This window comes from Prunus avium, chromosome 7 (assembly GCF_965620075.1).
Source record: "Prunus avium chromosome 7, drPruAviu1.hap1.1, whole genome shotgun sequence".
Lineage (NCBI taxonomy): Eukaryota > Viridiplantae > Streptophyta > Magnoliopsida > Rosales > Rosaceae > Prunus > Prunus avium.
In genome coordinates this window covers 37,941,455-38,063,350 of record NC_142290.1, presented here as the reverse complement: position 1 = coordinate 38,063,350, position 121,896 = coordinate 37,941,455, and the positions used below count along the sequence as shown (strand labels likewise).

Here is a 121,896-nt window from a genome sequence, read left to right as displayed (position 1 = left end):
AGAGAGAGAGATGAAGAGAGGCAGTGTTGCGGCTAGGGTTAGGAAACGAAGGGAGGAGAGAGACAGAGAGAAACGCGAGGGAGAGAGAATATGGATTTATATGAGTATTCAACCTTTTGAAGTCCAATCAGGTGCGAAAGGTACATGGTACCAACTTCAAATAACCAGTCAAGCCTTGCCACAAATAAAAAACTTATTTATAATTTGTTCGATTAATTGTATTAATTTATTGGTGTTTGTCCAGCATGGAGGAGATGACATGTCCTATTTCGGGATGCATGATTTGGAGTCCTATCATTAAGAATGAGAAGGTAAGCCTAGAAGTGCTTAGATAGTTCAAATTATAAATTGAATAAATACATTCTCCTAATCACCCTGAGGTTACCAATCCTCTTGGGGCGATCAATTGGGTCCATGTCAATCCCTATATCACCCGGGGGTTATCAATCCCGTGGAGGCAATCAATTGGATTCATGTCGATCCCAACATCACCTCGAGGTTACCAATCCTCTTGGGGCAATCAATTGGGTTGCCCTACATCACCCAAGGATTACCAATCCCCTAGAGGCAATCAATTTGGGTCCATGACGATCCCTACATCACCCCAGGGGTTACGAATCCCGTTGAGGCAATCAATTGGATCCATGAAGATCCCAACATCTCCCTGAGGTTACCAATCCTCTGGGGTGATCAATTGGGTCTCTGCCGATCCCTACATTACCCTAGGGGTTACCAATCCCCTCGGTTGCGCCTACAAATGCTAGCACAAGATTGACCAAAACTTCTATGCCATCAAGATGATCCCAATCGGTAGTCTAAACGACATGAGCTTTGAGACAGTCATTAAGTATTTGACTTTTTAAAAAAATATTATTGTGATTATGTGCACTTATTTTAAATCATGCTTGGATTGTTTAGGGAAGTTCATGCGCTGTGCAAGCTTGAACATTCCAATGTCATCCGTTTTTACAGGGTGAGCAATCAATCCTAATTTAATCAAGTAAATATTTTTACATAAATGTATTAAGAAATTAACATATGTTTGTCTATCAATTTCTTTTTTTCTGAAATCTAGTCATGGGTAAAGCCACCTACTTTGGGGATTTCTGGAGAGAGGTCATCACAACACCCTGATGTTCCCCATGTTTACATTCAATAGGAACTTTGTGAAAGGTATAAAGAAAATTAATTGTTGTGTCACTAAGTTGATTTGTGATTCTAATATATAGTTTTATTATGTGGCAAACATATCTATAGAAGATTTGTTGCGTGATAATGGAAAATTGGATAAGAAAACATACTGGAATATTTCCATGGGTATCATGCAAAGCTTGGTATATCTCCATGGAAAAGGATTCATCCATGGTGATTTATTGCCTTGCAACGTGTTCCTCATGCATGATGGAGAAGCAAAGCTGGGTGATTTTGGATGTGGTGAGTATTGAGTAAGTAACAAGTGCATTAGTGCATGACGTTAGCTGATTTTGAATTAATGTATGTGGTAACTAATTTAAAAATCCTTGATTTGCAGCTCAATGCTTTGATGTTGAGGGTGAGATAAAGGACTTGAAAGGTGCTAAAGATATAATAGTGGAGATGCTGTAAGCAGTAGATCCGAAGTTGAAGAATGACTTGAAAAGAACAGCCAAAACGAGTTTTGAGGGCCTGTGGTACAAGAACTCATCCATCATAGCATTAAAGCTATTGCAAAAGATGCGTTTGAATTTGCAAATTTGAGCACAAATCGGAGAGCTGCAATAGATTTAGGGTCCTCTCACACCTCTTCTTCCGCTCCAACTTCTACTTCTTCCTCAAATTGTCAAACTGTTGCTCGAATTATCAGCTGGTTATTGTGCGCACGCTTGAGACATTGCTCAAGGGCAGTACAGAAGTCCAATATTTGAATACTGTTCTCAAAGTTCCTCTACAAGAGAGAACATTTCTTTATTGTTGCATATATCCTTCTTGCATTCTAGAATGACTTTAACCACTTCCTTCCAGGTTCATTTTAAGCAAATAATCAATAACCTATTTCAGTGTATATAGACCAAACTTTGAGTCTTCAGTAACCTCTTCCAATGGAGAGTGAGGTGATGACACGGCTTGTGCGCTATTGGAAAGTGGCATCAAATGACTGTAATGCTGCCTCATATGAGCTCAAGAGATTGTTGGGGGGGGAGAGGTGGCGGTGATGATTGTGCTTAGGCATCAACACCCTTGTTTTTACTGGATTTTGCTCCCATCATTTGGGTCCAAAAATTTCCCGAAAACCAAACTACGGCTAACTACCAAAAATGATAATTTATTTTCCTCTTTCTTGTCTTCAATGAACTTGGAAAGAGCTCAAAAGATTTTAAATCTACCAAAGGCTTGAAAATGCAACTTACCAAGTGCTCTCAATGCAAAGAAATACTGGGAAAGTTACGAAATCCAGTCAAATCTAGTCGATGAGTAAGTTGAAGTACCAAAAATTATCCAAAGACGTGGACTTTGGTTAGATCCTGTTAATGGGCGAATTTGTACATAATGAATTAAGACATAATCACACACATAACACAAGTGTTTAAGTGGTTCACTCATAATGGGGGCTACATTCACTATAGCTTATAGTTTTGTATTTGTATTTGAATATGGAGATAGGCTTGAGAGCCTTTACAAATGGAAGAGGAGAGAGATCTGGAGGAAAAGAGAGAGTTGCCAAGAGCATTCTTCTCTTGGCTCCCTGTCTTTTTTGGGGTCCCCCTTTCAGCAAGAGGAGAGAGTCCCTTTTGTAAGAGAACAACAACTGACTTCTCTCTTTGGGCTTACCGACGTGGCAGCCCATTAGAGGCCCACCCAAGTGAGGTAAAACCGTGTGTCAACAGAAGCCCCAAGTTCACAGTCGAAAATAGCTTCTTGGCTAGGGACTTTCAAGTAAGACCAGTGTTTGGCCGAGCCGAGCATATATTTGTTAGAGGTAGTGAGGCCGAGCCGAGCACATATATGAAGATATAATTTTCTTTATCTTGCTTTGACTATGGTGGTACAAGGTGGAAGGGGTGCCGAGCTGAGCACACATATGGAGATAATAAGGCCGAGCCGAACACATATGTGAAGATATAATAAGGCCGAGCCAAACACATATATGAATAAAAGGCCGAGCCGAGCACATGTATGGAGATAATATTTTCCCTCTCTTTAAGCATGGCGAGATATATTGGAGATGGTGTGGCTGAGCCGAGCTCATATATGAAGATATAATTTTCCCTCTCTTTAAGCATGGCAAGATATATTGGAGATGGTGTGGCTGAGCCGAGCTCAAATATGAAGATAGCAAGGTCAAGCCAAGCAAATATCACATAATGTTGTGATGATGGTGTTGTATGTAAGGACTTGATGACGATGAATGCCATTGATGAAAATGTATGCCATGCCACAATGGCTATGTATGTAGTTTCATGGTGGCGATGTATGCCATGTAATGATGGCGATGTATGCCATGCAATGATGGCGATGTATGCCATGCAATGATGGCGATGTATGCCATGTCATAATGGCAATGTATGTCGTGTCATGGTTGCCATGTGTGCCATGAAATAACGGCGATGTATGACATGCAATGATGGTGATGTATGCCATGTCATAATGGCAATGTACGTTGTGTCATGGTTGCCATGTATGCCATGAAATGACGGTGATGTATGCCATGTAATGATGGCGATGTAATAGAGTTGTATATATGTTATGACATGAAGGTACGATGATAATGCACACTAATTGGTAATTTATATAATAATAGGTATGTGTAATCCCTTACTTGCGGCATCGAGATAGTCATCATTCGTGCTTAATTGAGCACACGTGTGGTGATATAATTTTCCTTGTCTCTCTTTGGCCATGGTGGGATAAGGTGGAAATAGTGAGGTCAAGCCGAGCTCACATATGAAGCTAATATTCCTTCTCTCTTTGACCATGGTGGGACAAGGTGGAGAGAGTACCAAGCCGGCCATAATGGATAATGTAACATGAAGGTGGTTTGACCAATCCCACGCAACTTCACTGAATAGCACCTATGTTGGGGGCAACCATGGGACCTGGTCGATGACGGTGGTAAGGTCTGGTGGGCAGCAATGAGACTAGGTTGGCAACAATGGTGAGGTCTGGTCGGAATCGAGGAGTGACAGAGGCGAAGCTCGGTGGTCGATGGAAACGAGCCCATTTTGCTGTCACGCTTGGTGGTCGGGTTGGCCATGTAAGGTGGCAGGCGACCATGCAAAGTGGTCGGTGCTCATCCACGATGGTCGGGTCTTCCATGCAAGGTGGTCGACGCTCATCCATGGTGATGGGGTCAGCCATGCAAGGTGGATGGTGACCATGCAGAGTGGTTGGCGCTCATCCATGGTGGTCGAGTCTGCCATACAAGGTGGCGGGCAACCATGCAGAGTGGTCGGCGCTCATCCACGGTGGTCGGGTTGGCCATGCAAGGTGGAAGGCAACCATGCAAGGTGGTCGGCGCTAGTGGCGGATCCAAGAATTTTTCAGGAGAGGGGCAATAATGATTTTGGTACTGCCCAAGGACTGAATAAAAAACATATTATGAAAACCAGACCCTTAGTTAATTTTAAGATTGATTAGCACGATAAAATAAATACAAAATTAATAATAAAAACATATTATCACAGCAAAAAGATTAGATCAACAAACAAGTAGTATCAATCAAGTCCTAATTAAACAAAGACTCTAATATCAAATGGTGATTTGAGAGCATTGTGCAAGGCTTCTTCGTTGTTTTCTTTTTTTGTTTTTTTTTTTTACGGATGGGTAAGCCTTTTGGTATTACATTATTATAATGAAATATTTATTATAACAACCAAGTAAATGAAGCAAGACAATGAATCTTGAAACGGTTGCACCAAAACCGAAGAGTTTGATTTTTTTTTTTTAAACACTTCATTGAAACACGCGTTTCATTAAACGTAAATGAAGGACAACGCCGTTTGTAACAAATAAAAATAGAGTTGTCTTCTTCATTCGTGAACCAGAGCCTCCATCAGCGACACACCTCTGCAACTCCTCTGCAACATAGCGCGTGCCTCAATCATGTAACTTGCCATACGAGTGGTGCCTTGATGCGATTTCAGGAGGCCTCAAATTGTCGCACTCCATGAGGTGCGCCTTGATAATACCTTTTAAAACGCTAGAGAGCAAAGGGGCAAATCCAGCACATCCATGGTTTTTTTCTGCCATTATCATGATTTTGAGCCGAAAGCATGCTATGGTTTATCTCTGTCTTCTTTCTTTCCAGAAATATTCGAACTTGAAGATGGAGCTGAGTAAAGCATGACAAACAGAGTATACGATAACATGTGCATTCAAGAGTAAATACAAAGCAATGGAATCCAATGCATACAATCTCCAGCTCAGCAATACATGTAAAACTTTATGGCTTCAAGTTTTGTTATGTATGAGTCATGACACGGAGGGGTTTAGAGTACTTGGGTTTTTTATTAAGGACTTAGCCATACTTGATCGATAATACAATGAATGAACTTTATTCTTAGCACAAAACAAAAAGAAGAAGGTGGTTTTAGTCTAGATAAATCTGTCACGCGCCCTTAAATAAATCTGACTATACCTTTTCTTGAAGGTAAAGTATATATACCCTTTCTCTTTTGCTACGAATACATGTAAAACTTCATGGCTTCCACTTTTGTGGCTTGCGGGTTATCATTGTTTTCCACAGGATGGAATGTAGGAGGGAGAACCTACCCATTGAGCCTTTGGATCCATATTCAAAGGTTAGAGCTTATATAATCCATCGTACTAAAGTTATTTTCTGCCATTATCATGATTTTGAGCCGAAAGCATGCTATGGTTTATCTCTGTCTTCTTTCTTTCCAGAAATATTCGAACTTGAAGATGGAGCTAAGTAAAGCATGACAAACAGAGTATACAATAACATGTGCAGTCAAGAGTAAATACAAAGCAATGGAATCCAATGCATACAATCTCCAGCTCAGCAATACATGTAAAACTTTATGGCTTCAAGTTTTGTTATGTGTGAGTCATGACACGGAGGGGTTTAGAGTACTTGGGTTTTTTATTAAGGACTTAGCCATACTTGATCGATAATACAATGAATGAACTTTATTCTTAGCACAAAACAAAAAGAAGATGGTGGTTTTAGTCTAGATAAATCTGTCACGCGCCCTTAAATAAATCTGACTATACCTTTTCTTGAAGGTAAGTATATATACCCTTTCTCTTTTGCTACGAATACATGTAAAACTTCATGGCTTCCAGTTTTGTTATGTATGAGTCAGTGGCGATTCCAGGATTCGAAAGCCAACCGGGCAAAACTTATATAACAAACTGGACAAAACAAGTGAATTTCATTAATAAACATAAATAAAAAAATTACATAGTGAGAGGAGACGTAATAAGCCTTACCCTCAAATGCATTTATATCTATAAATACAAAAATTAAAATAAAAACCAAAAGAAAAATTAAAAGAAAAAAATAGAAAAAAAAAATATTTTACATTAAAAAGAAAGATAAAATAGGGGACTACATTAATTTTAAAAAAAACTAGATTGATTTCCAGAGAAATGGGAAGGAAGAAAATTGGCGGAGCTGGGTTTTTTTTTTTAACCAGTTGTGACCTCATTTCTCCCCTTATTTCCTTTTATAAACGTTTATTATGACATCCGTTTTTAGCTTTCCACCTCGAGCTCTATAGCCCTATCAATCATGTTTCGTAATTTCCGAAATAGTTATCTTTGTGCAAGACAAAGTTTTTTTAATAATCATAAGTAATGTAGGTAATATTTTTCTAACAAAAAAAGAGAAGGAAAAGGAAGAAATAAGAAAGGGAGAGAAGAAGAGAGAGAGAAGAGAGAGAGGAGAGAGGAGAGAAGATGGAAGAAAAAGAACGGAAAAAAAAAAAAAAAAAAAAGAGGAGGGATGAGAGAAGGAAAAGAAAGAAAAAAAAAATAGGGAGAGAAGAGAGAATGAAAACAACGGAAAAAAAGAGAGATAGAGAGGAGAGAAGGAAAAGAATATAAAAAAAAAAGGAGAGAGGAGAGTGTAAGGAAAAGAATTATTTTTAAAAAAAAAAAAGGAGAAAGGAGAGAGATGAGAGTGTAAGTAATATTTTTTTAACAAAAATTTGGGCTGGGCAAAAGAGAAGAGAGGAGAGAGAAAAGTGTGGGTAATATTTATTTAACATATATTTGGGCCGGGCTTGAGCCCAACCTGCCATAGGCTGGAACCACCACTACTATGAGTCATGACACGGAGGGAGATTCTAACTTTAAACCTTTTCCAAGACCCACTACTGCACTGCATTTGTTGGTGATAGGGATATTTTGGGAATAAACAAATTATAGTAAATCAGACATTGAGCTTAATAAGGTAACTTGATAAGTTGGATCCTAGTCATGAGTTTTTACTTATAAAAATTGGGTATTATTTATAAGAACAAAAAAGTGAAGGGTTGTAGGTAATGCAAATTGAATTTGAGGGGTGTAAATCAAATTTACTATTTAATATATTATATAAACTTGTCTGTGTAGGAAATGCTAACAATACAGGAAAGAAGTCCTAATTACAATAGGAACTATACAAAAAGGAAAGTAAATACAACTTAGAATATAAAAATGGAAACTAAAATTACCTGCTCACAGAGGGAAAGATCTCTATATAAAGTCCCACAACTCAATTGGTTAATCCCATAACTTGCGAAGCTTTCTTTTTGAGATTCTTGAAACTTCAAATCAATCGCTCTCTAGTTTTCGTTGTTAAGTCTTGTGCATTCAATCTCTCACTCATGGAGAAATCAAAATCATCCCTTCATGCTCACGCTAACGGAGGTCTCACTACTGTTCTTTCTATTGATGGAGGTGGAATAAGAGGGATTATTCCAGGAGTTATGCTTGCATTCCTAGAGTCTACGCTTCAGGTAAAAAATCAAAACTAAAACTCTATTATGAGCAATTTATAATATCAAATTTTGTTCACCAAACAATATTACTTTCATTAAAATATGAGCCCGGTCTGCATTTTGTCACCAAGTGCTCCAAAATTTTATCATACCACATTACCACTGCATGCATGCCGCTATGTACATATATATTGCGTTATTTTGCTTCTTTTTTTTTTTCTGTAATCTAATACAACTAATTTTTACTTTACTTGTTTGCTATATGCAGAAGATAGATGGTAATGATGTAAGGCTTGTAGATTATCTTGATTGGATTGTAGGGACGAGCACAGGTGGCCTTATGGCGTCCATGCTTACTACACCAGATAAAAGTAATCGCCCCTTATATTCTGCTAAAGATATTGTCCCCTTTTATCGCCAACATTGCCCTAAGATCTTCCCCCAACCTAGGTACGTATAGTTAATTGTTGACAGAGAGTCTTGTACTGCGTACCTTTTATATGCATAACGAGTAACAATAATTAATTTTGATTCCTTGTACAGCAGCTCTCGCATTGGCAAAATCATACATTATTTGAAATGTTTAGTAGGGCCCAAATATAATGGGAAGTATTTACGTAAGCTGTTGAAGGAAATACTAGGAGACAAACATTTGCATGACATGTTGACTAATGTTGCAATCCCAACTACTGATATAAAGCAAGGATGTGCAGTTATTTTCTCCAGCCATAAGGTTTGTTTATTAATTATCTCCTAATTCGAACACATATGTGTATATAATTTTGATTCTTGGTTTTTCTCTTTTTGTAAATAATTCTTGATTTTGTGTATATATGTTGGTGATCATGATTTCAGTTGAAAAAGGATCCCAGCCTAGATGCTTTGATGTCGGATATATGTGTTGGAACTTCAGCAGCCCCAGCTTACCTTCCACCTCATCAATTTAATTCCACAACTTCAACAGGCAAATCAAGAGAATTCAATCTCATTGATGGTGGAATTGCTGCCAATAACCCGGTAATATTGATGTGACCCAATTTCAAAAACTTAATTTGCATTTGAATAATTCATATATATGATCATTAATTAATTTTTTACCCTTTTTTTTTTTCGTGGGTAGGCTGTGGTTGGTATAACCGAATCGGAAATAGACATGCACGAGGGCAACACTGGCATCCATGAGCGGGTCTTACTTATATCACTGGGGACTGGTATGACATCTGAGAAGAAGTACGATGCCAAAAAAGCAGCTTGTTGGGGTGCTCTGGATTGGCTGATCGGAAAAGATCGTTCGGCTCCACTGGTGGATCTTCTTATGAGAGTAAATACTGACATGAATGAGTACCTCAGTCGTTCCTTTTTTAAAGCTCTTCAGTCTAATGGCAATTACCTCCGAATTCAGGTAACACAATAAAATTGAGATAAATGTCAAGTGGTCGTTTATTTGTTTTTATGTTATGTATATGTACACAGAATCAAAATACATGCGCCTAAATTATGTACAAAACAAACTAAGCATGGAATTGGAAATGAATGCAGGACGATACACTAAGTGGAACATTGGCTTCTGTGGATATTGCCACAGAAGAAAACTTGAATGATCTTGTAAAAGTTGGAGAGGCATTGTTGAAGAAACCCGTTTCGAGATTGAATTTTGGTACCGGTAAACTCGAGCCTGTTCATCCTGAGGTTACAAATGAAGAGGCTCTCGTGAGGTATGTTCGGTTCATTTTTACACATGATTTTTCATGTTATTCACCCACTATTTTGAGTTAGTTCTTGACATTTTATAGCTTTTTACTTCTTTTTTGTGTTTTAATAGGTTTTACCTTGGTTTGTATGAAAATGAGCTAAAAGTGCATTATTTGATATAAATTCTGTTTTTGTTCATTTTCGTAGGTCAACTCGTGGCCTTGGATCAGCATGTTCCGGTCCTTGGATGAGGTGATGATCTTCATAGGACTTGTTCCAATGGATGTTAACTACAACATATCCAAATTTGAGCTCCATTGGGCAAGTGTAGCCTATCCAGCTGATCGGACAATTGACGCTGGCTCTGGATGTTTGTTTTGGCCCAGTTTTCACCCCCACTTAATAGCATTTTATTTCTACTTGTTACCACACCTTTTGGTAACAATGGATTGCATTTGAGTGGCATTTCCTGAGTCAATTGGAGCCTTGGATTATACCTTAAAACAAGGTTTCATCATTTGCAAGGGGACAATGGGCAATAGCTTTAGAGAAAGAATAAGTTTTATACTAAAAGAAAAGCTGGAAAGGAGGAGAGAGGGAAGTCAAAAGGGATTGCAATCAGATTTGGGGGAGTTTTTGCAACGGGAGAGAGGGTATTCCACCATTCTACACAATTGAGAGCAGATTTTGGAGCTTGGAGCTAGGAGAAAGACAAGGTGCAGTCAAGAAAAGTGGAGAAGAAGACTTCCACCATTGATGATCTTGAAGCTTTCATCATTTTCTGAAAATCTGTAAACTCTTTCTAATTTCATTTTGAATTTGTGTTTGAAATGATTATGAGGAACTAAACTCCATAGCTAGGGCTTAGGTTGAAGCCCTAAACATGATTACCTTATTGTTTTGATGCTTGAGTGTATGAATTTCTAGATGTTGTTGATGAACCCCATTCACTAATTGAATTTTATGATATGTGTTTGCTTCCTTTGCTTAATCACCTTAGGTTGTATGCATGTAGCTAAAGTTGAGAAGTTGTGTAAGATAACCAAGAACACAATTTCTAATTAGCAACAAATGATTGAACTTGTTTAAGTGAGCATCATGTGAATTGGTTTCTTGACAACAATTGATGAATTCCAATTCACCAAATTAATCTATCCTTGATGTGTGTTTTCCTTGATTGATTACCTTTGAAAGCATGCTTCTTGAGGTTGTTGGGATTATATGTATCTTCATGTTTTCCTAAGCAATAGATGGATGGAGTAAGAACCATCCATGTGAATTGGTTTCTTGAATACCTAATGTAAACACCATGCTATTAGGGTTCTTGTGATGTTCATATTCTCTTTGAACTTAATGGGTTTTCCTTGCAATCGAATCGAAGTACGAACCATACCTAGGTTCGGTTATGAGGAGGGCACAAGTATTGTAGCACGAACCATGCACTTTACGTATATTAGAGAGAATCAATGCGTCTTGAGCCACGACCCATGGTCTTGATTGCGAACATCTTCATCAATACATTTAGAGTTCATCACTTGAGTATCCATGAACATGGGTAGAATTGTTTAGGGTGGATTCCGAAACCCTAGTGTTTGTTACATTTTAATTTCACATTTTGATAATTCATCTCTGCCATTCACATTTAAATTCAAAGTCCATTTACTTTCATGCAATAGAAATAGGTCACTTGAACCAAATCAAAAAAACCCCCCCAATGTGTGTGTGAGTTGCGTGTTTGACACGTTTTGTGTCTTTGTCACTGAATTTTGTTTGTTTCGTAATTGTTTTGGACTTTTGGTCCGCGTTGTGTTCTTGCATTTTCTGTGCTGATTCCAACCGTATAAAGAACGTGAATTTTGGATAAACGGTTGGAAAGTTATAGGTCAAAAACTGGACAGAGGTCGAAACTGAAAAACAGAGAAACGAATCTGTCCAAATGGTGATAAACGGGTGATAGAAAGTGCTGTTTGTGTTTTTCTTTGTTTTCTTGTGTTGTTTCATTTCTTTTATCTTCCTTACTTCATTTTTAGTTTCCAATTTGTATTGTGTTTGTGTGTTGTGTAAAATTAGTGTTCTTTACGTACTCAAATTAGAACTTATAGGAAACCGACAAGTTCTTCGTGGGATCGACCCCGTACTTACATAATCTATACTTCATTAGATTCGTGCACTTGCGGGTATTTTTAATTGGTTGTTTGCACATTAATTTGTGTCCTTTTAGGAATGCAACAATTTTTGGCGCCGTTGCCGGGGAACTGGCACGGTTGCTTATTTGTTTTGTTTGAGTATGTTTAGAGTACTTAGTTTTATTTTTGTTTATTGATTGTTGTTTCATTTTATCTTGATTTATTTTTGTTTCTTTTTCTTACAGGAACATCCGAGGAGTCACCTCCACCATCTCCAATGGCAGCCGCAACTGAAATTGTGGAACTTACTATGTAAGAATACTCCAATAAATTTGTGATGGAAGAAGCAAATGTTTTTGGCTCATTTCATAATGAATTGCCTATGAATGAATATTTCCGACAAACATACAATTCGGAGTGGAGAAATAATTCAAACTTCTGGTGGACCGACAATCCAAATTTTCAACAAGGGTCATATCAACCATATCAAGGCCAACATAATACTTGTCCACCTTATGGTCAACCCCAATATTATAATCCACCACCACTTAGTCAATCTCACCAACCACCTCAAGGACCAACTTTGGAAGAAATTGTTGCTTCAATGGTTAGACACACAGATAGTTTCATCATGCAGAGGAATGACACCCATATGCAGAGGAATGATACCCACATACAGAAAATGGTTAAGGCCATTGCCAATCTAGAAAATCAAGTGGGGCAAATTGTCACATCTTTGAGTCAAAGGGAAGCTAGGATAATGTCTAGCCAAACAGTGATACAAAATGGGCGTGAGCATGTTCAAGCAGTTACCTTGAGAACTGGTAAGGTAATTGGTGAAATTGATGGTTCTAAAAATTTGATTCACAATGTTGATGAAATGCAGGTTGAGCAAGTGATTGGGCCTAAGGAAAATGATGAAATCAACAAGGGGGAAGATAAACAAACAGCATCTTCACCTGAGTGGATCCCAAAGCATGAACTTGCAAGAAGGGCAAGAAAGGAGAAGGTAAGTCGTGAACCTACTGATGAAGATATCTTACATGCTCCTTTTCCTCACAGGTTGATGAGTTCTAGGAAAAATCAACATGCCAAGGACATATTGGAAACTTTCAAGCAAGTGCAAGTCAATATTCCTTCCTTGGATGCAAACAAGCTCAAGGAATGCGAAACTGTTGCATTAACGGAAGAGGTTTCTGCTGTTTTGCAAAGGAAGCTTCCTCCCAATTTGCAAGATCCAGGAAGTTTCACAATTCCTTGTATAGTTGGTGATAAATTATTTGAGGAACCTTTAATTGATTTCGGTGCTTCAATTAATCTAATGCCATATTCTGTTTTTGAAGTACTAAAGGAAGACAAGCTGAACATCCATGTTCCAAGCACCAATCATATGTTCAATGTCACTCCTTCTACTCAAATGAGAAGGCCACCCGACCCTAAATTTGTGCCTCCTCCATCTAATCCACGTATTGAAGAGCGCTTAAAATTGCTTTTGAAACCTACTCATGTGCATAAAAAGAAAAGAATACGAAATGGGTTGATTAGATGGCAAAGGGATTTGAAGAAACTTCATGTTCGGCACAAGGAGGCGATTGAGCCAAAACCCCCCAAGTGACCCAAGTATGTTGGAAGTCCGGCAAAAGACTTTAAACTTAGCGCTTCTTGGGAGGCAACCCAAGGTGAATAGAAGAAGTTTGTTGTCGTCCTAATCGCTTCAAAGTGGAGTTTCTCTAGACTCAAACTTACTTTTATTTTACTTTATTTATTTATTTTCCTTTTGAGTTAGGATTTCAATCTCCAACCAAGGTAATTTCGATTTTCTTGTTGTTTCTCTTTGTTTTTCTTACTTTTACTTTCCTTTACTTGTTTGTGTTTCTATTTTGTTGTTAAGTTTGGGAAGTAAATTGCTTCATGATTGCACACACTGAACTTTGGCTCAAATGTTTATTTCATTCCATACATGTGATTCCAAACACAAACTTGAAAAAAAAAAAAAAAAAAAAAAAAAAAAAAAAACATAAATTTCTCAATCACATGTTCATTGTTGCATTTTGCACCACCTGAGGCTTCTGCTAATTGCCTCTGTCTGTTCTTGCTTGTAGAACCTGCAAAAGCTCTACATGATCTTCATTCCTCTTTTGCAGCATCTCTACATGCTGGCTGGCACTGTAGAGCCGCTTCTGCAGGTCCGCCACCAGAGCTTTCAGGGCCGCCACCTCCTCACTCAGTGCCCCGCACTCTCGTGTTCTCGCCAGTAGGCGCATGCCCAAATTTGTGGCCGAGACCGCGTTGAGCACGGTTAGATTGTGGGACTCGTCCACTGCCATCTGGTCAGACCTCTGCGCCACATGCAGGTGATCTGCAACTGTCAGTCTGCTGACAGTCATGCCCTCCGGCATTACTGCCCTTCGCGGCACCACCTCAGAGAAGTTTGAGGCCGAGCCATGGTGGTATGAGGAGTTTGGGAAGATAGGGTTTGGAGGAGCCCTTATCTGGGAATTTGGTGGTGCTAGTGACAGCTCAAGGTTGAGATCATCAAGGTGAGTACATGTGGATGCCATTGTTTTGTTTTTGGATGTTTTTGATGGTTTTCCTTGAGTTTGCAGAAAGAATTGCAGGGTACTCTTCCGCTTGCAGAGGCGTGGCTTAAATAGACATATGCAGATGAGAGGGAGAGCCAACGCCATTTCGGATTTCCGGGGCATGCTCGACCTAATCGCTTCAAGGGGGAGCACATTAACTTTCACTTTACTTTTCTTTTTTCCGTGTTTTTCTAGTGTTTTGTGTTTTTGCCTTTCCCTTTCGGCTATCACCTTTGTCTTATTTTAGTTAGGGAAGTGTGTTTACCCTTTCGGCTGTCGTCTTTGTTTTGTTTGGGAAGTGTGCTTCTTTTTCTTTTGCAACTTCATTTCTTTTATTTCTGAAAAAAAAAAAAAAAAAAAAAAAAAAAACAAACAAACAAATACACGGAAAGGGCAAAGACAACCAGGCACACCACTAATACATTAGAAATTATTCTTTCACAGTGCTCGGTGTCTCGGCCATTGGACCTTTGAGTTTAGCCCTATGGCTATCCTCTTCCGGGGCTTCACGCACAGCCTCTTGGGGCTCATCACTCGAGCTCCCAAAGATCGCACTCTTAGCTTGAGCATACCTACTCTCGCGATCGGTTTTCTTGCGTTTACCCGGTTGGTCCAGGTCCTCCAGCTGCTTTCTCATGTCATGGGCGTAAACACTTACCATCTTTGAGAGATTTTGGTTCTCTTCCCGCAACGCCTCTAGCTGGTGTCGATTCACCTCCACTATCCTTGCCCTTTCCCTTTTTAAACTTTTAATAATACTCTGGCACTCTTCCACCATACTTCGCTCCGCCGCCAACTGACCTCTTAGCACCTCCACTTCATGGGACTTCGCAAGTAGGCGATGACCCACACTTGCGACTGTTGCGGTGCTTTGCACGCTTAGTGCCAGAGCATCGCTCACGACCCGGTTGTCATCCCTTGATCCCAGCACCCGTATATCCTTGGGAGTTACTAGATTTCTAGCAACTCCAAGGGCAACATCGTTGTCCAGCAGTATCGAGTCATTCACTGTCACGTGCCCCCGTGCAGAGGCAAAGTAGGGCATCCACACTGGTGCCACTGCTTGGCCCCGAGTCTGAGTCGGTGGAGCTAGGTTGAGATCCAGCGAGAATGGGTAGGAAGAAGCCATTTGAACTTTCTTTTCTTTTGTTCTTTCTTTTCTCTGTTGTGTGTTTCTGCGTTTGTGTGTTTTTCCCCAACTCTTTCTCTTCTTCTTTTATAGAGTTAGTTTCTACGTAACCCTAGACACGGCGCTTCTGCGTTTTGCGCGGCCCTTACGGCCTATCCCCTTAGGTCACCTCACCTGGTCCCCAACCCCTTTAATTACAGTTCTGCCTTTCAGCACTTTTGAGAAACAAAAGTCGTCACACCTTCCTATGAAGCCAATAATTCTGGCTTGGGACCGAGAGAGAGACCGCTGCTTGTCGACACGTCTCTCACTTTGTTTCCCGTGACTCACAGGTGCCGAGACTTCAGGGCCCACTTTTTTCTATTTTACTGAGTCCTCGCTCTTTGTGCTTCTGACTTGGTTTCTCTGTTTTTTATTTTTTTTATTTTTTTATTTACTTTCTTCGCTTTTGGGCTTTCGTTTGGGTTGGGCTTTCATTTGGTTTGTGCATTTCATTGGGCTGGATTTCTGCATGTGTAAGATTGTTGTTAGGGCTTACTGTTTGGTTTTGTTTGGTGTTGTTTTGTTTTGTTTTGTTTTGCAACCGTGTTGTAGTTGTTTTTCTTTTTTGTTTTTGTATTTACTTGCTCTTTCCCTTTATTTCTTGTTATAACGTTGTTAATGCCTGAATTCTTTAACATTGAGGACAATGTTTATTTCTAAGTTTGGGAAGGGATAGCAAGTCTTTTTCGTTTCGCTTAAATTCTTGCTTTAATTTGTTCTGTTTTCTTTTCAGTTTTGAGTCTTTTTTGTTTTCAAGTCACTTTCCGGACATATATGATGAGATTGTGATGAATGTTTACATGACTTGATTGAAGATGTTAAAAAAAAAAAATAAAAAAAAAATAATAATTTGTTATTCACTAAATGGCATCGTTCTAGCATGATATGTTTGAAACCCTCTATGCACTTGCCATTTGTTTCATAATTCTCCAGTTGAGGGACTTGCATGATCCAAAGAATTGTATCAAGCATGAATTAGACTTGTATAACCATATAATGTGAGCTTTGAGCCTTGTGCTTCAATTCATGAGTGTTATACACATATTCTTACTTTTCTTGTCATCTGAGTTGTTGTCTGATCTCATTATTCATTGATTTGGTTGAGCACTTAAAAGTTACTCATTCTTGTGCAATTTGATTACATGACATTTGAGAAATGATATTAAGGCCCTCTTTGGACCGTTTGTGCCTTTCAAGCTAACCCTATGCATGCTTAAGCATGATTTTCCATTGTTAACCACCTTGAGCCTATATGTATGCCTTTTCTTTCAAGTAACCAATTATTACTTCTAGCCTTAGCCTGAAAAACAAGAATTCACCTTTCTAAGGAACTCGTGAGCTTTAATTTAGATGTGTTTTTCATGCTAAGTTTGGGAAGGGTTATTACATTCTTTAAAAAAAAAATAAAAAAAAAAAAAAAGTACTTCACTCAAAGGGTGAAAGAAAAGAGAAAAGTCGTGGTTAAGTGGCAATGGTTTCAATTTCAATTCCATGTTTCTTGGTTGTTCAAATGGAAGGAAGGAGTGTGAATCATAATTAGTGGAGGTATAAGGCTTTGTGGTCTATTTGATCACCAAAAACTGAGTGAAAATCTCAAGCGTGATGTTTCAAAGTCTTTTAGTCAACGATTATATGCTCTTACATTGTGAGTTCCTTGGACTTTGTTGTATCCATATCCTTCATTTCTTACTCACCTTACACCCTTAGCCCCATTACAACCTATAATAAAGACCTAAATTGATCCTAAATGTCATGTGGTTGATTTGCACACATTTTTCAGCTTTTAAGTGTTTAGCATCCTTCTTGAGATCATATTCATGCATGTTTTTCATCTTGCTAATTTTGAGTTAAGTCCCGTATGGTTTAACTCTATTCTCATATTTATTATTGAGTGATGCATTGTAACCCTCTTCCGAGTGATTCATTTGTGAGAGGACAACTTTGGTGAGATTTGAAGTTACATTTGTGCTTGGTATGATTTTTGAAGTTGTGTGAAAACTGAAATTGGAGAATGAGTTCCATTTGGCCATCACACTACTACACTTGAGCATGTTGTGTTATGAATTTTGCCGCCTTGTGAATAATGTGTAAACTGAGTTTTTCTTGTGAAAACTTTTGAGTCGTTTGCATGAGTTGCTCTCTCCTTAGAAAGTGTTCGGAAAGTTTTGTTTCGAGTCTTGTTTTAATTTCTGTTTTGCTCGAGGACTAGCAAAAGATAAGTTTGGGAAGTTTGTTCGGTTCATTTTTACACATGATTTTTCATGTTATTCACCCACTATTTTGAGTTAGTTCTTGACATTTTATAGCTTTTTACTTCTTTTTTGTGTTTTAATAGGTTTTACCTTGGTTTGTATGAAAATGAGCTAAAAGTGCATTATTTGATATAAATTCTGTTTTTGTTCATTTTCGTAGGTCAACTCGTGGCCTTGGATCAGCATGTTCCGGTCCTTGGATGAGGTGATGATCTTCATAGGACTTGTTCCAATGGATGTTAACTACAACATATCCAAATTTGAGCTCCATTGGGCAAGTGTAGCCTATCCAGCTGATCGGACAATTGACGCTGGCTCTGGATGTTTGTTTTGGCCCAGTTTTCACCCCCACTTAATAGCATTTTATTTCTACTTGTTACCACACCTTTTGGTAACAATGGATTGCATTTGAGTGGCATTTCCTGAGTCAATTGGAGCCTTGGATTATACCTTAAAACAAGGTTTCATCATTTGCAAGGGGACAATGGGCAATAGCTTTAGAGAAAGAATAAGTTTTATACTAAAAGAAAAGCTGGAAAGGAGGAGAGAGGGAAGTCAAAAGGGATTGCAATCAGATTTGGGGGAGTTTTTGCAACGGGAGAGAGGGTATTCCACCATTCTACACAATTGAGAGCAGATTTTGGAGCTTGGAGCTAGGAGAAAGACAAGGTGCAGTCAAGAAAAGTGGAGAAGAAGACTTCCACCATTGATGATCTTGAAGCTTTCATCATTTTCTGAAAATCTGTAAACTCTTTCTAATTTCATTTTGAATTTGTGTTTGAAATGATTATGAGGAACTAAACTCCATAGCTAGGGCTTAGGTTGAAGCCCTAAACATGATTACCTTATTGTTTTGATGCTTGAGTGTATGAATTTCTAGATGTTGTTGATGAACCCCATTCACTAATTGAATTTTATGATATGTGTTTGCTTCCTTTGCTTAATCACCTTAGGTTGTATGCATGTAGCTAAAGTTGAGAAGTTGTGTAAGATAACCAAGAACACAATTTCTAATTAGCAACAAATGATTGAACTTGTTTAAGTGAGCATCATGTGAATTGGTTTCTTGACAACAATTGATGAATTCCAATTCACCAAATTAATCTATCCTTGATGTGTGTTTTCCTTGATTGATTACCTTTGAAAGCATGCTTCTTGAGGTTGTTGGGATTATATGTATCTTCATGTTTTCCTAAGCAATAGATGGATGGAGTAAGAACCATCCATGTGAATTGGTTTCTTGAATACCTAATGTAAACACCATGCTATTAGGGTTCTTGTGATGTTCATATTCTCTTTGAACTTAATGGGTTTTCCTTGCAATCGAATCGAAGTACGAACCATACCTAGGTTCGGTTATGAGGAGGGCACAAGTATTGTAGCACGAACCATGCACTTTACGTATATTAGAGAGAATCAATGCGTCTTGAGCCACGACCCATGGTCTTGATTGCGAACATCTTCATCAATACATTTAGAGTTCATCACTTGAGTATCCATGAACATGGGTAGAATTGTTTAGGGTGGATTCCGAAACCCTAGTGTTTGTTACATTTTAATTTCACATTTTGATAATTCATCTCTGCCATTCACATTTAAATTCAAAGTCCATTTACTTTCATGCAATAGAAATAGGTCACTTGAACCAAATCAAAAAAACCCCCCCAATGTGTGTGTGAGTTGCGTGTTTGACACGTTTTGTGTCTTTGTCACTGAATTTTGTTTGTTTCGTAATTGTTTTGGACTTTTGGTCCGCGTTGTGTTCTTGCATTTTCTGTGCTGATTCCAACCGTATAAAGAACGTGAATTTTGGATAAACGGTTGGAAAGTTATAGGTCAAAAACTGGACAGAGGTCGAAACTGAAAAACAGAGAAACGAATCTGTCCAAATGGTGATAAACGGGTGATAGAAAGTGCTGTTTGTGTTTTTCTTTGTTTTCTTGTGTTGTTTCATTTCTTTTATCTTCCTTACTTCATTTTTAGTTTCCAATTTGTATTGTGTTTGTGTGTTGTGTAAAATTAGTGTTCTTTACGTACTCAAATTAGAACTTATAGGAAACCGACAAGTTCTTCGTGGGATCGACCCCGTACTTACATAATCTATACTTCATTAGATTCGTGCACTTGCGGGTATTTTTAATTGGTTGTTTGCACATTAATTTGTGTCCTTTTAGGAATGCAACAAGGTACAAATTTGCTCTTTTATTCTCATTAAGTTGTGTAAATTCAATAAATTATCATACTGATTACTTTTGTTTTGTCCATTAATTTGCATGATCATGTAGGATGGCGAAAATTCTCTCTGAGGAGAGGGCTCGGAGGAAGAGACTGGTCGTTCACGAAAATGCTGCTCTGCTCTCACATAAGTCCTTGTAGTTATGTTTTTCGTTAAGAGAAATAAATAGCTCAATCATTTTTATTTATTTATTATTTCATGTAATTCAGTTCTGAAACTTATTTCTCCCAATGTTATGTATATATTTGTAACTGGGAAATTATTCAATTTATTCATGACGTGGCCAATGAAAGCAGCTTGAGTTGTTAAGTTTTCTTCTTCATTATGTTGTTGGAGTTTGTGTGCACTGATAAAGCACTATGAAATTAAAAACAAAAAACAAAAAGCACTTTGAAATTAATCCTTAGTAATGAACAGATCCTTGAGATTGAACTACTGCATCTGCAAAGAAGAACGAACCTATGATTGGCTTGCTGCATGAAAAAACTTGAACCAATTTGGATAACTTTTAACGAACGACTTTATCTTGTTGACCTATAGAAGAAGCCTACAAGGGGTATTCGAAATCATGTCTCATTTCAGGGTCCTTTTTATTTTTATTATTTTTTCAATGAATAGTATAGATATCTACTGGGATTTTTTTTTTTTTTTAAATAATTATTTTTCCCTTATTTTCGTTTATCGATAAGAGTAACTTAGAGCATTATCTAGTACTATTGGCTATTACCCGAGTCTTCATTGCCCCTTTTCTGATTTTTGACTTTTTCAGAGTTATTACCCGTATAAAGAATTTAGCATTTTCCTGTTTAATACTCATATTATACATGTACGTATGTATTTTCAATAATACTTTCATTTTTTGTATATGTCTTAAAGACTTAGTAAAATGCACGTTTCTTTTTTCAAAGTAAACGTATTGTACATGTACGTATGTATTTTTCATGTTTAATACAAGTGTTACAAAAATAAATATAAACTTAATATCTTTAGGTCAATAAACTTTTTTTTTAATTTTCTTTTTGGTAATTAAATAATATCTAAGCATGATTTAATTACTTTCATTACTAATTATGTTTTAATTATTATTTCTCTATTGAATAATTCCTATTAAATATTTTAATTAACTCCATAAATTATATTATTTAATAAATAGTAATTATTTTTTTCAATTTTTTCTTTAATAAAAGATTTAAATACTAATTATTCACTAAGTAAATAATAGTTAAAACATAACTACTAATTAAAGTAATTTAAAAAAGAAATCCAGGTTATTGTATTTAAAAGGTATAGCCGCGCGGCTATACCTTTACAATATTCTATTTATGGAGTATAGCCAAGCGGCTATACGTTCTTTTATTAAAAAATAATAATTATAATTGTCCAGCTAGGCGGCTAGGCGCTATGCGGGTCCCTTTTAAAAATAAATTTTAATAGAATAGCCGATCGGCTATACTGTTTATATATAATATTTAAAGAGTAAAGCCGTCCGGCTATACCAGTGTCATTTTTTATTTTATTTTAATAAATAAAATAGCCGCGCGGCCATACTCTTTAAATATATACCGAGATCCTTTTTTTAAAAAATAATTATTTTTCCAAACAAATCAATACAAGTCTATATATTTAAAAGGTATAGCCTCACAGCTATATTATTTAAAATAATATATTTAAATAGTATAGTTGTGCGGCTATACCTTTTAAAATAATTAAAGATGGCCAATGATAGGAGAACAATAAAAAATGAGTAACAGATCATGATCTTAAACAACTTGAATAAGTGGATGCATTGGGTATGCTCGGCCTCTGAAATCAAGATTGTGGGAATAATAATTCCTCATATATTATTGACTCACGGTTATATTATTTGAAGGCGTATAGCCGCACGGTTATACTCTTTAAATATATTATTTTAAACAGTATATCCATGCGGCTATATTATTTAAATATATTTGTAATACTCTAATTAAGTAATAATTATATATGAATACTTGAATTGGGTTATATTAGTTATTGAAATTTGAAGTTTTGTAGCATGTTGAGTTTTAAGATGGTTTGGTATTCTAAAAAATGAGTTAAAGTATGGAGCAAGTTGTGAATTTGTTTTTTGCACTTGAGCTAAATAATGTTTTAAAAAAAATGCAAAAGGAAAGAGAATTAGACTTAGGCTCAAACCGGCCGAATCAAACCGTTTTTAATTGGTTTAGTTCGGTTTTCTTTGTGATTTTTGTTAAAATTGAACAAATCCAAATTATTATATTGTAATTGATTTAGCCACAATTTAAAGTGAAATCAATCCAATTTAGAACGTACCCACCCTTACATATAAGTTCAAACCTAAAATCATTGATCTAAGGTCTTTTTTTCTTCCTACTTGACTAGACTCCTTTTCATTTTTTAGTTTTTCTCTCTTGGTAGTGAGTAATGATGGTTTATTATGGCCACGTGGATAGCATAGAATCATGGTCCAGCTTCCAAGCTTGCACTGGTGCTGCATCCAAGCAAATTTCCCTTTGGCCCCTTTCAACCAAATTCCCCTAAATCCCAAAGGAGCCTCTTTTGACATTTGTCAGGCCCAGTTTTTCACTTACATTTCTATCACACCCTTCCCTTTCTATGCTCCAAGTCTTTAATCATCCACCTGTTTTATCATTATTTCCAGAAGGCCCCAAAATTTAGGGTTTTCATCACACCCTGCACCTCCTCTTCTGGTAAGCTCTTTCTTCTCTCTCCTCACAGCTAAGAGTTAAATTCTTTCTCCCAATACTGTGTTTCTTGCAAGTTGGTAACAAATAAATTTCATGTACTAGTAAATTAGTAATCAATTCAACAAATGTTAGCGTGCTTATAATCTTGGGTGTGGGTTTTTGGTTTGAAGTCATGATCTTGGACTTAGAATTCAGGGTTTCCGGGAAAAAGGGGCTTACTTAAGTTAGATTGCTCATTAAATGATCATCGGGGTTGGATTTGTTGACTTTCTTTAAACTGTTTTCCGTTGACTCGGCGTGAAATACACTGATTTTGGCCTCGTGTTGATGTAAATTTGGGCTCAGATGATAAGCCACATGCTCTTTTATGATCATTTCGATACTGCAATATTTTATGTCAATTTTCTTTATCAGTAATTTTTATGTGAATGCTGATGTGCTGCTTCCATTATTATTTTGAACTGGGTTTTTGCATTGTTTTCGTGCCTGCATATGTTCGCAAAGAAGGTTCTTTGGGGCACTGGTTTTTTGATGTATGTGCACAGAAGCTGTAGAAAGTAGCTAAGTTGTCTACAGTCAAGCACACACACGATGAACTAGTGCTATGATGGTGAAATCTTTTTTCTGCACCAGCTTTATGAATGCGTTTTGAAATGGCTTTTAGGTACATCTTATTAGATTGTAGTAAATTTAGTAGATAGTTTGGGTAACTTAGCATAATTGTATACTGGTTTTTAATTCCTTTTATTCGAATGTTTGAAGTTCCTTGTGATGGCGAGGACAAAGCTTATCTTAATCTGCCAGTCTGGTGGTGAATTCTTCATAAAGGATGATGGATCCATGTCATATACGGGTGGAGAGGCACATGCAGTAGATATCAATCTTGAAACCGTATTTGACGATCTCAAGTTTAAATTGGCTGAAATGTTGAATTTAGAATATAAATCTATATCCATGAAGTATTTTCTCCCAGGAAATACGCGAACTCTTATCACTTTATCCAATGATAAGGACTTAAAAAGGATGTATGAGTTCCATGGGAAATCAGTAACTGCTGATGTTTTTGTCATGGGGAAAGCAGGTTTTGACAGTGAAGCCTTAAGCACACAAAGAAGGTATTTCTTTTGTTTTGTCTAGTTGCATCTACTTTCCTGAAATTACTGCTAAATCCAGTTCAGGTAAAGAGGTATACTGTTGTCATTTCATAAAAAAGCAAAATGGCGTTGCTTTCATGATTTCCTGGCTTTTAAGGAAATGAGGACAGTTCACCCTATACTGTAACTGAAGAATATTGACTGGTGATTGCAGCACTTTTGCAAGTTGCTCTTGCATTGATAGTTTAAATTATCACTTGCAGGGCATGTGGAATAAAACTGGCTGAATCTGTGACCCCTGTTGCTGCCTCCACTACTTCGGCTGCTGCTTTACACTCTAGTCCTCTTACAGCACCAACTGATGTTAAATCTGCAGTGGGTTCTGCAGCTGCCAATGCCATCCCAGTTGTCCCTGCCCCTCTTCCTCTATCAAAACAAACGGGCTCCGTCATGTCTGTCGAAGAAAGAACCCAAAGCCCAAGTGGAGTGGATGCTCCTAGTTCCATTCCATCTGATCCCGTTACTGTTACTGCTGATGCAAATGTCCACAGCTCGAATGAATTTGATATGAACGCTACCCCTGCTGATACTGTTAAGAAGCGAAGACGCACTGCTGCTTGGAAAATTGGTGCTGATGGTCCTACCATTGTTGCTGTCACTGACCATGTTGGGGAGAAAAGAAAAGTTATGCCCCGGAAGAAGAATATTCTTAGCCACAACACTACTGCAGAAACTGATGATGTGGGTCAGAAACAAGATACCCTTCACTGTAAAGATAGTAGTACTAGCAGTGACCATATACAGGATACTCTAGGGCAATCAAATGATGTTCCACCTGAAAAATTAGTCACATTATGGAAAGATGGTATCACTGGGGTTGGACAGGAATTCAAAAGCGTTAAAGAATTTCGTGATGCACTGCAAAAATATGCGATTGCTCATCGTTTCATGTATAGGTTAAAAAAGAATGATACTAACCGTGCAAGTGGCAGATGTATAGCTGAAGGCTGTTCCTGGAGAATTCACGCATCATGGGACTCATCTGTTCAAAGGTTTAGGATAAAGAATATGAACAAAATACATACATGTGGAAGGGAGTTCTGGAAATCTTATCATCCGACTAAAAGTTGGTTGGTTAGCATCATAAAAGACAGATTACTAGACAGCCCACATCTCAAGCCAAAAGAACTTGCCAATGGCATTCTTCAGGATTTTGGGATTGCAGTGAACTATACTCAAGTTTGGCGTGGAATTGAAGATGCTAGGGAGCTACTTCTGGGTTCATATAGAGAGGCGTATAACCAGTTACCTAGGTTTTGTGAGAAGATGGCAGAGGCAAATCCTGGTAGTAATATTATGCTTTTCACTGGTGATGATAGGAGATTTCAACGTCTCTTTGTTTGCTTTCATGCTTCGATACGTGGTTTTCAGAATGGTTGTCGCCCCATTATTTTCCTTGATGCTACATCTTTAAAATCAAAATACCACGAGACTTTTTTGGCCGCTACAGCTTTGGATGGAGATGACGGTGTTTTCCCAGTTGCATTTGCTATAGTAGACGTTGAGAATGATGATAATTGGTGTTGGTTTTTGGAGCAGTTAAGGTCAGTGGTTACAACCTCACAATCCTTAACTTTTGTCTCTGATAGAGAGAAGGGACTCAAGAAATCAGTGATTGAGGTATTTGAGAATGCCCACCATGGCTACTCATTGCACCGCCTTCTGGAAAGCTTTAAGAAAAACTTGAAGGGTCCATTCCATGGAGATGGGAAGGGTTCGTTGCCAATCAATTTTGTGGCTGCAGCCCATGCAGTCCGACTTGATGGTTTTAAAACAAGCACTGATCAAATTAGACGGGTTTCTTCACAGGCTTATGACTGGGTCCTGCAAATTGAACCAGAATGTTGGACAAATGCATTATTTAAAGGTGAGCACTATAACCATGTGACATCCGACGTTGCAGAGACATACATCAAGTGGATAGAGGAAGTACGGGAGTTACCCATAGCACGGAAGATTGAAGTGCTAAGTTGTAAGCTGATGGAGTTGATAAACACTCGTCGAACAGATTCAAGTAGATGGCCTACAAAGCTCACTCCATCCAAGGAGGAAAAGTTGCGACAAGAGACTCTTCAAGCATATGGTCTTAAAGTCTTATTTTCATCTGATACTCTTTTTGAGGTTCACAAGGACTCCATCAATGTTGTGGATATTGATAAATGGGACTGTAGTTGTCTGAAATGGAAAGCAACTGGCCTACCCTGCTGTCATGCTATTGCCGTCTTTAACTGCACTGGTAGGAATGTATATGATTATTGTTCAAGATACTATAAAGCCAACAACTTTCAGTTGACGTATTCTGAATCTATAAACCCATCGGCCCCTTTCCAGCCCTTGGATAGTGACACAATTGACTTAGAGACTCTGCATGTACTTCCTCCATGCATCTCCAAGCCACAAAACCAAGAAAAGAAAAAGCAGACCAGAACAAAGGGTGTGATCACAAGGACAGTTACTTGCGCTAGGTGTAAGGAAGTTGGGCATAACAAAGCAACGTGCAAGGCACCCACCACCCCAACCCCATAGGTCCTCTTGTGTATGTATTGCTCTTTGCATCCTCCATGTAATCTTTGATCATAATAACTTGGATGCTTGTTTATTATGAATGCGCAGAGTGGTGATCAACAGTTTCCCAAACTCTTTTAGATTTGTGGTTGAGTTCTTTTGTTCATCAATTAGCCTATAATTTTATATTCATATACAGCTTTTGAAACTTTGAATTGTCAAGTTCGTGAGATGTGTAGTAGTGAGAATACTGTTACAGGACATATACTTGGCAATCTTGCGAAGGATGGAAAGGATTGCAATCGTGTTTGGACAAGGCTGGGGGTCTCTGCTCCGGCCATTGCTGGGACTTCCAGAGGCGCTTCTGTCTCTTCCCCAGCTTTGGGCAAACGGTTGTTTTTGTTTGTTTTGCTTTTGAGAAAGTCCAGACCTTGATTTTTTTTTAAAGGAAAAAACACATCTTGCAAGGTCAATATCCCATTAAATTAAGTTGAAGATTTAAGAAATTCGTAACAGGAAAGGAGCAGTCTCGTGTCTATGCCAAATTTCAATAACTGGTATACTGCAGAAAATTCAAAGACAAATCCATGTAAGACGAATGTACAAATTATATTATTAATGGCATCCAGAAAATGACATGAACTAGCATTAGAAAATTACACGACCACAAAGTTGCTTCCCCTAACTGCCAGGCATAAAAAACAGTCATTAACTACTTCATACAAACTACATTAACAGTATCAAACCGAGAGTTTTTGTCTGTCATAGTTAGTCTGCTCAAAAGCTTCCAATATTTCTTACTGTGGACCTCTCATCTAGATAGTCAGTACTAGGCTATTAATGGAGTAAAGTTGCAGACTTTACAAACTATTCCTGCCTTCTCGAACCTTGAACCTCAGGCCCACACAAAGGACGAGGCGGGTTGCATCTTTCTTCCAACTTGTATTGTGCCCCAAGTCTGCCATGAAAAATAGCCACAAACAAAAGTTGCCAGAGAGTTCAGCAAAAGACAGGTGCTACCAAGAAAATATGGTTTCTGCCTCAAAGGCTTCCAATCCAATCACCACCTTCCCTAGACCTGCTCTCTTGAATCTTCAACTTTGGGCAACAATCCAAGACACAACGGACAATGTGGGTCGCGTCTATCTTCAAAACTTGTTTTCTGCTCCAAACAATCTGCATGATAAACATGGCCGCAACCTAAAACCGCCACAACAGAGACTTCAGTGGAAGACAGCGTGCTACCAAGTAAGAAAGGTTTACGCCTCAACAGCTTCTCACAAATCTCACATACCATCTTCCCTGGATCAGGTGATGCAGCATCCGTTGTCAAGTAACTAGACCTAATTCGAGGTTGCCGAAGAAAGGGGTTTTCCCTAATTTCTGGGGAAAAATTGGAAAAACAAAGTCAATTCAGCAAAAATACAATACTACAGATGTCAAGCTGCAGAAGAAATGAACTAGAAAATATATCTCAAAAACAGTTATCACAGAATCCTTCCAGAAAGTCATGCTCAATGAACGAAACTGAGCACAAAAGAAGTAAATTCCTATGATTCTAAGTAGGAAATAATATCCTGAAAACATAAGCTCGTTACAAATGCTCCATTACATTCATTAATGTAGCATTATTTTGGTTGTGATAATCCTAGAGCTTCCATTGTCTTAATGCTCCAAACCTTCCATCAAAACTAAGGAACTTCATAGAGGTATTTGGAAGTTGATCAAAGATACAGAAGAAAAAGAGGACAAACAAATATCAAACCTGAATGACGTCTGGACTCAGAGTTGCTTTGAGTAGCCAACTTATAGGAGAGCTTATCATCACGTAAAGGTACTCCTTTTCCACGAGAAGTTGATGTGTTAGCAAGATTGCCTGAGTTACGCCGAGAGTATTGATGCGCATAGTGATGACGTGAGCGTTTAAAGAAGGTTGATCGACCAAGGCTTGGATGATGCTGCTGTGCAACAGAAGGGTGGGCGTTAATTAGCTTCAAAGAACTATCCGTAGAGTCCAGTACAGATGACAGGGACTTTAGTTGTTCGCCAGAATCAACAGAATGCAAAGGTTTCTGGAAAGAAAAAAAAGATTAAAGATTAAAAATAACTATGTGTCTCCTAATGCATGAAAAGGAAGAAATGTAAAATAAAAAAGTTGCAATGTCGACCAGAAATCATATTGGTAACATGAATAGGAAAAGCACAGCTAACCTCTTGTGACAGTAATTCCATTCCCGAAGAACATGGCATGATGTCTGCAAGATCTTAAAAGAAAAGGAAAATATCATTCACATTTCACTTACTTGGATAAAATGAAAATGGCAATGTATCCTTCTTAAAATCATTTAGTTCTCTAACATAATCAAGAAACTTTTTTTTTTTTTTGGTCGATTTTTTTGTTCTGAAGCTGGAATCAGGCCAGACGAATTGGCAGAAAACAGAAATTGAAAATTGTGATTTCAGCATATCTGAAATATCTAATAAAGCAAAACCAACACAGAGCCCCGTTCATTTAGTAATTGATCAACTAGCAAACTAAAAGAAAAAAGAAAAGCGAAAAAGAAAACCCCATTAACCCAAATGACAGAGTAACAAAGAAACCCAGAAAAAATTCGTAACATTGATTAAAGGATAAGCATCATTCACCTCTTACCACACCAAAATTGGCTCAATTGAGCAAGGGCCCCAATTCTTTTAGCTTTATTTAATTAAAAGAAGAGCAAAGGTGGAGTTTTTATCATAATTGATGAGTACAATATGCTATGATGATGCAAGAACAAGAAAAAGGATGGTTTCTTTCATTTTTCTTTGGTTTCAGCGCATTTTCAAAGAAAAGAAAAAAGAAGCGTACCCGAAGGATGAGGAGAGAAAGGGGGAGGGTGGGTCTGGCTGTGATCAGAGGGCAGCTTCCTCTTGCCCATAGTAAACAAAGATGGATATTGAATCTGACGGAGCTTGATGAAGAGAGAGCACAAAGATTCTTTGAGGTTTTAGTGCGATCTGTGGCTTTGCGGTATCAGCGGACACTCGTGCCTTTTTCTCAAACTCAAAATGTACGGTCGCCACCAAATGAAATGTAGCAAACGAAAGTCGAAACCAAACCGTCAGAGACACACACAGAGACAGCGAGAGGGAGAGTGTGTTGTTTTTGGTCGTGAAATTTGGGTAGTTTGTTTCTGATGAACTGATTAAAGCGAACACGTGCACATGAGCTTTTGGAAGGCAACCCGACCCAACCCAACCCTAACCATCACTTCTTATTTCTCTCCATAATGACCATTATAGTCCTTCCCCTTTGTATTTGCTCTTCCTCCATCCATTGCCATTTCGTTTTTGTACACTTAATTATTTTGTTTCTTCACAATTTTGAGCGGAAAGATAAAAATTGTTAGGACTTCATTAGTTGTCAAGGGCCCAAGAGGAAGGAAGTAGCAACAAATTGATGTCGGCCTCCAAACTCAAGCCTGATCATCAGCCAAAGTGGACTGCAATCATAGGAGGCATGAACATCAACAAAAAATTTGGCAGCCCACATAAAGATCCAAGCATTACCCCGCTCTTTTTCTTCTATTTTTATTTTTAAGAAAATATAAAAGAAAAAAAAAACACCATGACAACTATATATTTTATATAAAAATACCCTTTACAAGTTCTATTTTGAAGAAAATTATATTCAACTAACGACTTGTCATTTTCTAGTTGATTCTTACTGTGTTATCATTTTTTCACTTGAAATACAGCATGAAGTTTTTCTAAAATATAAATAAATTTAATGTTACTGTGTTATCATTCTTACTTTAAAAGAATGAATTTAAAACAGATAAAGGATCGATGACTTTTCACGTAAACACCTGATTGTTGTTGCGCCGCGTGGCATTGGACAGATCAAAGAGGAACTTACACGGCTTTCCACATATAGTACTTTAGAAATTCTCTACGTCAATGCGGTCCACGTGCCCACAAGCACTTGGCACTTGCATTCTCCTTTCGGATTATCTTTTGTTTTCAAGTTGGAAGTTGCATGGATTACTATAACACGTGACCTACCATTTTTAAATTACTTGAGAAGTTTCCATAATTTATAATAGAATATTTGATGTGGCAAATAGAAAAACGACATGCCAATTGTCATGCTCTTTCCAAAATCAAAAGCATAATCATTTTCATCTTCCTTTGGCTATCCTTCAATCTAATGGCTTACTCGTTTTATTTAATATAAGAACTCCAAAATATTATAACCTTGGATCTAATTCTCTCTTACATTGTTATTGTGTGTCAATCTAAAGTTAGCAGTCTAAGTCAATAGGGTATAGCTCAGTGCAATTTTTGATTTGCAGACTACAGATCTCATATTCGAATTCCACAATATCATAATTGTGTGTGTTAAATCCCATTTTCATATACTTAGCGAAAGGGAAGGCAGAAATTGTGCATGCATGAAATATAAGGTCTTACGTACATGATGGCACCATCCAATCTTCACTCGCCAAACTTGAACCATAAATAAATAAATAAATGCGAAGCTTTCCTTCTTACAATATTTTAATAATGTTGCACAAACTTTATTTTACTCTCCGATCGATCCATGTAGCATGATATGCAATGCAGCTATTGTAAGTATTATTAAAATATAATAAGATACAATGTCTAGCGTCCCAACCCAACCAAATGCTTGTCTTTGCTATTCAAGACTACAATGACAAATACCACAATTACCTAACTTTACAAATATAAGCAAATAATTTAACAACCTTATTGACTCCTCCATCTCATCTCACATGAGCTAATCTATTCATCTCCTTCTAGTAATGTAATATTCAACTCAACGATCAATTTTGTATCTTTTTAGGAATATAATATTCCACTTTTAATTAAAATTTATGTGTGTGTTGTATCTTTTTAGCCAACAAAATTAATGAATAATACAAATGAGACTAGAAGAAGTTTACAAATGAATTTTATTATAAAAAAAAAAACCTTAAATAATAATAAAAAGTGTAAAGAGGATAAAACTGAATAAAGAGGAAAAGACGACTGGGGCACGGAAGGCGCCTAAAATAGGTTCGGTGAAGAGTTATCCGAATAAGTTCCATGTCAGCTTCAGCTGCTTGGCATTAATTATTAACAATTTCAAATACTTCATATCTAAGGAAATATTAAATTTATTAAAATATATTCTAATCCGTGCACACGACGACACGTTCTTATAATGATCGTGAATTGTAATTTGTAAGCGTCGTTGATTGATAAGATTGGAATTCGCTAATGATATTGATATGTCGTTTTCAGAGATTCCCCTTTGCTCAAAGAAGGTGTCGTTGTCATACAATATCTTTTTACTTGGGACTCTTCATGAAAACTTATTTTTCTCATTTTCTTTTTTGTGAAAGAAAAAGTTTTATTCTATACAAGATTTCTCCCAACCAACATAGGAATAAGCTGTGCTAACACTTTTATTCACATTCGTAACAATATTAAGAAAAATATACACGTGTGTTTATTGTCATGCATCTTGCAAACACTTTTATAAACTGAATAAAGAGTGAACTAAAGAACTTACAAAATAAAGCTAAGAGATGCTTTAGATAATGAACAAATAATGTGTATCAAACGTACCAATATCACATTTTTTTAAAGGAAGGTTTAACGAACAAGCAATCTGTACCAAAGCTTACAAATATCACGTTTTTTAAGGCAAAGTTTTAACGAAACCACTATTATTGCATTATTTTACTCTAGTAGAGTTTTTTTGTCCATTATGTATTATTTTGGACAATAGTCTTCTTTTATTTATTTATTTGTTTTCTTATGATTGTTTCAAGCCGCGACTCTTTGTAAGATTAAGCTCTTGTTCCTTATTTTCACGTTGAGTTTTGGATGTTTTCATCATCTCCCCTGTATACAAATATCACTACTTCATGCAATCGACGGTTACGATAAAAAGATTTAACCGTTTAAGGAATTTTTAAGATTTAATTTTGACTAATGAATCATTTCCATGTTGATTGGTTTTATTTATTTATTTTAATTTCAAAAGATTTTTTTAAAAAAAGTTCTTTAATTAAAAGATAATGAGGGATAAAACAGAAACTTCATTACTTTGTTTAAAGAGGTTAATGGAGCAAATTCAGGATCTAATAAGGAAAGCTTTTCTAAAAAAAGAAAAAAGAAAAGGCAAGGATTTGACTATGACAAAAGTTAACACCTCAGACTCGGACATTTTCCATCCATAGCTAAACACAATCCTATAGATCTGCGTCTGCCACAATCACTCTACCATCTCTCTAATATTTTCATTTGTTTTTAAATTTTTTTATTGGCAACCAAATTCTATTTTAACAATATTAAGATTTTCAAATATTAAAAATGCCACACGCCCTCTTTGCCTAGACTCCTATCGCACTTATATATATAAATCCCACTCTAATCATCAACAGACTCAAACTCATTCATATTCTCTCTCCCATCTCTCACACAAACGCACCCACCTCCAAGCCAAGCCCTCTCTGTTTCCTCTTCCTCTGTTTTCTCTGTTGGGTAAAATCATGGGGGCGACGCTTCTCCCAGATATCGGAACCGAGATTCTGATACCGCTGTGTGCGTTCATCGGCATCGCCTTCTCTGTGGTGCAGTGGATGTATGTCTCTCAGGTCAAGCTCTCGCCTGGTCGAGACGCCAACTCAAACGCCCCCGGCAAAAATGGCTACAACGATTACCTCATCGAAGAAGAAGAAGGCGGCAATGACCACAACGTCGTCCTCAAATGCGCAGAAATTCAAAACGCCATCTCTGAAGGTCCATTTTTCCTCTCTTGTATTCTACGTCTTTCTTTAGCTCTGGTAGATCCGACGTCGTTTGTTTTCTCCATTTGGCTCTGTGATTTTTGGTTTATTTATGTGTGTGTGCTCTTATGTGCTTATGTCTTCAATTATTTTATATTTGATGATATCATACTAGGATCATCGTAGCGTGAGGTAGAACACTGGAAATATAGACGTATTCACTATTTTGTACTTTTTCAGATCGAATATGGTGGCTTGTTCTGGAACCTTCACATCAATTGTTAGGACCCACCTTTATTTTTAATAATATATATTATTGTTATCTACATATGAACATTGATTCTCGATAGTGATTGTATTGTATTTTATATGTATTAAAAAATTCATTGGGATCCAGTTTACTTCACTAACTTGTTGATGCCTGTGTGATACAGGAGCAACCTCATTCCTTTTCACCGAATACAAATACGTCGGTGGTTTCATGGTGGCTTTTGCAGTCTTGATTTTCGTTTTCCTTGGCTCTGTGGAGGGATTTAGCACAAGTAGCCGTCCATGTACATATGACCAAACAAAGATATGCAAACCAGCTCTTGCCACTGCCATCTTTAGCACAATTTCCTTCTTGCTTGGTTCTATAACTTCAGTGGTTTCTGGATTCCTTGGGATGAAGATTGCTACTTATGCGAATGCCAGAACAACATTGGAGGCAAGAAAAAGTGTTGGGAAGGCTTTTATTACTGCATTCAGATCAGGAGCTGTTATGGGCTTTCTCCTTGCTTCAAGTGGTCTATTGGTTCTTTACATTGCTATCAACGTCTTCAAGTTGTACTATGGTGATGACTGGGGTGGCCTTTTCGAGGCTATAACTGGTTATGGTCTTGGGGGATCTTCCATGGCTCTCTTTGGCAGGGTTGGTGGAGGCATCTATACCAAAGCTGCTGATGTTGGTGCCGATCTTGTTGGCAAGGTTGAGAGGAATATTCCCGAGGATGACCCAAGGAACCCAGCTGTAAGGGATAACACCCTTTGGAAAGTTGTTTAAGTTAATAATTTGCTTTCTCTATGTTTCTAAAACTTACGTTTCCCATTTGTACAGGTGATAGCTGATAATGTAGGAGACAATGTTGGGGATATAGCCGGTATGGGATCTGATCTTTTCGGATCCTACGCTGAGGCATCGTGTGCTGCCCTTGTGGTCGCATCCATTTCCTCATTTGGGATCAATCATGAGTTAACTGCAATGCTATATCCTCTCATTGTCAGTTCCGTTGGCATCCTCGTTTGTTTGCTCACCACCCTGTGTGCAACAGATTTCTTTGAGATCAAGGCTGTAAATGAAATTGAACCAGCACTGAAGAGGCAGCTCATCATTTCCACTGTACTGATGACTGTTGGAATTGCAATTGTTACATGGATTTCTGTTCCATCTTCCTTCACGATCTTCAATTTTGGCACACAGAAAGTTGTGAAGAACTGGTAAGCTCTGCTTCTTTGGGATAGTTCAATGTCATCTGTGCAAATTTTTTCTACAGTCTGCTCTCTGTGTTGATATGAGGAGGCAGTTGGTTGCCCATGTTTGCCAGCATCTTGTTAGGATGATTAGATTAATTGATACAAAAATGTCTATGTGGCTTAATAATAATTTAGATCAAGAGAAGAACTAAAGGGCTCCTTATTTTTCCTTCTAATTTAGAGTGCTATCCAAAATCAGGTTTGTTTCAGATCTTGTAAAACCTAATGGGTTTGCTTCTGTCACATACTTTTGCAGGCAGCTATTCTTATGTGTTGGTGTTGGTTTGTGGGCTGGGCTTATCATTGGTTTTGTAACAGAGTATTATACTAGTAATGCGTACAGGTATCTAGTTTTCTTGGCATTTACCTTTCTCCCATATATAGTATTACATGTCTTTTAGTCTAACTCCTTGCTTTTGTATTATGCTGTAGCCCTGTGCAAGATGTTGCTGATTCTTGTCGGACTGGAGCTGCCACTAATGTCATTTTTGGCCTTGCATTGGGATACAAATCCGTCATTATTCCTATTTTTGCCATTGCAATTAGCATTTTTGTTAGTTTTAGCTTTGCAGCTATGTATGGGATTGCGGTAGCTGCCCTTGGAATGCTGAGCACCATAGCAACTGGATTGGCCATTGATGCATATGGTCCCATCAGTGACAATGCTGGAGGAATTGCTGAGATGGCAGGCATGAGCCACAGAATCAGAGAGAGAACTGATGCTCTTGATGCTGCAGGAAACACCACTGCTGCTATTGGAAAGGTTTGAAATTTTTCTCAAGTCTGGCTTGCTTTTATACTTTTTATGTCTAAATTCTGGCTGTGGGGACATTTTGATTTAAGGTTTGGCGAGTTCTTTGGGTAATCGAAAATTTAAGACACTCCATTTGCCAATAGAATGCATTTAGTCACCTGAAAACGTTGTCCATCTATGGTCTGAGGAGTCGAAGACCTCTAGTTATCATCAAAAATCAAATGTCACTTCTGAGTCATGTGTGCTTCTGTTTATAGGGATTTGCAATTGGGTCTGCTGCTCTTGTGTCCCTTGCTCTCTTTGGTGCCTTTGTTAGCCGTGCTGGTATCTCAACAGTTAATGTGTTGTCTCCAAAAGTGGTTATTGGTTTGTTAGTGGGCGCAATGCTTCCTTATTGGTTCTCTGCCATGACGATGAAGAGCGTGGGAAGTGCAGCTCTAAAGATGGTTGAGGAAGTGCGCAGGCAATTCAATACCATCCCAGGTCTCATGGAGGGTACTGCCAAGCCTGACTATGCTACATGCGTTAAGATTTCGACGGACGCCTCCATCAAAGAAATGATCCCCCCTGGTGCCCTTGTCATGCTTACACCCCTCATTGTTGGGATCTTTTTTGGTGTGGAAACTCTCTCCGGGGTGCTTGCCGGATCCCTTGTCTCTGGTGTACAGGTAAATGCTGAAGCAGTTGCTGGATTGAGTCTTTATATATGTTCACTTGTGTATAGCTAACTTCCTAATGTGATAACTTTTGTAGCTTGTCTTGCATCTAATTTGCTAATATACATTCAGTTGTTTGGGACAACGTTGAAATAACATATTTACATTTGCAGATTGCTATCTCTGCATCTAACACGGGTGGTGCTTGGGATAATGCCAAGAAGTACATTGAGGTAAGTATTTGATGGTTGGTAAAAATGCCTATTTTGGCTTTTATGCTTTGACTTATGGTCTGGATTTTGTCTGGTTTGATAGGCTGGTGCTTCAGAGCATGCAAGGACGCTTGGTCCAAAAGGATCAGATCCCCACAAAGCAGCTGTCATTGGTGACACCATTGGAGACCCTCTCAAGGATACATCTGGGCCATCGCTCAACATTCTTATCAAGCTCATGGCTGTCGAGTCGCTAGTGTTTGCTCCGTTCTTCGCTACGCACGGTGGCCTGCTCTTCAAGATTTGAGTTTAAAAAGAGTGCAACAGACAAGTGGGAAGTTCCCCTCTGTTGTATGATTCTTCGTTCTCTTCACACTCGCGATCCCTTTCTTTCAATCTCCTCAGCAAAATATTAGTATTTAGAACATGCTGGTTTAGCTTTTGAATTAGTTACCAAAAGTAGAATTGATGAAAGAATTTTTCCCTCTCTTGGGGGGATGGGGGTGGTGATTATGATGAAGCTGGTTATAACGATGTTGATGATGATGATGATAATGGTTCAACTTAGTGAAGAGTTTGGATTTTCTTCTAACTCTCCTTTAATCATGATTATTTATTGCCCAATTTCGTACTTTTTAATAGATTAATGCATGGCCTGTTGGTATGATTCTATTTCTATAATGTGCTCATTCAACGACACCGTCGTCTGGTTTTGGTTGGGCAAATGTTAAGCCAACTCTTGAATTGGAGAAATTATAGTCTACGGTTAACGTTATTATCCCTCAAATTTAGTGTCCATAACAATATTGCAGCTACGAAGAAAAAAATTAGTTACTATTTCAAACTCTCAAAATAGAAAATATAATAATAATAAACTTGTACGAAGGTGAGGTAAATGGTAAACTCGAAAGTATGATCTTTCTTGATGTGGAATTTGGGCAGTAAATGGTAAATACGACGGTAGAACTCGGGACCCTCTCAGCTCAATTTCTTCGTCAGAGTTTTGAGTTCTCCAGTCCCCCCGAAATGTTATCTCTCTGTCCTCTCCACCCTTCACCTCCCAAGCCGTCTCTCCCTCCATCTCTCTCTCTCAACCCCAAAAGCTTCAACCTTTTCTTGAACGCAAGCCTAATAAGAACCCGCTCTCTCCGCCGCAAGTCTCTGAAAATCCAATCTCTCGACGCCGCCCAGCTCTACGACTACGAGTCCAAAGTCGCCGCCCAATTCCACGACGACCACATGCTCAAGATCGCCATCATCGGCTTCGGCAACTATGGCCAGTTCCTCGCCAAGACCCTCGTCGCCCAAGGCCACACCGTCCTCGCCCATTCCCGATCCGACTATTCCAAAACGGCGCAGGACCTCGGCGTTTCGTTCTTCTCCGACCCACACGATCTCTGCGAACAACACCCACAAGTCATTTTGCTCTGCACCTCCATCCTCTCCACCGAGCCCGTTCTCAAATCCCTGCCTCTTCAGCGCCTCAGGCGAAACACCTTGGTCGTTGATGTGCTTTCCGTCAAGGAGTTCTCCAAGGCATTGTTGCTGAAGTTGCTGCCTGGCTACTTCGACGTCGTCTGCACCCACCCGATGTTCGGGCCCCAGAGCGCCAAGCACGGGTGGAATGGGCTCTTCTTCGTGTACGAAAAGGTCCGAATTGGGTCCGAAGAATCGAGGATTTCGCGGTGCGATAAGTTGTTGAACATTTTTGAGAAAGAAGGGTGTAGAATGGTGGAGATGAGCTGCGCCGAGCATGATAAGTACGCGGCGGGTTCGCAGTTTATGACCCACACGGTCGGGAGAGTGTTGGGGATGTTGAAATTGGAGTCGACGCCCATAAATACTAAAGGGTATGAGACATTGTTGGATTTGGTGGAGAACACAGCTGGGGATAGCTTTGATTTGTATTATGGGTTGTTTATGTACAATAAGAATGCATTGGAGACGTTGGAGAGATTGGACTTGGCTTTTGAGGACCTGAAGAAACAGCTTTTTGGGCATTTGCACGATGTTGTGAGAAAGCAATTGTTTGGCAATGCAGAAAAGGCAAGAACTTTGCAGGAGGATTATGCGGAGCAGGCTCAGAATGGAGCTGCATTGGTATCTTCTTCAAAAGCTTTGAGGTTGGTACAGTTTCAACTTCCATTACTTTGAATTTCATTCTTTTATGTTTTTTGTTGTAGAAATGAATTTGTTTTTCTTAGTTTGATGGCTATTTCATCTGCTGTGTAGTTGATGTATATATGGATTCTTTAAATAGTGGAATTTGTTGTTTGGCACTAGTGACTAATGTTAGTGGAATTGAATTGTTAACAAAATAATTTTTAATGGTAACCTCCAGATCGCCAAAAATTGTTCGGTCAGATGACCAAAAAGCACAGATTTCTGATGACAACTCTAGGCTAAAGATTGCAATTGTTGGTTTTGGAAACTTTGGTCAGTTCCTTGCTAAGACGATTGTACGCCAAGGTCATATGGTTCTAGCCTTTTCTCGAACAGACTACTCAGATGTGGCTCAGAAATTAGGCGTTTCTTACTTCTCTGATGCAGACGATCTGTGTGAAGAGCATCCAGAAGTGATACTTCTTTGCACATCCATTCTGTCAACTGAGAAAGTTCTGAGGTCATTGCCACTGCAGAGGCTGAAGAGAAATACTTTATTCGTTGATGTTCTTTCAGTGAAAGAATTTCCAAGAAATCTGTTTCTTCAAACTTTGCCGCTGGAATTTGATATTCTATGTACGCATCCTATGTTTGGACCAGAGAGTGGTAAAAACGGGTGGAATGGTCTTTCTTTTGTTTATGATAAGGTCAGGGTTGGAAGTGATGAATCAAGGGTATCGCGGTGTGATCAATTTCTTGATATCTTTGCACGAGAAGGGTGCCGAATGGTGGAAATGTCTTGTGCAGAACATGATAGGCATGCAGCAGGGTCACAATTCATTACACACACTATGGGAAGGATTTTGGAAAAATTGGGTTTGGAATTGACACCAATCAACACAAAAGGTTATGAGACTTTGTTGAATTTAGTGGAGAATACAGCAGGAGATAGCTTTGATCTTTACTATGGCTTGTTCATGTACAATATTAATGCAATGGAGCAGTTAAAGAGGTTGGACATGGCTTTTGAATCTTTAAAGAAGCAGCTTTTTGGGCGTTTGCATGGTGTTCTGCGGAAGCAACTTTTTGAGAACGCAGATAAGTCTCAAGTTATGCAGGAACAGGCCTTGTTGCCAAAACCATCCCAGAATGAATCTGCACTAACACCTTCTTTGGAGGGTCGTAACATTCAGAAGAACTAATTGTGATCATCTTCTACCTTTTCGGTAAGTGGAATTTAGCTGAGCATGTAATATCTTGTTGTTCAAGGTTATAAATTTTTGTTGTTCTCTTTGTTTGCTGGAAATTACAAAATACGAAAATCCAAACTTCTGGATCCATCTGTTCAATGCAGAACCATTTTATCTTTGCTGCAATTGCTTCTTAGTGAAGCTAGCAGCACTGATACTTTTGTGGTGGGGTCTTATCTCCAATTTTAAATTTCTAGTATTATCCAATGTTTTATTACAACTTTACTATACTGAGTTGGTACAACTAAGTATCTTTTGTTCTTTGGTTTTTCCAATTTCCTTTTATGTATATTTCCAATATGCACTCATTTGGAAGGCGGCTTAAGGAAACAATCGTTTGCACTGTAATATTTTGATGAACATTTTGTAATTTGTCTCTTTTGTTTGAAGGGTTCCACATAAAGCTTTGTGGTGGTGTTGTAACCTGATAGCTGCATCAGAACAGAAGGAAATCAGTGAAAGACATTAATGCTGGTATGCAATCAAGCTGCTGGAGGTTGGCTCTGTAGTAACTGCATCTCAAGGGCATCTATACTCGTCGTAGCTGTTGGAGCCACTCTCAGTGAACAGTAAAAGATTTTGAAAGTTGTGGTTGGGGACTGGTTGTTCTTGTGTAAAAATCCCTACCTGCGGCGGCTCTCCAATCAGTTCAACTGGCGGCACGTCAAAGCAAAATTTTATTTGAGCAGTATCACTTGGAAAAAAGGCCATCAAGAAAGGGGAGCCCTATAAATTTAAGTGCAACAAGAAGTACATGGAGAAGGACTACCTAAGTGTTACATTGTTGTTCATTTTGCTTTCTTTCCTCTTTGGAAAATGTTGAATATCCAGCCATTCTTTTAAAAATGAAAAAGAAAAATGTTTGATGTTATTAAAATAAGGGCCTTCCTGTTGTAAGGAAGCAGGGTGGGATTAACATTATAGAAATCTTAATTTAGGAGCAGCTGTAAATTTTGATCATATGCAAAAAAGAACAAAGAAAAAAATATTAACAAAAAAGAAAGTGTCCTGAGCAAATCCAAGAAATAGATTGATTGTTGAGCTTTTCCTTAGTAGTAGCAATGCAAATATTGAATCTTCTTTGTTGACAAATTAAACTCCAAAGTGCATCCCATTTTGGCAGACTTTTTTTTCTTCATCACAAACATCAACTCAACCTTTCCGGCCAACAGAGCTTCGCTTCTCAGACTCAAAACCCCAGTTTTGAGTTCATTGCCAAGATTGTACATGCTTCTGCTTGGCAACTCTTTGGAATTCAAACTCACAGTCACATCAATCTTCTTGGTCGAACGCATCCCAGCCTTGCTCTTGGGAATTCTAACTTGCCCAACAGCCCTGTCTTCGTACATGAACCTTGCATTGGTAGCATCAAACTTAAAGCGACCAAAATTTGTGTTCTTTATCCTGAGTTGGGTTGTGAAGGTCATGTCAAATGAAGGTGTTGAAGAGGAAGCGTTGAGAGTTTGGACGCTGATGGCGCCCAATCTGAGCTTCGGCGACGTCACACGCATCACAGTGAGTGCAAATGTGGTGATAACTATGATCTGAACCACAACAAAAGCAGAAATATAGATTGCCAATTTGATTCTCTTCTTGCGTTTGAGCTCCTGGGATGGCAAAGTGGCAGATTCTTCATCACTTGTGGTGTGCTGTCCATTAGTAGCTGCTGCTGATGGAGAGGCCTGTTTGTTCTCAGCCATTATCTTTTTCTTTTCTTTACGTTTCTAGGAAGATCAGAATGTTTTGTGGGTTGGTTTTGTTTCTTCTTGAAGATGAATTGGGAAGTGGATAGAATGAATATGATGTATTTATTTATAATATTTGGACATTCTGACTTTTGACTGAGGTAGGTATTAGAAGAAAGGAAGAAGATGTGACTTGTTCCTGCAGGAAAAGCCAAAACAAACAAGTGGGGGTGTCTTTCTTCGTTTGATTCAAGAAACGCGGTTAGCTGACTTTCTCGACTCTGCTCTCTGAATTGAATGGTCGCATAGACCTGACCTGACATCGCTTTTGATACAATGCGAGATGAGAAATTTACTCTTCTATTCCATAGCATCCAATTTGGACATTGAGACTTTTTTCCTATCAAAGTTGACTGCCAGCCGCTCCACAGCTCCATGTGAAACTATCCTCATTCCTCCAGTAGCATAAGCCCTTAGGCTCAGAGTAGAATTAGACTGGTTGGCTAAGACAGTTTGATTCTCTTCTTCCGTACATTAAAGTAGTTTTAAAAAAAAGAAAAAAAAAGTAGACCTGGTTTTTTTTTTTGGTCTTAAACCATGAGGTGGTCCTGGATGGGCCCCAACTATGGGTGGCACCTTTAAGCCTTAACCACAACCCAAACTAATCCCCACTCACACCGGGTCGGCCCGTAAGGGGTAAAGTGTTGGCCAAAGTGGTGACTCCGTACGAGAGCAGGGATCGAACCCCTGACCTCTCTTAAGGAATGAAAGTGCCGAACCACTCACACCAACCACCTTCGTTAAGTAGACCTGGTTTCACTCGGTCGCAAACCAGTTTTCGGGTAAAATCATGTCCATACTTAATTTTGTTGACCCAAGATTGACGATGGCCCAAGCTGAGAAGCCTCCTATGGTTTGGGCTTAGATCTTTGTTACTTTGTTTTGTGTTTGGGCCTTGTAGCCGACCCCTTTAACTCAACAAAAATGGTTGTTGCCGATGGAATAGTGCCATTAGATTAGATTAGATAGATGCTCGAGCCCACCATTTCCCTCGGCTCATGAACAAGGTCATCTCCGTCAATCCCAAAAAATGGAAACGGCCTTTCAAACAGAAAAAAAAAAAAAAAAAAAAAAAGTTGGTGGGAGAGGTTCCAAAATTAGAAATTCTTTCATTTTCATAAGCCAAAGCTAAAACTTATTATCGAAAATAAAAAAGGTTGATTTGAAAGAATAAAAAGCAAAATTATTATTTTTTGTCGTAATTAATTTAGTATAATTTTATTTTATTTATGTGAAATTGTGAATCGCCTCTAGGGCGCAAAATCTCCCAAATATTTTAATTTTTGTTTTTTTCCTCAAGTCTTTGGTTCTGTCTGTGTCTTATCTAGCTCATAGTCGTCATTACATCTTCTTCCTCATCCTCACACCCCTTTCTTTTGTCGCGCTTCGTTTTCACCGAACGTATGATTTGCTGATTCAACGACTCAGGGCTTCGGAGCTGTCCGGATTCTTGATTTTGTGTCATGCCCCTTTGATGGTCCGTCTTCTTCGACTTGGAAGCGCAGAGTAGAACAAATTCATTGCAAAATTTGTATGTTCCAGGTAAACCTCCATTTCCTCCTTTCTCAGCTTATCCTACCAATTCTTAAGATTCCAATGAAATGCATATTTTTAGTGGAAAATGTTTCAGTCTTGTATTGTAATTACTTCAATTGCGAGAGCAAGGCTCTTGGCTCTAGAACTAGAAGCCTGAGCTATGGCTTAAGACGGGCTTCTTTTTTCTTTTCCTCAATCTTTTCAATAATCAATTTGAATTTAAATTTTGTTTCTTTATGCGCCCGGCAGATTTATAGAAAGAGTGAATGTTGTTGGTGACACATGTGATTTTCAGTTGGGAATATTTTGCAGGAAGGATGGGGAGTCTTAAAGATTGGATTTCTTCTCAGTTAGTATCCATGTCTTTGGTCTCATCTCGGCCATTGTCAGGCAGTGGCAGTTTCTTTCGTGAGGAACCTTCCCGTGAAGGGTTTGATGACCAAGGTATTGCTCTCCCTCCAGTACTTTGTGGCTATTATTCTTGAAGAGTGATTTAACAAACCCTTATGTCATTCTAAGGCAATGGGATTTTGTAAGGACTAAATGCTTGTGATCCAGTTGCAAGAATTTCCAAGTTAAAAGGTGGAAACCAATTTTCGATCTCTGTGTTTCACCCTCATTTGGTAGTCAATGTTTTTTGATTTTCAGGTGCCGCTCACTCAAACACTTCACTAACACCACCCATTCTTCCTGATACATCACCCTCAGTTGGTAGTGATCAGGAAAATCAGTCTAATCCCTCCCGCCAGCATGTTGTAGTTGAAAATTCTGATCAATCACGTAATGGCTCTGGTAAGAAAAAGATGGATCCTTTGGTAAGAATTGGGGATCTTCAAGTTAAGTTCTTGCGCCTCCTCCTACGGCTTGGTCTGTCACAAAACAATCTTCTGGTGGCTAAGGTTCTTTATCGTATTCACCTCGCAACATTGATACGAGCAGAGGAGTCAGATCTGAAAAGAGTTAATCTCAGAAGTGATAGAGCCAGAGCAGTGGCTGCAGAACAAGAGGCATCTGGCCTGCCTGAAATGGATTTCTCTCTTCGAATCCTTGTCCTGGGGAAAACAGGAGTTGGCAAGAGTGCCACAATAAATTCTATATTTGATCAAACGAAAACTGTCACCAATGCATTTCGACCTGGCACAGATCACATTCGGGAGGTTGTCGGAACTATAAATGGGATTCGAGTAACTATCATTGATACCCCTGGATTTTTGCCATCATCTACAGGTAATTTCCGCAGAAATAAGAAGATTATGCTGTCCGTGAAGAGATTCATTAGAAAATGTCCACCTGACATCGTTTTGTTCTTCGAACGCCTCGACCTCATCAATGCAAGCTATAATGACTCCTCCCTTTTGAAGCTAATAACTGAAGTTTTTGGGCCTGCAATATGGTTTAACACCATTCTTGTCATGACTCATTCGTCCTCTGCTCTTCCAGAAGGACCTGATGGGTATCCTGTCAGCTATGAATCATATGTGAGGCAAAGCACAGATATGGTGCAGCACTATATACACCAGGCAGTGTCTGACTCCAGACTTGAAAACCCAGTGCTTTTGGTTGAGAATCATCCTCAATGTAAGAAAAACATCATCGGGGAAAAGATACTTCCAAATGGACAGGTTTGGAAATCTCAGTTTCTGTTGCTATGCCTTTGTACAAAAGTCCTAGGTGATGTCAATACTCTCATGAAATTTGAAGACAGCATTCAACTGGGGCCCTCAAGTGCCAGCCACATGCCTTCTCTGCCCCATCTCCTCTCATCTCTTCTACGTCACCGGTCTGTCGTTAGTCCAAGTGGAGTGGACATTGAAGTTGATGAGAGCTTGCTTTCAGACACAGAGGAGGAAGATGAGTATGATCAATTACCTCCAATCCGAATCCTGACTAAATCCCAGTTTGAGAGATTGACAAAATCGCAGAAAAAAGACTATCTTGATGAATTGGATTATCGAGAGACCCTTTATCTAAAGAAACAGTTGAAAGAAGAGTACCGTAGGCGGATGGAGATTAAGCTTTCCAAAGAGGAAAATTGTGCGAGCAATGATAATTCTGATAGGCAGCAGGCCTCCCAAGAAGAGGCTGTTTTATTACCAGATATGGAGGTTCCTCCTAGTTTTGGATCTGATTGTACTGCACACAGATATCGTTGCCTTGTTACGGGTGATCAGTGGATTATGAGACCTGTTCTTGATCCCCATGGATGGGATAATGATGTGTGCTTTGATGGAATAAGCTTGGAAACAGCTATGCAAATAAATAGCAACATCTTTACCTCTGTCGCAGGGCAGATGAGCAAGGACAAGCAGGATTTTAGCATTCAATCTGAGTGTGCTGCAGCTTACTCAGATCCCAGTGGGACTACATACACTGTAGGTCTTGATGTTCAATCTGCTGGTAAAGATACAATCTATACATTTCACAGCAACACAAAGCTGAGGAAGCTGTGGCTCAACACTGCTGACTGTGGAGTGTCATTGACATCTTTTGGGAACAAGTGTTACATTGGTGCCAAGCTTGAAGACACCATATCAGTTGGGAAGAGATTGAAATTTGTAATGAATGCCGGCCAAATGGTGGGTCCTGAACAAGTGGCATATGGTGGTGGTGTTGAAGCTACGTTAAGGGGTAGAGACTACCCTGTGAGCAATGACAATGTCAGCCTGACAATGACTCTTCTGTCTTTTAACAAAGAGATGGTGTTGGGTGGAAATTTACAGTCTGAGTCCCGGCTGGGCAGAAATTTGAGAGTGTCAGTTAATGCTAATCTAAATAGCCGGAAGATGGGTAAGATTTGCATTAAAACAAGTAGCACAGATCATTTGCAGTTTAGTATGGTTGCGGCTTTCACAATTTTCTGGGCCCTTTTACGAAAGAAGGATGTTAAAAGTACGAGTCATGAATGAAGGGAGAGTGGATAAGTTTTGTTGCTAATTTTGTTTAAAGAGGACACAAACTATCTTGATTTGGAACAAAGGTATGAGCCTGCTAACCAAAATGTAGAAGAAAGGAGATATGGTATTTTCAGAAACTTTGTTCCAGAATTTCCCTCTCGCTTAAGATGCCGACATGGGAGCTGAGCTGTAGCAGAGAAGGCTAACAAGCTGCCTCCATTTTTGGCCCTAACTAGCAGTAATCTTTGAGTTCATCTCACCTGGTGGTATCCAGGCAAGCGGCCAGCTTCCAAGAACCAGGCAAGCAGTCAGCTTCTGGAAGAGGTTTTGTACTGAAGTAAATTGAGGCAATAAGTGTACAGTAAAATCGTGGAGATGGTTTGTCTTTCTTTTTTTTCGTTGTTGTTGATTCACAAAATAATAAGTTCAAATAGAATTAGCGGGTAATCAATATGTTTATGTTCTATGTTGTTTACATTGTTATTGATTGACCAAAAAATAAATATTGTTATTGTTTTTCTGGCTAAGATATTAACTTTTGGCCGTTGGCAAACTCAAACCGTAACGTCTGTTTAAACACTACCAAACCAATCATATTAACGTATTTTAAGATAGTCTCCCACGCTTTAGATCATTAAAACATCATTACATTAATATCGACCAAAGCCTTCATTTCACGTTGCTCTTTCGATCTATCTCCTCTCAATTCACACACACGTGACGTGAACAAACTGATTGTCTTGCTTATTTATTTTTTATTATTTTAGAATTGTCTTGTGTTTAGAATTGTCTTGTGTTCATGTTCTCTAACCCAGCAGCATATGCCAACTTGAGATTCCCGGCATACAAATGGATTCCTGATTCCTTGAAGGCTTCATTCAACTATGACGTAAAAACCCAGAAGCCCAAAACCACCAATCTCAGAGAAACTTAACAAGCAAATTGTGCTTGCTTACCATCTTCATCTCAAACTTGAAACAATAACAAATAATAATATAAGATTTACTTAACTCTAAATTACCAACAAATTGAATTTCTTTGTACTCTTGTTCTTCCTTTTGAATTACATTCCAAGTTTATAACAATTTCTTCACCTTAAGGCGAAGACCCCCACAAAACCTCAGCAATAATGGTGGCTGCCTCAGCATCAGAAATGGAGGCTTCTCTAACTCTCATTAGTATCTGCTGCTTAAATGCCCTCCTCTCTCTCTGCCTCAGCCCTTCACCCACCTCCAATTGCACAGCAAATCTCGCCACACAACTAGAAAACGGGTGGTTCTCGAAGAACCTATTTTCCCTGCACTCTCTTGTTGTCTTCTTCTCCTTAACCCCACCACCACCACCAGCTACCTCTCTGTTTTCCTTGTCATCCTCATCCAAACCCATTTCCGTCAAATCCCCTCCAAGCTCTGATCTTTGCAATTCCACAAGCTTCTTTATCACCCCCTCCTCAAGCATAGCATCAATGGCCTCCTTGCGCCCAAAATACCCAATTTCAAGAATACAAACCATGGCCATCACTCTCATTTCCAGGTCTTCACGGTTCAAGAAGCTTATGATCTTGGGTATTTCCCCATTGAACTCAATCTCGTCAACAAGAGGAGACTTTATCAATCTTATCAGGGTACATAGCACTCTGATCGCATTCGGGGAAGCCATTGTTAGTAACGCTTTGATCGTTCGACCCATTAGCACTTGACCCACAAACACGTCCTTGTTGAACTTAATCAGAGCTGCTATGGCGAAAGCCGAGTGTTCTCTAATTCGTTTGGAACAGTGAGAATCACAGAGAACAGACTCGAGCAGAGTGAAAACTTTGGACTTCAAAATCAAATCTTGCAACTCGCGGTTGAAACCCTGCAAAACTCGGTCCTCGAACTGATTCAGGAGCTTAACTAACTCGTCCTCATTGTGAAGTGGCTCTTTCAGAGCTCTCGTCAAGCTCTCTAAGCTCTCGCGGTCGATCCACGCCTGGATTTCTGACTCGATCGACCCGGCCAGCCGGGACAGGCAGTGAGTCGAGCAGCAGCGAGTTAAAAACGACCTGATGCTGTGGTGGCCTTTGGATTTCTTGAGGGTCTCGACGAGGTTCTTGAGGGTTGCGAGGTGTTGGGAGAGCGTAGAGAGATGTGGGTCTTTGGAGAGGATGTTGTCAGACTCGGTCTCGAGCTCGAGCAGAGCATTAATGGCGGACGAGTTTGAATCGGCCGAGTCGGGACTCGGGTGGGTTTGGAGCTCATGGGAGGCTTGTTTTAGAGCTTCGAGGACCTTGAGAACTCGTGGGCTGCCTTGCTTTGGTTGGTGGTCTTCCATGGCTATCCGGATCAGGCTGTACTCCTGATTTCCTGTAGAAAGATTGAGTTTTTAAAGATATAAGTAGAATTTGATGAGAACGGATTCTTCTTGTCTGAATTCAACGACCAGTCTTCTTCTCTATATGCATGCCATGCCAAACGTTCTTTCTTTTCTTGCAAAAGAGACGCTTTGAATTTGGGCTTGTGGTGTATTTATAAGCCTATCAATAATTGTCAAATTTTCGAGTTCCAACAATAATATCATCATCATGGGGGATAAAATATTTAAATTAGTTTGCTTTTTAATTGAAAGAAATAGAGAGTTATCAGAAATTAGGTGATTGACACACAGAGATGTCATGTGTCTGCCATTGGAAGTGGAATCTTTCTATGATATAGATATGTGGTAGAACTTAGAAGAAGAACTTAGAACAAGGCCATGTAGGACAGGACAATTAGTATAGTCAGTGGGTCTGGGTTTGGTTGTAAAATCATGGTGGTTGTGTGGTGGTGATGGATGCATAATGGATTGCTAGGATTGTTGTTTGTCAACGTGTCCATAATTTGGCATGAAGACAATGGCTGAGCCTGGAGCACACAGGAAAACTCATGGCTAATAGTAATTAACTTGTTTAGCAAGCAGTACAGTTGATCTTTTGTCTTCTTTTTTATAAAAGTATATTTATTTGACAGAGTAAGAGTAAAACAGACTCTGGTGTTATGTGTGCTGATAACATATTGAGTTCTTCTTGAAGCTGCCCAAGCTCATCATGAGGAGGACAGACATCTACTATTAATATTATGGGAACTTAGGAAGGAAGGAAGTAGAGATCTCTATTATTATGGGCTGCTGCTGCTGCTGCTGCTGCTGCTGCGGTTGGGTGGTGACCTCTACAGTGAAAGAAACGTGAGGCTCCAAATTTAATCCAATCTGCACCTTAAGTTAAGCAGCATAAAAGGACCACAACACGTTGACCATCCACCCAACCCAACCCGCCGTACGCAACGCACTGCAAAATCCAAACTTGAGTTTGAGTTCCTTTTTCTTTTGGGAGGGGGGTCAAAGAGTTGTATATATGATTATGGGGGTCAGCTGAGTGAGCATATTCGGAACCAAAGAGCATCAGGCAACTCCTGATTCTTGAATGAATATGTCACCAACACCCATTTCTGTACACAAGTTGCCATCCTTTGAAGTAAAACAAAAGAAAATTTGTCAAAATAATTGATGGGTCTGGGCAGGGTCGTGTTAATGAGGCTGAATCATTAATTTTGCTTGTGGTGGGGGGTGGGGGGTTTGCATGTATGGCCCATGTATGAGCACGATTTCACCATTTTTGTTGCATGTATGAGTACGAGAGCACGAGTTCATAGTGATTTAGCATGTGTTTCACATGTGTATGCAGGCAGCCAAGCCAGCCCCATAAAATTTGAAGGCATCGAGATTCGAATCTCATTGACTTGTTTCTTCCAAGTCAACCCAATGTGATTTTTTGGTCCAAAAATCCAATGTGATGAATCAGTCCTTCAGTTTATTTGAGCCAATCAAAACAATAGCCCAATAAATTTGAGCCCAATAAATGGCAGCCATGGGCTAGAAATTTGAATGTGAAGCCCAAGAGGTAAGGTTTAGCCCAAAACTGATGTGGATGACCCCAACAGACCCAAAAAATTCATTTGCCTGCCTGCCTGCCTGCCTGCCTGCCTGCCTGCCCCTGCCATAGGAAATTAATCACTTGAACACGTTTTGCAATTTTGTTTAAAATAAAAGAGGGTCACATCAATTCACATCTTCAGTATATACTATGGGTATAGTACTACTCCCCTTGAAATTCTATAATTTACCATAAATAAAAATTTATTTCCAAACATGGCATAAAATACTCTCGAGTCTCATCTCATGGGAGAATATGCAGACCAAATAAATCAAATAAAGAATCTAATCTTCTCATAAGCCTAAGGTTGTTAGTTTGAGACTTGAGTTGTCGTCCGATGAGTGATGACGGATCCTTCGTCGGATTATCAATAATTTAAGGTTTTTTTTTTCGTCAAAATTAAAGAGGCCCAGACAAAAACTCCAGACATCATTCATTCATCAAATCAAAGTAACAAGACGATCTGACAGACGCATGATCGTGTGCTTACCAGAAAAGACCACTCCAAATTCGCCAGCTGTGCAGAGCGAAGAATATCTCGACGCAAACACAGCGCAGACGATAGTTTCCCTCTATCTATCCTTACCTTAGCCTACGCCACGTCACCTCATCGGATGCTGCTAACTTACGCCTTCCCCTCCTTCCATTCCAACTAATTATAAGTATATCTTTCTCTTCCCTGGTCTTGTGCTCTCCTAAATCTCACCAAGTTATGATTTTCGGGTACTCTCCCTCCCTCTCTTACTTTGAACTTTTCTTTATTTTTGTTTGATCTATTTAATTGTTAGAATATTTAGTTCTGATTCATTCAGTGGTAAGTGATTCTTCTTCTTCTTCTTCTTGTATCCAGCTCAACTTGTTCTCTGTTTATGCGACGTTTTCATTGTTTTCATTGTTTTAGCTGTTTTTGTTTTTGTTCTGTGTTAATGGTTGATTGAAATGATTGTGTTCAGCTGTAATTAAATTCAAATCTTACTGGGATTGGTTGATTCTTGATTGATTAGCATTTGCAAAGTTTTACTTAAATCGGCCATTTTTATCTCTCTATCTCTACGTACTTTGTTTGAATAAAGTTTCATTCTTCATCTTCTTTGAACGATTTTATTATTGTTAGATTGCCAAATTTCAGAAATTTAATGCTCATCACTCTGGCTGAATTGCTGCCTCTTCTTTTTGATGCAGTTAGTTTTACTGTAATTGCTGAATGAACAATCATGGCAGCAGTGATTAGGATGCACCCCATGTTGCTTCAACTCACTCTTACTTCTTTCGTCTTCTTGAGCTGTTTGAGGAACGGGAATGCGGGGATCACAAGCACTTTCATCCGATCCGAGTATCCATCCGTTGATATCCCTCTTGATAATAAAGTATTTGCTGTTCCAAAGGGTCATAATGCTCCACAACAAGTGAGGAATTCACTGCCATCTCAATAACTGTTTCGTATTACTGTAGAAAGTTAGGCACATCATATATTGTTTTCCAGAATTCAGGATGTGGAAATTATGATTCCGCATTTCTCTGGACAATTTCTTTCTTCTTCTTCTTTTTTTACTCACAAGTGGTATAATTTCCTTCCTTGATATTACTGTTTTCAGTTCTAATGTTCTTGTGTATTTACACTCGTTCATTACAGGTGCATATCACCCAAGGTGACTATGATGGAAAGGCTGTTATCATCTCCTGGGTTACCCCTGATGAACCAGGGACGAGTAAAGTGCAATATGGTACATCAGAGAACGGATACAAGTTTTCTGCAGAGGGGATTGTGACGAACTACACATTCTACAAATACAAGTCTGGCTACATCCATCACTGCCTTGTTGATGGCCTAGAGGTAACTATGATTATTTTGTGAATGTACTAGTAGGTAGCATATGCGTTGTGGTTTTCCCGCATTATTTTATTTTATTTTATGTAAAGAAACTTCATTTGTAGCTTAATCTTTCTTTGAGATTGTATTAATTGATAGTACATGGTTTGGTTACGCATACATTATCATTCTATGCTTTCTTGTATTGAATAAATAGATTATCAACATTCTCTGGGTTCTCCTATCATGCAAAGCCTGTGAGGTTGTCCTCTCAGTCAACAGTGTAGACTTGAAGTTTTTATCGACTTATTGTGTCTCCAATATTTGGACTTGTCTTTTCTCTTGCTTATAGTTTCCATAAAACATCAATTATTTCTTGTTTTCAGCATGACACGAAGTATTATTACAAGATTGGGAGTGGCGATTCTTCTCGAGAATTTTGGTTTACAACTCCTCCAAAGATTGACCCAAATTCTCGTTACACATTTGGGATCATAGGTGAGTTGTTTTCTCTCTGCAAGGGGTCTTATTGATAAAATTTTGTTTTAATTTACTTCTCCATTTTAATGCATTTCTTTCTTTGTTTTAAAACCAAACATCTCAGATGAGTTCTGCTCATGTTGTCCTTGGTTCCACCTTTGGCTCTGCAATTGCGTTCTTTCTCGTACTATCTTTTGCTTCTATTTTTTAATTTTATCAGTTACAACTTACAACATAGGAGGAGTGGTGTGGGTACTAACTAGGCTATTCTGTGACTACAGCTTGATATACTTATATTAAATCATGTTGAATTTTGTTGTTTCCCTCAATAAATAGTTATTCTGTATGTTGCAGGTGATTTGGGTCAGACATTTAACTCTCTATCAACTCTTGAGCATTACATGCAGAGTAAGGGACAGGCTGTTTTATTCCTTGGAGATCTTTCCTATGCTGACAGATATCAGTATAATGAAGTGGGTTTACGGTGGGACACATGGGGTCGATTCGTTGAGCAAAGTACTGCATATCAGCCATGGATTTGGTCTGCTGGCAATCATGAAATTGAGTTCATGCCTTATCTGGTAAAGTATCAAAATCTTTCAGAACTGTCTGAGTTCCGTGACGTACAAAAGTTGTAAAATTCCACTGATATGCATGATGTCTTGTGTCCCGAAACTCCTATCATGTTACTTATCTAACTATTAAATTTTTACATACTCTAGGGAGAAGTTACTCCTTTCAAATCCTATCTTCAGCGGTATGCTACTCCTTATTTGGCCTCCAAAAGTAGCAATCCTCTTTGGTATGCCATCAGACGTGCATCGGCTCATATAATCGTACTGTCCAGTTATTCTCCATTTGGTAACTATACATTTCTATACATGCTGCGAATATGTGAACTGAGTACTTCCCTTTTTAATTATAATTCTTTGTGGTGCAGTAAATAGATGATCGATGTATAGAAAATATCATACTTCCCTTTTTGATTGTGAACTTCTGCTTTAGTAAAAGCACGACTGAAATTCTCCCATCTTATACAATTTTCTCATTAAGGCTTGCTAGTATTCTATGTCTCTTAGAAGGGAATGGACTCTTTTTTCTCTTTTGTGGCTGTATATCTTACAGCAATGTTGATAACTTTGTCATCAGTGAAATACACACCTCAATGGAGGTGGCTAGAAGAAGAATTGAAAAGGGTTGACAGGGAAAAAACACCTTGGCTCATAGTCCTTATGCATGTTCCAATCTACAATAGTAATGACGCACATTACATGGAAGGTGAAAGCATGCGAGTAGTGTTTGAGAGTTGGTTCGTTCATTACAAAGTTGATATAATCTTTGCTGGCCATGTCCATGCATATGAGAGATCGGTATGGTTCTTTACCTTCTATGTTTTTCCTGTTTGTCTCCTGTTATATAATAAGATGTAGTTTGATTTGGCGTTCAACAATTTTCGTTCATGGCTAGGGTGAGATTCATGTTTTTCTTTCCCCTTATTTTCAGTATAGAATCTCAAATATACACTACAACATAACAAGTGGTGACCAGAACCCCATACCAGACAAATCAGCTCCTGTATACATAACTGTTGGAGATGGAGGGAACCAAGAAGGACTTGCTGGAAGGTAGGAACCTTGTTCTAATAATGTTTATTATGATTTTTATTTTGTTAATAAGTTAAAAGGTCAGTCGAAATGCATGATTATAATTTCAGCGATGTTACTCCATTTCGTCTATAAGGAAATCAATTACTTTTTGTGCAAGCAGTGATGACTAACAGTTGCTCCATGGTTTCTGTAGGTTTAGAGATCCACAACCAGATTATTCTGCGTTCCGAGAAGCCGCCTATGGACATTCTACGCTTGAGGTTATAAACAGGACACATGCACTCTACCACTGGAACCGCAATGATGATGGGAAGAAAATTGCAACTGACGCATTTGTATTACACAATCAGTACTGGTGAGTGGTCATACCAATTATGTTTCTGGTGCCAAAGTAGCAAGGAATGCATGTATGCAACAGCCCAATTCACCTTGCTGATTTGGCACTGCACAGTTGTGATATAAAATACGGCCGGATATGAAATTTAGGATAGTTTTTTCAAAAAAAATTATAATCTGCATAATGTGATTGAGTTTTGGTGAATGCGCAGGGGTATGAATCATAGGAGGCGAAAACTGAAGAAGCATTATGTTAGGAAAAGTTTGGAGCAGATCGCAATTTATTGATAAGCAGTTTGTTGGAATATTGGATTGGCTTGTCTGGAGACGCATATAAATAAGTAATGTGATCCTTATTTTGTTGGTTGCTTGCTTGTTCGTTCATGATATTGGATGGAGCTGCCACTAGTTCGGGCGCAATACTTTCAAAGGAAAATCCTACGGCTATTGATTTTTTGTAAAATTTCATTTACAACTGTTTGTTTTATGGTATAGCGTGAGCGTGGTGGTGGTGAGTGCTTACATTATACATAGCAACTTCCCGCACATATTTCACGTTGAAGGAAGTCATTTTCACAACGAACATGCTTGTTTCCGCTGAACGCTAAAAATTCTTTATAAAAGAAGGATCACCAACTATATCCAACCTGATTGATGGTCCCACGAAGATATTAGGCGAATATGGCAGACAGCACTGACTGAAAAGCCCCGCACTCACTCAAGTATATGCTAATGCAGCAGAAACAATTACATAATGCAATGAAATTTCAACTTACAGAAACTTGGATACCGAAAAAGATATGCAAGTAAATAAGGCAATCCAGTCGCCTAAATTCAATCAATCAATACGAAAACAAGAAAAAGAAAATCACCAAAGCTCATGATGTGGCATCCGATCCTATTAACTTGCATTTTCCACAACAGTGAGGTAGGGCAGGTCCTATCCTATCGATATAAGAGAACCCCTCCCTCTCCAAACAAAACCACAATACAACTGAAAAAGATGGGAATGGTAAAGGAGGCCAAAGGGGAAGAAGCAGAATCCTGCTAGCCACTAGATCGATAATGCCATGAATCTGATTGGTACACATTCTATAACTTGATTACATTATGACAGACAGGTGTTATGCTTATGAAACAACTATCTATGTACACCATCTGAGTGTTTTGCCAGGTTTCTGAAACAACAAACTTTTTTGAGGGTGTCCTTCGTGTTCTTTGGATACATCATCTACGGGTGGGTGACAATGATACATCTCCAATTTACTGTTAGCCATGCAACGGAGATCCATCAAGAATCACGGTAAATTGGTTGTGGCATCCACTTAAGCTGCACGTTCAATTTCCCAGATTTGGCCCCATCTAGCGGTAAAGAGTCTTTGTATTCCCCTTCTAATATAACCCTAGTGAGGGTCATGATGCATCTGCCTATGTAGTCCTGCACGATACAAAAACTTTAGACACACGTTGCTGCTTTCACATTCTCCAAACAAAAACTTCAATTATCTAGAATTACTGATATACTTCTTTATTGAATATACATACTTCCATTGAGGGATCCCTCAAATAACTTATTTGAGGGACACCCTTGTAGGGCCCACTCCACATTGTATTTTATTAATCCAAACTGTCAATTTTTTAGATAATCATTCAAAGATCATCTCTACAAAAAATCACTTGAATCCGATATCATTTGACCACTCGATTGAGTTATTAAAATTTTAATACTTTTTTGAAGCACCATGGTCATTGATTTTGTAGGACACAATTGAATGTTGAAACGGTTTCCGATTTGTCTAATTTTTTGCAAGGAGGATCCATGAATGTAGACTTAAAAAATAGATGGTTTGGATCATTGAAAAAAAATTCGTAGGGGACCCTAAAGGGTGTACCTCCAATAAAATTATTTGAAGGATCCCTCAATAGAAGGGGACTATATATATATATATATATATATATATATATATATATATATATATATATATAATTATACAGTTGGAAATTTGGAAAAAGAAAAACAAATTAAGAACTGAAAAAATAGTACCTTCCCAAAAGTATCATGGTCCCAGACTTCAAGAACGAGCATGTCATGCAATCCATCCTCAACAACAAAGTCAAAAGTTTGATTCCAAACGGGATTCAAGCTGTCATTAACAACCTGAGAGAAGAAAATAATTTTAAGTATCAACAAAACCTATAACTTGTGCAAGCAGATAACCACACACAAGAATCTTGGAGCAAAATTAAACAAACCAGAAAAAGGACCTCTAATAAGTTAAAACATCCTGTGGAAGCAAAGGGAAAAACTAAAACAAGGCAGCAAACTTTACGAGAAATGGAAACTGCAAGCATTACTTTGTAGAAAAATAAGGTAGTTGCAGTCTTTGGGCATTCAAACTCACCCTAGTTTTGTTTTTTGTTTCTGATTTCTTCAAGGTCAGTACCACATAAGGATCAGCTTTTCCCATCAGATCAACAGGTGGCAAGTCTTCAGCAGATATTATAGTAATAGAAAGTACACCTCTAATTATGACCTCCTTTCTCTTCTGTGTGGCTTCCTTTGGATTTTCAGTAGCTTCTGTTCCATTCATCCCACTTTTAAGTACCTTTTCCAGAGAGGTCATTGAGAAGTTGGGAGTAAACGGATTGACAAAGCCATTCTCCATGCCAAATGGACAATATAACAGCTCCAAATGCACCTAAAGCAGGAATATAAATGATAAAACTACTTAAACAATGAAATATCCTTTCAGAATATATCAGAAAAGAAAATACAAAGTGGGTGGGAGCAAATAACAATGTGATCCAATGTAATCTCAAAGCCTACTAGCCATCCAAAGTAGGATTCATACAGCATCTCAAACTTAATTGCTACTATTTATTGATCCAAAGGATGGAAATTAGTTTTCTGACCTGCCCGCGATTTTTATTATCTCTTTGGACTTCCAAGCTTTTAACCAGCTTCAACCACACATCCTTCACTTTACCAGGCTGAAGTTCACTTAGTCGTACATGAGCACATCCAATGAGCTCAGATGACTGAACTCCCTCATCATCATAGACTTTAACCACCAGATGTTGAGTGGATGCATCTTCAACAATAAATTCAAAGTGCTCATTCCAGATCGGATTCAAATCATTGTTCTGAAGAGGGAGAGAAAAACATATAATTCCCTCAAAACCAATTAAAACAAAAGGAAATATATTAAAATACACAGACATATAAGAAGAGCAGAAAACTTACAATAGTTTTGCTTTTCTTCATTCTGTCCTGTAAAGGTCGTATGTATACTACAGCATAGGGATCTGACTTTCCAATAAGGTCTTTATTTGTTAAATCCTTTGCCTGCACAAGTTTCACCTCTAGCATTCCGACTGGCTTTAACTCCAGATCACTAACCAACAAAGTTAATTAGAACAGGAAAAAAAAATGTCATAATTTTAGAGGGCATTCACATGCCTCTCTCTTCTCAAGGTAAGATTAACAAGATTGATAGGTGAGAAATTGACAATCCTCTACATTCTACTTTACCTATAATCCCCAGGCAAAATGGGAACAACTTTGCGAACAGGCCATGCTATTGAATCCTCAATCGCATCTCGTATCATCCCCTGTATAAATATTACACATCTCAATTAAAGCATGTAGGATTAAACAAAATCTGCATCTATTTCACAAGACCTAGTAACTCTTATAGTGAAGGAAAATTACTGTATATTTTTTTGCAAACTATGTATGATAACCCAAATCATGCATATATGAAATAATACCTATTAAGTCTCATAGGATTGAAAGACAACTATATATATTATTTGCAAACCCGTCCCTTTCAACCATTCAGATTGTTTGATGTAATTTTAGAAGCAAGGATGCATGAAACCCGATGTCCGCATGTGAGTTGCCAGACATTAAGGGGAACTCTATAACATCATTTTGAGCTGAGGGCACATTTGTACAAGTTGCACTCTGTAACTCTACATTCTAGTGTCTGTATTGACCAGGTCAATCCTAAATCAAATTTTCACTACAAGCCAGAACATTAAGTATGAAAACTCAGATTCCCAAATCATCATATAAGGTACTCAAATAAAGATCATGCCACATGAGAAATTAGAAATCATAAATAAGTGCAAGAATCAATAAGTGAAAAAGAATTGTGGATTTTGCTCAAACCTCAATTGCATCATAGATCCCAGGTATTGTAGATAAGTCACCACCCACAACTTTAAGCCTAAACTCTAAATTTTTCTGCAAAAAAAAAAAAACACAATCGCTAAATCAGAGTTATTGGTTATCTGCGGTGTAATGCATTTGGCAGGGAGGGGGAGGGACCTGCCTATCTAATTGCTTTCAGATAGCTATTCATCAGAACATCTATAATCCTACAAATATGCTAATGTTAGTGTAGATCTTCATATCAACGGAACTCTTTTTTTGTGTGATATGTGTACCACTTCTCTCTTCCAAAATCTTTCAAAGATGGGTCTAGAAAGAGATAGTGCACCTTTTCTCTCAATGAATAGCAAACAGCTCCAAAGCATGGAAACTCATCAACCAAAGGCTTAAAAATCAGCCTGAATACCCCAGTGAATCCAATATCTTTCACCTGAAAATCAAAGTATAGATTAATTCATAGATAAAAAGAATACATAATATAAATTATCATTCAACAAGAAGGAAACCAACTTCTGAACATTGAAAAAGGCCTCCAGTGAGTAGAAGTGAGAAGGCAAAATTTGTAGATTACCTGCACAGGTAGGCTTACACCAAGTAAAGTCTTGATAGCAAGTATTATACTTGGATTTCCATCCCACTGCATTTCCAACTCCATTGTAATACTGTCACCTTCATCTTCAATTATAGAAATCCCTAATGAAAAACATCAGCTCATTAATGAATGCTTTACAAAAGGTTCCTTAAATGATATTAAATACCATGATATTAAATACCATAACAAATTGGAAGATTACAATCTACAATCATTCGTACAGTACATAATGCATAAAAATAGCACGGGAAGCATACTATCATTCTCACAACCATCAATGCGATTAAACTTTGGAAAGGACTCTATGAATATATTTGAACGAATGAATTATAGATGAATGTAGGCATTAGCTTCGCTACATGATCAAGTTGGACGTAACCAAAATAAGATGAAAAATCAAATATAAGCCAGCCTCTAATTAGCAAAAGAAATAGATAAAATCAAGTTATGGATCCATAACCTTAACCATGCAAATAAGGAATGTAACATATCTTGGTGAAAATTAAGGAAAATCCAGTTTCCAAACGAACACCAAGGACCTAAAAGATTCAACCACCTATCTTCGTGCGTTACATAAATTGAACTAACCTGTAAACTGCGGTGCCACGGTACCAAGAGTGAACTTGGAAAATTTGAGTGAGGACAATATCATTGGTCTATACTGCTCCAGAATTGGCTCCACTGAAGTCTTTATCAGCTCAGACGCTGCCTGCACCACCATATTTAGAAACCGAGCTTACAAAATTAACGAAACAAAAAGAAACATGCTGGTAACAAATAAGCAAAACCCAAAAGGAGTTACCTCATTAACATAGGGCCAGATCTTTTGAAGATGAAGATTTAGCCATTTTAACTGAAAAACAAAAGAATTTAAATAAAAATGTTAGTCCCGCTGTGGCTACCGCAGATGAAAGTGAGAGAAAGTAGAGGAAGAAAGAGTTGGAGTTGGGAGCTCAACTTCTGTCTGTGGGAGAAGACGACCCAAGAAGGGTAATACTCAGAAGGTAAGAGCTTTCTAGAATCCGCGACAGTCATTCGAGCAAAAGCAGCTACAGTTGTGGCGAGCTCGGAACGGAGCTTGGATCGGTGGTTCTCTAAGCGGACAAACACCACGATAATTGCGAGTCCCACTAGAATTCCGAGCACTAATCCGAAAACGAAGTCCATTGGATTGGATTGGATTGGATTGAGAGCACAGTCGAGATTTGGGGGTGCTTTGGTCGGTTGGTGCTTAGTTGGTCAGAGAGAGAGAAACTGAGAGACTGAGAGAGTTGGGCCAAAAATTGAATTAAATGCAATAATTAGATTAGAGAAGAAGATGGGTCTAAATTGCAATGGTGGATTGGATTTAAAAAGATTGATGAAATATATTATCGCTGTTTTATTAATCTTTTTGCCTAATTTCTTTGTTGTTGTAATTGTAACTTTGTAATGAAGGTTTGGGCGGACAAATCGGTGGGGTCGTTTGGTGGAGAGAGAGAGAGAGAGAGAGAGAGCGAGAGATGTGGCTGTCTGTCTCCGGCTCAGATGGTGAAGGAAAATGCTTTGCCTCGCCGACAAGTCATTAAAAACAAAAACAAAAGAAATAGCTAAGACTTATCAAACAAACAAAGAGCTAAGACTTAAAAATGAAAAACCATAACAAGATTGCACTTCCTTCCCCCCCACTCCGGCCCGCACGTGCAACCATGAAATTAAAAAATGGAAAAATATATTACTAAAATAATAATAAAATAAAAAGAAGCCCAATGGGCCTGTCAACACCTACAGCCCATTAGTTTAGGAGGAGGGAAAAGGGGTTGGAATTCTACATTGGGCATGTTTACATATCAGTAATGGAAAAAGTAAGGAATCAGAGAATTTAGGAATCGGGGAACTACTGAATCGGTATGGGAAGAATCATTCACATTAAGCTGTTTACTAAACATATGGAATTAGCTTAGGAATGGGGTTGATTCCCATTGTTATTGTTTACTAATTTACATGAATCAGAATCCAAATTAATTTGATTACCAAAATGTCTTGCATATTTTCACCATAGCACATATATAATTCTCAAATTGACTAACGAGACTAAACTAATCTTGTATCAAACCAGTAAGGCGGTGTAAACATGAGGAATCAATATGCTGAACAAGATGAACATCCAGAGCTCAGTTCAATGATAATGTTAATAACACATTTGTCCAGAGCCAATTTCAAACGAAAAAATAAATTCCAATAAATATATATCTTTCACCTACGTAACTAGTAAACAATCAAATAATAATAACTTGCATAATCTTCATACGATTAAATACATAATCTTCATATTACAAACAAAGAGATATATAATCTCCACAAACGTCTTTATCCATGACCAAACTTTGTTTTGTGATGAATGTGAAGACAGAAGATAAAAGAAGATAGATAGATAGATATATAGAATGACTTTCATAGCACAAGGCATTGTTGCTACTTCTGGGAGGTTGTGTCTGCAACGCTAACGTGAAAAAGAAGTTGGAGTGTCTTGGAACTTCTTAGCATGAGTTTTTTTTTTTTTTTAAAGGGTTTGGGGTGTTTTGGAATTATGGTAAAGTGGTAAGGGTATTTTTGAAAGTTAATAAGAGAAAACAGGAATGGGAATCGTATCGACTACTCCCCCCTAGTTGATCTGATACCTAGTTTTGAGGGGATGTGATTACGAATTTTGAGGTGGGGCCCACTTATTTTTTAATTCCTGATTGCAAGTAAACGCAGGGGAAGTCAGGAATGGAAATCATTCCCTTTCCTCCCATACCCATTACTGATACGTAAACATGCCCTGAGGGTCTTATCTAAGGTCCTTAGATGAGGCATCATCGCTTAACTGTTGGATCAAATTGGTTAACCGTTGAATCAAATTGGTTAGTTTGATCCAACGGTTAAGAAATAAGATCTCATACATGGGCCTTAGATAAGACCCTTACTATAGAATGACTCGGAAAAGGAGAACCCAGTGTATGGAATCAAACTAAACGCAACATTTTGACCCAATTTGAAGGAGAAGCCCATTTAGTTGGTAGCCCGTTGATTTATAGCTCAGAAGAAATTCCTTGATGGCTCATTCATATCCTACAAAGCCCACCCATACAACACAACTGCAGAAATGGACCTTCAAAATCAAAATATACCCAACAATTTATTCACTACATTACATTACATTTCCAAGTCCAAAAAGAAATTGGACTGGTAGCTAGCTTTCGCGCGAAAAATAGGACTGGTAGCCTTTTAGGGTCTGAAGAAGATGCCTAAATAGCCCAGCACTAAGCAAATGTGGGCCCACTGTGAAGAGAAAGTACATATTACGTAAGGATCCACAAGACAGGAAACTTGGACTGGTAGCTTTCTTTTCTTTTTTATATTCTTTTTCTTCTACTTTTTTATTTTAGTGAACAAAAATTTAGGGGGAGATTGGCTACTCTCACTACCAGTGTTAGTCAAATACAAAATGTTAAATTTGAATTTGATGGCTTACGTGGTAATTTAACACTTTGAAAAAAAAAATTAAACCAACCAAAAATGCCAAATATCATAATATTTTATTATATTTTTAAAAGCAAATAGAGCTCATATGATGTATATTTTTTAAGAGAGTAAATAATAGTGGGGTCCATTACTAAAAAAATATTAAAATAATATTTGACATCAAGCTTTTTGATATTTTATTTTTGACATATCTCTTCCAGCCTTCAAATTCATATAGGATTTGACTACTCGTTTGAGCAACTTTAACCTTCAATTTTTGCCATTTTATGCTCATATGGCAATTTGACACATCGGTTAGAGATACTCTTAGAATATATCCATAATCTCAAGCCAAAAGAACTTACATGTGGTACCCAACTGCCACACACACTAACGAATAATCCAGTTGTTGATCGGTTCATAATTGTATATTATTTCTTACCCTTCTAGCTTATGATTTGGTTATGTTTTTGAGTTAAACTTGTGCTTTTAATCCTTTTTGTGTTTATCTTTCAGTTAATTGAGCTTTAGGTAACAATGATGGCTTTGGAGAACATAATTCATGCAATTCAAGCATGTTAAGGCCTAATTTGGATGAATTGATGAAGAGCTTAAAGACAAATTCATTATGGCTACAGCCCCCTGCCAGTCCAATTCCGTAGGTCATATTGCAAGCTTTGTTTCAGCAACCTACATAGCTCGGATGAGGCCACATTCTTCATGAAAGTTGCTCCAATTGGTGTGTACTATAACATATCCAAAATTCAGCCCCATTGGATAAATCTGGAGTCCGTTACCTAGCAAACACAGAACCATGCTCAGGATGGATCTTATCAGCGCGGAAAATGAGTTAGCAATTTGTTTCGGCCTTAACTTCTTCCTCCGACCTTGGATTGGCCCAAATAACATATGGCTGGAAAGAGGACATTCTGAACTTCAATTTAGAGTGCTTAAAGTCCTAATTTGATTAAGATAAGCCCAAGTTGTAAGCCCTTGAAGTTGCTGGTCATGCTGACCTCAGCATGTGCTGGTTGGATGCTTGGTCATGGTGAGCTAGGTATGAGCTATCATTTCTGGTTGGAAGCTTGGTCATGGTGACATGAAGATGAGCTAGGGCTGCTGGTGGGATTTAGTGGTGAAGTGCATCAACCAATTCAAGATTTTCTAATACAAGTGCATCACCCATTTCAGATTTTCTAATACAAGTGCATCAACCATTTCAGATTTTATAATTCAAGTGTTGTATGCATTAGTCTTATTGAATTCTGATTTTCACTTCCCCTAGGCCTATAAATAGGGAAGTTCTCTAAGCTTGTAATAACACCCCAAGGGGGGGAGCTCTCAAGCACTTCTCTAGAGCTCCCTTCCCTTATCTCCCTCAAATTCTCTTAATTTCCCTTTGTAGTTCTCAATTGTTGTAATATGATCCTTTTACTAAATCTTCAAACACTTCCCAAACACTTCTCTATTCTCTTCCAAGCATTCTCCAATTCCTCAAACACATGTCTCTTCCCTTCCAAAGTTCTCAAAGTTCTCCAATTTTCCAAACACTCTCTCTTCCAAAATCCACAAAGTTCCCAAACACAATTCCCATTCTCTTCCAAATTCCCCATGTTCTCAAACACTTCTCCCATTCCTTCATCAAATTCTCTAAACTTCTCAAACACCCTTCTCTCCCTTCCCTAAGTTCTCAAATTCTCCAAGTTCATAAACATTCTCCAAACTTCTCAAACACTTTCTCCTCCCGTCTCTACGTTCTCAAATTTTCCAAGTTTCCAAAATCCACAAAGTTCCCAAACACCACTTTCCTTTCTTCTCCAAAAAGCCTACATATTCTCAAACACTCTCCAAACACTTCTCCCATTCCTTCATCAAATTCTCAATGTTCCCAAACACTCCTCCCTTCTCTTTCTCAAACACATCTCTCCTCTCTTCCAAAAGTCTCCAAATCTCTCAAACACATGTCTCAACCTTTCCAAAATCCTAAAAGCTCTCAAACACATGTTCTTCCAAAATCCTCCAAGTTCTCAATACTTTCTTCTCCCTCTCAAAGTTCTCAACACTTTCTTCTCTTCCTCAAAGTTCTCTTAATTTCCTTAATGTTTTCGTAGTTGTAATTTATTTTTCTTGTAATGTACATTCTTTCTTCTTGTTTTGTTTCTTTTGTTTTTATTTATGTTTTGTGTAGGAAAACTGAATTGGATCATTCAATCACCAATCCCTGTGGAATCGACCTCGCACTTACATACGCTATACTACCGAACGGCTCGTGCACTTGCGAGTATCACAAGTTGAGGATGCAGCTGAATCCATTTTGGTGCAGCTGTATCTACGCAACAGTTGTTCGGATTCAAACTGGCTTCTTATAATCACATTAAACTCTGAGTTTGAATTGGAATTAAACGAACAATTGGTACATTTTAAAAAGAAACGTAACCAAAACATTATTATAGATTGATTCAATTCAACTTACGTATCAAAGAACGATTTGGATTTGACTTCCGTATTCTAATCCATTGAAAATAACGCCTCATGCATGCGGTGTGCGATGCGATCTGATAGGGGCCCCACATGTTCTGTTTCTTTCCGTATTCGAAATAGAAATAGAAATAGAAATAGAAATAGAAACAGAACAAAGAAATAGAGATAGAAAAAAAAAAGGAACAGGAAGATGGTAGGTGAACAAATGAAGAGGCTAAACGACATCGCAAAGGATCATGTCCATCATTGGCTGCACTCAAAGGGCCCCACTCCACACCGTCAAGGGCCCGGGGCCCACACATACGAAGTTTCCACCTCCTACGGCCGCGCCTACATTTTTTTTGGGTCAATTTTTCCTAATTGCCTGATATTTGTTTCCTTGCTCTGTTTTTAGTTAGTGATGCTTCTTGTTTGTTCTCACCAAAGTGAGAATTAAGAAATAAACAAATATTTTTTTAAATTGGGACATTTATTTTTGCTACCTGCCTGTCATCCTAGGTGTGGTATTTTGCCCTGCTTTTTAGGTAACGGTCAAGATAGAGAAGGAGGTAGGCCAGAATGCAGGCAACATGACAAGCTGGTAGATACCTAAATAACCAGGGAAACATTTACATGAACTACCATAATATGAGAGTAATCAGTGCACAGCCTGGACTAGTATAAGAGAAGCTTTTTGGTTTCATTGTTTTGCTCAATTTTCAACTTTACTCAATTGTCTTTTTTATTTGCAATTCCTCTTTTTTCGCATTGTACAAAATTATCTCAACCTCGACTCTTATTTCTCACGCATAAATGTAAGAAAATAGAAGAAAATACTTATTTTGACAAGACTTTATTAAGATTAAAAATACATAAATGATTTTTTTGGTTAATAAGAAATCTTGATAATTGGTTTTTGGCAAATCTGGATAATTATTGATTCATTATATGGTAAGATTTTTTACTTTTTAGACAAGATTTTATTATGTTGGGATGGAATCGGCAGCAGCGTAACAGTACCCAATAGCGAGATAATTGACAGGGAGAGCTCACAATTTCACAAACACACAACACAACAAAACTAAACACTTTACTCTCAAATCACTCATCGACTTCACCAATTTATTTTCCAAACCCCTCTGAGTTCCTAGTTCCAAGTTATGACTCGGAATTAATGCTCCGTCCGTAGCCGGCACTGAACCTCTGCAATCCCAAAACCATGTCAGTTAACGGCAACAGCAACGCCTGGCTCAATGCAGAGGACCCGGAATCCATCACCGCCCCATTAATCTCGGGTCAACGATCAACCCCGAACTCCACTTCGCAGGTTGCTCTGGTCGGCGCCAATGTCTGCCCCATCGAAAGCCTCGATTACGAGATTTTGGAGAACGAGTTCTTCAAGCAGGACTGGAGAAGCCGCGGGAAGATGCAAGTCTTTCAGTACATATTCATGAAGTGGTTCTCATGCTTTCTCGTTGGTCTCATCGTCGGCCTCATCGGTTTTTGCAACAACCTCGCCGTCGAAAACATCGCCGGCATTAAGTTCGTCATCACCTCCAACATGATGTTGAAGCGCAGGTTCTCTAAATTTCACTTCAATTTTTAAAGTTAATTCCTTTTTCTTTCTTCGTTTTTTTTTATGAGCTGGGGAGATAAGAACCCCAAACAAACACCACAACTACTTAACATTTTCTTTCTTCGTTTTTAATTTGTCTTTGTTATATTAAAAACAGTTTTTTGCTGGCGTTTATTGTCTTCTTCTTCTCCAATTTGGCTCTCACTCTGTTTGCGTCTATGATCACGTCTTTTGTGGCGCCGGTTGCTGCGGGCTCCGGCATACCGGAGGTGAAGGCATACCTGAACGGCGTGGACGCGCCGGGAATATTTTCCTTAAGAACTTTATTTGTTAAGGTGAGGTGACTCACTGACTTTGATTTCAGTGCTTTTGGATTGTGTATAAATTGCTTTAGTAAAGCTGCTCTTGCCATTTTCAATTGTGAATGGGGTTTGCTTAGGTTGTGTGAAATTTAGCAACTTGATAGTTGGTATAGCTCCATTTTCAATTTTGTTTGTTTAACAATTCTGTGCTTTGGACATCATATACATTGAGATACTTATCAAAAGAAATTTGGATTTTTCATTTTCATTTTCCTCGTTGTACAGATTGTCGGTAGTGTTTCTGCGGTGTCATCATCTCTTCTTATTGGAAAGGCAGGGCCGATGGTGCATACCGGTGCCTGTGTTGCATCATTGTTGGGTCAGGGTGGATCAAAGAAGTACGGTTTGACCTGGAAATGGTTACGGTATTTCAAGAATGATCGAGACCGTCGGGATCTCGTAACGTGTGGATCAGCTGCTGGGATTGCTGCCTCTTTCCGTTCCCCTGTTGGTGGTGTGCTGTTTGCTTTTGAAGAGATGGCATCTTGGTACGCCAATCTCTCTATCCACACTTGTTTCTTTTTGCCTTTGCTTTTTGTTCATAATACTAATAAAAACTGATTCTTATAAGACTCAACTATGCACGCGTTTAACATCCTGTACAGTTATATGTCATATATATTTTGTCTCAATTTCCAGCACTCTCAGATGGAATTCAAGACCTAAGCATATGCACTAGTGGGGGGAAACCCCAAGAAAACAAACCAACTAAACTATACTACTAGATGATAAAAATTGAATTCATGAGATTAGCACTTTGTTTGAATCCAACCAAGATTTTGTTCTGTAGGTGGAGAAGTGCCCTTCTGTGGAGAGCTTTCTTTACAACAGCTGTAATTGCAATTGTGCTCCGGGCTCTGATTGATGTTTGTTTAAGTGGCAAATGTGGGCTATTTGGTACAGGGGGGCTGATAATGTTTGATGTCTATTCAGCGAGTGTGTCATATCACATTGTGGATGTGCCTCCCGTGCTTCTCCTTGGGTTCGTAGGCGGCATATTGGGAAGCTTATATAATTCTCTATTAACAAAAGTTCTCCGAATATACAATCTCATCAATGAGTAAGCATTTTAGCTTAGTGATGTCTAAGCAGTATTAGTGTTTTCAAAGTGTTGTGAAAAACCATAATTTTCTGACTCTGATCACCTTGATGTTTTCCTTGGCCAGGAGAGGCGTCATTTATAAAATACTTATAGCTTGCACAATCTCCATGTTCACATCTTGTCTTCTCTTTGGATTACCATGGCTTGCATCTTGTCGACCTTGCCCAGCTGATGCAGCAGAAGCCTGCCCTACAATTGGACGGTCTGGTAACTTCAAGAAGTTCCAATGCCCTCCTGGTTACTATAATGACCTTGCCAGCCTCATATTTAACACGAACGATGATGCTATTAGAAACCTTTTCAGCAAGAACACTGATTCTGAGTTTCATTTTTCATCAATTATCATATTTTTCGTCACCTGTTTTTTCTTAAGTATCTTTAGCTACGGGGTTGTTGCTCCTGCTGGTCTTTTTGTACCTGTTATTGTGACTGGTGCATCTTATGGGCGTTTTGTTGGAATGTTAGTGGGTTCACACTCGAATCTCAATCATGGTCTCTATGCTGTGTTGGGTGCTGCTTCTCTTCTTGGTGGAACCATGAGGATGACTGTCTCTCTATGTGTAATTATTCTGGAATTAACCAATAATCTATTATTGCTACCGTTGATAATGGTGGTTCTTCTTGTTTCCAAGACCACTGCTGATGCGTTCAATGGAAATATATATGATCTGATTATGAAAGCAAAGGGTCTTCCCTATCTGGAGGCTCATGCTGAACCATATATGAGGCAGCTGACAGTAGCTGATGTAGTAACAGGGCCACTACAACTATTTTATGGAATTGAGAAGGTTGGTAATATAGTACACGTTCTCAGAACTACAGGGCATAACGGGTTCCCTGTAATTGATGAGCCTCCACTTTCTGAATCCCCTGTTTTGTTTGGTATTGTCCTCCGTGCCCATCTTATTGAATTGTTGAAGAAGAAAGCTTTCGTGTCCACCCCAGTGCCGACGAGCACCGATTCCTTTAAGCGGTTCTCATCAGAGGATTTTGCCAAGAGGGGTTCAGGCAACGGTGACAAGATAGAAGATATAAAATTGACTGAGGAGGAGATGGAAATGTTCATAGACTTACATCCATTTACTAATGCTTCACCTTATACTGTTGTGGAGACAATGTCACTAGCAAAGGCTCTCATACTTTTCCGAGAAGTTGGTTTAAGGCACCTTCTAGTAATACCGAAGATTTCCACAGTAAGTGATTTTGTCCTTTACATTTGCTTTTATTACAACTACAAAATATGGTATTCTGAAGCATCAGTTGTGCATTGCAGTGCACTTGCATCCCCAAAAATTTGTGTAGTTCACATCACTGGTTGTGCTATATATGAATCACCACTTCTTATGCTAATTGTACATCAATCCATCTAGATTTAATTCTTTCTGGTGGCAAATACTTCTCTGCCTCTGTTATATGATTCACTGGTCTTGCTATTTCTGTTATTTCTGTTCAATGGGCCTCTACCTCGTATATCAAATTTTGGCTGATAAGAGTAAAGTACTTGTTCAGCAGTGCTTTCTGTATTGTATGTGTATGCTGTTATGCCGTTATGTAGTTAGTGCTCAATATCTAGAATTGCTTCTGTATTTGTTTACACGCTCTATTTAATACTTCTCACAGTTTTCTTACTGATCGCTTGTAATAACTTTGCTGGTCAATTGCAGAGATCTCCTGTTGTGGGTATATTGACAAGGCACGACTTCATGCCAGAACATATACTGAGCTTGAACCCTATGCTGGTAAAGAGCAGGTGGAAAAGATTAAGATTCCGGCTGGCTCCTCCGGCCAAACTCTTTTAGTGGATTTAGCTTTGTAGTTTCCCTTGAAAGTAAATAGTCTTATTCAACCTGCGACTCGCAGTATCTGCTCTGCAGTACCAAATCATGACGAGTCCAGTATCATTATCTTTCAAATTATTCATGGAGTCCAGAGCTTAAGAACTAAGGGACAACTAGTTTAGGTATCAGAATATAAATATAGTATATAACATGGCTTAACGAGGTACGCAATTCTCTCTTGATGAACTGTGAAACATGACATTTTTGCTCTCCGATGAAAATACCATATTATTCAGTTGAGAATTTTGGCCGAAAAAGTTGTCTTCTTTAGAAGCGTCAGAAAAGGGTGCAAGTGAGCCACATTATAATTACTATGGAGTTTATAAGGGCTGGTCTTTTACATTTTTAACTTCCAAGTTGATTTTTCAAACTAAATGGTTGAACCCACACTCGAATAATAATAAAAGATAACAGCTACACATAACCCCTTCCAATACTTAAAAATCATGCCAAAAACACTCTGGTGAAAATGAAAAAGGTGGAACTAGATTGGGAACTTGCTTCTATTGCTATAGAGAGAGGTGCTAGATCATCGAATTTGCCAGGAAAATAATGGGAAAGGGTGACAACCAGCCAACACGCTGAACCTCAGAAAATCAGACGAAAACATTTATAAGAAAGTTTGCATGGTCAAATAGGAAGGCTGGTAAAACTCAGTTGATTTATTATCCCCGTTTTGGCACTCTTGTTCAAGACAAAAAAAACAATGAGAAAAGAAGTAACTAGGCTTTGTGTCGTAATTCCAGTCCGAATCCTGAATCCATTGTTGCTGAATTCTGAATCTCTTTTTCCGAGTAATATCAACATTCAAAAACTGCAAATGTGTTTGCCTTTATGCTCCTCAAGGCATGTCGTTGTTTTGCAATAACTAGTTTTAAAAAAAGTATATTAGACATCCACATGTATGCATGTTCAAGAGTGAAAAAAGATGTCGACAAAGAGGCCTAAACGAAAAAGCAAACTTTTGTCTCTGACCAAATTCGTTCTTACAGGGCAAGTTTGAGGGAAGGAGGTGCCTCTCGTATTATACCACTAGCCTTTCTTGACACTTCTAAGATAGTCTGCTCTTATTGTCCACAACTGCTCTCCCACTGATTTCATGTCTGGCCGATCAGCTCGAATGGGGGCAGCACACTGGATAGCCAAATCAAAAATTTTCACCACTACCTCTGCATCTACAACTTCCTGCAATGCAGGATCAACCAATTCCACCATCCTTCCTTCATTCAGCTTCTTGAAGGCCTGCGGAATGTTACACCAGACATAAAGTTATAAACAGCTATAGTTCAAATTTAATCTGGATGGAAGGGTTATCTAGCAACAGACATAACTGAAAGTATTAGGAGAGTTCTGCTGCATGCATGTTGTTCCATGTTCTAACTCCTAAAGATATGCTACAAAATCAATTACTTATCAAGGGAACAGAAGAAGATCATTACCCATCTGAGTGTCACCCGCTCTTCAACAGGTCTTTTCAACTCCACTGGACGACGGCCAGTTATGATTTCTATAAGTAATATCCCAAATGAGTAAACATCACTCTTAGGGGTGAGTTGATAGGTTTTCATATACTCGGGGTCGAGGTAACCAACAGTTCCTTTCACTTTGGTTGAAATGTGTGTTTGTTCCGAGTCCACCGGACCAAGCCTTGCAAATCCGAAATCAGCCACTTTGGCTCTCATGCTTTCTGTCAGAAGAATGTTGGACGACTTCACATCTCGATGAATGATTTGCTTTTCTGTTGTGATATGAATACCAGATTAAGCACCAATCAGATTGACCAAAGAAAATCAATTCTTCATCTCTAACCAGACAAATAAACAAATGAATAAAAGAGCAGTGGGTATTTAAAGTTCTAGCAATAGTATTTTTGTTACCTGCATATAGATGAAGATAGGTTAAGGCATGAGCAACATCAATGGCAATTTCAAGTCGCTGATTGAACTCTAGGATTTTGCCGTGCTGACCTGCAGTATAGTAGCATAATTGTTTATGATAGCATAATTTTATAGAATAAATTTTGGATATTTTGGTGCTTTAACTAAGCTTACCATCCAAATGTTCTCTAAGAGTACCGTTTGGCACATACTCTGTAATGATAAGACGCTCATTTCCTTCATCAACATAACCTAGTAGCTTTACAAGATTCCGATGATCAATTTTGGCCAGAAGTTCAACTTCACTACTGAATTCAGTTTCCAAATTCTCGAAGTGTTCCTATGACAAAGTTTCCATGTAAACAAAATAGCATTCATTTATCGACTAACTGCCATGACAACAGAAAACTTCCTTATAAAGCCACTCAAATGTTCGATGGCAACATGGAAAACTAGTAAGTCCATAACAAATTATGCTATGCATAAATTCTACTACGAAGCCTACTTTGATGTTGAAATTTTGAACCATGTCACATACATTTAACTTTAGCATGCTACTTTCCTAATTGAACCCAGAATGCACAATTAATCCAATCACTATTTGGGCAACTGAAGAATCTGATTATGGAATACTTATTAATTGTGATTTTTCTGATTGCCCCAGATTCCTCAAAAATTAACATAAAAAACTTTTTCATTTTCAAATATAACAGAACAACAAATTTTACTTACAAAATTAATGAATGGGCTACCAATTACCAAGAGGCCACTGAATTGTATCAATTATAGCCAATTGTGAGAGCCTCAGTAGTTGTACTAGTTTTTTACTACCTAGCATGTCACCAAGATAGTATTTCCTTTCATAAACTAACCGGAAATGACCAATCTTTCATTGAGCACCCACAAAAAGAAGATTATGATCTATTATACCTTCTTAGCTCGTTTTATAGAAACCACTTGGCCATCGTCTAGCCGGGCTTTGTAGACAGTTCCAAAACCTCCTTCACCTACTTGTTGTGATTGAGAGAAGTTGCGGGTTGCTTTGGCAATCTGACTCAAACTGAGATGTACCGATCCAAGTCTACTGAGTTTTGGAGAAATTGAAAATCTAGGACTAGGTGGCACACGAAGCGGACTAGCCGGGATCTTTTCAGGAGCAGAATTCACTTCAAAAGAAGAAGAGGCTGAATCCACTGCAAGAGGACAACCAGTTTTAGTTTAACCAAAAAAAAACATTGAAAAAACAAAGTCATAATGAGGAAACAACCAATATAGAATAGACTAGTCAGTGGCAACAAAAATTCAATTATTTGCAGAATTGCAAATAAAACAATTTGGACAAGTTTGAAAGAATTTTAGTCTAATATAGGATGAATGTATTTAAATGTTAAACTGGAATATAATTGGTGGTTCTCATCTCCAGCAACCTGAAAACCTATAATTATTGATTTCGGGTACACAGACAGGCAGATATGAGAGACTCACTTGAATTTGGGTCCTTAGCAAGAACTTTGTGAGCAGCTTCTCTCCTTTTCTTATAAAAGCAGGGACACATGAAAACACAACATAACAAAGACATTGCACCTACTGCCATTCCAACTTTTTTGGTCTTGGATACAGATGCAAAGCCGTTCTTCTCTTCTCTATCGTAGGACGTGGATTTATCCATTGACTCCTTTTGCAAAAGTTTCCTTCCTGTCCTCAAGTGAAAACCAACTGCAAAAGCTGCAACACTTAACAATGGTCCTAAAACTTTACCTAAATTCCAACTATGGACTACAATAGCATCATTTAAACAAGAAACACAAGCAACGTATATATAATATCAATGCATACCTAGTGAAAGGTCTGATACACAATGGTTAATGCCAAGGTAGCCCTCCAAAATGCAACCATTTGCGTAGTATGTCTCAAGTGCCGTACAGAATAAAGCTTTCTCTACTGAATTCCCATTTATGTAATACAGTTCAAGACCATAAGATTTTGAATAGGCAATGTGATCACTGCAAACCTTTGACTGTATAACAAACTCAGAGGAAGAGATTGCTGGCAATTTCACCAGAAGCAACAGACTCAACATAGTGATGGCCGTTCTTAACGGGATAATGTGCTCAATTTCCATTTTCTGAATGAAAAGATGATGAAACATCTCTGTACTCTTGTATTCGTCTCGCCGCCCTCAAGTAGCTCACTAGTTTCAAGTTCAACCGTTCCGATCGCACTGGATATGCAAATTAGTGTTCGACCGTCACTTTCAAATTCATCTACAGAACCCAGTTCTCGAGATTGACGAAAGAGAGAATCCTGGCCAAGAAAGGAGCTGAGCGGAGATAATGATACTTTCTTTTTGGCCAGTAATGTTACTTGTATATTACGACTTCAAATTGCTCCAAATATATAAGTTTATTATGTAACAATCACTGAAATGATCAATTCGAGCTTCAATTCATGACGTACTAGTTGAAACCTTTAATAGACAAAGCTCTACCATATAGCTTGATGGGTCCACAAAAATTCAATCAAAAGCCTTCAGTATCAGTACCCAGTTCACAATTGGGAAACAAATTAAAACCCAGCTGGTAAAGTTGCCCAAAAAGCAATCCCACGATCTCCAAGCACCAAAATTTCCAAACTTTTACTGAATTGCTTGAGACCCAACTCACAAAATCACAAGCTCACACTAAAAAATCCGAACATTTGGTAGCTCTACACAAACAGCAAGACAGCTTCAAAGAAAATCCAAACAAAATACTAAATTACACAAGTGGCTTAGCATCAGATATCAGGAAACAAGAAAAGCACCTGAATTTATAGTGAAAGAACCAAACCTGAACAGTGAGAGAGGCGGCTAAGGGAAATGTCAAAGACAAAACTGGTGCGTGTGATTGCAAAGGAAAGGCCTTAAAAAAGAAACAAAGACCGGCCTTACCTTGTATTTAGAAGAAGATGGTGGATTTACACGGCCGTCTGTACGCTTTCATTAATTTAAGCAATAAATATATCCTGGAATTTGGACAACGTTGATTGTTGACCGTTGGGAAACTACGTAGTATGCATCATTGCTGCCGGAGAAAACCCCTTCAAGGGCTTTTTGGTCATTTCAATGTCTGTTTTTGGCTTTTTTGCTTTTATATTTTTCCTTTTCTTTTCTTATACTAATCAAACCCAAGAATCTCTGCTGTAGAAGAGGGGTCCACGTCCATCCACCCCTTTCTCATTTGCGTCAGATTCTTTCTTTTTTCCATATATTTTATACGCATGAAAATAAAATTCCAACATAACCCATCCTCTTTATTTATTTTTAACAATTTAGAGGGAGGACAAAAAGAATAAACATTTTATGTAAATACAAGCTTGAGCTTCTTCTTGTTGAAGTAACAAAGTGTGAACGGCTTTCTCGTGGTGTTGAATTTTCTCTGGTACAATTTACAAGTTACTGGGTATTTTCATAAATGAAGGGGCTTTCTTTCTTGTGTTATATAATTATATTACTCCATCTCCATGATTGGTATTGGATGTTTGATTTCAAAGATGATTGGGTTGCTGAACGTCCCATAAAAGCTTCGAAGCGCCGAGTTCTGTTTATATTACGCGGTCACCAATCTTGGCCTTACGCACGGCACTACGCAATCATTGAGATCCATGATATTGATGTGCACACTAATTTTACACCTTTTTCCTTAGTTGCATTTGTTAACTTATTTTCTGCAGTTTTTTTTTTCTTTCGGTCTCTTTCTCCTTTTAGACCTATTTTCAATTGATTTAGAGATTGATAACAAATAAATTAAATTTTTTTATTTGGGTAATAATTGTAGACTTAAATTAGTCTTTAACTCATCTGTTCATACTTTAATAATGATATAAGAGAAAGAAGAAGAAGAATACTAATAATAATACTGAGTTGCGTATTTAAAAGGAAGATGACGAGGCGAGCACAAACCTAAGTCTACAAGTAATGTAATGGTCTCCGTAAGGCCTAAACCCAGAAAAAGAAAAAGCTCGATTTGACAATACCCAAGAAGAATGGGCTTGTCGGCTTCGGATTACCCAAGAAGAATGGGCTTGTTTGGCATAGTCTAGAAATTAACAAACAAAATGATCCAAAAAATGAGGTTCAGTTAATGATAAGAAGACTGGGACTGAGGAACAGATTGGTACTACGGCGGCTGATCAACTTTCAACTGACTATTGTTATTGCAGCTGGAGGAGAATGCGGGGACACAGACTATGATGATTGTTTGCTTGGTGGGCTGCACAAAAGTGTAATACTCAATGGAGTTTGCTAGCAAATGCAAGCAGTCAACTCCGTACCAACCCAAACTACCCTCTATCAGAATCAGATGTCCTGGCTCCTGACAGCCCCAACATTGTCCAGATTGGTGAAGGCTGTGGCAGCTGCGCTCGGAAGTTTGAATGAAATTCAAGGATATTTGTCCCATATTTGTAGAAATAAGAAAGAGTCGAGTCTTTGTAAGTGTGGAAGTTCCACACTTAGTAAATGGAAGTTTGACCAAGTAGAAGCCAATTGGGCTTCAGATTCGATTTGGGCATTGAATATCTATATAAGATTTAATTGTCAAAAAGATGGGCTTTGGGGCACTTAGGCACTTCATATTTAAATTTATTTTTTAGTTTCGAATTTTTTTTTTTTTTATTAATTCGGATTAGTTTAATTAACTGTTTTCTAAGAAGCACATTCATCTTGTTTGAGAGGAAAACAATCAAAGTTTCGCCAAATTCTAAGTCCTAGTACTAGGGCTTAGAATACAAATAGGAGGCAGTCACCTATAAAACTTCAAGTATCGAGAAATGGGTGAAATTACCATCTTTAAGACATTGCATCAAATCTGTAAGCCTCTATCTCGAGTCCAAGTTAATTCATTTATTTATTATTTATTATATTCCAAGTAAATTCAATTTCGTTGATATTGATATATTGTTGATATATACATATAATAGTTTTTATTAATCACTAATTGTTGTTTTTCCAACAATTGCGACAATATCCGTGTTTCGTTGGAGAAGCTCGGAGTTGTCAAAACCTAGAATGTTGCATTTTGTAAAGTATAGCAGTCTCTTCTCCTAAGCTATATTGAACCTTTGCCCTCAAAAAGTTTGTTTGTATTCATGTTTGGCATTTCTTTGCAAAGTAAATCCTTTGTTATTTTGTCTGTCAGCATCATATCCTATATTCCTATGAACCTTTCGCTTACTGGCTTTCCTTATCTGATTGCATAAAGCTCTCTGATGTATATAGGTATCTCTAGCTAGCTAGGTCTTATTATAGGAGGAAGAAGCCAATTTTATCATCCAAAGCGCCGACTAAATCGTACTTTCATTTCATACGACTAAGATACATGTTAGAAGACAAAACTCTTTTAATTCTTTTGAAATCTTCTGGGCTACATCTATTTAAAATTTTGAAAGGCACATAATATGTGATATATTTTTACGAATATATCGAATTGATGAGTTTTAACTCAAGTGACATAAAACGAGAATAAATATAAGCAAAATTATGAGAAAATATCAATAATATTAATCTTGACCCTCTCGTAAAAGTGACAATGCATGGTCCAGAAAACAAATAAAGAGGTTTGGTAAGGACAACTTTTTAGGCATTTTTAGGGTGGGCTTTTGATTAGACGTGTACCAGTTGTGCAAAACCAACAAAATTCTATCTGATCTGAACTCCCTTCAAGTGTATGCTTGGGTGATCTAATCTTTGAGGGAAGAATCCCTTCAAGTGATATATAATAATAATAGAAGCTAGCTAGCAGGATCGAATACGATCACCAACCAATTGACATTTGACATGTTTTTGTTGGTGTGTCAAGGCTGGACAACAACAGCAACAAAAGCACCATGCGATGGGATATAATAAGAATTTGCTTTCAGAATATAATATGCATGAGCTGTGAGCACTAACACTAAGCAACCATTAATATCTGCTTGTTAATTTCTGGCTTCCGGCTTTTACACAATCTTTGCCATCACAAAAATAAAATATTTTCAAAACTGTCCCAATAATAATATTGCAACAGGCAAATTACACAGCCAAGACAAAAACCCTAAATTCTAAACAATGTCATTCACTCTAAGCAGTAAGTTACCATATAAAGGAAAGCAAACACACCCCAAAGCAGGACAAATTACATAATACTACGGTAGTATGGTTACGAGATATATCACATAATCGTACTACTATAGTATTCTATAATATCTCCCATAACATAGCTGCAGAGATTTTTAAAAGTGGACGTCTTTTGTTTTGTTGGTCAATCATAATAAATCACGAGTTTGAAGTTGGAAAATGCAAAAAGAGAAAGAGAGGTAAAAAAGTCTAAACAAAATACCTAAGAAATGTGTAGACTTTAGAAGGGGATGAGGGTGTAAATGTCAAACGAAAAGAGAGGATATTACCAGAATGATTCCCTATTATTCTAATAATAATTAAAGATTTTTTTTTTTTTTTTTTGTGGTTGTTTTTTGGGGTCAACATTTTCTCTTTTTTACTCAATCCTTAAGTTGACGTGCACTTTAAACACTCTGGGGTACGTGGAAAGATCTCCTACCCTTCACAATCCTCGGACACTTGTCCGGACAATAATTATTTTTGCAAATTAATAATACTAATTATAATATTGCTAAACTTTGGACATCTAGTCCTTAGTTTTGACAAAATTAAAAAATAAAAATTTAGTCCTTAGTTGGTTTATATGTTTTTTTTCTTCAAATTAGTTGGTTTATATATTCGCTCTCTATTATGAACCATTGAATTGGGCACGAACCTACATATTCCAACAAATAAAATACTGTCAGCTTATCAATCCTTTTGTTTTCTTTCTTCTTTTAGAATTTTTGTAAACTCCGAATTTGGAGTTTACTTTAAGATTTGTATGATTTAGGTGGTAGATCATAAAGGTTTTTATTTTAAGTGCTGTTAAATGAACTCTAAAATTAATTGAGTACACTTAATGATTTAATTCTAATATTTAAATTAAAATATAAAATTAACTAAGTACACCTAATTTAACTACCAAAAGTACCTCTGGTACACCCCAATACACTCTAACACACAACACCAAACCTATTTGAAAATTGGGTTTATAACAAGTTTGATAGATAGGGAGTCTACAAGCTGTAGAATTTAGAAGGACTTCAAGTTCATGATCATGCATGAAACATAAGAGAAATGAATTTAGATGCTTAATTCCTGGTAACGGGCATGATGTGTTGTGCTAGATATCATATATAGATTGGTATTGCAAACTTGTCGACATTAATGTGGTCTGGAGAACATGGTTCTAAAAGTCATAAATTCTATAGGTCGTTATTTTGTTATATAAATTTAACTTTGTGAATTGCTGATTTATTAGGGATTGATTTGATTAGGGTTGAATATGGAGTATTTATTAAAATTACATTAGTTTCACAATTTAATATATATTTTCTGGTCATTTTATATTAGGATAAATTAGTAATTAAATAACTAGTTTGGTAGTATGATGTACTCAGTTAATTTTAAGATTCGTTTAATAACATTCTTTTATTTTATGTTGCCAATTAATTTATAAAATTGTTTATTTGGGTTAAATCATCTGGCCAAGGTTGTGTGCCCGCTCTATTACACCCGAGTTTGAACATTCTTCTCCCTATATATTAGAGTAATTTAGAATATCATTATCATAAATAAATAAAAATTACTTATAAAATTAATGCATTTAAAGCATCTTTTGACTTGAAAATAATTTCTTGTATTTCAAGGTCCTCAAGTGGTCAAGCCCTATATTGTCGACAGGGGGCTATTTAAAAATCCCAAATGCAATGTTTTTCATTTTAACCGTTTTAAGGCACAACAACTGAAGAAGGAAGAGCACAGTCAACAAGAAGGCCACCATCACCACCCCAAAATCACAATCACAATCACAATCGACCACATGCATATAAGACTCTCCCCTGTCCTCTGCTCCTCTCCCTTTCCCACTCTCCAGACTCGCAGAGTCTAAACATAGCTCTTTCTCTCTCTGTCCCAATTCTCATCCGATCGGCAAAACTAGCACACTCACTGCAGCTCAGATTTGCTTTCTCAGTTGGTTTTTTATCTGCTAATTTAGCAGGCTGGGCCTGACAGAGTCTCAGAGTCCGAGAGAGACAGAGAGGAGGGATTAAATGGCGAGCAACGATTGGATAAACAGTTACCTGGAGGCGATTCTGGACGTGGGTCCAGGCCTTGTCGACGATGCCAAATCGTCCTTGCTGCTTAGAGAGAGAGGCCACTTCAGTCCCACCCGTTACTTTGTGGAGGAGGTCATCACCGGCTTTGATGAGACCGATCTCCACCGCTCTTGGGTTCGCGTAAGTCTCACTCTCACTCTCTCTCTCTGTATTAATTCTCTTTCTATTATATTCTCAGTTTGGTTGATTGTTCATGCTGTATGTATGGGATTTAATGATAGGCTGCGGCGACGAGGAGCCCCCAGGAGAGGAACACCAGATTGGAGAATTTGTGCTGGCGGATTTGGAACTTAGCTCGCCAGAAGAAGCAGGTTTCTTCTTTTTGCCTTCTTTCTGTTTTTAAATTCTAGAAATTGATTCTTCTTTCAGTGATTTGTATCTCTTTTTTATTCATGTTCTTTCAATGGTAGCTATAGCTACTGTATGTTATTGGCACTCGTAACTTGGAAGCCAAGATGATGGATGTGTTTCGTGCTTTACTCTGTAGTAATTTTCTGAGCGTCTTTTTAATCGAATGTTTGGTGTGAAAATTGCTCCTTATTTCTGAGTGTCTATATATGCGTTAATTTCTGCTACTGAGCACTAATTTGTTCATTTATAGTGTCTTTTCTATTTCGGATTTTAGAAAATGCTGTCACATGAATACACACTAATAAACAAAGGACACTGTAATTTTAGTTGGGAGAGAAAAAGGAAATAAAAGCATATGACCATTTTTCTTAAATCCTGGTTTTCTTCATACTGTCTATTCTTCTGCAGCTTGAGGGAGAGGAAGCTCAAAGGATGGCTAAACGTCGTATTGAACGTGAAAGAGGTCGCAGAGAAGCTACAGCTGATATGTCTGAAGACTTATCTGAGGGAGAGAAGGGAGATGTAGTGAGCGACATATCAGCTCATGGTGATAATAGCAGAGCCAGACTGCCTAGAATTAACTCCGTTGACACAATGGAGACGTGGATTAGTCAGCAGAAGGGGAAAAAGCTATATATTGTACTAATAAGGCATGAACTGAACTTTACAGTTTTAAATGATTCGTTGGTGTTGCATGGCATCTCAAATGACAATATTAGTTAACAACCATGCTTTCAGTATCTCATAAAAGCATGGAAATGATAGTTTAACTAGCTGCTGCGGAACTTGATAAGAAAACTCGACTTGGCCTGATGGTGACTAACATGCATCTATCTCTTAATTTTGAGGCGTACAGAGTATGATCTCAGGTTCCTTATGACTTTTTCAATGTTTTTAACATCAAGTATCCATGCAGCCTTCATGGTCTTATACGAGGTGAAAATATGGAGCTCGGTCGTGACTCTGATACTGGTGGCCAGGTAATATTTTGCTGTTAATGTGGTTTCACTCCCAGTCTCGGGTTGAATGTATCTTTGTTGTTTGATGTAATAATACCTTGTATAATTGCTTACATAGCTACCTGCATATTGTTGGATCTATATTCCTTTTAGGTTAAGTATGTAGTAGAACTTGCAAGGGCTCTGGGCACCACACCGGGAGTTTATAGAGTTGATCTGCTAACTAGACAAGTGTCATCACCGGATGTAGATTGGAGCTATGGTGAGCCCACAGAGATGCTGACTCCAATTAATGCAGACGGTTTTGCAGAAGAGATGGGGGAGAGCAGTGGTTCGTATATCATTCGTATACCATTCGGTCCCAAAGATAAATACATTCCCAAGGAAGAACTCTGGCCACACATCCCTGAATTTGTTGATGGTGCACTGAACCACATAATACAGATGTCCAAAGTTTTGGGTGAACAAATTGGTGGTGGGAAGCCAGTCTGGCCTGTTGCCATCCATGGACATTATGCAGATGCTGGTGACTCTGCTGCCCTTTTATCTGGTGCTTTAAATGTCCCGATGCTTTTTACTGGCCACTCACTTGGCCGAGATAAGTTGGAGCAACTTTTAAAACAAGGCCGTCTTTCAAGGGATGAAATAAACACAACATACAAAATTATGCGTCGGATAGAGGCTGAGGAGTTGGCCCTTGATTCCTCTGAAATAGTTATTACCAGCACTAGACAGGAGATAGAAGAGCAATGGCGCTTGTATGATGGTTTTGATCCAATACTGGAGCGTAAACTGCGAGCTAGGATCAGGCGTAATGTGAGCTGTTATGGCAGGTTCATGCCCCGCATGGTGGTAAGTACTGAGATCATTTTTCATATCCTTGTTTAAAGGTCTACGTACTCATGGCTTGCTCTTCTTGAAATACTATGCTGGGTTTCCCTGGTAAGAGACTTGCTTGTTTTATATACATATCTTACGATTTTGTAGTTCTCTGCAGATAATTCCTCCTGGAATGGAGTTCCATCATATTGTTCCGCATGACGGTGATATGGATGGTGAGACAGAAGCAAATGAAGACCATCCTACTTCTCCAGACCCACCTATTTGGTCTGAGGTTCTAGTTACTCTTTATGCATTTACTGTGATGTCTTCCAGAAAGATAGCTGATGAGTCGTTTCAATATGCCCTGCTTTACAATTTTTTAAGCCTTATGCTTTCGAGCATTATGCATTGACTGGTGCCAATCAAAATTTGTCATAATGCAGATAATGCGCTTCTTTACCAATCCTCGCAAGCCTATGATTCTTGCCCTTGCTAGACCAGATCCAAAAAAGAACATCACAACTTTGGTCAAAGCATTTGGAGAATGTCGCCCACTAAGAGAGCTTGCGAATCTTGTATGTTATCATCCTTGATGGCACTTTTACTGAACTGCCTTTGTTTCTGTTCCAATTTCATTACTTAACGTTTTTCTTTCTCTGTACTCTACAGACACTAATTATGGGCAACCGCGATGGAATTGATGAAATGTCAGGCACAAGTTCTTCTGTTCTTCTCTCAGTACTCAAGCTTATTGACAAACATGATTTGTACGGGCAAGTGGCATACCCCAAACACCACAAACAGTCTGATGTTCCTGAGATTTATCGTCTAGCAGCAAAGACGAAGGTACCTATTGTAGTTTATATCAGAGAATTAAATTCAACTATATGTGCACTTTATATTGGAAAAATTGAAGCACTATTAGACATAGAAGGCTAAAGTAATCTCTAATGCCATACTTTTGCCAACTGCTGCTGGTATTTAATTTAAGTGTGCTATATCTTTGTTTTTGTTATTTAGTCCACTTCCGTGCCCCTCTGTCTCTGTCTCTCTGTCTCTCTGTCTCTTTCTCTGTCTCTCTCTGCATACAAAATGCATTTCCTTTTACTGGTTAATTGTTTCATTCTAATCCATTTTTGCAGGGTGTTTTCATTAATCCAGCTTTCATCGAGCCGTTTGGACTCACATTAATTGAGGTGTGTGTCTTAAAATTATCAGGAGTTTACCTTTGTATGATATTTTTCCAATATTTTTCTTTTCTTTTTTCAGAAACAAGTATAACTTCTGCCCTTTTATTGTACAGGCAGCTGCTCATGGTTTGCCTATTGTTGCCACAAAAAATGGGGGTCCTGTTGATATACATCAGGTATGCCTGCTCATCGGTCATAAAGAATCGATAGAAGGTTCTACATGTGTTGTACATTGAATTGTACACAGAATTCCAAAACTGATTGGACCTATTTCTATAGGTACTTGACAATGGTCTTCTTGTGGATCCTCATGATCAGCAGTCTATTGCTGATGCTCTCCTGAAGCTTGTTGCAGATAAGCAGCTCTGGGCAAGATGTCGGCAGAATGGGTTGAAGAACATTCACCTATTTTCTTGGCCTGAGCACTGCAAAACTTACCTATCTCGAATAGCCGGTTGCAAACCAAGGCATCCACAATGGCAGAGAAGTGAGGATGGAGCAGAAACTTCAGAAACAGATTCCCCAAGTGATTCCTTGAGAGATATACAGGATTTATCTTTGAACTTGAAGTTTTCATTGGATGGAGAAAAGAGCGGAACTAGTGTGAATGACAGTTCTTCAGAATATGAAGGAAATACTGCTGATAGAAGGAATAAAATAGAGAATGCTGTTTTGGCATGGTCAAAGGGTATTTCAAGGGACACACGGAAGGCTGGGTTCTCAGAGAAAGCAGACCATAACAGTGCTGGTAAGTTCCCAGTGCTGAGAAGGAGGAAACATCTTTTTGTCATTGCTGTGGATTGTGATACCATTACAGATCTTATTGAAACTACAAGGAAGATTTTTGAGGCTACAGGAAAGGAAAGGACTGAAGGCTCTGTAGGGTTCATATTGTCAACATCCTTGACCATATCCGAGATAAGCTCATTTCTGGTCTCAGGGGGCTTGAGCCCCAATGACTTTGATGCATTTATTTGCAACAGTGGCAGTGATCTCTACTATCCATCTATTCATTCAGAGGAGCGTCCCTTTGTAGTCGACTTTTATTACCACTCACACATCGAATATCGTTGGGGTGGAGAAGGATTGAGGAAGACGTTAGTACGTTGGGCAGGTTCAGTTAATGATAAGAAGACTGGGAGTGAGGAACAGATTGTTACTGCGGCTGATCAACTTTCAACTGACTATTGTTATGCTTTTAAAGTGCAGAAGCCCGGAAAGGTAAGTGTTCCTCAATTTTGACTGTGGATGAGTTTTGTATGAAATGAGTAATATTGTGCGTGTGCTTCAATTGATTAATATATACGTGTAAGTTTTCTGTAGTTTGTTAAATATTTTCACTTTGATCATGATAGGAATTCTTTTATTTTTATCTTTCCAGGTTCCCCCTGTGAAGGAGCTTCGGAAGTTGCTGAGGATTCAGGCTTTGCGGTGCCATGTAATTTACTGCCAAAATGGGACCAGAGTGAATGTAATTCCAGTATTGGCATCTCGTTCCCAAGCCCTCAGGTACAATATTTATGTCGTCAAGGGTTTGTAGACCTTGTTGTTTAAATTGAATATTCACCCATGAATTGCCCTCGTGGTTGAAACATGGTCGTAGAGATCTTTTAGGGGGAGATGGAGGCCTAGTGAGTAGTGAAAGCAGCCACATTGTTTATGGTTAAAACTTAAACCTGTGAATTATATATGAAGTTTGATGACTGAAACAAGCAAATTGTATTCGTTCAGGTATTTATATCTTCGATGGGGTGTAGACTTATCAAAAGTGGTGGTTCTTGCTGGAGAATGCGGGGATACAGACTATGAAGGATTGCTTGGTGGGCTGCACAAAAGTGTAATACTCAAGGGAGTTGCCAGCAATGCAATCAGTCAACTCCATACGAACCGAAACTACCCTCTATCAGATGTCCTGGCCCTTGACAGTCCCAACATTGTTCAGACCGGTGAAGGCTGTGGCAGCGATGATATCCGGGTTTCGTTGGAGAAACTCGGAGTTGTCAAGACGTAGAAATGTGCATTTGTAAAGTAAAGCCCCTCCTCATAGCAGCTTAAGCAATCTCCTCTCTATTTTGAACCTTGCCCTCAGAAACTTTGTTTGCGGGATACGGCATAAAGCTCAATACTAGTTTGCATTCATTCATGCATCTCATTTCTTTCCATAGTAAATGTTTTGTTACTTTCTTCTGTGGCTATGTTTACTGATTAAGAAATAAAGAGCCAAAGCCAACATCGCTTCCAAATTAATTATGTAGCTCTGCATCTTTGTCATCTGTCTCTACTATTTTTTTGTTTTCATGCGGGGTTTTGCTTGCTTAATTGCTCATGTCATCTGTGCGGTGCGCTCGATGTTCTGTTCCTAAATAAGCAACGGTGTTGGATAGGTCTGCTCTTTAAGTACACGTGGCAGCAGCCCATAATTAAAGCTACACGGAAGGACACGTGTCCGGGAATCGCAGGTCACTGTACATCATTTACGTAAACGCAATGTCCTACCTAACTTGCAGCTATTCCCGATCGATAATAAAGACAAACACCATTGTCGCATCATAAGAAAAGGGAGATAAAGTCTAAACAACAGTAAAAACCAAAATTTTCTTTTGGTCTCTTTCCTAGATATTCGATAAATTGGAACGATATAAACCGAATTTCCGTAATAAATTTATAATTATTTATAATAAAAAAAAACTACAAATTAGGAACATGATCAAGAGAGTTGGATTTTGAAGGTGAAGGTGAGATGGAGGTGTAAAACGTTGGATTCAAATTATTTTCTTCTTCTTAATCTAGTGTAAGAATTCAGTAAGCAATAGGACAAATTTTGCTTCTAAAGTGAGTTGAGGGCAATGAATGATTAACTAACAAGCAGTCCGATAGTAATCAACTTCTTTTCTACCTTCTCGACCCTTCTCCCTGCTTCTCCATTCTTCTCCTTTCTTCTTGGTCTCTCTTCTCTACAACCTCCTTTGGTTCTAGGGACTTTCCCTTGGAACTAATCCCTTCGGCTAATAAACCGGGCAACTCTCTCCCCCGTTATGTTGTAGAGAGATTTTTCTTCCCAAATTTATGTTGGGTTTTGCTTCTCCTCAGTTTTGGTTATTCTCAAGACAAGCTTTTAAAATCTTTTTTGCTGAGGAGGGAAAGTTGCTAGATCTTGATGGATCTTTCATATTGGGTGCTGTGAGATTATGTGAGATGCTGGAGGTGCTATGGCCTTCTTTAGCCAAGTGGATGTTGAGCGGTCAGGCCCTTTCACTTTTGGTGCTTTTGATTCCCTGTTCATGCAGAATTAGTTGTTCTTAGGGGCGGTCCTACCCTAAGGGCAGGGTAGGCAGCCGCTTACTCCATTTTTTGCCAAACTATATATTACCCAATACTTAATACAATTATATCTTTTCAGCCTACTCAATTATATCTCTTCAGCCTACTCAACCCCAATCCACTCAAATGTTTCCCCCACTTAACAAAAACAATAGACCAGCCCACTCAAACTTTCTCATTTAACAAAAACAATAAAAGCAATATCAACTCAAATGCTCCAGCCCAACCGACATTCTCCACTCCAACCCCATGGGCCATGCCCACTTATATTATACTTCAAACACTTCTTCTCCCTTGAGCAAATTGGTTGGCTGCAACCCGACGGTCCCCACCTCTTTTCTCCTTGGCAGCAATAGCAAGATCTTCAACAGCTTCTTCTCCTTCCTTGTCGACAAGTATTTCTCATTCTCTCCTCTTTAATTATCTTCTCTTTTTGGGGTTTTCCTAAAATACATGTATGCATCTTAATTCTAATTTTAATTTGAAATTGAGTATTCTAGGGTTTAATTAGAAATGAATTATAATTTGGGATTTTGTTGAAATTAATTAGGTCTTTGAAATTGAGTATTGTCTCCTCTTTGTTGAGATGTTTGATTTGATGTTGGTATTATTGAGATGTTTGATTTGTTGATGGTATGTTAATGTTTCATTAAAGACATTGATGTTATTATGAGAATTTGTTTGATTTTTGGTTGTGATGTTTGCTTAAATAGGTTATCTTTTATTATGTCGGATCACAATGGAACCCTAAGAAAACAAAGAATTTGTTCTCTTTTTTTAAGAAAAAGAATGATGGGTCATCATCTAGTAAAATGCCTCCCCTTTGTGATGAGCAAAATTTTCCCGACTCTCCCATTGTCAAGCCTTAAGTTGAAAGAATTGAGACCCAAAGCGTTGATAGTGGTCAAGATTTTAATATCAATTATCTTGAGCGTGATTCGGGATTACGTTGTCAAATATCCCAATATTCAGTGAATGAACAAGATAATGTGCGAAAAGGCTATATTATTTTAGGACCATGTCAACCGGAGTTGAAAGATTATCCAAGCCATTTAGAAGGGCGAGACTTACGTCGATTTAATAAAATGTGGTTTAGTAAATTCCCTTGGCTTGAGTATTTAGTTGCTAAAGATATGACAATTTGTTTTCCTTGCTTCCTATTTGACATGAATCACTCACATGCAACCTTTACTATTCATGGATTTCAAAATTGGAAGAGAATTGGTGGCAATCAATGTGTATTTCAACATCATATAGGCAAGCTAAATTCACCACATCATCTTGCTATGCAAAATTGGGTTAGCTTAAAAAACTCATCTCTTCATATTGAAACAGTGGTAGATAAGCAATCAAAGCAACAAGTGATGGACAAAATTCACTCATACCGTTGAGTTTTTAAGGTAAGTTTCGCCTACTTGGCTTTTGAATCCTGGATCCGCCACTAGTTGTTCTCATGGTCTCTCTGTAGCATCGGTGCTGTAAAAGGTCTTCTTGATCCTCTATCTGTCAACTTTGAGTGAGTTGGACTTGAATTTGTAATAGTTATTAGTCACTGTCTTGCTGGATTTATTTTTCCTAATTTATTGTATGCAAGAACCTCCATCTGGGGTGTGTTCTTCTTGTACATCTTTTAAATTTACCCCCTTATTAATGAAATTCTGCTTGTTCCTAAATAAATATATAATATAAAAAAAGAAGCAGTCCAATAGTAGGCCACCTGTGTCTCCTCTCAAACAAAGGATTGGTAGATTAGTGGTTGCTAAATGCCACCTAGACCCTAGAGGAAATTATTAACAATAAACCTAAGTCTGAAAATTAGAATTCTTTTCCCAACAGAAAGCCTTACAAAAGGAAAACCCAAACTAATTAGAACATTCTCCTCAAGCTGATATTTTGAGAAATAGTTGGCTAACCAATATTATCTTATGGGGATTTTTTTTTCGTTACATTGGAGGAAAGAAACTTTGGGGTTTCGATCCTGGGTGTCAAGCAAGGGTGAAGGGTAAGGACCACAAGACAACAACTGTAATATCCCCACTCGAATTTAAGTCTCTGTAAAAAGAGTAAAACATTTCAAATATTAATATATTCCTTGGAGCTTACATATATGTATAATTGAGAATCCATCCACAGTTAAGGAAGTATGGAGGTAATTGTTGCATAAATTAAAAAAACCAATGGAATATTGAGATGAACCAACGCATGCATGCAATGGCAAATGCTTCGAAAGCCATGCATTATGAAAAGTGGGTTTGGTGGGTCGTAATTAAAATATAGTTAGCCAATTAATACTGATGATCTTGATAATGTTATAGAGAAGAGACTCTTCCCCCAACAGGGAGGGAGGGAGGGGGCAAGGGGAAAGGAAAGACGTAAGTGATGATCCATTAACATTAAAACAATTTAGGTACGGAGCTCCACCAACCAACCAGTGCTATACCTATAGCCTATAGGCTATAGGATATCTAGCTGCAACAAAATGAAAATGATGACAAGGAAGGAAGGAAGGAGGGTGCTCTTTCTTTCTTTAAATCCATGTATATATATATATATATATGTTATTAATGTTGTGGTTGGTTGGTTGGTGCAGTTGTACAACCTCCAACTGCACTAAATAGCCCCGCCCCTATTATCCCATATCCCTTCTCCTCCTTCAACCATAAACTCTGTCTCCTTCCCTCTATCTATCTATCTATAAACCCAACCCAACCCAATCAATATTCATCTCTCTCTCTCTCTCTCTCTGTGAAGCGAAGGCTCTCCCTCCACACCCCTTCCTTGTGAATATTTTGTACGGAGGACAATGAGTCCCAGGGAAGGAGGAGCTCTTGCCAAGATGAGAAAACCAACAACAACAATGGATCATCAAACCTCCTCCTCCTCGGCATCAGTTGATAATAATTATTTTAATGTTTCTCATAATCATGTCACCGACAACAACTTGAATAAGAAGAAGAAGAAGAAGAAGAGAAACAAGGCCAAACCCATACAGTACAGCTTGATGTCGTATTGGGAGTTGCCGGAGTACATGAAAGACAACGAGTTCATTCTCAATTACTACAGAGCCAATTGGCCTCTCCCTCAAGCTCTCTTTAGCGTTTTCCGTTGGCATAACGAAACTCTCAACGTTTGGACGTACGTAATTTCCTTAACATTATTTCAAATTAAGTTTGTTCATTGTTTGATTGATTCATTTCTTTAATTCGGTTTTAATTCTTTGATGATTTTGGATTTTGATTGACGGGTTTTCTTCTTTAGTTTCTTTGAATTGTTTAAATCTATTTTATTTTATTTTTTTAATTATTTGCAGGCATTTGATTGGGTTTGTTCTGTTTTTGGGTTTGACTATGGCGAATTTGTTGCGAGTGCCTCAGGTAGCGGATCTCCTTGGCTTTTTTGCCAGGTTTGTTGAGGCTTTCTTTCTTTACCCTTTCTATTTATTTTATTTTATTTTTGTGTGGGGAAATTTGAATTTGTTATTCGTGTCTGATATGAGATTTTATTAGAATCACATATAGAATACTGACTCTTAAAATTATATATAGAGATTTAGCTAATTTGAAATATTTGTTTTCCTGGATGAAATCATTATTTTCTGTTAATTATAGATAGTTTTCATTAATTGCAATTTGCAACCATGCATGAACACATAACATGTGCCATCCATTTTAATTTCAAAACTGCACATTTCTCTACGAGCAGAGCAGATGTTGCTAGCTAGGAAATTAGTTAAACCCTCCCTCAGTTAGCATGCATGCATGATGCATATTAGATTATATATAAATTAATTCATCCCCTTGTCGCATATAATATTATATATATGTTTGATGCAGGTCTACACCTATTAGTGCAGTTACAAATGTTTCCCGTAATTTCATTTCGGTAATTAACCTCAACTCATTCTAAGTTGTAATATTAATAACCCTTCTCATATTAATACTAGAAATTTAGCAGGGGATCGTGACAACAAATCTTATTGATTTGAAGCAAATCACATCTCAGGAAATGGAAATTGCAGCAGCTGGTCATGAAATGGGTGGCGTGGCATATTGGCCTTTTTATGTGTTCCTAGGAGGCTCTTTGTTCTGCCTTCTCTCGAGCAGCATTTGTCACCTCTTTTCATGTCACTCTCACCCCTTGAACCTCCTGCTGCTGCGCATCGATTATGCCGGCATCACCATGATGATCATCACCTCATTTTTCCCTCCAATTTACTACATCTTCCAATGTGACCCGCGCTGGCAATTCATCTACCTTGGTGGCATCACAATCATGGGCGTTTTCACCATCATAACACTGCTCTCTCCCAAGCTTTCCAGCGGCAAATTTCGCACATTTCGAGCCTTGCTGTTTGCATCCATGGGGTTGTTTGGGATTGTGCCTGCAGTCCATGCCAGCATTGTGAACTGGGGGAACCCGCGGCGCAACGCCACTCTGGTTTATGAGGCTGCCATGGCATTTTTCTATTTGACAGGGACTGGATTTTATATCACTCGGATTCCAGAGAGATGGAGGCCCGGATGGTTTGACATAGCAGGGCACAGCCATCAGATTTTTCATGTTTTGGTGGTTTTGGGTGCCTTGGCGCATTATGCTGCCATTCTTGTAATGCTAGACTGGCGAAATACCTTTGGCTGTGACAATAACAACACTACGTAATATAAATGAGCAACCGTAGGTTAATCAGCTAGAGCCTGTGCTTGATTTATATTGATGGGTAGAGGGATTATTATTGTTGATTTTGTAATGAGTAAGAGAGAGCTTGGCCTCGGAAGATAATTAGAGGCTGTCATTTTATATTTGTTTTTAGAAGAATTCCAGGATAAGGAAAATAGGTGCAAATTTGTTTTCTATTATTTTATTTATTTATTAAAAAAATTATCGCAATTGTATGAACAATATTTAATTATTATATGTTGAATGATTATGAAATTGTATGAACAATATTTAATTATTATATGTTGAATGATTATGAAATGGTAACAGGTAGGAAGACAAAATTTAGAATATATATATACATAAATTCTTCTATCCGGACATCCGGATGTTATTATCATGCGAACTATCCCTCTCTGTTTTCCTACTTGTTTACAATAGCATCTGCACGCTAATAACGTGCGGCGCTAATAACGTGCGGACATTTTGATAAGACAATAACTAATATAGGTCAAGGAGGTGTGTGTGTATTGAGGAGCAGAGTATGAAGCTGCAGAATTGCCTTCGGTTAGGAAATATGACATGATTCTCGTACAAGGGTTCAGTTACAACATACATCTTGCATGAGATGGCGATAGGAACACAATCAAGGCCCTAAAGCTAGCAAGGGTATATATGCAAATCATTTATCAATTACCAATGTCATTGTGATAGTTTAATTAATACATTGACCAAAGTTACTATGACACCCAAACAAATCAAGTTTTGATATTAACCGATGTGCATGGATGGATGTCAGTCGTTAATGAAAACTTCATCAACAATCACTCACGTGCACGTGAACGACTGTTTCTAGCACATATCAGAATTAAAAAGAAGAGATTAATCGGCTTAGTTATTAGCAGTCTTCATACTTTAATTTATGAGCTTCAGGTAATCTATTCCTATGTGAAAATATATTCAGTGGATGAGTAATAATTAGTACCTTCCAAGGTATCCGTTAGATTTTATTTTTATATGTTTTTCAGAGCATTGATCGATCGATCTGGTTGGACCTTTAACAGCACATTACTTTGAATGCAATCAAAAAGCAGCAGCCTCGAGAACTAATTAAATTGTGATCCAAGAAATTCACTTCCTGATATATTGGGATCAATTATAGCATGAGTTATATAATATAAAAGAAATTAATTAAAAATGATAAACCGATGAGTATGACTATAGCTAACTCGATATTAATTATACCTTTGGGATCAGAGTTTAGTGAGATTAATTAACTACTAGATTAGTGAGAGAGCTATATGCAATCTCATCTGTTGTCACTTTAATTTCGTTACACGTAAGGGCGGGCACAACATTTTCCAAGTCAATTATTTTATAACAAGCATGCATTTCCCAGGTAAAGCTGCTAAAAGCCTTCCTTTAATGATTTTATTTTTATGTCAAAACATGATCCTATTTTTCCTATTCCTAAACATATATAAATTAAATATTATTACTTACATATGCCCTGCCCAGATGATCATACCCAGTCACCAACTCGCCCTCTCTCAATGATCACTTGTTAATTCTTACAGACACATCGATCTCTGCTTAGATTTAATACGTAGGAAACTAAATGTAAAAAAGGTTGGGCTATACTTCGCTGGATTCAGCAAGGATTTGCTCTCTAAAAGCTGCTATAGCTACATTTCTCTGTCATAAGCCCTCTTCTCTTTCTTTCTTTTTCTTATGGACCGTCTTTGGCTTTGTTTGTTCCGTCTTTTCCTTGTGTCTTAGTGCAACCAAAAAAAATGTAGTGAGAGGTTTTGCGTAGATTCATATACAAGTAGAAAAGTGATAAATTAATTGCCATGACTTCTACTGCAGGAGCCTTCCGCTTCCCCACTGTAGCTTTTTTGCTAGTTACGTTGTTGTTTCTTCTTTTCTTCTTCCTAAGCTTTTCGCCTTTCTCTGGAAACCATCTCAATATTCCCCTCATTTCCTCTTTCACTGCTTTTTTCAATCTGAAAGAGAGCAACTACACAGCCCCACCCCAAGTTTCTTTAGATGGGTTACTCACAAAGTCCATGTATCGAAGGAGGAGTGGACAAAAGGTTAGTGCATGCGGATGGCACCAAAATGAGCACTTAAACTAAGCTTGGCAAATGAATTATTTTTCGTAAGTTAATTGTTAAGTTTAACTCATCCAATTTTTTGGTGTTGTGTGATCAGAATAAGACTAGTTTGGAGAGAATTGAAGAAGATTTAGCCCAAGCTCGAGCAGCGATTCGTGAAGCAATTCAGTCCAGGAACTATAAATCGGAGAGAACAGAGACTTTTATCCCAAGAGGGAGCATTTACAAAAACCCTTATGCTTTTCACCAGTTGAGTATTGCTAACTAATTATTATATATTGGAAAACAAATCAGCATTTTCATTTCATGATCAAGAGGTTTCCTTATAAAGAATTGTTTTGGTGATAAAAATTGTGATATTGTCACTGATCAGGAGTCACATAGAGATGCGGAAGAGGTTCAAGGTTTGGTCGTACAAGGAAGGAGAGCTACCATTAGTACATATTGGTCCAATGACGAACATCTACGGCATTGAAGGGCATTTCATAGATGAAATAGAGAGGGAGGAGAGCCCCTTCAGGGCTACACATCCTGATCAAGCACACACATTTTTCCTGCCCTTCAGTGTAGCCAACATCGTTGAATATGTTTACTTGCCTATCACCCGAGAACAAGACTATCATCGTGATCGTCTGCAACGGATTGTGGTGGACTACATTGGCGTTGTGGCACGGAAATATCCCTACTGGAACAGAAGCCATGGTGCTGACCATTTTATGGCTTCATGTCACGATTGGGTATGTTAGTTAATTGCTTCATTTCTAGCCTTCAAAAAAGAAAACAAATGTTTTGTTTGAATTGATCAGAAATGTCTTGTTTTCAAATAACTATTTCATCATTCAGGGACCCGAGATTTCAGTAGGGCAGCCTGAGCTTTTCAAGAACTTTATTAGAGTTCTTTGCAACGCTAACACCTCTGAAGGATTCCAGCCAAGAAGAGATATCCCATTACCTGAAATTTATGTGCCCTCTAGAACGCTTGGCCCCCCATATTTGGGTCAGCCCCCAAACAACCGTCCAATTCTAGCCTTCTTTGCAGGCAGAGTCCATGGATCCATTCGACCTATCTTGCTGGATAATTGGAAGGACAAAGATGATGAAGTTCAAGTCCATGAGAAGCTTCCCTTAGACCAAAACTACACCAAACTAATGGGGCAGAGCAAGTATTGCTTGTGTCCTAGTGGGTTTGAAGTGGCAAGCCCAAGAGTGGTGGAGGCATTTTATGCAGGGTGCGTGCCGGTTTTAATTTCTGACAATTATACATTGCCCTTCAGTGATGTCCTTAATTGGAGCCAATTTTCAATACAAATTCCTATTGCCAAGATACCAGAAATGAAGACCATCTTACAGGGAATTCCGTATGAGAAATATTTGAGAATGCAGAAGAGGGTGTCCAAAGTTAGGAGGCATTTTGTGCTGAATAGGCCGTCTCAGCCATTTGACGTGATTCACATGGTGCTTCACTCTGTATGGTTGAGACGACTAAACTCTAAGCTTGACACTATACATGATCATAATTCATAAACATCAGCTCTCTTGTAATCTATTACCCCTTGTTTTTATCTCAATCTAGTATTGCTTAGATGTAACATGTTGGCACCAAACCAATAACCAATAAGCCACAAGCTAGCTAGCTAGGGTCAGAAGCTATTAATTTTGTTCTTAATTTCCCCTCTCAAACGCCATATTAAAGGCAAAAACAGGATTTGAGTATATAAATAAAACCAACCTCATTTCTCATTTTAGTATTATCTTCCAGGTCAAGTTACAGTTTAATTAATCGGCTTTTAAGTCCACTGATCATCAGCTGTATATTATAGTCAAATAATCGACTTAAGTCAACATCATCACCTGTATGACTATGCATGAATATGTAGGTTATGTATAAAGCCAGCACCCTCATTATGTATTCTGCAGTTTCCAAGGTAAACCATTAGATTTAGATTATATACCCATCTCTCTCTCTCTCTCTCTCTCTCTCTCTCTCTCTCTCTCTCTCTCTCTCTCTCTCTCTCTCTCAGGCCAAATGGTTGGACTTTTAACAGCATATTACTTTCAGTTCAATCAAAAAGCAGCAGCTTCAAGAAGTTTGTGATCCAAGAAATTCACTTCGACCTCATATACATGTATATATTGGTATTGCCCTCACGTACAAATCTCAAAGCTGATAAATGAATGAATTTGACTAACTCTCAGGTATATTAATATACCTTTGGGATTAGAGTTTGGTCGATTCCCAAGGGCCATATATGCTACAAAACTTCACCATAGAATTGGATGACTAGCTAGTAGCTACCCTCCCTCAGTTTAAGACCAAGAGATTTACTTTGTCAAATATATTATGAGCCCCGAGCCTTAGACAAAGGGTCACTTTCTATTCATTACAATTTACATGGCCACGATTTTTCCTCCGAATGCTGTGTCATATCTCATATGCATGGCAAAATATATGCTAATAATTCCTCTGATAACTTGCAAGATACTCATCATCAAATTTTTAGGAATACTAATATATATATCGATATCTGTAGCAATCTTCCATGTTCAATTATTTTGCATTAACATCAATGCGAGCGACGATCCATTTTTTTTCCACCTAAAGCGCTAAGAAGTAAGATTCTTTTTACAAGTCAAAAAATGCAGCTCTGCAGGTCATTAAATAAGCCCAGATGATCATCCATCTTCTTCCTCACCGAGTCACAGACTTACCCTCACCTCTTATCTTAAGGAAATGGTGAATTAAAGACCAGAAGTGAAGCCATGACTTCAGCTTTATTCCGCTGCTCCACACTTTTTTCCCTAATTACTTTGTTTTTTCTTCTTTTCTTCCTTCTAACCTTCTCACCCTTACTGTTTACTGAAAACCATCTCAATATTCCTTTTGTTTCCTCTTTCAATACCACTACACCTTTCAATGTAACAAAGACCAACCACACAACCCCGCCCCACGTTTCTCTGGATGAATTAATTCTCACAAACTCCATGTATCAAAGGAGACACAAGGCTAGTGCTACCAAAGTAAGCAATACTAGAGCTAGTTAGTTTCTTCATATGTACGTAGAAGCTTTTGGTAATTGTTTTGGTAAATTAATTAAGTTGACTAATACTAGCTTTTAGTGTATTTAATCTCGTTACCAGGGTAGGACTAATTTGGAGAAAATTGAAGAAGATTTGGCCAAAGCACGAGCAGCGATCCTTGAAGCAATTCGGTTTAAAAACTACACATCGGAGAAAACAGAGACTTTTGTCCCAAGAGGAACCATTTACAAAAACTCATATGCTTTTCACCAGTTAAGTTTTAAGCTTCTATATAATTAAGTACGTAGGCTAGTTTTCTTATAATTAAGGGCTTAAATAATTGTGATGCGCTTGCTGCAGGAGCCACATAGAGATGGTGAAGAGGTTCAAGGTGTGGAGCTACAAGGAAGGAGAGCAACCGCTGGTGCATTTTGGTCCAGTGAACAACATATATGGCATTGAGGGACAATTCATTGATGAAATAGAGAGGGAGGAGAGCCCCTTTAGGGCTACACATCCTGATGAGGCACACACATTTTTCCTTCCCGTCAGTGTGGCCAATATTGTTCACTATGTTTACATGCCTATCACCCGAAAACAAGACTACTATCGCGATCGCCTGCAACGGGTTGTGATGGACTACATTGGGGTGGTGGCAAATAAATATCCCTACTGGAACAGAAGCAATGGTGCTGACCATTTCATGGCTTCATGTCACGATTGGGTAAGTATTAGTTCCCATCAATTGTCTTTCTTTTTCTTTTGGAAAAGATAAGAAAAACCAAATTAAGTGTCAAGGGAACGTACTTGTTTGACATGAATATTCAAAATTTCATACTTTTAAAACACGTATAATATTTCATAATTCAGGCACCGGAGGTTTCAGTTGGGAAGCCCGAGCTTTTCACGAATTTTATTAGAGTGCTTTGCAATGCCAACACCTCCGAAGGATTCCAACCCAAAAGAGATGTCTCGCTTCCTGAAATTTACTTGCCCCATGGAAGGCTTGGCCCACCCTCTTTGGGTCAGGCTCCAAACGACCGCCCAATTCTAGCATTCTTTGCGGGTCGGGTTCACGGACCCATTCGACCCATGCTGCTCGATTATTGGAAGGGCAAAGACGATGAAGTTCAAGTCCATGAGAAGCTTCCCAAGAACCTAAACTACACCAAATTAATGGGTCAGAGCAAGTATTGTTTATGCCCAAGTGGGTTTGAAGTGGCAAGCCCGAGAGTGGTGGAGGCATTTTATGCAGGGTGTGTGCCGGTTTTAATCTCCAACAATTATACATTACCCTTCAGCGATGTCCTCAATTGGAGCCAATTTTCAGTACAAATTCCTGTCGCTAGGATACCAGAAATTAAGACCATCCTACAATCAATTCCATATGAAAAATATCTGAAAATGCAAAAGAGGGTGTCAAGAGTTCATCGGCATTTTGTGCTGAATAGGCCGTCTAAGCCATTTGACGTGATTCATATGGTGCTTCATTCAGTGTGGTTGAGACGACTTGATTCTAAACTCGAAACATAATCAAGTTCCCATCGTACTCGTGTGTGTGAGTTTTCCATTCACCTTCCCCTTTTCGTGTGATGTAAAATGCGGCCAACAATAAAAATTTGGCCAGTAGGATGACTTGCAACTCTATAATTAAGTCTTATTTTGAATCCTGGTGTTGTCCCCTCTCCAACTCCATAAGCTGCCTCGTACAACCACTTAAAGTTGATGCAGTTACACACTGATGATGAATTAATGCAGTCTATATAAAAAAAGAAAAGGCAAATAACTTACACAAAATAATTGTATAGGTTACATACATATTCAACCAATCTGTTTCTTGTGAAGGTATGACTCATGAGTAATGAGTTGGCCACTTATTCTTTTTTTCCATATATAATATCTCAACTTCTTTCCATGTGCGAAAAGAGAACACTCTTATCCTCCTTCTTTCTCCTTAAAACCAATATTTCAGTGTATTAAATATCCAGATTCTCCTTTTTCTACCATTGATTTGCCAAGATTTTAATTAAATTATTACCATATACCACCAGCCTCGACGTACCAAATTTTGCATACCATAACCGTAGCCCAAAGGTAGGAGGGTCCCACACATACATTACATGTACATTGGTTTGTGACGACAAATACTCACCAAACTGTGACTCTAGAGCTTTACGTATGCTTTGATTTCATATTTATCACCCCCCCATATACCCAATGCAATTCCTTCTCCTCCCTCCTCCTCCTTCAAACAAGTGAGAAAGAAAGCAAAAGCCATGGCAGAATTTGGCTCTGCTTGGCAAACTGTGACTGTAACTCTACCTGCTCTGTTTCTCTTTTGTTTTTTTCTCTTTTATTTATCTCCATTAAACCAAACCAGCATTACCAATATTATTTTCTCACATCCTACTCCTATTTCCCATATAAAAACCATCCATGACACTCCGCCACCCATTTCATCGCCACCGCCATTACCACCACGAACGTTATTATCACCGTCATATTCATTGACGGCGAATGACACCAGTAGTCTCATTCAAGGGGAGGAAAAGCCTAAAAAAGTGAGTGCATATATATATATATATTTGTTTATGCCATGAATGAATACATGTATTTTTCTATTTTGACTATATATATATATATATATGTGATCGATTTTATTATTTTGTTTCATGTCTGAGTAGAAAATGAGTAATTTGGAGAGAATTGAAGCAGATTTGGCTAGAGCACGAGATGCGATTCGTAAAGCAGTTCAGGCAAAGAATCATTCCAAGGGAAATGATGATCAAGGGTTCATTCCAACAGGATCCATCTACAGAAATGCACATTCTTTTCATCAGTTAAGTTTCACATATATATGTGTTCCTTCATTTCTGTCAGTTTCTTTCTCTGTCTAAACAGAGGTTTTTCTTTTGAATTCAATTATTTTTTTCTTCCGGGTTTTGACTTTTGATGACTTTCTCGACTGAGAGGGTAATGGGAAATTTAATGTCTATATTAAACAAAATCTGGACATTTAATGTTAATTGATTTACAACGAATACAAAAATGCTAACTTATAACATGGTGATTAGAAATGACACACACAAACAATATAATCGAAAAATATTGTCTCGCTACACTATAAGGGTGTAGTGTGTCACCTTAACACAACGTTCAAATGGTATCAGAGCAAAAGCAAAATAGAGTGCTACAACATTTTATCGGAATGGAATCCATAATGCGAGTTGTCACAAAAAAAATTTGTGCCTTCAAACTTTCCATAATTTTTCAAATAAAAATCTTGATTTATGGTTAATGCATATATGGAATTAAAATCTTCTAATATCAGCGGTCACCAATTTTGTTCCAATTCAATGAAATCTTTCACATTTACCATTTCTGTTGTCCTTAATGATTCAGCATTATGTAGGTATAGTAATTGCTAGAGAGTAGAGTTTATATAACGAGAAATTTTAACCGTGAGAGAATGCCAAGGGACAAGCTTTTTAATCTTAATTTGGCTTCCGCTAATTTCATCCTTGTCGATTTCTCTACTCAATTCATATCATTAATTAATTGGATTCAAATTACTAAGCCTATTTTTTCGATCCATTGCCTTGATTTCATACCATGCAGGTTTTGAATTTTGTAGCACTAAAATTTGTGCACCTTTATTAATCCATTTTCTTATGTATATGTGACATGCTTGAATTTGGGTTAGCAAGCACAAATGCGTTATTTACCAAAAATAAATAAATAAAATTTGGTTATGTATGATGATGGATCAGGAGCCACGTAGAGATGGAGAAAAGATTGAAGGTGTGGATTTACAGGGAAGGAGAGCCTCCCTTGGTCCACGACGGGCCGTTGAACAACATCTATGGCATCGAGGGGCAGTTCATCGACGAGATGGAGAGCGGCAAGAGCCGCTTCATGGCTCGTCATCCTGATGAGGCCAACCTGTTCCTCATCCCTATCAGTGTGGCCAACATCGTCAACACTCTTTACAAGCCTCTTGTCACTTATTCTCGTGATCAGCTACAAAGGGTGGTTTTGGATTATATTGGCATTATATCTGAAAGATACCCTTACTGGAATAGAAGCCAAGGTGCTGACCATTTCTTAGTTTCTTGCCATGATTGGGTATGCTGCCTTTTATATCTCTTCTCTTCCATCTTTCATTAGTTTATATCTCTTCTCTTCCATCTTTCATTAGTTTAGTTTCCAAGCTTTTAAATAAAACTATTTGCAACATCTTTACACGTTGCTTGTACGAGAGATAATCAACAAGGTGGTCGGTGATGCACATGCTCTAAATGGTTTTGTTTTGTCTTCTATAATGCAAATGACTATCTAAATGCTATCACTCATCATGACTAGTGGTTAGTTTAAAATTTCAGGCACCAGACATTTCAGAAGCGAACCCTAAGCTTTACGACAAGTTCATAAGAGTTTTATGCAATGCCAATACCTCGGAAGGGTTTAAGCCCCAAAGAGATGTCTCAATTCCAGAAATCAACATACCCTACGGAAAACTTGGTCCAACCCCACAGAGGACAAGCCCTGATAAGCGTTCCATACTTGCCTTCTTCGCTGGCGGTGCTCACGGCAACATAAGGCATATCTTGCTCGAGCATTGGAAAGACAAAGACAACGAAGTGCAAGTGCATGAGTACCTTGACAAGAAGAAAAATTACTTCAAGTTAATGGGGAAGAGCAAGTTTTGCTTGTGCCCAAGTGGGTATGAAGTGGCAAGTGCAAGGGTGGTCACAGCAATTTCTGTTGGGTGTGTCCCTGTCCTCATTTCTGACTACTATGCATTGCCCTTTAGTGATGTTCTTGATTGGACCAAATTCTCCGTGTACATTCCATCCGAAAAAATACCAGAAATCAAGACAATTTTGAAAGGAATTTCCCCCAAAAGGTATTTGCAACTGCAAAAGAGGGTGACAGAGGTGCACAGGCATTTCATGATTCATCGACCAGCTCAACCTTATGATATGATCCACATGTTGCTTCACTCGGTTTGGCTGAGAAGGCTTGATGTTTTGCTGCCATCTTGATTTCTCATGTCCATTGCTTGGATCACATCGGACCAGACACTGGTGTACTATATATTCTTCCCATTGTTATAGCAAGAAGGTTTTCATATGATTCTTTTTTAGGTGTGTTTCTTCAATTACCTATTATGAACTTGAAATGAGTGGGCGCCTGTCACATACACATTGAACCAAAAGAAAAAAAGAAGAAGAAGAACGCAATTATATTGGAGAGTATTTTCAATTTTTAATTTCCATTTAGTTAGGGTCTGAAATGAAGGTACACTATTGAAAATGTAGTTACATACTCACATACATATATGACATAATAATTGTGACAAAATACATGACAAACGGATATTTACCATGTATAAGTGACTATTTTTGACTATTAAAGATGACATATTATAACAGTAATAAATCGTCATTCACTGAAGAGCGACTGACCTTAGCAAAATCCTTAATAACAAACACTAAAGTAGTGCTTAATGTTAAGTGTTTCTACTATTTTTAATTTAAGAATTAAAATGAAATTTAAGATTGAGTTTAAAAACTATTACTATACTTGAAAATGTACAAGGATTTCACCCTAATTTGAAAAATGAAAAAAGAAGAAGAAGAGGATTTCCCTTTAATTTTTCTTATTGCTTAAATAAAAATTGAAAGGAAATCCAATGAAATCAAACCAAGACCAGATCCGACCCATTTGATGCCCTAAACACCCCAACCAGTCCACACTGATTGACGCGCACGCTGTTCGTTGTTGTTGTACTTGTCAAGGCAGGCAAGTGGGCAGCAACCAAGCAAAGTACCCACCTTTGCTAAAAGGATCACACACACAACGCTACCCAGCAAGCAGCAATACAGGAGACTGATATTCCAAAGCTTCCGCAGCGAAAAGCATCTACGACGATGGCCGGGACGAGTGCACAGGAAGCTACAGTGGACCTCCCCTTACCCGAACGCACTCCCATTCCTTCCGGCGATCACACTGTCTGGGCTGACGTGTCACCCCTTCTCGACGCCGCCTGCAAAGGTCAGTGGTTTTCCCCTTGTTGCCCTATGCTTCAATCTCAACTACTCAGCGACTCTGTTCGGTTTCCGAGAAACTGAAAGAAAATGAAAATCTGTTGCTTTTTATGTTTTCATATGACAAATGTTATTGGACATCGGAATTCAATGTAAACAAATAAACAGAATAAGGAAACGAGCCTAGTAGTTTAATCACATATTCTATATCCATACAAAACATACATACCATATCCGTTCTTGTTGTAAGTGCCTGTGGCTAATCAAAAGCAGTGGTTATTCTCCATTAGTTTAAAACGTTGAATGATGCTCTGTTCGTTTGCTGACAGATGTTGAAATAGTTTACTGTTGGAATGGTTCTGTATTGCTAGGTTATGACTAAGGCTTGAGTTGTTGGTTTTTGTTGGAAGTGAACTGTGGACTTTGTAAATCCCTATTGCTTCATTTTGTAATTGCCGAGATTGGTACAAATGAAACTTATCAAATATGTTTAGCAAACTCTGCAATCTTTCTTTATGTATATAGTAAATATAACATCAAAATCAATATAAGCTGTGTGTGTATTATAATGCTGTTTGGGTTTAGAACTTGTTTGCCATTCTATCCTATTCTTGGCTTCTCATTCTTCATTTATTTTTCTTTTGATGACCTTTGGTCACAGATCTTCAAGATGGTATGCTCATTCACGGAGATAATTTCAATCTTTTTGCTGCGATGTCTGCTTTAGAGGTAAGACGTTGTCTGCACCTTTTTTTAAAATTGTTATTAGTACATTCAAAATTGCTGTGTCTTAAACTGAACAGTGCACACAGCATTTGTTTTATGATCATTCAATAAGTTGTTGAAAAGAAAAATCTATTCAGGAAAATGTATTTTTTTCTTCATTCGTGTGCTGTTATGCTCAGCCTAAATTCCTATTCGTTGGATGCGACCTTTGTTATTCATTTGACATGGGCGATTCACCATCGACAGCATTAAGAATCAAAGAGTTGCACAATCTTTCTGTCAACCTAACCTATGCTATATTGGTTTTGTGTTCAAATTTTTCTAATTTTGTATTTCAAGTACTTGCGTGGTCTGTATTTAACACTTGATGTTTGTGTTCCTTATTAGATAATGGACCCAAAGATGGATTCTGGTATGATTTGTAAATATTACTCTGTTGATGAAGCAATTGAGAATGGTGCTGCTCCAGTTCCTATTAGCTTTGACAAAACGATTGATGTACAATGCACTATTGATATCATGGACCATCTTCTAGCCTGTGAGGTATCTGCTGGATAACTTCCCTTTATTGCTCTAATTAGATCTTTTCTCTTATGATCTTAATTTTCTTTTTTCCCATTATCGGCTGAAACATATTCCTGATATATGTTTTTAACACTAAAATTTGCAGTTGAAGTAATCTATCTTATAAGTTTTTGTCTCTGTATTACAGTCTTTCCCTTCTTTATGTTTTTATATCTAACTTTTTGAATGGCAGGCAACATGGCACAAGGGTCATTCATTGGCACAAACTGTCTTCTCTTGCATCTATCTTCTCAGGCCTGATAGGACGTCTTCACATCCCTTACTGCATTCTTATTGCAGAGTCATACGAGCAACCTGCAAGACAGTCATTTCAGTTGTCTCAGATGCACGGACTCATGAAGTAAAGTATTCCAACAGCTCTTTTGGCCTACGCTGTTTCAGTATTTCCATTAATTTGAAGTAATTGATTTTTTTTCCTAGTTTCAGTCTTTATGATCATTCTTACTGCTCCCAGGATTGAGTCAGGCAGGAGAAATTTAGAAAATAAATCAATGAGTTATACTCGTAAATTATTGTTATCCTCCGAGTAAATTATAGCTCACATCCGGATGACAATACGGTGCATTTTTGTCCACTTGCAAGATTGTGTCAACTGCATGTATAGACATATAAGTCCTAGTTTCTAAGTAGTATCTTGCAGTGATCAAATGCTTGTTATGCAAATTTCATCAAATTTGTCTCATTGGCAGGAAGAAGACCTTTTTATAATGACATATGGTCTTCCTTTGAATGGGGATGGAGATGAAAAGTGCTTGTCAATGCTAAATGCTGTTGAAGAAACCATTTCCCGCCAATTACGTGCCTGTAAAGCCCCATCATCGAAAAACAGAGTGTTAGAAGGTATATCTGTTAACTTTCGCATTAATATCAATCTTCGTGTAAAATATATCAGTGAAACAGATATGTGAAGAAAACAAAGTCAGTGTATATCAATTTTCTTCTGTTTTTTTAATTCCTTCTTAGATCAGTTTTAGTTCAAATTAGTAATTGGCTTTCCTACCTTATACCTTTGATACCCAGAGTAGGTTTACTTTGTGTATCTACATAGCTTTTGCCACCTTTCAGACTGCATGTATGTTTATACATTTTACAATATTATGCTTGGTTCATATACTAGCTTTTTTGCTACAGACTTGGTGCCACTACAAAATAATATTGAATTTGAGGAAGGCTACTGCAAAGCTTTGTTATGCCGCTTACGCTTTCGTAAGGTCTTACCCTGTGTTTGTTTATCTCATATGCATCTGCATCATCTGTGAGCACATATCCATGCATTTGAAAATAAATGACCCATATTCTAAAAGTTCAATAAAAAAGATATCTTTTGTTGTTCTTCTTTCAGCATTTTTACCATGTTCTTACATCTATGAGGCGGCCTCAAGGGAGAGGTTTGGAGTTGGCAAGAAAACATATAGCCTCCTGCATATCAGAATTGAAATGCATTCTTAACTCATCTGAGTTCCTCAGATCTAGTACTCTTGTAACTCATGAAGGCAGTATGGAAGACAAAACTACTGCTTCTGGCTGTCAACCAATTGGATTTGATGCTAGTTTAAACTGTAGGTTATCTGCCCCAACCCCACCACGTGCAATTAAAATTCTTAGTTGGAAAAAGGTGAGCATTAGATAATTACTACAGTTATGGTAATTTACTTCCACTATTATAACGTTCTTTTTGTTTTGTTATACCAGGCTGTTGAATATTTTATGAAACTTCTGCAAGATCTGGATGTTATATGTTCCTACCCATTAGACCCATCTTTAGAAAGTGTTTTGCACTTTGTGGTTGAGTTTCAAAAATCTCAGCCTGATTTAGTAGCAAGAGCTCATCTTCAGGTCGGTTTCCAATGTTTCGTTTGTTTCTACTTCAATTGTTCTTCCAGTGCCTGGTATGATGACTTTATGGTATTTAGTATTTAATAGTCCATGTTAGCTATGTTACCCTACAGCAGATCCTTCTTGTGCTAGTGCTATGTTGAACTAATTGCCGAGAGAAATTAGTTCTTCAGGTTAAGCAATGCTTCTGGGTAAAACAGCTTTGCATACATTTATAACCTTAGGCCTACAGTCCTACTATTGTTTTATTTTCTAGTTTATGCCCGCACTATGTGCTGCTGGAGCTGGAAGTATTTCTTGATTTTGTTAATTTGTTTTCTCCAGAGTCCAAACTTTGGACTAGATACTTACTGCTACAGTTATGTCAAAATATTTATGAATTATTGACCTGAAAACTTTTGAACAGCGTTTGCTGGTTCAAGACGGGAAACTCTATGGCCGGGATCCTGTCTTTGCTGTTATTACCAGAGCTGCAGCATTACCTGATAACACACGGAACCATGATATTCAGAAAAAGGAATCTATTGTTCAATTGGGACAGGTGATATGAATTATTATCTTTGGAATTATTATACTTGTCTGTTTAGTTTTACTTTTGGGTGATGATAGTTCCTAAGTATTTTCCATATTCTATGAAACTATTCAATTTGTGTACTTAGATCAGAGATCAAGGGATATGATCAATGAAAGCTCTTGCATGACATTTTTTTTTCTTTTTAAATTTCACTGAATCTTGGATTCATGTGTGCGCCAGAAGATAGCAGAACTCAAATGAGACTGTTTCACTGGCACTCAGTGCTTCATCTAATATGTGTAATATTTTGTGTAATGCAGTTAGTAATCAATTTGCTAAAAATTTTATGTACAAATGGCGCATGGCAAAGGCGTAAGCTTGGAAAGATTTTACAAGATTGGCGTGTTGTTTACGTACAGGTATGCCACATTATCTTAAAAGCTCATTTATTACGTTTTCTTCCTTTTCAAACTCTTTCAGTTGTTCGAGCCCTCAGAAGGTATTATGTTTCTGAAGAGAACATCCTATGAAGCACATATATCTTGCTCTATCATTGTCTAATGTTTTCTGGGCTTACTATGAGGTAGATGGTTTAGGGCTGAGTGATCCTAAACCTGACCCTTTTCTCTTAATGCAGATATTTAATTAAGTTATTGTCATAACAAGATCTTCAAGATTACCCATCAGACCTTCTCTCAACTATTAGTTAAGATTATATAGCAAACTACTTTATAAGGAAAGTGCCAATGCATGTTTCTTTTCCTTTTCTTTTTCTAACTTTTTTGTCTGTATTTTGGGAAGTATGAGTTCAAACTTAAACGAAAAAAAGATTAAAACTGTGATTCTGTTTATCACTCTACACATTGTCCAATTTGATTGCTGATAGAATTTGGCATGGATAATGTGTTTACGTTATTCAAATGTTGATTTTATAACTACTCATTGTCCAATGTGATTCTGTTTATCACTCTACACATTGTCCAATTTGATTGGTGATGGAATTTGGCATGGATAATGTGTTTACGTTATTCAAATGTTGATTTTATAGCTAGAGATGGCCTTTAGAAAGGAGTTTGGAGAAAAAGCAAACATTTCAAATGATGAGGTATGTTGCTCTCCGAGAGGATTACTTTAATATTATTCCCATTAGCTTACTTGGTTTATCAATCATCAATTGCACTTGGAGGCATTCAGCTTCTATATACGTATATTTTTTTTTCTATAAGAATCAGGGAAACTTAGTAAGTTCATCCTTTGTTTTTCTTTGGAATTTGACCAGTTGTATATCTACATTTTTAGGGAAACATTGATCTGGTTATTTGTTAACGGGAATATGCCATACATAAAGTTTGAGCATTTCACATCAATGTGACTTGGATTAAACAAGGAATGCGAATTCTAGAACAACACTGAACAAATGACTAGAGTGTTTGATCATAAGAGACCTATCAAGCAACATGATAGTTTCTGTGAATGTACTTTATTGCCTACTAGGCTTTAGTGAATCCAGTGTTGGAAATTAGGTAAAATCTGTGTTAGATTACTCAGTTGAAGGGGGCATCTCAGTGTCTTAATTTCCTTTTCTTATTTTTTGAAATGTAAGCAGTTGATGATATCATCATTCACTTGACAAAAGGCCATGCCAGTGTTGATTAAATTATCTCTACCTGTATTCAGCAATGATCACATCTTCTTGATGGTTAAAATTTCCTTCATTTTTCTTTTGCTAAACGTAGTGAAACCTTAACGCAAACACCAGTAAAATTTATGCTTATTGGAGTTTGCTTTGGAATTCCACAGAATGTTGGCGTGAAGCTATTCCAACACATCCTTCTTTGGGTGGAGGAGCAAACATATTGGATAGCTTTTCGATTTCTTATTTTAGGCTTCGAATTGGAGCTCTATTCGGAGAGTGAATACTGCATGGTATATTGGTATATCTATGTTGTCCTAATCAAGCTTGCAGAGAAAACAAATCTCAAGACGGTGGTGAGCAATGGCAGTGGTAAATATGCTAATTTTCTGCAACTTATTTCAATTGCGAGGCAGCTATTCGTAAGGAGGCTTTCGGATTAGTCAATTGTCTGAATTTTCTTATACATTTACATGCACTATGCTGTCCAAAATTATTTTACTGAGTATTTGATGCATCTATGCTTCTGTTGATCAGGTAAACGGAGGGGAAAGAAGAAAAGGGATTCTGTTAAAGATGTGGCACGAGATTACCAGATTCCGCCTTCAGTCTTGTTTCTTCAGTGCCAAATATGTCTTGCTGAAGGGCTTACAATGGTAATTATGCTTTAGTTTCTGAATTATGAGGTGAAGAATGACCACTTCCATTTGAGATGACTGCAGAGATAGGTCCTTTTGTGCCTCTGCTGGTGCTAAGAAATTTTATGTTAGGTATCCAAGTCTTGTTGTTTCAAATCAACCAGGCCATTTTTATACTGTGAATGTCAGGACAGATCCTGTCCATTTGTAGCATAAAATTTTGCTTCAACATTCTCACCTCAAATCCGCAGTTAATGAATCCCATCTTTTCAGATGCTTGCTGCTTTGAGGAATGACTGCATGATGGCACAAAATCCAAGCCCTTTTAATACTGAGCATGAGGTATAGCATTATTATTCCTACTATATTTATTTATTTATATATTTTTCTTAACCTTTGAGTTAACTGATGGTAAATTTCAGTTTTATCCTCTCATATAAGCATGACATGCAAAAAGAGGTCTCCTTGTCTTGCCTGAAATGCATTTTGGGAGCTATTTTAGGAGTCACTGTTTCTGCTTTATGAATTCAAGAGTTTACAAAATGATTTATGTTTTGGATGACATCTCTCCTTTGCGTTCTCACCAGGTTTAACTCTTTTTCTTTTTTAAATTCCTGCAGAGATTTATTCAGCACTTTGAACTCCTACAAAAAGCTTGCATTCCTGATCATGTCTCATTCCCTCTGTTCATGGAATCGACAACCCATGCTCGTTTATCCGTGAGTGAATTTTCTGTTAGCACACACTAGGTGTGATTTTCCATGATACTCTGGTAGGCTTACTGTTATCTCTTCCTTTGCGCAGAACCTAGTTATGTATGATTACTTCAAGGATGCCCAGAGGATCACAAAGGAGGTTAGAGGTAGTTTTTCGAATGACCCAGAAAAATTGGCTGAACTACGAAGGCTAGAGCAAGTAGCCGAGCACAATAGCATTGCCTTAAACGTGATTTCCCGAGCAGGAGCCCTTGACCCGTCACTGAAGGTTTCTTTCGAGTTCAACCACCATCCTTGCTTTGCAACGGCTGTTGTTAAGAGATGTTGAAGGTGCTTTTCACTGATCTCTACCAATTTTGAAAGAGTCCCTGAAAAGCAGAATTCAGAGGCGTAGTCTTTGTAGCATACATAGCACATGTAACAGCGATTTATAAAGGTTTTCGTCAACTATTCATTTCATTAATTTGTAATTGCAATGAATAAAGAATAAAACCACCCTGTTTATGTGAGATTTGGTTCCCTGCCCCTTTTTCTTTTTCTCATTGCTTTTTGTATAAAGCAAAAAGAACGACACGACAAACTTTGAATTTGATGGATGAGTCTGTGTGATAGATAAAGTCTCAGTCCATCATAACATATTTAAATTGGATCCAACAAACACCTTAACAACTTCTCGCCTATTATGCCAAATCTCATTCCACTTTTATCTTCAACTTTTTTACTTGGACCCATCTGTTGTGCTCTGTCAGCGTGCATTTTCTTTTGTTTCTTCTTCTATTATACTAGGTTTAGGTTTTATTATTTGGATCGAGTCTTTATTTGAATTGGCAATCAGCCGTCAAAGACCAAACGACACAACTTTGGAGAAGATGGTACGTACATGCAATTTAGATAATACAACAACAACAAAAGTCGTGTATCTAGCAACAGTAGTTGAGGAGAGAGAAACCCACCACCACCACTTCTTCGTTTGGGTTTACAAATCCCTCCATTTTATGGATTTTCAATGCCTATGGAAAATACAAATTAAAAATAATTTTCTCTTCCTAAAAATTCTTAAGGTTCTCTTTTTGACCTTAGTGAATTTGGAATGGGTCTATGTCTATGCACCCCAGGAAACAAAACCTTCCAATTGTCCAGAACGCGGTATTTATTTTTTTTAACTTTTTGTTGGCATTCAGAACATGGTTTTAAAAACTTGTGAAAAATGGTATCTTTCCTTTGGGTCATTCTTTTATTTTGTATCCTTAATTTCTTATTGTTAATTCAGAGTTTGGAGGGTGCGATCGTCTTTTTATAAAGTGGCATTAGGAAATAGGAAGGTGTCATTCATATTCATTCATATGTGGCTGGCAAACGGGTTTGTCCTGCCTTATTTCTCTGATATATTATTAGTGGCAGAATAGAAGTAGCCCAGAATAAAAATCATAAATACGACATAAATGGTTTACTTACCATAATAGCGTGTGTATGAGAAATCTCCTCACCTGTAGTTGATTATACTAAAAATTACATAAAACCCCCAACATTTTGGAGAACAGAAATGCATTATTTAGTTGGTTTGGAGATTGAGATATGAAAATGAATGAATGAATGGAGGCTTGAGGTGTGTCCTTTTGTGTGGGCCTGAAATTAACCTCCCTCAACCAAAGAGAAGAAACTAGAGAGAGAGAGATTGAGAGCGATGTCTAATATGGCCAATGGTTGTTTTCATATGGTATGGCAGTGGCACCGCCTCTGCACCAAACCAACGGCTTCTTAATAAACGTGATGACTTTATGCCATAGTTTTGGTTTCTTTGGGTTCAAAATGGTAAATGTTGTTGGGGACGTAAAGCTAAACAAACTTGTCTGACCGACCACGATGACTCGATGAGCATCAAATTTGGAATCCTGAGTGTAAGAGGACGGGTTCACTCTCTGCCAGCCAACTGACCTAATCAACGTCCGATCGGTCTTTTAAGTTCATGATTGAAATAATAAATTATATAACTAGAAGAGCGAGAGAGTTCAAACTATTTGGCAGCCTGTTTTCTACTGTGAAATAAATACATTTGCAGGAGACACACTTGTCCTGCTCTGACATGGAAAAATGAAAATAAAGATTACGGAATAGAAAGCAAAAGAAAAGAATCATGGGCAATAATGGCTGGAAATTTAATATTTGCATGTGATCTGGATGAAGAAGATGATTGCTAGCTTTAAAGAATGAGAAGTTGTTGCTAATCATGGAAAGGCCCACAATTAAATGATAACTCAAAAGCTTGGGTGTCTATTAGTTGGAGAAATTAGCTATAAGCTAAGCTGGCTGGCTCTAATTGTTTTTCTTGTTTCTAAGCAACATCCCCTTTCTCTTTCTTGGACCAGAATTTATATACCTATTTTCTATTTAGACTATGACTATGAAATACGAGCATGGGATTGGACCGTATAGAATTAGATTAGTCCTAAAGCGCCCTACTGCTTCTGGAAAGTAGATCCACTACCGACGCTTCTGTTTTTCTCAAGTCACATTTACCTTTTTTGAAATAATATTTTTTTTTTAAAATTTTTGGTAGTAGAATTGTTATCAAGCCAATTAAATTTTGTTGTAGTTTTGAGTTTCCCTTCCTGTATATTAGAAATAATTTAAATTATTGTTTATATATAAAAAAAATTCATTGTAACTTGATCATGATTGATTGATAATGAATTATTTGATGAATTAAGAATTACTTTAGGAATTTCCAATTAATTCATTTGCATAGAATTGAAAATTATATAGAATTTTAAAATAACGGAATTTATATTTTCATCATTTTAATTTCTGGCAATTGAAAATTTCAGTATTTGGATTTATGTATGTTGAATTTTGTAAATGACATTATGGAGATTATGAAATAATGCACTTAAGTTGCCCAAAAAGGGAATTGTCAATTTCTTATATTAAATTCCTAACTTTTAGTTAAATTCATAATTATTTTCCATCATCCAAACAAAAGAAAAATGCTTTGGTTTGTAAAGTAGTATTCTCTTGTTAAATAATTAAAGAGTTTAAAAAAATTGCAGATGGAGAGTATCGTAGAGAATTATTGCCCTGTCTTACACAGCCGTATTTTCTGTCTTTCTGACAGATGGGAAAATTCAGTTAATGATTTAAATAATAAGAAATTTAAAATTTTAATTTAAAAGTAATTGTTGAAGACGCCGACGGGCCAACCAAACCGAACTCATTCTGGTCGACTTTTCCTCTGCTATCTCTCAGACTCAGACAACTCTCCCTCCCTACCCCCCCCCCCTCTCTCGTCAATTGGGTTTCAGGTCAGTCAAGTTCTCCGATCTCTCTCTGCTTCTGTGATTTCTGTGTTCTCTGCCATTTTTATTTTTCATTTTTCGTGTATTTTGAGCTGCCACTACTAAGCGCGCTGTTTCAATTGTATCAGAAGTTATATTTCTTTTGGCCTAGATCTTTACCTCTCTATGTTTCTGTAGCTGTCTTTTCTTGTTGGTTCTTCCAATATACAAATTCAGCCTTTTTTCTCTTACGCAACTATTTGGTGTTATTTCATTTTTGCGATGAAAGCTGATTCCTGCTATTGGTTCATTTGACTTTGAGTTGTAATTTCTGTTTGGTGTTTTAGATTTCGAATCTTAATTATAATTCAGTCGGTTTTTGAGTATTGAGTAGGACTTCAAGAATTTTTTTAGTATATCATGTGGTCAGCTATTACTTTCTTAACTAATTGGATCTGAATTATGAAGTTGGAACATGGAAGTTTAGGGTTTTTTTTTTTTATAGTTGGTTGGAGTTTTCTGTAAGCTTGTATTTGATATTATGAAAAGTTTGATTTGGATAATTTCTTATTTTATTTGGTGGTGAACGTTGCGCTTTTCTTTTGGTCAACTGGTGGTGAAAGTAGCTTTTTGTAGCGGAACCCAGATTGAGTTTGTTAGGTTTTGTTGTAGAATTTTGATATATAGAGGAGAGAGAGAGAGAATGTCAGGAGGGGGCACACAGAAGAGCTTACGGAAAGCACTTGGAGCCCTCAAGGACACCACCACAGTTTCGTTGGCTAAAGTCAATAGTGATTACAAGGTATTGCGCTTTGTTTGTTTTTGTTTTGGATGGTTCTCACAATTATGATGCATCTGATTTTCATAGTTGGGCATTGAATCTTGCAGGAATTGGACGTTGCCATAGTCAAAGCTACAAATCATGTTGAGCGTCCAGCTAAGGAAAAATATATCAGAGGTAGATTATCTCTCTCTGTGTCGCTCTCTCTCTATCTATGTCCAAAGATGGGTTGCATGTTGTACTTTTCATGATCTGCATCCAGAAGAAAGATCGGCTTATCTTTGTTTTTCTTTTGAAGCCATTTTTTCTGCCGTTTCTGCTACAAGACCTCGGGCTGATGTCGCATACTGCATCCATGCTCTTGCAAGAAGGTTATCGAAGACACATAATTGGGCGGTATGGACATTTTCTCATCAGACAAACATACAAGACTTCATACATAGCCAGGAAGCTTTTTTTGTTTGTTTGTTTTCCTGTATCTATAGTTGGAATAATCTTCATCTTGATTGTCATTCTTGGGCAACCATAGTGAGTGGAAGAAATTTAAAAAAAGAAGAAGAGGAAGATACTCTAGAGACTAGACTTAATGTTCATGGCTTTCTTGTTTGCAAGGGAAGAACACATGTGACTTGAAACATAATGACTTGAAATGTACCAAATATATGAAATTATAACGAAAATTTAAGGCATAATCTAACTGTGCTTCCTTCTTCATAATGTAACTGTGTGTCTTGCCTGAAATTTTACTAACTGATTATTGGTTGGTGTTTAGGTTGCATTGAAAACTTTAGTTGTTATTCATCGTGCTTTGAGGGAAGTGGACCCTACTTTTCATGAAGAACTCATGAATTATGGTAGAAGTAGAAGCCATATGCTTAACTTGGCTCATTTCAAAGATGATTCCAGTCCAAATGGTACCTTTCCATTCCGCTGACTCCATCTTTATCATACTCTTTTTCTATTTAAACTGATTTTTTTTTTCACTGCCCAGCATGGGATTATTCCAACTGGATTCGTACTTATGCTTTGTTCTTGGAGGAGAGACTGGAATGCTTCCGTGTGTTGAAATATGACGTTGAGATGGATCGCCCAGTAAGAAGTTTATTTTCTCTATATCATCTTTCTTTGAGCTTCTATATCGATCAAATTGACAACTTTTGTTTTAGGGATGTTATGGCAAACACTTTTTATGTCAATGACATTCTGAAATTTCTGAACTGATTGATTTATCAGAATAGTTATTAACTACAGTTACTTATTTTTTTCTCCCTCTAAGGTTTCTTCTTACTTTTCTATTCACACATTCAAGTGCTATTTCTAGATTTTTCTATTTTATGCACTTATATATGTCTACAAACTTTGGCTAGTCTCATTCTTTATAAAGTATTGTTTTGCAACTTCATAGCTTGACATTGTGGTGCAGAGGACCAAAGATCTGGATACTGTCGAATTGCTTGAGCATTTGCCTGCTTTGCAACAGCTTCTTTTTCGTGTACTTGGTTGCCAGGCAAGTCTTTTCAACACAACAAAACAAATGTTTTTATGGTTTGCTGATATGCGGTTAAACACAAATACGTGTTCAAGCCCATGTTAATGTACCGGAAGAATGTTACCAATGATGGGTGCCACGATATGTCAATCAATATAACTGACCATTTTTTAATATCCTTTAAGTTTCTATTAGTGATATCAATAAAAAATTTTTGCAGCCACAAGGGGCAGCAGTTCATAATTTTGTGGTTCAATTAGCACTTCAAATGGTAGGTGAAGCTTGCAATATGTCTAGCTGAATGACTAGCCAATATGTTTTCTTTTCTTCTGATTTTCTTCTATCATATCATTAAATTAGGTTGCTTCTGAAAGCATCAAGATTTATCAAGCTATAAGTGATGGAACAGTCAATTTGGTTGACAAGGTAGGATATGAACTTTGCTATTTGGAATAGAACACTAGAAGCTTTCCATATAAGCTAATCATATATGATAATCATTTCTGTCACAGTTCTTTGAGATGCAACGCCATGATGCTGTGAAAGCCCTGGATATATATCGGAGGGCAGGGCAGCAGGTAATTTTTCTGGGAATTTCTGTTCTTATTAGTGAGAGTCATATTATGTATCAGCATTTACATTTCATCTGCATGTTTTCAGGCAGAGAGACTTTCAGAGTTTTATGAAGTATGTAAAAGTCTTGATATTGGGCGTGGAGACAAGTTTATCAAGATTGAGCAGGTTGACTACTTTACTGCAGTTCCTTTGACAGCATTGCATTCCTTGGATTATTTGTAACTTTCTCGAACTGATTTAATTTTGGGTTAATAATTCTTTCATAATGTAGCCACCTGCATCATTTTTACAAGCCATGGAAGAATATGTGAGAGAAGCTCCCCGGGTCTCAACAGTTCGCAAGGATCTGGTATGAAAGTGCTCTGAGCTTATCAAATCAACCATTAAAAAGCTGAATCCAAAGTCGGCTTTTAGAAGCAATTGCAGTACTTATAAAGCTTTCATAATGCAATCAGATTAACAAGCACATATAGGACATACATAAACCTTAGTCAATTCAGTGTATACAGTTTGCAGCAATTTCCCTTATGTTCAATCTTTAACCTGGCAGGTGGTTGACAATAAGATTAATGCCCCAAAGGAAGTCTTGGCTATAGAATACAAAAACACCCAAGAGGCGGAGGCACGCCCACCTTCACCACCTCCACCTGAACCAGTGAAAGTTGAAGCACCTATAGCTGAACCTCCTGACCTGCTGGTAGTTCTCATAATCCTTCTTTTTCTGTTCTCCCTTGAATATTAGCATGCTGTAGTTTTGAAATCTTTTGGCTTACTTTGTCTCTTTGAAGTTTCATTATTCATGCTTTCCTTTGTTGCTAGGGTTTGAATGATCCTGTTCCAGATACCAAAGATTTGGATGAGAAGAATGCTATGGCTTTAGCTATTGTTCCAGTATGTAAGTACTCTCTCTCTCTCCCTCAATGATTTATAGCTCATAAATTTCATCAGAGTGTTGAGGTTTCAATTCACTATGAATTCAGTTTGAACTGGTTTGTTTCCAAGAAACACGCACAAAGCTTCTTTTCTTCATTTTCTTCTTTATTTTAACATAAAAACTCTAAATAAATTTTTTATATCTGAAAATGCTATTATGGTTCTTGCAGCGGATCAACCACCTTCTACAGCTCCAATTCACGCAAATGGAACTACAGGTTGGGAATTGGCACTTGTTACAGCACCAAGCTCAAATGAGAGTGCCACAGCTGCTAGCAAACTGGTATTCTTCTCTTTACCAATTTCCCATAAAATATCCTAATGTTTAACAATTAATTAGTCAGTATTAGTGTATGGGCAAAAATATTGAAAAAGGTTCATTTACTCTCTCCTCTCTATGTGGCTTACATGATATGAATATGCAAGCACAATCTTTTGCTGTTCTACCAAAAGCAAAGCGATGCTACTTTTTTGACTTTACACATTTTTGTTGTTAAACTTTCAAGCAACACACTTCCTTTTTCTTTTTCTTATTTGGCCTAATGAACGAACACTGTTGACTCCTTTCAACTGTTGTGTGAAGGCGGGCGGGTTGGACTTGCTTACACTAGATAGCCTATACAATGATGCAATCAGAAGAAACCATCAGAATGTGAGCTACAACCCATGGGAGCCTGTTCCAGTGGCTGGTGCCATGATGCAACAACCAGTTCATGATCCCTTTTATGCATCCAACACAATGGCTGCACCGCCTTCTGTGCAGATGGCAGCAATGGCCAACCACCAGCAGGCCTTCATGTTGCAGCAACAGCAGCAGATGATGATGATGGGTCCACAACAGCAGCAGTCTTTGAACCCTTTTGGAAATCCTCATGCAGCCACTACCCACCCCTATGGCCCCGGTGTGCCTGTCCAAGCATACAATCCATATACCGGCCTTTTATAGCTGGTTTGTCAAGCAATACATCTTTATCGAGAAATACGGGGAAGAAAGGGACATGAAAGCATAGTCAGTTTTAGATATCGAGCATCGGAATCGGAAATTTGGAGAGACAGACGTGTACCATATGTTTTGTATGTGCAGTGGTTAGCTAGGATTAAGATTCTTTGTTAAATAAATAGTCAGAGGGGAGGACTTTGAGCTATTTGGTGATTTGCATTCATGTTGTGGGGAGACTACACACTAAAATTCTTTTGACCTGCTTTATTGCTGTTGAGACTCGAGCAGGAAATCTTATTTCAACTCTTTTTCAGTTTCTTTCTGTTTTCCTCCCCCTCTCCTTTGGTCCTTAAGGATCTCTATAAAATTATAGAAATTATTTGTAATTTGTGATTGTTGATAACAGACAGTTATGTAACGAGGAGACATTAAATTTGATTTATGGTTCTTGGCTATTATTCTCTTTTATTTTCTTCGTTACCTTTACTTTCTCTTCATTTATTCTTTAATACAGACTTATAAAATACAAGCACTACATACATCATCAAGACATAACAAACAGCACAGATAATTCAATGAAAGAAAGAAAAAAAACAACACAGATAAAATGAAACCACTTTATTTATTTATTTATTTTTCGAAACGGCACGGGTTTGGATTCCTTTTTGTTTTTGTTTTTGGGCCACATCGTATGGGTGGTGGGTATAAATAAGAAAAAAGAACGTTTTGGACAAACTTGATTTGATTTTTAGCGGTTCGGTTCGATTCGCGAACTGATAATCCGCGCAGCTATACTCTTAAAATATTCCATTTAAATAGTAATGCCGTGTGGCTATACTGTTAAATTATTCTATTTAAAGAGTATATACTGCCGAAATTTCTATTTATAGATTATGGCCGTGCGGCTGTAATTATAAATTATTCTATTTAAAGAGTATATACCGTTAAACTATTCTATTTAACGAGTACAGCCGCGCGGCTATACTGTTAGAATATTCTATTTAAAAGTTATAGCCGGCCGGCTATATTATTATAATTTCTATTTATAGTGTATAGCCGAACGGCTATACGTTTAAAATTTCACGTGTAAAATTTCTATTTATAGAGTACAGCAAAAGAAACTAATTTTATATTTTTACTATATTTAAAATAAAATAAAAGCAAGAAAACCTGTCCCGACGAAGGTCAGGTTCGAGTCGGTTGCGACGGTGACTCAGGGTTTCAATTGCGAGAGGATGACGAACCTACACTTTTCTGCAATTCAGTCCGATTGGATCTCCTCGATCGTCGTCGGTGGTTCACTTCTTCTCGAAGAAGTGGAACGCGTTGATGGCGACATCGCGGGGTTTTCGAATGAATGGAGAGTTTGAGGCATAGATCAGCCTCGTTCTTGGATCCGCATTTTTCTTTGGAGGTTTAGGGTTCGAGCGCATGCGGGTACACTTCCTTCTCATTCTTCATGAACCTCTTGATTTGCAAATCAGTTTTGATTTTTGTCCCAAGCATGATATAGATTGACGGCTGCTAATTCGTTTGTGTTCATTGGTTTTGTGGAGATGATTTGGGTATTCTTAGGAAATAACCATGGTTATGTTATGTTGAATTTCCGTTTCCATCACATAAACTTTTGAACATTCTAATATAATTTTATTCAATTTCATTTTGTAAACAAATATATCCTGTTTTTATGTTAAGTTAAGAGTTAGAAATGAATCATGCAGTCACTAGTGTGGCTGATAGGCAAGTATGTCGCCCTATGAAGCACAATGTTGAGGTTATACTTTTCTGTTTTATGCTTTGGTTCTGATCATACTTACTCATTTAAACAAAGAGAGGCTCCCCGTTTTTGAGTTCTCCAGCAATGGTTAAATATTTTATGCTCTGTTCTTGTTGTTGGCAGATTGAAGATGAAGGAATGATAGAAGTAGGAAAACTTGCAAGGTGAAGTCATGAAAGATTTATGCGAGGTACATGAACTCTTTTTTGAATTTATGGGAAGAATTACATTTTCTGGACGTGGTGATTGTTAAAAATACATGTTTGTGGTTGGTTGCAAATGAATCGTGTAGTGCAGCCACCGGTGTGGCTGATGTCTAGGCAAGTCCTTAATATAAGTAACGTGAGAACTAAATTGAGTTGTCCTCCGTATTTTGTCAAGGTAGGTGTTGTTGGTGAAGCCGGAGATGAATGATAACGCGATCTAATTGTCCAGTTGACGAAGAAGCTGCTGCTGCTGTTCAAGAGTGAGTCGGTGGTGTTACGAAGGAGAATGCTTTGCTAAGTTTTGTTTGGTTGTTGGAATTATGGGAAGAGAGCGAGGAGAGAAAACGAATTGGACCGTATTCACGAATTGACCCCTATCGTTGTATGCTTGATGAAGTTCGGATTTGTTGTATAGCGAAAATGAAGTCGTTTACCAACAGGAGTTGCCCCAAGTGGAAGGGGCTTGGATCCTTTAAACAAGAGGTCCTGGGTTCGATCCCAGGCGCTTGCGAATAGAGCAGACTTTGTTGGGAGAGGTCCCCGCTTTGCGCCCGACAGTACCTCGAGGGTTAGTCCCCGCAATCGCGCGGGGGATACCTTGGTTTTCACCCAAAAAATGAAGTCGTTTTGTGAAAAAGAAACAAGATTGTTCTTAAACTGTCCTCTTGTCTAAGTTGGAAATTAATAAAAAAGGAAATTATGTTTTGCTTGCCAAAATTTCATTCCTTATGGACTTTTTAAAGTGTATATACACAAGGGGCGGATGCACTATCTTTCGCAATTGACTCTTGCCCACTCCTTTATTATTGATTAAAATTTAAAATCTGAAAAATATAATCACACAAAAGCAAAACAAAACAAACCCACAAAAAGTAAAACTAATATACTATTCACAGTGTTAGAGTAAGAAGCAAAGAGAGAATAATTACAAAATAAAAATAAAAATAAAAATAAGATAAAGAGAGAGCTTCTTCTTCACCCTTCAGTTCAGCCATCATCACGTTGTTGTTGTTGTTGTTGTTGTTGTTGATGATGTTCTCACAATAACAGCAAGGGGTTACTAACAGTAATCACCAAACAATGTCTTGGCTCTTCGGCTCTCTCCAACCAGACGATCCACTTGATGAAGCCAAGCAACCACACAGTCCTTCCAGTTCCCGCGTACCAAACGACATGTCGTTTCTCGGCCAAACCCTCTGCAGCCAACTCCGCGGCGTCGCCAGCTTTCTCGCTCCACCACCACCATCATCATCACCGTCCCACGACGCCGTTCCCTCCTCCAATTCTCAACCGCAGCCGCCGTCACAATCGCAATCGCAAGCGCTTTTAGGAATCCGAAACGATCTGGTGGAGATCGGCGGCAGCTTCAAGAGCGGTCTCTCGCTTCTCTCTACAAATAGTAACAAAGCCGTCACTGAGATCTCCAAGTTCGCTTCGAACTTGTTGCAGCTTCAGAACAAAGCTCTGGAAGACGATGCTGATGATGATGATGATGATGATGATGACGCTTCCGTGCCGGGGATTACCGACGACGTTATCGGTTTCGTCACCGAAATTTCGGTGCTGCCAAACTATTGGACCGACTTTCCTATACTAGTCGATCACGGTCAAGTTCCTAACTTTCACTTCTAATTTAAGCGTGTGCGCGTGACGATTGCATAATTTTCCTTCAAATGCAATGCAATGCTGGTTTTGCCTGCTTTCTTTGTTTGTGTTGCTTGGTTTTGCTTGCGAAGTTGTGGATTGTAAATTGAAATTCCGCTGGTCAACTTACATTGACTAAAGTTGAGCTCTTTTTTTTTATCCTTTCTTTTTAGTTTGGGGTGGGAGCTAAAGTTTATTACACATGAATCCAAAGTGTCTTGAAACCTGTTATGCGTTCTCTGTGATGGTTTCTGTTTCACCTCAGATGTCCTGTACAATTAGCTGTTAATCTTGTTTGAACTTTGGAGTGATCGCTATGGGAACTGATTTTGGAGACCTATGATTCTTTTGTGCTTAAGATACAAAGATTAAAAAGATAATTGAAACAAATTGACGTGGCATTTAATCTATTGATGTTGAACTTGTTTTATTGCAGATTTCAGCATGTCTGATGCTCAGAGAGAACATGCCTCCACTGTTGAACGATTGGTTCCAGGCTTTGCAGACCTAAGAACCAGACTTGGCAGTTCCATGAGCGAGAAACGATTTTGGATGATCTATTTCTTGCTGTTGCTTCCGAGACTAAATGAACCCGATTTTGAGCTTCTATCAACCCCCAAGGCGAGAACTTTGTCTTTCACATCTTGTCTCATTCTTCTTATCTATATTTGCATGCATACTAGGAGAGCCTAGTTGCAATTTTCTTTGTGGATGCATCTTTACCATATTTAAGATACTTCGTTTAAGGTTCTACGGTAGCTATTCTTACTGCAGTTTGCAGTCTTTGTACGTGAGAATTCAATCTGCTTTACCTGTCACCAGCTGCACTTTTGAGCAGTTTTGTTCATTGCATTTATGGTAGCTTCTTAGCAAATGTTATAGCATCTTTCTAGCTAAGGACACAGGAGAGAGGGAAAAGATCTACCATGTCCTATCTTGTCATGTGAATCAGAGCTGTATTGATTTCTGTTAGATGGGTTTAGTGAAGGGATTAACGAAGGAGGAGAAGGAGAAGGAATTGGGGAAGTGGATTGTCTGATTCTCTTAGAAAGGGAATCGAGTGCTTATTCACTGTGTGTCTAAACTGAGTTTTCAATCTCAAATTGTTCAAATGTCGTGTGTTTCTTTCTAGTGAATCCATGTGAGTATTGATTCTGTGGCACTTTAGATTGTCCAAGAAGTTTGGATTGTTTTTCAATTCCACGTTTCAGCTTCCAACAATACTTGTAAGTTGTAACAAATGCATTATTTTGAAAATAGAACTTCCTTCTTTGCAGATTGTTGAAGCAAGAGACGTGCTTCTGCACAAGCTTCAAAACAAGAGGAACACACAGGTGGATTGCTGTGAGAAGTCAATTCTTGATTCACCTAAAAAGGACATCCAGGTTGGAAAGGCACAAGGGGTGGAAATCTCATCTCAAGAAAATGAAGCTTTGACTGAGATAGTTAATACAGCAGGAAGGTTAA

The 121,896-nt window shown here is 38.0% G+C and overlaps 21 protein-coding genes across 29 annotated transcripts in view; 16 read left to right on the top strand and 5 right to left on the bottom strand.

Moving 5' to 3' along the window:
• The first annotated feature begins 303 nt into the window (after positions 1-303).
• LOC110752642 (mitogen-activated protein kinase kinase kinase 3-like) lies at positions 304-1,605 on the top strand. The gene is made up of 5 exons (XM_021953344.1): positions 304-311; positions 919-973; positions 1,076-1,144; positions 1,230-1,434; positions 1,532-1,605. The coding sequence occupies exons 1-5, from the start codon at positions 304-306 to the stop codon at positions 1,603-1,605; spliced, it is 411 nt and encodes a 136-aa protein (XP_021809036.1).
• A 6,203-nt stretch (positions 1,606-7,808) lies between these two features.
• On the top strand, positions 7,809-20,121 carry LOC110752643 (patatin-like protein 1). Its single transcript, XM_088244707.1, has 8 exons — positions 7,809-7,940; positions 8,191-8,372; positions 8,466-8,655; positions 8,778-8,939; positions 9,043-9,324; positions 9,462-9,637; positions 19,920-19,931; positions 20,031-20,121. The coding sequence occupies exons 1-8, from the start codon at positions 7,809-7,811 to the stop codon at positions 20,119-20,121; spliced, it is 1,227 nt and encodes a 408-aa protein (XP_088100833.1).
• A 2,408-nt stretch (positions 20,122-22,529) lies between these two features.
• LOC110752614 (uncharacterized) lies at positions 22,530-26,477 on the top strand. Of its 2 annotated transcripts, none has more exons than XM_021953312.2 (3): positions 22,530-22,689; positions 23,449-23,801; positions 24,044-26,477. In XM_021953312.2, exons 2-3 carry the CDS (start codon positions 23,458-23,460, stop codon positions 26,364-26,366), a joined length of 2,667 nt encoding a protein of 888 aa, XP_021809004.1. In that variant the 5' UTR covers positions 22,530-22,689; positions 23,449-23,457; the 3' UTR covers positions 26,367-26,477. The 2 variants fall into 2 exon arrangements, with proteins under 2 accessions (XP_021809004.1, XP_021809005.1); XM_021953313.2 differs by lacking the exon at positions 22,530-22,689 and adding an exon at positions 22,715-23,350.
• Positions 26,478-26,935: 458 nt separating this feature from the next.
• Positions 26,936-29,602, bottom strand: LOC110752558 (uncharacterized). 2 transcript variants are annotated; one of them, XM_021953238.2, is made up of 4 exons: positions 29,197-29,602; positions 28,557-28,609; positions 28,111-28,417; positions 26,936-27,728 (listed from the first exon to the last, which is right to left on the bottom strand). In XM_021953238.2, the coding sequence occupies exons 1-4, from the start codon at positions 29,264-29,266 to the stop codon at positions 27,418-27,420; spliced, it is 741 nt and encodes a 246-aa protein (XP_021808930.1). In that variant the 5' UTR covers positions 29,267-29,602; the 3' UTR covers positions 26,936-27,417. The 2 variants fall into 2 exon arrangements, with proteins under 2 accessions (XP_021808930.1, XP_021808931.1); XM_021953239.2 differs by having other exon boundaries at positions 28,557-28,600; positions 29,197-29,596.
• A 3,169-nt stretch (positions 29,603-32,771) lies between these two features.
• LOC110752644 (pyrophosphate-energized vacuolar membrane proton pump) lies at positions 32,772-36,853 on the top strand. The gene is made up of 8 exons (XM_021953346.2): positions 32,772-33,140; positions 33,562-34,136; positions 34,224-34,603; positions 34,896-34,982; positions 35,072-35,402; positions 35,651-36,061; positions 36,223-36,282; positions 36,365-36,853. The coding sequence occupies exons 1-8, from the start codon at positions 32,891-32,893 to the stop codon at positions 36,566-36,568; spliced, it is 2,298 nt and encodes a 765-aa protein (XP_021809038.2). The 5' UTR covers positions 32,772-32,890; the 3' UTR covers positions 36,569-36,853.
• Positions 36,854-36,988: 135 nt separating this feature from the next.
• LOC148293420 (arogenate dehydrogenase) lies at positions 36,989-40,494 on the top strand. The gene is made up of 3 exons (XM_088244753.1): positions 36,989-38,384; positions 38,603-39,590; positions 40,005-40,494. Exons 1-2 carry the CDS (start codon positions 37,207-37,209, stop codon positions 39,564-39,566), a joined length of 2,142 nt encoding a protein of 713 aa, XP_088100879.1. The 5' UTR covers positions 36,989-37,206; the 3' UTR covers positions 39,567-39,590; positions 40,005-40,494.
• Positions 40,461-41,407, bottom strand: LOC110752628 (late embryogenesis abundant protein At1g64065). Its single transcript, XM_021953333.2, has one exon. The coding sequence runs from the start codon at positions 41,312-41,314 to the stop codon at positions 40,664-40,666; it is 651 nt and encodes a 216-aa protein (XP_021809025.1). The 5' UTR covers positions 41,315-41,407; the 3' UTR covers positions 40,461-40,663.
• A 1,184-nt stretch (positions 41,408-42,591) lies between these two features.
• Positions 42,592-46,316, top strand: TOC90 (Avirulence induced gene (AIG1) family protein). Of its 2 annotated transcripts, none has more exons than XM_021953321.2 (3): positions 42,592-42,901; positions 43,208-43,339; positions 43,544-46,316. In XM_021953321.2, exons 2-3 carry the CDS (start codon positions 43,213-43,215, stop codon positions 45,799-45,801), a joined length of 2,385 nt encoding a protein of 794 aa, XP_021809013.1. In that variant the 5' UTR covers positions 42,592-42,901; positions 43,208-43,212; the 3' UTR covers positions 45,802-46,316. The 2 variants fall into 2 exon arrangements, with proteins under 2 accessions (XP_021809013.1, XP_021809012.1); XM_021953320.2 differs by having other exon boundaries at positions 43,191-43,339.
• Positions 46,317-46,770: 454 nt separating this feature from the next.
• LOC110752565 (uncharacterized) lies at positions 46,771-48,482 on the bottom strand. Its single transcript, XM_021953245.2, has one exon. It carries the CDS (start codon positions 48,100-48,102, stop codon positions 46,885-46,887), a length of 1,218 nt encoding a protein of 405 aa, XP_021808937.1. The 5' UTR covers positions 48,103-48,482; the 3' UTR covers positions 46,771-46,884.
• Positions 48,483-49,969: 1,487 nt separating this feature from the next.
• PAP26 (purple acid phosphatase 26) lies at positions 49,970-54,463 on the top strand. Its single transcript, XM_021953394.2, has 10 exons — positions 49,970-50,461; positions 50,921-51,144; positions 51,372-51,572; positions 51,935-52,046; positions 52,383-52,609; positions 52,751-52,889; positions 53,178-53,398; positions 53,532-53,653; positions 53,829-53,990; positions 54,184-54,463. Exons 2-10 carry the CDS (start codon positions 50,953-50,955, stop codon positions 54,257-54,259), a joined length of 1,452 nt encoding a protein of 483 aa, XP_021809086.1. The 5' UTR covers positions 49,970-50,461; positions 50,921-50,952; the 3' UTR covers positions 54,260-54,463.
• Positions 54,464-54,758: 295 nt separating this feature from the next.
• On the bottom strand, positions 54,759-60,318 carry LOC110752679 (synaptotagmin-5). Its single transcript, XM_088244807.1, has 12 exons — positions 59,700-60,318; positions 59,543-59,595; positions 59,329-59,449; positions 58,720-58,841; positions 58,477-58,578; positions 58,146-58,220; positions 57,504-57,583; positions 57,216-57,366; positions 56,885-57,115; positions 56,374-56,670; positions 56,016-56,129; positions 54,759-55,409 (listed from the first exon to the last, which is right to left on the bottom strand). The coding sequence occupies exons 1-12, from the start codon at positions 59,905-59,907 to the stop codon at positions 55,263-55,265; spliced, it is 1,701 nt and encodes a 566-aa protein (XP_088100933.1). The 5' UTR covers positions 59,908-60,318; the 3' UTR covers positions 54,759-55,262.
• A 5,392-nt stretch (positions 60,319-65,710) lies between these two features.
• LOC110752665 (Voltage-gated chloride channel family protein) lies at positions 65,711-69,607 on the top strand. Its single transcript, XM_021953370.2, has 6 exons — positions 65,711-66,264; positions 66,420-66,597; positions 66,850-67,112; positions 67,415-67,684; positions 67,791-68,919; positions 69,391-69,607. Exons 1-6 carry the CDS (start codon positions 65,906-65,908, stop codon positions 69,523-69,525), a joined length of 2,334 nt encoding a protein of 777 aa, XP_021809062.1. The 5' UTR covers positions 65,711-65,905; the 3' UTR covers positions 69,526-69,607.
• Positions 69,608-70,304: 697 nt separating this feature from the next.
• Positions 70,305-74,533, bottom strand: CRCK3 (calmodulin-binding receptor-like cytoplasmic kinase 3). 2 transcript variants are annotated; one of them, XM_088256012.1, is made up of 7 exons: positions 73,278-74,533; positions 72,927-73,166; positions 72,372-72,634; positions 71,616-71,781; positions 71,442-71,531; positions 71,004-71,302; positions 70,305-70,806 (listed from the first exon to the last, which is right to left on the bottom strand). In XM_088256012.1, the coding sequence occupies exons 1-7, from the start codon at positions 73,588-73,590 to the stop codon at positions 70,597-70,599; spliced, it is 1,581 nt and encodes a 526-aa protein (XP_088112138.1). In that variant the 5' UTR covers positions 73,591-74,533; the 3' UTR covers positions 70,305-70,596. The 2 variants fall into 2 exon arrangements, with proteins under 2 accessions (XP_088112138.1, XP_021809068.2); XM_021953376.2 differs by having other exon boundaries at positions 70,437-70,806; positions 72,927-73,157; positions 73,278-74,529.
• A 4,747-nt stretch (positions 74,534-79,280) lies between these two features.
• SPS1F (sucrose phosphate synthase 1F) lies at positions 79,281-85,248 on the top strand. The gene is made up of 13 exons (XM_021953379.2): positions 79,281-79,799; positions 79,901-79,990; positions 80,439-80,680; positions 80,947-81,010; positions 81,143-81,841; positions 81,987-82,103; positions 82,255-82,386; positions 82,481-82,657; positions 82,954-83,007; positions 83,115-83,177; positions 83,281-84,222; positions 84,383-84,510; positions 84,733-85,248. Exons 1-13 carry the CDS (start codon positions 79,614-79,616, stop codon positions 85,010-85,012), a joined length of 3,174 nt encoding a protein of 1,057 aa, XP_021809071.1. The 5' UTR covers positions 79,281-79,613; the 3' UTR covers positions 85,013-85,248.
• Positions 85,249-85,766: 518 nt separating this feature from the next.
• Positions 85,767-91,254, top strand: HHP1 (heptahelical transmembrane protein1). 3 transcript variants are annotated; one of them, XM_021953381.2, is made up of 6 exons: positions 85,767-86,717; positions 87,658-87,722; positions 89,079-89,457; positions 89,633-89,725; positions 90,156-90,204; positions 90,277-91,254. In XM_021953381.2, exons 3-6 carry the CDS (start codon positions 89,126-89,128, stop codon positions 90,979-90,981), a joined length of 1,179 nt encoding a protein of 392 aa, XP_021809073.1. In that variant the 5' UTR covers positions 85,767-86,717; positions 87,658-87,722; positions 89,079-89,125; the 3' UTR covers positions 90,982-91,254. The 3 variants fall into 3 exon arrangements, with proteins under 3 accessions (XP_021809073.1, XP_088100512.1, XP_021809072.1); XM_088244386.1 differs by lacking the exons at positions 85,767-86,717; positions 87,658-87,722 and having other exon boundaries at positions 88,883-89,457; positions 90,325-91,254; XM_021953380.2 differs by lacking the exons at positions 85,767-86,717; positions 87,658-87,722 and having other exon boundaries at positions 88,884-89,457.
• A 1,147-nt stretch (positions 91,255-92,401) lies between these two features.
• LOC110752645 (putative glycosyltransferase At3g42180) lies at positions 92,402-94,818 on the top strand. The gene is made up of 4 exons (XM_021953347.2): positions 92,402-93,074; positions 93,193-93,344; positions 93,469-93,832; positions 93,939-94,818. Exons 1-4 carry the CDS (start codon positions 92,832-92,834, stop codon positions 94,617-94,619), a joined length of 1,440 nt encoding a protein of 479 aa, XP_021809039.2. The 5' UTR covers positions 92,402-92,831; the 3' UTR covers positions 94,620-94,818.
• A 987-nt stretch (positions 94,819-95,805) lies between these two features.
• On the top strand, positions 95,806-97,646 carry LOC110752677 (putative glycosyltransferase At3g42180). The gene is made up of 4 exons (XM_021953391.2): positions 95,806-96,113; positions 96,234-96,385; positions 96,474-96,837; positions 96,984-97,646. The coding sequence occupies exons 1-4, from the start codon at positions 95,856-95,858 to the stop codon at positions 97,644-97,646; spliced, it is 1,437 nt and encodes a 478-aa protein (XP_021809083.2). The 5' UTR covers positions 95,806-95,855.
• Positions 97,647-98,360: 714 nt separating this feature from the next.
• LOC110752653 (putative glycosyltransferase At5g20260) lies at positions 98,361-101,477 on the top strand. The gene is made up of 4 exons (XM_021953355.2): positions 98,361-98,674; positions 98,798-98,952; positions 99,884-100,238; positions 100,496-101,477. Exons 1-4 carry the CDS (start codon positions 98,390-98,392, stop codon positions 101,156-101,158), a joined length of 1,458 nt encoding a protein of 485 aa, XP_021809047.1. The 5' UTR covers positions 98,361-98,389; the 3' UTR covers positions 101,159-101,477.
• A 304-nt stretch (positions 101,478-101,781) lies between these two features.
• On the top strand, positions 101,782-109,353 carry MAK10 (MAK10 homolog). The gene is made up of 16 exons (XM_021953354.2): positions 101,782-102,170; positions 102,825-102,892; positions 103,277-103,432; positions 103,647-103,814; positions 104,164-104,314; positions 104,606-104,685; positions 104,817-105,089; positions 105,167-105,310; positions 105,717-105,851; positions 106,145-106,243; positions 106,873-106,929; positions 107,625-107,829; positions 107,995-108,113; positions 108,369-108,437; positions 108,716-108,814; positions 108,900-109,353. The coding sequence occupies exons 1-16, from the start codon at positions 102,047-102,049 to the stop codon at positions 109,137-109,139; spliced, it is 2,187 nt and encodes a 728-aa protein (XP_021809046.1). The 5' UTR covers positions 101,782-102,046; the 3' UTR covers positions 109,140-109,353.
• A 2,603-nt stretch (positions 109,354-111,956) lies between these two features.
• On the top strand, positions 111,957-117,257 carry LOC110752615 (ENTH/ANTH/VHS superfamily protein). Of its 3 annotated transcripts, XM_021953314.2 has the most exons (16): positions 111,957-112,110; positions 112,756-112,885; positions 112,972-113,041; positions 113,163-113,260; positions 113,637-113,778; positions 113,856-113,956; positions 114,288-114,371; positions 114,574-114,624; positions 114,714-114,779; positions 114,866-114,931; positions 115,014-115,094; positions 115,201-115,278; positions 115,480-115,626; positions 115,749-115,824; positions 116,033-116,145; positions 116,446-117,257. In XM_021953314.2, exons 2-16 carry the CDS (start codon positions 112,787-112,789, stop codon positions 116,806-116,808), a joined length of 1,635 nt encoding a protein of 544 aa, XP_021809006.1. In that variant the 5' UTR covers positions 111,957-112,110; positions 112,756-112,786; the 3' UTR covers positions 116,809-117,257. The 3 variants fall into 3 exon arrangements, with proteins under 3 accessions (XP_021809006.1, XP_088100485.1, XP_088100484.1); XM_088244359.1 differs by lacking the exon at positions 114,574-114,624; XM_088244358.1 differs by lacking the exon at positions 111,957-112,110 and having other exon boundaries at positions 112,737-112,885.
• Positions 117,258-119,700: 2,443 nt separating this feature from the next.
• The window catches only part of LOC110752589 (BSD domain-containing protein), a 2,672-nt gene continuing 476 nt past the window's right edge, over positions 119,701-121,896 (top strand). The window contains exons 1-3 of the mRNA XM_021953272.2: positions 119,701-120,391; positions 120,866-121,050; positions 121,707-121,896. The exon at positions 121,707-121,896 is cut by the window's right edge and continues 476 nt beyond it. Coding sequence (XP_021808964.2) covers positions 119,866-120,391; positions 120,866-121,050; positions 121,707-121,896 — 901 coding nt within the window. The 5' untranslated portion in view covers positions 119,701-119,865. The remainder of the gene's footprint in view (positions 120,392-120,865; positions 121,051-121,706) is intronic.

What these genes read in the sequence shown, in the direction of transcription:
- LOC110752642 (XM_021953344.1), top strand. An exon ending in ATGTCATCCGTTTTTACAGG is followed by an intron (nt 974 to 1,075) that starts GTGAGCAATCAA and finishes TCTGAAATCTAG; the next exon opens with TCATGGGTAAAGCCACCTAC. An exon ending in GCTGGGTGATTTTGGATGTG is followed by an intron (nt 1,435 to 1,531) that starts GTGAGTATTGAG and finishes CTTGATTTGCAG; the next exon opens with CTCAATGCTTTGATGTTGAG.
- LOC110752643 (XM_088244707.1), top strand. Translation starts at nt 7,809, where the DNA reads ATGGAGAAATCAAAATCATCCCTTCATGCTCACGCTAACGGAGGTCTC. An exon ending in TTATTTTCTCCAGCCATAAG is followed by an intron (nt 8,656 to 8,777) that starts GTTTGTTTATTA and finishes TCATGATTTCAG; the next exon opens with TTGAAAAAGGATCCCAGCCT. An exon ending in GAATTGCTGCCAATAACCCG is followed by an intron (nt 8,940 to 9,042) that starts GTAATATTGATG and finishes TTTCGTGGGTAG; the next exon opens with GCTGTGGTTGGTATAACCGA.
- LOC110752614 (XM_021953312.2), top strand. Translation starts at nt 23,458, where the DNA reads ATGGCGAGGACAAAGCTTATCTTAATCTGCCAGTCTGGTGGTGAATTC. An exon ending in GCCTTAAGCACACAAAGAAG is followed by an intron (nt 23,802 to 24,043) that starts GTATTTCTTTTG and finishes TATCACTTGCAG; the next exon opens with GGCATGTGGAATAAAACTGG.
- LOC110752558 (XM_021953238.2), bottom strand. Translation starts at nt 29,266, where the DNA reads ATGGGCAAGAGGAAGCTGCCCTCTGATCACAGCCAGACCCACCCTCCC. An exon ending in TTTCTCTCCTCATCCTTCGG is followed by an intron (nt 28,610 to 29,196) that starts GTACGCTTCTTT and finishes TTTTCTTTTAAG; the next exon opens with ATCTTGCAGACATCATGCCA. An exon ending in TGAGTCCAGACGTCATTCAG is followed by an intron (nt 27,729 to 28,110) that starts GTTTGATATTTG and finishes ATTTTTCCCCAG; the next exon opens with AAATTAGGGAAAACCCCTTT.
- LOC110752644 (XM_021953346.2), top strand. Translation starts at nt 32,891, where the DNA reads ATGGGGGCGACGCTTCTCCCAGATATCGGAACCGAGATTCTGATACCG. An exon ending in CCACTGCTGCTATTGGAAAG is followed by an intron (nt 35,403 to 35,650) that starts GTTTGAAATTTT and finishes TTCTGTTTATAG; the next exon opens with GGATTTGCAATTGGGTCTGC. An exon ending in ATGCCAAGAAGTACATTGAG is followed by an intron (nt 36,283 to 36,364) that starts GTAAGTATTTGA and finishes CTGGTTTGATAG; the next exon opens with GCTGGTGCTTCAGAGCATGC.
- LOC148293420 (XM_088244753.1), top strand. Translation starts at nt 37,207, where the DNA reads ATGGTAAATACGACGGTAGAACTCGGGACCCTCTCAGCTCAATTTCTT. An exon ending in TCTTCTTCAAAAGCTTTGAG is followed by an intron (nt 38,385 to 38,602) that starts GTTGGTACAGTT and finishes GGTAACCTCCAG; the next exon opens with ATCGCCAAAAATTGTTCGGT.
- LOC110752628 (XM_021953333.2), bottom strand. Translation starts at nt 41,314, where the DNA reads ATGGCTGAGAACAAACAGGCCTCTCCATCAGCAGCAGCTACTAATGGA.
- TOC90 (XM_021953321.2), top strand. Translation starts at nt 43,213, where the DNA reads ATGGGGAGTCTTAAAGATTGGATTTCTTCTCAGTTAGTATCCATGTCT. An exon ending in TGAAGGGTTTGATGACCAAG is followed by an intron (nt 43,340 to 43,543) that starts GTATTGCTCTCC and finishes TTTGATTTTCAG; the next exon opens with GTGCCGCTCACTCAAACACT.
- LOC110752565 (XM_021953245.2), bottom strand. Translation starts at nt 48,102, where the DNA reads ATGGAAGACCACCAACCAAAGCAAGGCAGCCCACGAGTTCTCAAGGTC.
- PAP26 (XM_021953394.2), top strand. Translation starts at nt 50,953, where the DNA reads ATGGCAGCAGTGATTAGGATGCACCCCATGTTGCTTCAACTCACTCTT. An exon ending in TCCATGCATATGAGAGATCG is followed by an intron (nt 53,399 to 53,531) that starts GTATGGTTCTTT and finishes CCTTATTTTCAG; the next exon opens with TATAGAATCTCAAATATACA. An exon ending in CAAGAAGGACTTGCTGGAAG is followed by an intron (nt 53,654 to 53,828) that starts GTAGGAACCTTG and finishes TGGTTTCTGTAG; the next exon opens with GTTTAGAGATCCACAACCAG.
- LOC110752679 (XM_088244807.1), bottom strand. Translation starts at nt 59,907, where the DNA reads ATGGACTTCGTTTTCGGATTAGTGCTCGGAATTCTAGTGGGACTCGCA. An exon ending in TGAAGAAAAGCAAAACTATT is followed by an intron (nt 57,116 to 57,215) that starts GTAAGTTTTCTG and finishes CTCCCTCTTCAG; the next exon opens with AACAATGATTTGAATCCGAT. An exon ending in AAACAAAAAACAAAACTAGG is followed by an intron (nt 56,130 to 56,373) that starts GTGAGTTTGAAT and finishes TTCTTCTCTCAG; the next exon opens with GTTGTTAATGACAGCTTGAA.
- LOC110752665 (XM_021953370.2), top strand. Translation starts at nt 65,906, where the DNA reads ATGTCAGTTAACGGCAACAGCAACGCCTGGCTCAATGCAGAGGACCCG. An exon ending in TAAGAACTTTATTTGTTAAG is followed by an intron (nt 66,598 to 66,849) that starts GTGAGGTGACTC and finishes CTCGTTGTACAG; the next exon opens with ATTGTCGGTAGTGTTTCTGC. An exon ending in TTTGAAGAGATGGCATCTTG is followed by an intron (nt 67,113 to 67,414) that starts GTACGCCAATCT and finishes TTTGTTCTGTAG; the next exon opens with GTGGAGAAGTGCCCTTCTGT.
- CRCK3 (XM_088256012.1), bottom strand. Translation starts at nt 73,590, where the DNA reads ATGTTTCATCATCTTTTCATTCAGAAAATGGAAATTGAGCACATTATC. An exon ending in CTATCTTCATCTATATGCAG is followed by an intron (nt 71,303 to 71,441) that starts GTAACAAAAATA and finishes ATATCACAACAG; the next exon opens with AAAAGCAAATCATTCATCGA. An exon ending in AGCGGGTGACACTCAGATGG is followed by an intron (nt 70,807 to 71,003) that starts GTAATGATCTTC and finishes AACATTCCGCAG; the next exon opens with GCCTTCAAGAAGCTGAATGA.
- SPS1F (XM_021953379.2), top strand. Translation starts at nt 79,614, where the DNA reads ATGGCGAGCAACGATTGGATAAACAGTTACCTGGAGGCGATTCTGGAC. An exon ending in TTGGACTCACATTAATTGAG is followed by an intron (nt 83,008 to 83,114) that starts GTGTGTGTCTTA and finishes TTTATTGTACAG; the next exon opens with GCAGCTGCTCATGGTTTGCC. An exon ending in GTCCTGTTGATATACATCAG is followed by an intron (nt 83,178 to 83,280) that starts GTATGCCTGCTC and finishes CTATTTCTATAG; the next exon opens with GTACTTGACAATGGTCTTCT.
- HHP1 (XM_021953381.2), top strand. Translation starts at nt 89,126, where the DNA reads ATGAGTCCCAGGGAAGGAGGAGCTCTTGCCAAGATGAGAAAACCAACA. An exon ending in CTCCTTGGCTTTTTTGCCAG is followed by an intron (nt 89,726 to 90,155) that starts GTTTGTTGAGGC and finishes TGTTTGATGCAG; the next exon opens with GTCTACACCTATTAGTGCAG. An exon ending in TTTCCCGTAATTTCATTTCG is followed by an intron (nt 90,205 to 90,276) that starts GTAATTAACCTC and finishes GAAATTTAGCAG; the next exon opens with GGGATCGTGACAACAAATCT.
- LOC110752645 (XM_021953347.2), top strand. Translation starts at nt 92,832, where the DNA reads ATGACTTCTACTGCAGGAGCCTTCCGCTTCCCCACTGTAGCTTTTTTG. An exon ending in GAAGGAGGAGTGGACAAAAG is followed by an intron (nt 93,075 to 93,192) that starts GTTAGTGCATGC and finishes TTGTGTGATCAG; the next exon opens with AATAAGACTAGTTTGGAGAG. An exon ending in AACCCTTATGCTTTTCACCA is followed by an intron (nt 93,345 to 93,468) that starts GTTGAGTATTGC and finishes GTCACTGATCAG; the next exon opens with GAGTCACATAGAGATGCGGA.
- LOC110752677 (XM_021953391.2), top strand. Translation starts at nt 95,856, where the DNA reads ATGACTTCAGCTTTATTCCGCTGCTCCACACTTTTTTCCCTAATTACT. An exon ending in ACAAGGCTAGTGCTACCAAA is followed by an intron (nt 96,114 to 96,233) that starts GTAAGCAATACT and finishes TCTCGTTACCAG; the next exon opens with GGTAGGACTAATTTGGAGAA. An exon ending in AACTCATATGCTTTTCACCA is followed by an intron (nt 96,386 to 96,473) that starts GTTAAGTTTTAA and finishes CGCTTGCTGCAG; the next exon opens with GAGCCACATAGAGATGGTGA.
- LOC110752653 (XM_021953355.2), top strand. Translation starts at nt 98,390, where the DNA reads ATGGCAGAATTTGGCTCTGCTTGGCAAACTGTGACTGTAACTCTACCT. An exon ending in AATGCACATTCTTTTCATCA is followed by an intron (nt 98,953 to 99,883) that starts GTTAAGTTTCAC and finishes ATGATGGATCAG; the next exon opens with GAGCCACGTAGAGATGGAGA. An exon ending in TAGTTTCTTGCCATGATTGG is followed by an intron (nt 100,239 to 100,495) that starts GTATGCTGCCTT and finishes TTAAAATTTCAG; the next exon opens with GCACCAGACATTTCAGAAGC.
- MAK10 (XM_021953354.2), top strand. Translation starts at nt 102,047, where the DNA reads ATGGCCGGGACGAGTGCACAGGAAGCTACAGTGGACCTCCCCTTACCC. An exon ending in CAGATGCACGGACTCATGAA is followed by an intron (nt 103,815 to 104,163) that starts GTAAAGTATTCC and finishes TCTCATTGGCAG; the next exon opens with GAAGAAGACCTTTTTATAAT. An exon ending in CTATTGTTCAATTGGGACAG is followed by an intron (nt 105,852 to 106,144) that starts GTGATATGAATT and finishes TGTGTAATGCAG; the next exon opens with TTAGTAATCAATTTGCTAAA.
- LOC110752615 (XM_021953314.2), top strand. Translation starts at nt 112,787, where the DNA reads ATGTCAGGAGGGGGCACACAGAAGAGCTTACGGAAAGCACTTGGAGCC. An exon ending in CGAAGACACATAATTGGGCG is followed by an intron (nt 113,261 to 113,636) that starts GTATGGACATTT and finishes GTTGGTGTTTAG; the next exon opens with GTTGCATTGAAAACTTTAGT. An exon ending in CTGAACCTCCTGACCTGCTG is followed by an intron (nt 115,627 to 115,748) that starts GTAGTTCTCATA and finishes CTTTGTTGCTAG; the next exon opens with GGTTTGAATGATCCTGTTCC.